Source organism: Saccostrea cucullata, unplaced genomic scaffold, assembly GCF_032062105.1.
Source record: "Saccostrea cucullata isolate Sc308-1 unplaced genomic scaffold, CSIRO_AGI_Scuc_v1 ctg22, whole genome shotgun sequence".
In the NCBI taxonomy this organism is placed as follows: Eukaryota; Metazoa; Mollusca; class Bivalvia; order Ostreida; family Ostreidae; genus Saccostrea; species Saccostrea cuccullata.
The window spans coordinates 16,741-160,919 of NW_026936725.1; the positions used below are offsets into that span (position 1 = coordinate 16,741).

Below are 144,179 nucleotides of genomic sequence, written 5' to 3' on the forward strand. Positions count from 1 at the left end.
GGTGTTTAGAAATCTGAAGTAAATGAAACAAGTAAAGGCAATGATCACATTATTTTATTATATACCTAATGTGTATCACCCAATTTTACTGTTGAATTTACGCTATCACGTGACGTCGTGATCCGATTTTCCGGATCACCAACATGTTGTTTTCTGAATCCATATCACCACTCTCTGAAACTGATGACGTAGTACGCAGAAATATGACGTTATTTTTCTTGCGCGTTAAAAAGTCCCTTGTTATTATGCTTTGTTTTATGGATAAATGTAATGAAATTGATCTCTAAAGTTTTCTTTTGCTATATTTTGCTAGTTATGAGGGGGTATATAATAAATTTATCATTATAACAGTAACTTGATCCGAAGAGCCCTATCACGTCTCGTTGACAGGCGCGGATCATCAGATCAAACTCGACGCTTCGCGTCTCGTTAGATCTGATGATCCGCGCCTGTCAACTCGACGTGATACGACCCTTCGGATCAAGTTACTGTTATAATAATATATATAGATCACGAAAATTGCATGAACTATTTGTCATTTTTATGGAATGACCTCTTGGTTGTGCTTTTCAGATTAAAGACGTATGACTATCCTTCAGTACCTACATGTACATTAAAAACATGCTTTTGCATTTTTCCCTGCTGAGGAGATTAATATGATTAGATTTTAGAGCTCAAATATTTACTAGCAGCGTGTTCAATGTCTGAAAAATCTTATTTTAACACTTTAGACTTAATAGTTCCGATACCAGACAAAAACTACACTCGCTAGCTCTTGATTCCCGCCTACATTTTACATTCATTTAATGCCATGTTCATGGTAATTTGGACATATTTTTGCAATGTAAAGAATAATTCAAGGGTAATTGACTAATCATTTTAATATCAGTTTTAAAAATTTAATTACTTTCAATTCAAGCTCTTTTTTAATAGGGGTAAACGGTGTTTTTCATTGAGATTGGGATTTAAATCATTACCAGATTTTGAAAATACAATCTTCTAATTCTAAATGTCTTTGGAACTGGTGAAAAAAGTGAGCTGGGATTTTTTTATTGTTATTTTTGTCTATAAATATATTCCCCTACCCCCACTTCCGTAAACAACAAAGATTGTGGTATAAATTTGAAAAATGAAGTCTTAATAACTGTAAAAGAGGTTATTGTTTCATTAGGTGATTTTTTTTTAGAATTTTAAGCTTTCCTCTTGTCATGTTGTTAAGTTTCATTTTAAATTTAATTTCTTTCATCTCTGAATTCTTCAGGTACTACTTTTCGGCAATGAAAGCGGAATTGAAGACGAAACTTACGAAAGAAAATTATAATGACTAAATGATGAATAGATAGTTGAAGTCCAAATAAAAGGTTAGCTTAGCTTTCAATGAAGCAAAAATACCTGTAAAAAGACATTTCTACCTGTAGCAAGTGTACATTATGAGAACTTTCTCTCATTTTCTTTAAGTTCTTTAAGTTAAGTTTAAGTTTGAATTCAGATATATTAGAATGTAAGAATATATATTATAGGCATAAAGAAACCAATCCAGGACATAGAGTCATCGTCTCTAAGGAAATTCTCAAAAGATTGGGGAATATTTCAAATAAGGGAGACATCACATAAATGTTTGCATGTATCGCAGGGGAAATTGTAATAAGCATATAATTATGTATAACAACGAATGAAGATAGTTAATATTTTTTAATGTATAAATATCAGGTGTATGTGTTTTATTTATATCATTTATAAAATGTGGTTTAGAATAAATTCTTTTCATTTTCCATCTACTCAGTTAATATTAAATGCATGAGAAACCATGAAACTCTTCCGGAAAAAAAATTATCGGAAATAACAATTAAATATGAAAAAATAATTCAGATACCTGAACTTTTCAAAATTTACTTTGAGGTGGGCGGAAGAACAATTTTATCGTTAGCAGTTCTTTGACGTTTTAATTCTGACACCAGATTATGCAGAATTATATTGTTTGTGATATAAATACATTGTAGTTCTACCCCTTTCCCTTTCATCGGAAAAATACATCGCAGTGGCTCGTGGTAAGTCCTTAGATTCTAGTTGATTAATTTCTAAGTTAATAACAAACGATAGTTTCTCGGAAAAAATAAATTTCGCTTTTATTTATCCATTTTAGGAGCGATTTTGATATGTTCTTATAACAAACTATTATTCCTAGGAAAAATATTTTTCGCTTTTATCTATTCATTTCAGGAACGATTTTGAGCTTATATTTTCAAAAATCAAAATTGATTTGAATATCAAGTGTATCTTATTGAGATTTAAAAAAAAAAAAAGAAATGCTTTAAATATTCATTTCATTTCTTTATTTTAACTATCTGTCTCAAACCTTAAAAATATTTGTTTGCATCATTTCTTTTTTTATTGAAGGGGGTGGGTGTAATGTTTCCTGCACTGGATATGTACCAACAATTATATAAAATATAAAATCTTTTTTAAGGTTAATCCTTGGTTTAATTAAATCATTTTGATATTACAGCTTTAACTAATATGAGGAAGGAAAACACAACCCTATTTATTGTACTACTACACTGCCTTATCTTATTATATACGAGCGAAGCATGGCTCTTTGACATCACAAACTATGTTAACAGCACGACAGTTTCAAAACGAAATTTTAAGGTAAAAAAAATTGGGTTTTTGTAGTAATTGAACTAAATTTGTTACGAAACTTGCAATTTTCTTTTTTTTAATTGATATAACACTTCCACATGTACATTTATGGTAATTTCATAATCTTATTGTATATACTTACATCAGATCTACACATACATAATTATACTTATAAAATGTGAAAGGTGTTTTTAAGAAAAAAGACCAACAAAGGGGAGTCAGCGAGAAAAAACAATTCTTCTATTACAGATAATAACACAAAGAATATATAAAATCACTCAAATAAGTTATACGGTGTATATATAAATGTATATGTAACTCTATTGCTTACAATGCATCACAAATATTTTGCCAGTGCCTTTCATATACCTCATATTTACAACTCTTCATCAGTATACATTTTTTCAATGAAAATTCTATCGATAACCCTCTTAAATATAGCTTTAGCATCTACATATGTATTTTTGGAACATTCTTATATTTACTAGCAAAAATAAATTGTTTTACAATAAGTATTAAAAAGGTTTTGAAATCTATAAACATTCATATTTTCATATTTACCAAATAGTATTGCTTGTCTGTCAAAACAACAATGAATATTAAACGTTTTTAAAATCCATTCTTCAATAGTTCTTTTACAACAACTAAATGATCAATTGTTTCTATGTCACTTCTGCAGAAACTACATGCTAGAGAATCAATCAATTTTAGTATTTTTAGCAATTTTCTTATTTATTAAATAACTTATAGTCAAAACATCAGTCAGTGTATGTATCTTGAATGGTTCGGACTGATAGAGCTGACGCTCTGCATATTCCATACTTCGTTTAGCACGTGCAGTTTTAATCAATATCTGCAGTTAAATGGAAGTTATAAGCTGTGTCATTTTTGATTAAAGTAAAAAAAAATGAAACTGATTTTATCAACAACAAAAAAAAAATGATAATAATAAAATAAAATTAAATTAAAAGGAGATAAATTCGTTCAGAATCTATTTGATTTAACATGAAGACTAATTTATAAATTAAAATATTCATAGAACAACTTACACCAGAATCGTCTTCATGTTTCGTATATGTTTGACAATTAACATTTTCATCATCAAAATTAATACTTTACTTAGTAATAAAATCTGTATATTTTCAAAATTAATACTACTTCGTTACAAAACTGAAAAAAAAATGATGTAAGTTATTTCTGTAGTCTTTCATCTCAACATTTTAAGGCGTTTATTTTATTTATTTCAAGGACCAGAATAGAGAAGAAACGGAAAATTTTAGACCAATGGTTTTTAATCGAGATGGAAGGGGATCCAGCAATCAGCAACCTATTCCTTTATTATTGTGGACTTTGAAAGGAAACATTCAAATAAAACGTACGTATTAAAACAAAATATTTCCGTCCCTTTCGCCCAACCCTTATTTGGGCGAATTTAAAACGGAACAAATGCAAAAAATACAGTAATACTTCGTAAACAAAACTATGACTAGGTGAATTCAAAAATGGGCAAAATTGTTTAAATGTGTTAAAGGGCAAATATAACACATTGCGACAATAACCCTGTGTACAGCATTCATATTCTTTTTGTGCATATAAACATATACTAGTATTACAATGAAGTGCATTGAAGTTGTAAAATTTTCCATTTTGATGAAACGTTCCGAGTCATGCTTTGACCGTCAGTTATAACATAACGACACGCCCATTTCTTTGGAAGCGAGAAAGAAGTATTCGTCGAAATGTTTTAGGGCACCCCACTTTCCGCGACAAACAACGTGAGTTACACTAAATTGAAGATTTTTAAATAGGAAAAAAACTATATAGAGAATCCCCGCTTTTGTAAAACACGCATTGCAACGAATTTGTACATAATCATGATTTTATCATGACTATTGGAGTTAGCATAACACATGTATGGGTCGAACACGTGCTTACTCGGTGTTTATGCAGACCGTCAATTTGATTGGCTACTATATTTATGGAAAACCTGTTCTACAGGTATTCGATTGAATCATTTGACCGATTTTTCCTTCTAAAGAAATGGGCGTGTCTTAAGATAGCTCAAAATGTTCCATCCAAACGGAAAAGAACTATATGCGGTATATTGCATATACTTGCCCCCACAAAAGTCAAATTTTGAAAACTTCCTGAAATGTGCTGTATTTAATAAAATGTATGAGAAAGTATGATTTAACAGAACATATTATAGTTTCAAAGCAGTTTATTCACAACTTTTGTTTTTATGACGTCACAAACTACTCCGATTTTATATCCTTTTTCAGAAAGATGACAAAATGGACAAATTCTCAACAATTTTAGCTTTAAAATTTATAGAGCGCAAGCTTGTTCAGGAATAATATTTACATATTTCATTGATATTATCATTCTACACATTATATCAAAATATTGATCCTGAACACACATGCGCTCGGTGACTTTTACTCAAAATATCGACGAAATATGTACATTTTTCTGTAAAATTCATAAAAAATGAAATTTACGTCATGTTTGTGACGTCATTACGTACATATGACGTCATTACTTCTGAAAATATTCAGTGCTTTGAAGTCAGCATATACTCCCCTGTTTAAGATCTCAATTAAATATACCTCCATCAAAGTTTGATTTGGGGGGCAAATATTGGTTATTACCGAATAAAGTTCTTTTACCACTTCAATGCGCTTCATTGTGCATTTGAAATTAAGGACTGATCTAATTTAAGTTCATAATTTTAACAAGTATGACATTCGAAATACATTTTTAAATATTTACATTCGCTGTGTTTTTCTAGACAGCCAACTATGAAATTGATTTGAAAATCATTTTCGTGTATACTCACGCGTAGAAATATACACGGAGAAACGTGCACTAATGTGACGTCACAATGAGGATACAGCGACGTTAGTGAAAATATAACGATATAGGGCAGCGAGAAATTCAAATATTTGGTATAGTTTTGGTGCTTCTAAACATGTAAAATGTAAATATAAGGAATGTTTTTAAGTTTGCTTTGAGTCATTGGTGTGTGAATCATGCAGACTTGCACGTAGGCATATTTTTCATGATATATGCCTACGTGACAAGTCTGTGTGATTCACACACCAATAACTCACACAAAACTTAAAAACATTCCTTAAATGAAAAATGATTAAATTCCAATTTTTGGAAAAATAAACGGTTAAAACTTATAAATAAGTGGCATCAAAGAACATATAATAAAGAAGGTAAAACTAGTAGAGTGGAGGGGGCAATATACGTGAGGTGCTCAGAAATTGGCGAACTATATATTTACAAAACCATTTTTCAGCTCAGAATAAATTGACCAAACATATATTCATAAACATGTTCTATAAATAGCATATGTAATGTAATTTCCTGGTCTATGTTTATGACGTCACGATATGAGAATGTTGCCAATATATTGGACTTGTGATGGAAATGGGTGACCTAGTCTTACTTGTGAAAGGAACGGCTGTAAAATTCAAAGTAAATTTTGGATATTCCGTTAAAGTGGCATATAATAATAATTTGTACAGGGTTTATGGAGATGCATTGCTCGTAGGAAGTTTGTATTGGTAGTTGTAATGAAGAAAAAGAGTTAATTTAAACTAGAGGCCCACTGCCTTATGCATCATCTGATATCATGTAACAACTTTCCAACAATTGAATTTGATTCATGTTTTAAACCAGAGGCCATGAAATTCACAATCTTGAAAGAGGCACCATTGTCATATTTATACACTTAGCATGCTTACTTCGGTTACTTAATACCCAGAGGTAAATCAAAGTAAAAAAAAAAGGAAATACATTTCCACTTTATAACCAGTTGTACACCCCATCCCACAGGAACCACTGATATTGGGGCCACATATTTCAACATTTTGGACATTTTCATAAATCTTATTTCATCATAAATTGTTGATAAATACCAAAAAGCAGATTTCAAAGCATTAATTTATTTTCAGACTACATGTATGTAATCCCCCTCACTTAGTACCCCTGACCTTGGGGTCATGAAATTAACCATTTTGGAAGCGGCAGCTTACTCCATCTAACTACGTACTTAGGTCATTGGTATAACACCCAGGAGCAAAGGAAAAGATTTTCAAAGAATTCATGCATTTTCAATATATGAACATTAGAGCCCCACCCTAACACAAGAACCTCTGACCCAGGGTCCTGTTATTCACATATCTCATACAGACATCCTTCCTTATCATAACTATGTACAAAGTTCATTGGTTTAATACCTAGGAGCAGAAAAGAAGATTTTTATAGAATTTATGCATTTTCGCTAGTATATAATCAATAATCTCACCCTAGCACTATAACTCCTGACAAGGCAGTCTTATTCAACATAACTGTATATATGCACTTGGTTAGTTTATTTATTGCCTAGGAGTAGAGAAGAAGAATTTCAAAGATATAATGCATTTTCACTATATAATCTATTTAGCGCCGCCCTAGTACTAGAACCCCTGACCCAGGGACCATGAATTTCACAATTTTGGTAGAGGACTCTATGCTGATTGCAATCATACCAACTGTTTGACTCCTTGAAGTCCAGGAGTAAAGAAGATTTTTAAAAAATTCATTAATTTCAGTGATTGTGGCACCGCCCTTCAGGCCCAGCAGGGCAGGGACCATGAAATTCACATGTTTTTGATCCCCTTCACCCCTAGATGATACATGTATATGCCAAAATTGGTTGAAATTGGTTAAGCGGTTTTAGAGAAGAAGCTGAAAGTGTTCAAATGTTAATGCAAGACACACGACGAAAGACGACCGATAGCAATTGGTCACCTGAGTTTACCCAGGTGAGCTGAAAATTATGTTTGTTCAGGTGCCCTGTATAAGTATACTTGGAAAGAGATGTGACATTAGTTAAGGAATCTGTAATGAAAGATCGCAGGGTCACAGTAAGAAAAAAAAAATGATTGCTTGATTGATTGATTGATTGATTGATTGATTGATTGATTGATTGTATGTCGTTTAAAGTCCCTCTGGAGAATTTTTCACTCATATGGAGACGCCAACACTTGCCTGTGGAGAGCTACAATTTTTTTCTTATACTGGGAATTCATGGCTATTGAGCAGTGAGGGACATACTGTGTACCTACTGCGACACGGGACCTCCCTTTATACGGTCTCATTTGAAGGACCGGTCTCCACGTCCCTGATTAGAATTCCAACCCGCGACCTAATGATTTACTCATTACTTTGCGACTCAAAAGCAGACCACTGCGCCACGTGGACGACGAAAAATAATTGAATATTAAAACAAATTTAGATATTCATAAAATCCATGAAATTATAGTATTTACTTTGAATAGATGTAAAACATACCGTAAATCTGGAATTTTTTACGTCGATTTTATTTTGCGAATTCGGGTTAAAATGCTGTTGATTAATTTTTACGTTTCAAAATTTTGCGAATGACCGCTGCTTTGTATACATTTTCTTATTGGTAATCTATTTTTAAGAAAAATATTTTTGCGAATGCAATGAACTCGCAAATTTGCTAAAAATTAATCTACAGCAAAAAATTCCAGATTTACGGTATATCAGTTATGATAAAGAAAAATGCATGGGGATACTTGATTCACATTGAAAAATGGTGCATCCAAGACAGAAGACTCGGATTGTGATGGTTACTATGCTCATTCTGAATAAAAGGAATTTTTATACATCTACTTTTTTCCCCCAATATTTGACTATTTGTGACAATTAAACTGTTCTGTTCCTGTTATAAAAAATAACTTGTATAGTAATGAATTGAAGACTTTTAGCTGTTATGAACAGACCACGACAGAGCATGTTATGTGACCGCTAGAACTTAGTTTTATGCATGGACAGGAATTTGTCAGAAACTATGAAAACTACAAATGTCAACTTTATGTTATATAATACACACTTAATCCTTTTATTTCTTTCATGGAAGTAATTCAAAAAGTTTGCGAATTTTTTTTTATCCCACCTCGATATAACATTTTTGGGAATATGATTTATTGAGTTTGCTTTTTATAAAAGGGAAAAAAAAAAGAAACCATTTACATATATCGACACTCGAGTAATGATGTACAAGTAACTGTACTCGGTTAAATAGATATCTTTTGCTATAATTTTAAAGCCATATATGGCGTATGTACATTGAAAATTATTGGACTAAAATCATAAGAACTTATTATTTGTATCATTACTTTATATAAAGATAGAACTTTTTCCGTAAATTACAAAATCTAAGTCAATTGCGTTATAAAGATATCACAATTTAATTTGGATGCTCGGAATTTTCTCCGACTCGGAAGAAAATACAAAAGATTTAAATAACACATTACAGAGAAGATAAAATCATATAATTAGATGAAACGAGGATTTCTCCGTGTTCAGAAATGTATGGAAAGCTTTAATTTAAATGTTTCAACTATATTTCTTTACTTAATTTTGTATTTTTCAAAAATATATTTTTTTGATCAGTTACGCCATATATGGCTTTAAGGTTTCACTTCTGATTTCTCTTTACTTTCAGATACCAACATTGAAGAGCATCAGTGATGAAAGAAAACATCTTGCATCGGAATTTCCTTACTGTAAAATGTATGAAAATCATACATAAATTAATGTTGCACTTACTACATGTGAGTGATATGCCTTCTAAATGTAAAACTAAAAAGCTAATAAAAAAGTAATTATGGTTAATATCCGTGATTTTGTTCCAAAAAAAAGAAAATGCTATGGCAGAGAAATAATAACTTTAAAACACATTCAAACTGAACATTTTTGAAATGTTTCAATGAACATAACTATACAGTTTATGTAAAACCTCTAAAATTTCAAACAATCTCATTTGTATTAAATTTTTTGTAATTCTACAACGCCTATTGCCGAGATCAAAGAAATGCCGCGGACATTATTCTCCAATAAATCACGAACTTCATAAAAAAATATCAGATCAGAAACACGTATCAAACCTGTGCAGCTAAAATGTACATTTGACTTAAGAATGAAATACTTATTTAGACCACGTCGACGTATCGTCTTTTGCAGTTTAAACACTGTATATTTCAGAAAGGAGCTGATAAATGTAGGTTTCTAAAGTCAAGCGGGAGTGTTTCACGAACCTCTCTACGCCATATTTAAACTCCATGATTTTAGTGATAAAGTGGTAAAATAGGAAACTGATTTTGTTATTGTATATTCAAAAAGATTAATCTATGTAAGCTTCAAACAAATTCATAATTAATAAAAAGCTAATTTTAATGTAGCAAAAGCACAAATCGTTTGCATTATTTTCATAGGTAAACGAACAAATTTACACTCTGGTGCTACAGAATGGTGACCTAATTCGTTTCTCTATAGAGAAACGATCATTTGTATTTAGAGATGCTAGTACATGTAGTAGAATAGAAATAAAGTCCTTGTCGTGAATGATGCAGAATAACCTCCTCCGTCTCGAAGTGTTGTTTGAAATATAGAAGCCATCTTTCAAACAACATTTCTCGACTTATTCTGCTACATTCACGAAAACGCGGACTTTATATCTTAAATGAAATTGCAGGCACACACTACATGTAAAAGGAACAAAAATCATAATATATTTTTGCAGTAATAAAATTCATTTTACAAATTTGCTGCAGAATGTAAAAATTTACAACCTTGACCTTATGATCTCAAAAACAATAGGGGTCTTTCTTAGGCCACTGGTAGTTGTTATGCGAAATTATGCTCACAGGGTTCTCGAGATATCGCGCGGAAACGAAAGTATTATACCAAGCAGAATTTATTGAACTATGACCTTTACCTTTGTCCTTTTGACCTCAAAATCAATAGGAATGGCCTTGTCTGTAAATACAATTTAACATGAAGTCATATGCTGAATGCCAATTGCTAGTCGATTATATACGATATTGATGTCACCTCTGATATTTTGGAGATCCGTGTTTGCTGCGCTCCTATTTTGTAATGTTTAAGGTTTTGCCAAAGGTCAACATGTACAAAAATTTATTTTTACAACAGCTCAAAAACTGTTTGGTATATCTATATTTTTTACGGTTTATAAATATGCCATTGACCAACAGATAGTAAGTATCACTTGATAACATGTTCGAGTGCATCAACCGGGTAAGCAAACCATCTCACTGTCAATATGAAATTCAGTCTGCGAAAAAAACATTTTAAAAATTTTATTGAAAATTTTTTTTTTATTTTTTTTTTATTTTTATTATCATTATCATTTTATTATTATTATTATTACTATTATTGTTATTATTATTTGAAAAAATACACTTATTAATTCCGTACTTTTAGTGAAAGTCATCATTGCAGAAGCAGTATACGTTATTATGAAGGGTACGTTGGACTTCGATAGCCTCTGTAATTTTTTTTCCTGGTTATTTTGTCCAATTGTTACGATTTAAAACCGAAAGTACATTGCAAATGGCGGATTTTATAGGGGTCTTGTCTCTATACATGTCATGTTTTGAATAACAGCCTTTCAGAGACAATTCATGTCCAGCTTACCCTTCATTGATAAACATATATTATTTCTGTAATAATGGTATGATGGTTTTCACTTAAAGTACAGAATTTATGCATTTATATATTAAAAATATGTAAATTTTTTGATATTTTTGTCTCAAAACATATATTTTTAAAATATTTGTTTTCAAGTGATACTTTCTATCTGTTAATCAATGATATATTAATAAACTGTAAAAGTTTTAACTTTATATCTTGATATAACATAGTTTTTGAGCCACTGTAAAAATAAATTTTTGGACACCTTGACCTTTGGCAAAACTTCTATTGACTTTTGAATTCGACTACTGTTCGTTATATCCACATCTTTCACTCCTCCTTATAGGTTACAACATAAAAGTTTTCATAAATCCCGCTTGCAATAAAAAGTATAAAGGGTAAAGATCAAATTTTAAAAAAAAAATAGTAAAGATGGCACAAAAAACGGACGCCTAAATGGTTTCCATATTATTACCTTTTAAAATTCATTAAGATGGTGCAAAGGAATGTTTTTAATATTCATTTGTTTGTTAAATTGTAAGGAACGATACTTATGTACTCGGCACCTAAGGCCTTGCGTTAGTTCTTGTACCTTCTGCAGTACATACGGTTCTATCCAGTGGTCAGGCCCCCACATCTTCCTGTGGGATTCGAACCCACAACCTTGGGATCAACTGCTGCCTCTGCAACTCTTAATCTGACGGTCTAACCGCTGCATCTCGCAGGAGACTCATAATAAATCCTATAATGATTTTATTTCCATGCTTTATTTATTATGCATTTACTATTCAATATGATATGGTGTCACGATGATTAGTTGTCGCGTGTAAGAGACGAATTCAAGTGGATTGAAGAGGAAGTGAGGACTTCATTTTAAAAAGGACAATTTTTGCAATTGCAGTTGAAGTAAAAGCGGAAAGGAAGAAATCAGAATTGAATTTTTATCATGATTTTCATTATTATAAAGGTTAGCTTTTAACATAAAAAAAAAATCACACTTTTACCAAAAGAAGTATGTTTTGTAATCTGAATCGGTTCTGTAACACCATCCATGTTTGCGTTAGCATTTTTAAAACTAAAGGTATCAATCGACGCCCTCGCATTCCCAGTTGTGTTTTTCATAAAGTGAATTTTGAAACAGGAAATTACAATTTTAAAGCAAAGGTTACATTTCAATAAGAAGTATTCAGTGGCATTTTACCTTTAAAGAAAGCATGTATGTTTGCTTTTGGCTCTTTTGTGCGCCAATGTTTTGCTAGAACTATTATGTTAAGTTATGATTTGTAAGATATATTTTAGCTAATGTTGTTAGTTTCTTGAAGTTTTTTTTCCCTGGGAATCTGATACGAGGGTTGATCCAAAATGAATATCACATTGTCCATATCATATAGTTGGCGTCATATTGGTTAAATTATGTGAAATTGATTTCATTTTCTGATATTTTAAAGAAAACATTAAGCATACCTCGTGTCGCCGCGCCACAGCTAAATGTCACGTTTTAAAGCATGTTTAGGATGAAAAAGACAAACACATTTAAAAAGATTCTTAAAAATCGTCTAGTCTTCCGATCATTTTAAAAGACATTTCAACTGAAAATGAAATGAAGTCATTGATAATAGTATTATAAACATTGTGATTTAATCTGATGCATTTAACAAAGAAAGTGTCGAAATGAGAAAATGCCGCAGCGAGCTGTTATGCATTTTGTTTCATTTTTTAAAATTCTTTTTTAATTTAAAATCGGGATATTGTCAGAAGAGTAAGTTGTGTCTATTAATCAAACTCACAGTAAAATGAATGTAGATAAGAGTCTTGTTACATGTACATGTAATAGATGGTTTTAGCGATTTGAGGGAGGTTGGTGGTTCATTGAATGATCAGCATAGGACAGAAAGACCCAAACTTGAGAGAACACGCTTTACTTGGGTCTGATGTCAAATGACTTGTATCTGTTATGTAAAGCGCTTTGAACACTTTAAATTTGTCTTATTCATGGTCGGTTCCTCCGGTGTGGGGGTGCCCAAGTAATTTTGCCAATATATAGTACACTATAAAAACTTAGCTACTATATGTTCGTTCCCCTCTAAATGAACGTTCTAAATGAACGTTCGAAAACCTTTTCTTACAAATGATTTTGCTAGTCAAGGAATATATGGTAGTTAATAGTGCCCTCAACGGTTAATATATGCCTCCCAAACTGATATTGCTTCCTACGGGCTGATTTATGGAACTGTTCAAAAGCATTTCGACAAAGGACTTAATTATGAAAAGAGTGAGTGTATAATCGGTACCAAGAATCCAGAAAGAACAGAAATTTGTGAAGATGTTCAGGAATATCAAATGTTTTTTTTTCAATTGGAGAAACGTTTAAATGTATGACGGCACGTATCCATTAAATGACTGTATCTAGAGACGACAACTACCATAATCGCACGATGTGTAAAATCCAATATTTTTTATAAGTATGAACTATAATGAATTGAAATCTTCAGGTCTAACTTGAAATAAATATAGCCCCCATCTTATGTATATCTGTTGTTTTACGTCGACTTTTATCACTTTTATTGAAATTGTGACATTACTTTTGGATCAACCCTCGTATATTATTATTCATTTTGTTGCCCCCCCCCCTTGGCAAATACGAGGGGGCATGAAATCTCATTTGTGTGACCGTCGGTCAGTCTCTCAGTATGTTATAAAAACTTAACCTTAGTCATAACTTTTGAATGAGAAGAGGTAGGACATTTATATTTTACATGTGCATTACCTGTGACAAGACCTTTTAAAACATACTTTGATTTTTCAACTTGTGACTTTGACCTTTAATTTTTACCTACTTCAAATATTTAAACATTACTTTAAATTAGCCATTACTTTTGAAAGAAAAAGGGTAGGGTTGTTATATAACACAATTACACTGTATCTATGACAAGGTCTTTCTAAGTACATTATTTTTTTTACCCCGTGACCTTGAAGTTCGACCTTCTTTTCAAAAACTATAACGTTGGTCATAACTTTTGAATGAAAAGAAAAAGGGCTTTCATATAACGTACGTATAACCAGTGACAAGACCTTTCTAAATAGGTATGATTTTGACCCCATGATATTGACCTTAATGCTTGACTTATTTTTTAAAAATGTTATCTTTCCTTATAACTTTTGATATAATAAAGATTGGGCTTACATATTTAATATGCGCATTGCCTTTGACAAGATGTTTCCGCGTATGAATTTTTACACTTTTCCTTGACCTACATGTTTCAAATTATTTTCAAAAAATGTAACTTTGGTTATTACTTTTACATGTCATGTGATAGTGCGTACGTGTTTGACACAGGATGCCATAAATAATCGCACCCTATCCACTAAGATACCAAAAGTAGAGTGCAACAATTCTTTGAATTTGCTTGTTTCTTATGTAATCTAATCAGACGTAATTATTGTTTTGCTGTATATCCCAGCCAATTTATTAAATGTATATCTGTTTGTCTTTTTTCGTCATTTTGATTAAATGACATTTTACTCACATAACTGTGATCCACTTATTTAATGGTGTATGTATTGAGCAAATCTAGCTACCAATTGTACGTTTTAACGTTTGTGGACATACATAATCATTTTTTTTTTATCAAATTACTTAAAAGAAGGACGATTTTTTTCTAAATCCGTTATCGAACATTATAAATATCCTATCTATCTTACTTTTTATTAGTATTTTTAAGAGTATCCAGATGGCAAATTTTATAATAATCTAAATTGGAACAAGATTAATTTCTTACTTAAAATAGCCTGTGAAAATAATGGGAAATATAGAAAAAAAATGACAGAAATGATTTTTTTATACAAACGTGTCTATGTTAAGAAATCTGAAGTCAATGAAACAGATAAATTGTACGAACTACTTGCCATTCACTGTAAAAAAAAAATAACTAGTTAAAGTCACGAAGAAAACTAGTAAATTTACTGTCCATACAATCACTACCTTAAAAGTAGGTTTACCAGATATTGGTATATTTACTAGATAAGATTAGTAAATTTAGAATTGATATAAGTAACTTTCACTAGGTTTCTAAGTATCTATACGCCCCCCGCTCCACAACTCACTATCTTAACCAGTAAAATGAAAGTTTACTAATCACGACCAACGCTTTTCGAGGCACACTAGTTAAATTCACTAGGTTTTTTTGTGTTTTCATGGAATAACCTCTTGGTTGTGCTTTTGAGATTATGGACGTATGGCTTTTCCTTCGGTACCTACATAAAAATACGTGATGTTGCCTTTTTCCCTGTAGATGCAAGTAACTTAATCGGCTTTTCAGAACTAAAATTTTTACAAGCAGCATGTTCAATCCTTCAGAAATCCCTTGTTTTTAACACGGACAGGTACACATGGTAAGGCTTGCCCTTAAAGTCATGGAACTTGGTTCATGCACATCCTTAATATACGTTAATTCAATGCTCATGGCAATTTAGCCATAACATTCTTTTGATTGCAAAGAAGACTTTAAGGGAAATTGAATAATCATTATGATAACAGTGCTAAATAGTTAATTACTCTCAATTCCAACTCTTTGAAAGAATGGGGTAAACGATTGTTTACCATTGAAATCGGGCTTTAAAGCATATATTTGAAATATTCCTGGATTTAGGCGAATGTTTCTTAAGGTAGATCACTCGTCAGCTTTTTGGAAAAGTTCACGCAGAACCTCTTACTTCAAAACTATTTATCAAAATTCAATTTTTATGACATGTTTAATTTCAACAATGTTAACGTTTTAACATTCATCGAAAAAACTGCTCAAAAAGCTACAAAGAAGCAAGATTTGTGAGGGACTTTTTTTTTTTTTTGGTGGAAGGATATTTAGCAGATAATTCTGCAAATCTGCACATATATTAAATTTAATATCTTGGAACTTTAACCTCACATACTTTTACTCGGAGAATATTTTCCATGAAGATATTGCTAGGAATATTTAATATAGGTCTTAATTTATATTTTTAGAACAAGTTTTACACCTTCCTTCAACAAACTTTGCCAAAAAATGAAGATATGTCAAATAAATCAATATAAAATTTACACCATTTTTTGCCTGAAAATCACTTATTTTGACCAATATTTCAAAATTAACATCACTGACCCCAACTTTTTCTTTCATTATTTTAAAGTACTCGATACTTGTGACTGATCAGCACTAAAGTCGCAAAAAGCTTGATTTAAGAAAATGTTTTATTGCCTATTTAGTTTTTTTAATACCCCAAATATGTTAATTTTTATTGCAAAAAGGTCAAACAATAATTTACGCGCATTAATTTGCAAGATTTTTTCAATGATAAATATTATTCAAAATATTTTACGTAAAATAAGATCACATTTTTTGCCATGGTTACATCTGATAAAATATAATAAAGGTTTTAGTAATTAACCAAAGAGTTAAAATTTAAGTGCAAAAAGGTCAACTTCGTTGTACCGTAGATCAGTGTAAGATGAACACTGACCCCCTATTTTCTCTGCAATTTTGAGTCACTCTATATGAGCACTTATCCAAAATATACTTCTCAATAAATCCTTGATTTAACAAATTTCACGAGTGACATACCTTAAGTTTTTTTAATGTTTAACTCACATAAAATTAAACATATGTGACTGACGAAAAACAATATTTTTGTTGTAAACTCATTAGAAACTGGTGAAAAAATGAGCATTTTGATAGGTTTTTTTATTATTCGTATTTTTTTTTTGAGGGGGGGGGGAGGGAGGGATTGTTGGTTTTCTTTTTTTGGTTTATAAAAATATGCCCCCAACCCCCTGTGAAATAACAAGTTTTGTTATGAATTTGTCCAATAAAAAGTCTTGACAACCATAGAACAACTTTTTTTGTTTCCGGGGGAGGGGGGTTTACTTCAAGAATTTTTTTTTAAGTTTTCCATTTTCATTTTCCTGATTTTAGAGTTGTCTTTCATCTCCGATATTTTTCTTGTAGTACTTTAAGGCAATGATAGCAGGATTGAAGACTAAAGTTATAAAAAAAAAATTAAAAATAGATCATGAATAAAGTAATGAGTTTTGCTTAGCTTTCAACGAAGGACTTTCCACTTGTGACATGTGTAAATGTCGTGAACCTTAAAGTTTTGATTATCCCCTTTTCAAATGTTCAGTTTAAGTTTGATTTCAGATATGTTATAGAATGTTAGAATACTATAAGCACACAGAAACCAATTGAAGACATAGAATCATCGTCTTTGAGAAATTCTCAATAGATTGGAGAATATTTCAAAGATCGGAGGTATCACATACACATGTTGCGCTTGGGGGAAAAGCAGTATACATGTATCATTTACAACGGATGGTTTACTTTAATATAGTGAAAAAAGAACCATGCACAAACATACATGTACGATGTATATTTTTTTATTCTATTTTCAAAATGAAGTTTAAAATAAAATCTTTTGATATTTCATTTTCATCTACTAAGTAAACATTAAGGTTCATAAACCCTCTGCTCACTCATATGAAATTTTTCTTTAACTTTTATGATTTTCCAAAGGAAATGTATATGCTGAATAAAATACAAACAGTTATAGCATGGCTTGCGTGCAAAATTTGGCAAAAAAAGGCACTTAAATTTGACAAATTTATAAAGGGATAATAGACATTTGTGTCATTAAGGGTTATCTCTCTTATCAGAGTATCAATGTACCTTAAATTGCTGGAGAGTTTTCCTGGAAAATTTCAGGAAATGGAAAAAAAATTAATGGTGGGTGGGAATTAAAAAAAAATATTAGAAATGAAATCAGAAAAAATGAGATATGAAAAATCATAACATGTAAATATGTTAACTTTTGAAAATTGACTTGTAGGTGGGCGGTAGAGCAATTCCATCATTCGCAGTCCTTTGACGTTTTAATTCTGACACCAGACAATGCATAATCATATTGTAAGTGATATAAATACAATGTAGTTCTAGCCCTTTCATCGCAGAAATAAATACATCGCACAGGTTCTTGGTAAGATCTTAGATTCTAGTTGATTAATTCTAAGTTATAACAAACGATTATTTCTCGGAAAAAATATTTTTCTTTTATACATTTTTAAAGAGTAATTTTGAGTTAAAATTTGCAAAATTCAAAATTTATTTCTATATCAAGTTTATCTAATTGGGAAATTTAAAAAAAATCAATTCATTAATTTTTTAACTATCTGTCTTAAACTTTAGAAAGATTTATTTGCATACTTTCTTTTTCTTCATTCTTTTTTTTTTTTGGGGGGGGGGGGGGTAAATTTCCTGAAAAGGATATGTACCAGCGTTTATAAAAATCCTTATTTAGAGTAATGACCTCTTTTTACTAAATCATTTTGATATTACAGCTTTCATTGATATGAAGAAGGAAAACACCACCCTATTCCTTGCACTACTGACCTGCATTATCTTATGTACGAGTGAAGCATGGCTCTTTGACGTCACAAACTACATTAACAGAATAGCAGTTTCAAAAAGAAATTTTAGGGTAAGAAAAATTTCATTTTTTATAAGTGAACTTAATTTCTAATGAAACTTGCCATTTTCTTATTTATTAAAGTAAACTATTATAGTTAGAATTTCCATCAGTGTATATCTTTAATGGTTCGGAATGATAGACTCTCTGCATATTCCATACTTCGTTTAGTACGTGTAGTTTTATGAACGTGGCTGCAGCATTGGGTGGAAAATTCTATAATTCTTTATTTCAACATTCTTTAAGTTATTTATTTGTTTTATTTTAAGGGCCAGAATAGAGAAGAAACGGAAAATTTTAGACCAATGGTTTTTAAACGAAATGGAATGGGAACCGTCGATCAGCAACACATTCCTTTATTATTGTGGGCTTTGAAAGGAAACATCAAAATTAAACGTACGTATTTAAACGAAACCATTATGTTGAAATTTGATTTTTTTTCTGTATATAATTATAAATCACATTTGTAAGTACAGTTTTATATTAAGTGTTTAATAATTTAACATATATGACAAAAACAAATGGTAAAATTTACTAAGGAAGAAAATGTTATAGAGAGGGTAGATTGATGGCTATATACAAAAGTGAACAGAAAGTTCCCGATCACTCTCTATAATTACAAAACCACAAATTTAGATCAGAATGAAATTTGCCACACAAATTACCATAAACATGCTTTGAATATAGCATATGTTAGGTTTTGGTCTATGTTTATGACGTCATGAATAAAACTCATGATGTGAGAATATTATCAGCATGTAATAACTTGTGACAAAAAAATGGATGACTTTGTCTTACCTATACAAGAAATGGCTGTAAAGTAAAAGGTAAATCCTCACCCCTTTCCGAGATTTGGTCATTTGTTACAAATGGACTATTCTTGTTATAAAGATTACCTGTATGGTAATGAATATAAGACTTTTTGCTGCTGTGAACATACCGTTACAAAGCACGTCACTTGACCGCCAGGACGTCGTATTTTGCTTAAAGAAGAACGGTGGCAGATATGCATTAATACCGGGGGCTACTTTAAATAATAATGCACACAAAAACCCAATTTTATTGCTGTTATGAAAGTAATTTAAACAGTTTGCTTTTCTATCACCCCTCGTATGTAACATTCATTGGGAATAAAACGAATGATTGTGTTTTGTTTTCATAAGATAGAAATACAGAAACCATTTACTCATACCGATACTCGGGTAGTGATGTACAAGTTACATATGCTAGGGTAGAGCTTTTAAGCCAAACAGTATAAAATTATTTTTAAAGTTTATTTTCGGATTTCTTTCAGAAACCAACATTGAAAAGTTCCAGAGATGAAATAAAAAGCTTGCATTAGAAGTTCCTGAACGATATATGTATGAAAACCATACATAAATTTTGCACTTAACTGATACGTTATTTGCCTTCTAAATGTAAAACTTTAAAACCTAATAAAAGTGTATAAAATGACTTATTTTCCGTGGTTTTGTTAAAAAAAAAAGCGAGAAATGCTATTGTAGAGAAATTTGAAAAATAAAATGCTTTCTTTGGTTGTTGGTACGTGAATTAATGTCACAGCTGTTGCAGAAAAAATACACAACCCGCATATTACCAAATAAACAAAGACATTTTATTGTTTATATTATGAGTAAAATAATGAGTATAGCAAGAAATATGACAAATAAGCTGCACTCCAAAACAAGACAAGAAGCCTATGAGCCTAATAGGTCCCCTGAGTATCATGTAACAACTTTCTAACAATTGACTTTGGCTCGTGTCTAAAACCAGAGGCCATAAATTCACAATTTTGGAAGAGGCACAATTGCTCACGAAATAAAACATTTGGAGAAAATGAACAGTGTTCAAGCTCAAAAGTCCATAAAACAAAACAAAATTAGAGCAGAGCAAACACAGACCTCAAAAACATCAGAGGTGGGATCAGGTGCCATGGAGTAGTGAGCATCCTCTGCCGACTGGTCACATCCACCGTCTACTCCTTGTCATGGTCAGGAAATAACGGAAAAATCCGTCGTCAATACAATGTGTTAAAAATGGACTAACAATTAGTATGGAAACATCAGTCAGCATTTGACTCAATGAAAAATTGTGTTTGCTGACAAGGTCATTGTATCGACCATAGAACTTACGGAATGATGACTTTAAACGAGACTGCTGAACTTTTTGCTTCATCAATTTTTCAATAATGAGAGATATAAACTCAGTATGCAGGTGATGAATGTGTATTGCTGAATAAGTAAGGGAAGTTGAAAAATATACATATAGCATGCCTTAAATTGACTACTTAATACCCATAGGCAGAGTAGCAGAACAAAAAAAATGCGTTTCCCCTAATCAGTAATATGAGCAATAACCTGTAGTGCTCTCACCCCACAAGAACCGCTGACCCTGGGCCACAAATTTCACAATTTTCGAAAAAGCAGCCTTATTCATCACGAATGTTTGGTTCATACCAGGGATCAGATTTCAGAGCACTAATTCATTTTCAGTATTTGATCATTTAAAGTCACCCCAGTACCCCTGGCCCAGGGGCCTTGAAATTCACAATTCTGGAAAAAGGTTCCTTGTTAATTATTCAATATACTTAGATTATCAGCATTATACAAAGGAGTAGAGGAGAAATTTCCAAACAATTCATGCAATTAAACTATATTATCATTACAGGCCCAGTCTAATACAAGAACCCGTGGCCCAGGGGCCATGAAATTCACAATTTCATAAAGAGGCATCCTTTTTCATCATAACTATTCACAAAGTTTATGTGTTTAATACCCAGAAACTGAAGAGAAGATTTTCAAAGAATCCATGCATTTTTATCATATAATTAGCAGAGCACCACCCTAACACAAGAAGTCCTGATCTGACTTTTATTATTTTGGAAGAGGCACCCTTCCTCCTCTTCACTATGTTCAAATTCATTAATTGTTTTAATATACAGAGGAAGAGGAGAATATTTTCAAACAATCTATGCATTCTCACTATATAATAATTACAGTTCTGCCCTAATACCAGGACCCTGGGCCAGGGGTCTTGGAATTCACAACTGTTAAAGAGGCATCCTTCTTCAACATAAGTATGTACATAGTTCATTTGTATAATGTTCATAGTTCATTGGTTCTGTCCTAACACCAGAAACCATGACCATGAGACCATGAAATTCACAGTTTTGTAAGGGGCATCCTTCCGCATCATAACTATGAGCATAGTTTATTTGATTATGCTCAGGATCGGATGAAAACATTTTCATTAGACCCTGCCCATACAGCAGAACCCCTAACCCAGGGGCCTTGGAATTCACATTTTTTTTAAAGATGCATCTGTCTTCATCATAGCTTTTTACATACGTCATTGGTTTGATACCAAGAAGCAGAAAAGAAGATTTTCAAACAATTTATGCCTTTCTACTATAAAATAATTACAGTTCTGACCTAATACCAGGACCCTTGACACAAGGGCCTTGGAATTCACAACTTTTAAAGAGGCATCCTTCTTCAACATAACTATGCACATAGTTCATTGGTTTAATACTCAGGAGGAGAGGAGATTTTCAATCGAAACATGCTTTTTCAATATATAATCATCAAAGCCTTGTTTTCTCTTGCACCAGAATCCCTGACTACTTCTGTTCTATATGCCACAGTGTCGGGATGGTTAGTTGTCACGTGTAAGAGATATTTTTGATTGGATTGAAGAGAAACTGAGGACTTCATTTAAACAGAATAATTTTCACAATTTTCATTTTAAGGACATGGAAGACATTTAGAAGTAATGATGAATGCAGAATTGATTTTTTTAAAATCATTTTTATCATTATGAAGGATAGGTTTTCACTTGACAGATATTTAAAGTCCAAAATTTTAACAAAATATCTAAATTGGTTCTGCAACACCATTTATTTTTGCCTTTAGCATACTCAGTATTTATTTGAAAGGTATCAACCGACGCCCCCGCATTTGAAATTGTGTTAAGTAGTGAATATTTGGTAACTCCCTCACTATAAAGAGAATCGGTGTCAGAAAACTGGATATAATCGGAGCAGACTTATCACCCTAAACTTCAAAAATCAATGTAGGATTTGTGAGGGTGATATATAAAACACTTCTTAAATCTGCTATATTTGTCGGTTTTTCTTTTAAGTGCTTCTTACATGTATCCAGTCTCTCTCTCTCTCTCTCTCTCTCTCTCTCTCTCTCTCTCTCTCTCTCTCTCTCTCTCTCTCTCTCTCTCTGTCTCTGTCTCTCTCTCTCTCTCAACCGCAGTCCCGCCATCTTAAAGTAATTATACCATACCTGAAGGCTGAAGTAAGTTTTACTGATCAAAATCTCTATCAATGGTGCTGTCTTTGTGAGAAAGTTTTTACAGGATAATCTTCTGTAGAACTGCTTAGTTAATATAAGCAAGAGGCATATATATGGGTCGCTTAGGTTACCTATATAAGCGTCATGTAACAACTTTCTAAGAATTGAATTTCGCTTTAGTGCTTTTAAACCAGAAGTCATAATATTCACAGTTTTGAAAGAAGCACCATTGCCCATCAAAAATATACGTATACTTAGCATACTTAGCTGAATACCCATAGACGGTGTAGGGGAACAAAAAATGAATATCAACTAATCAGTAATAATAAGAAATAATTGCTACGTAGTAGTACTACCTCCATCCAACAGGAACCACTGACCCCGAGGCATCTGTTTAATACCAGGGGTGAAGGAGATTATTTTCAGAGAAGTAATGCAATTAAAGTTTTACCAAGGAGTGTACTGAATTTTTTTTTTCTTTTCAGGGACCACTGGAACGCACTATAGCAGAGAATCTTCATTAATGTGAAATTAAAATTGTTCTTACAAAATACTACTTTTACAGAGATTGCACATGTAAATTATACTAAAGATACGTAAATATTATACCCCAAGGGGTTACATCGTTTGTTCCGTTTAGTACATACGTACATTGTTGGTTCTGTTTTGTACAAATATACATTGTTGGTTCCGTTTAGTACATATGTATATTGTTGGTTTCGTTTAGTATATATGTACATTGTTTGTTCCGTTTAGTGCCGTGTGACCTCTCCGAAAGAAAGATGATTTTTTTTTCTTGTGTGCCTAGCTGTGTTTCTGGCCGTAACAATTTTTGTCGCTGTCCCAGTAACTTCTCTTTGTGTATACTTAATATTTTAGCATGTGTATACTTAATATTTTAGCACAGTACTAGTATAACACATGACATATGGAGGTATTCAGTTTCGTATTTGATATCAACTCCCTTTTTATCCGTGCATCTACAAATATATTTCCCTCGAAGTTTTCCAAGCAACTAGTCAACAAAGATGCCTGAAATTTCAGCAAACTCTTTGTACAGGCATGTCATATGGTGAGATCTATATTATTACAAATCTTATGTCAACTTCCTGTTTAACCGTGTGTCTGTCCATACCAAATATATGTCGCAGTTTTCTCAGCAACTACTCAAGACAAATTAATGAAACTTTTATTTTTGTACGAGTTTGATGTCAACTTTCCGTTTAGCTTTGAGTCTGTCCGTACTTATTTTTCTGCATGTGGGTATATATTCACATTAGAGCGGGGATATTACTGTTTCTTCTCGTTTTGTTTATCTTTTTGATATTCTTGAGTAGTGTTACCATCCGTGATGGTCACTAAAATAGATACAGTCAAACTTCGCTATCTCTAAGCTGATGAGTCCAATAATTAACTGTAAGATTCTTGTGATATCTGATAATTTACTTGAAATTACTGGGATTTCTGGGAACCAGTCTTTATGTTATTTTCAAACCCCAGTTTGATCCCTGAGTTAAATGAAAATTCCATAACCTTACTGCACATCTACAGGACTCTATCAACCATCTCTCAAAAAGTGATTAGGCTCGCTACTGTGTACTCGTAAAATGTAGGGGGGTTCTAGGAACAAGGGGCTTTTTGTTTAAAAACTTTCTCTTTCGACTTCCTACTTCGAGACCAGGGTGAAATTGAACATTTCAACCTTCATGCACATCTACAGGACACCATCAATGATCCTCCAAAATATGATTAGTTCTGGTAAATAAAAGATTTATTTTAAAAACGCCATTTGATATCAAGGGTGAAAATTAAAATTCCGAAACTTTATTTGAAATGTACAGATGTACAGGCCACAACCAATCATAATGCAAAATATTAATTGGTTACAGCATGCTTAAAGCAATATGAGCTGCATGTTTGACATCAGAAAAAAATGTTGCAAATTTGTAATTAACTATTTCAATGACAGAAAAATAGAACATTAAAGCTTCGGTTGTTCATATTTGCTACACTGTATGAGAGAACTTTTTATACGCTTTGATTGAAGCAAAATTGAATTATTGTCGTCCTGTACAATAATGATTTCTTATATAATACTGTATAATCAGTTGTAAATATTTCTTCTGAAACATTTTTAAACTTTATTTTGGTTTAATTGATCATAAGGGTTTAGATTACATATACACAGATTAATAATTATAATAACACATTTTACCAGCAAAATAAAATTCTCGAAAATGCAGCTCATATTGCTTTAAATAATTTATACAAAAAGAGGTTTGAGAAAGAAGAAAGTGTGACAGAGGGACGGAAGAACCAGGGTAACTGCAGTATTATTACATCTTGCTTTAGACGGTTCTGGTATAAAAATGCACTTTATCAGTTAAATGTGCATATTTGCTACTCTTATCCTAGAGAAGGTAAAGGAGTATAACGAAAGTTTCAGAATTCAATCTCTATTTTTTTTATTATCATTTACTTTGTTAAGGATATCCGATCCTCAGCCAGGAAGGATAACCCCAAAAATTGATATTTAATTTGAAATGCATCAAAATGAAGCTTGAAAATGAAATTTTTTCATGCAACAATTTTCATTTTATTCATCTTTATAAGATTAAAGGTTTTTGGAAGTCTTAGAAAAGGTCTTATAAAAGTTGACATTTGTACCCTATAAAAGGAAAAAAATTAATACAGTTTTAGAGAAATAAGATTTTCTTGAATGTAGCCTTAGATACCAATGCTTATTAGCATGATATGAAATAAGAAGAGATTTGTGGTGTCTTCCAATGATAGCAAAAGCCTTTTACACTATGTATTATAGAATACATGACGGAAATAGAAGACAAAAAATACCAAATAACGACGCCCTCGCATTATTTTCAAGTTGTGTTAAGTAGGGAAAATTCGGTAACTCCCTCATTATAAAAAGAATCGGTGTCAAGAAACTGGATCTAATCGGAGCAGACTTATCACTCTAAACTTCAAAATCAATGTAGGGTGAAACGTTAAGTACTTCCTAAATCTGCCATATTCGTCGGATTTTCCTCGTCTCTCTCTCTCTCTCTCTCTCTCTCTCTCTCTCTCTCTCTCTCTCTCTCTCTCTCTCGTGATATATGATTCTATACCTATATTCTGCTGGTAAATGGTGCAAATACATGTTTAAAAAGGTTTATATTCAGGAATGTATCTTTCCAAAATCAACCTTGTTTTATGGCTAATTTGGACATTTTTTCAAAAATTTTGAATGAAAAATCAAAATCTCATCTTATTCATATTACCTCTGAAAACATGAATGACGTTTTTTTTTTTTTTGTGATTTGTGATAAAAGTTCGTCTGTATTATACCCTTTTCCAGCATGCTAGAAGTTCATGGCGAGATACTTCTGACTTGGCGCCGCGCAACGTACATGTATATTACCCATGGGAATGGGATATAAAAGCCGGTTTGGAATATAAATTTGCAGTGCAAAAAAAAAAAAATGAAAAATTCTTCTAAATGAAAAAATAAAAATCCGTATCAAAATACTAATATAAGTACTTAAGGTAGGATTCTTCTCATATTTCTTGTATTGAAAAATTAATGAAATTTTCACACAGAATCAAGAAGATAATATCACTAAGTGATGGTATCCGTTAAATTAAAATTGAACGTTTTATATTAGAGACAATGCCAGGACAAGGTCATTACCTTTTTCCTAGACATTAATAATAAAAAATTACGATTGCCAATTATTCGATCCTTACGTGTATTGTACAAGATTAAATGATCTTTTTTTTTTTGCATAAAAAGAATACTATAATAAAGGTGTTATCACCAAATTGACATTATTTTTTTAACTTAAATAGATATTGGCTAATCCGTATTTTCTCTACTTTTCTTTAATTTTTAGGGTGTATTGATTATTTTTACATGCTCTTTCTATATCTAAATTTTTCTCATTTTCACACATGGCAAAGCTGTGAAAAGATACAAAATGATACAAAAACAAAAAGTTTTTATCGTTTACTAAGAGAGAAAAATATCTATTACAGATTTTTGGCTCAACTCTGTACATAGATTGGAAGTTAACACAAACTAACATAGTTCTGGTTTGTTGGAAAATCATAGTTGTTTGATATATATTTAGGATCTTCACTCCCTTATTATTAATTAGCCTTACATGTGAAAAGTTCTTCAAGTCTTTAGTTCTGTAAAAATTGTGACTAAATTAGCAGTTCTATAATAATTTTGAGAAGCAGAAAAGATAATTATATACGTCACCATTCCATAAAAAATATAGCCCTGCATGTTTTCAAACGCGGTTTACCATTTCTATTTAAAGTTGTACAGTTGTGATGAGGAAAGAAATCTCTTACACCTATATATATATATAAGACATATAAGCAAATGTACTTTGAATATTATCTAGTCAGAAACCACAGAAGAATCCTGCCTTTAAAAGGAATAACGTTTGACGAGCAAGTTTTTCTGCAACTTGCTTCTGCAACCCTTCAGTTTGTCAGTTTGCTTCCCGAGAATTTAAGAACTTCCAAAGATATCAATCTCCATAAAACAAGAGGCCCAGGAACCACAGCACTCACTTGAGCACATCGGCTAGGAAAAAGCACATATCAAATCAGAACTGAAAGTTTACTGAGGATGGGAGGGGGGCTTGAATTTTAACCCCCAGGGGATCATGATTTGAATGAACTAGAATCTACACTACCTGAGGATGATTCCAAATAAATATTACTAATCATGGCTTTTAAATACTTGAAAAGAAGATTTTAAAAGGTTTCCCTATATATTCCTATGTAAAACTTTGGTCGGCCATTTTGCCCCATCATAGCCCCAGGGGTCATGATTTGAATAAACTTGAATCTACACTACCTAAGGATAATTTCACATGAGTTTCATCTTTCCTGTCTTTATGGTTCTTGAGAAGAAGATTTTTCAAGATTTTTCCTCATATATATATACCTATGTAAAAATTTGATCAGCCATATTGACCACATCCTACCCCCGGGGGTCATGAATTGAACAAACTTGAATCTACACTACCTGATGATGATTCCACATGAGTTTCATCTTTCCTGGCCCAGTGGTTCTTGAGAAGAAGATTTTTTAAAAATGCCATTAATTTTTCTCTAATTCATGATTATCTCCCCTTGGAAAAGGGCGTGGCCCTTCATTTGAACAAACTTGAATCCCCTTTACCCAAGGATACTTTGTAGCAAGTTTGGTTGAAATTGGCTCAGTGGTTCTTGAGAAGAAGATGAAAATGTGAAAAGTTTACGACGACAACAACGACGACTACAGCATGTACGATGACGACAGACAACGGACAAATTTTGATCAGAAAAGCTCACTTGAGCCTTCGGCTCAGGTGAGCTAAAAACTTGTCAACCAAAACATTCCTTTATAAGTATATTAATTTGGGTTTATGCTTTTTATAACTAAAATAAAATTTGACATATTTGCACTGTAATTTTATATCCCATCTGGGATGGATACTATATATCCCATGTGGGCGAGTGGTCTCAACCTGTATAAGGAGTGTACGGAGGTTAATTGAGGCTCTTACATGTAGGAGTATATCACACCCAAAGCAGACATTGCTTTGCAAAACTTTCATCCAAAAGACCACATGCATATCTTGAATGTAAAAGTAATATTTCCAGGGTGTAAAACTCAGTCTCACCAGACCATCCACTACATCAGATACTTTTGTAAAACAAAACTACCGATCAAGTATGTTTAATAAAATAAAAAATAAATGAAATTGGTAGCCTATGTTGAATCATGCAGATACAAAATTACTATTCGTAAAAAGAATGAAGTAGAAAAAAAATTTTAAACCAAAGAAATCAACAAAATAAACCATTAGCGCTATCAGCTTGTGACGTGTATAGTGCAATGATCGGGGGAGGAATGTACAAGATGTGTGAATTTAAACAGTTTGGAGGACGTCAATTTCGCTTTAATATGTATTGAAAGAATATGCTTAATTCAAAAGTTTTAACCATTGTGATTATCTGCGAGTCTTTCAGGAATATGTGCGAAGTACAGCTCTAACTGACAGTAATTTTATGATACAGAGTATGTTTTAGACGACTTCTTATGTGTAGTGTTATAAACTTATAGTCACATGTCTAATCTTGTTTTAGAAATTATCTCTGTGTCTTACCTTACTGTGTATTTATATAAAAGAACTGGCTGTTAGGGGTTTAAGAAATCAATTGTTTTTGCTTTCTTCATCACAATTGTACAATTTTAAGTAGAAATGGTGCATATAACCTGAGTTTGAAATTTAGCAGGGGCTATATTTTTGGTGGCACAGCGGCGTATGAAAATATCTTCTGTCCTGTTTCTCCAAATGGCTATAGAACAATGAATTTAGTCAAATTTTTTACACTATCAAACATTTGAAGAATTTTTCAAATTAATAATAAGTTATCAAAGTTCTCAAAAATATCAAATGATAATAATTTTCCAAACAAACTACAATTATGTTAGCTTTAAAAGCTTTCAATTTCAGTATAGTTTTGAACAAAAATCCGTAAAAAGTGTTTTTCTCTCTTAGTTAACGACTAAAACATTATGTTTTTGGTTATGGCATGTTTGTCTACAGTATTATTTCTATGTTTAAAGTCCAGGATAAATATAATAACCTTGACCTGACCTTGCTTCTAATACATGTACCGGTATAAAACGGTCAAATCTAATCTAACTGATACCATCATTTCGTGATGGTATCAGTTATGTTTTCAGTGATGGAATTATTCCTTAAGGAGGAATTTTTTAAATAAAAGTTTCATTATTGACATACAACTTAGCTCTATTACAATGTACGTATTTTATGATTTTTTTTTTTCTTTTCTTTGCATTTTTCAGACACAATATAAAAATTGTTTTATTAGCAATTTTTTTTTAATTTGCTGTAAATAAATGTATTTAAGGTACTTTGATCCTCAGGTTCTGAGAATCAGGCATTGGCTAATTGAAAGTACTCTCAAAATAATGAGTCTTTACCAACGATAATTCTTCAAACTTCATCTTAATCATATTATAATCATATTATACAGGGAAATTTAGAAAACCTCAAATAGATTTTCAGGAAATGCAATTAAAAACACCTACTATGCATTTTTCATTCAGATTCGATCATCAAACACATTTTAAAATTAAAGATCATAGGTACCAGGCTTTTGAAGAAATTGCATAATTTTAAGACATAAATGGTACCTCAGTTTCTTCAATTTACTTCGATCCTTTTACAAAGCATAGTGTATTATTAGTTACATAGTCTTTTAGTGACAGGGTACGGGATGATACCTGGTTAGTAAATTTCATACCTCATTTCATTACAAAATGATGGAGATAAATTGTAGAAACCTAAGTAGGAAATAAGTATAAAAATCATTCAATTTTCTTCAAAATCCTGGATACCTATTACAGTGTATTTTTATTCTTAAAATGTATTGGTTTGTAAATTTTCAATTAGAAAATATGCAGGAGGTAGATTAGATCGCATTTCCTGAAAATTGATTCGAGATTTACTATTTTACCCTATATAATATGAGTAACTTACAAGATGAAGTTTCAAAAAACACCGTGGCCTCCTAAGCGTGGCCGTCAGGTACAGAGACAGATGCGCACGAGATTTGCATGCATATTAGGCCTCCTTAGCTCCCGAACAGGATCGACCTGCCTTTACATTTCTGTAGAATTATCAAGAAATTAACTCCGCTAACTTTCAAAGAGTTATCACTGAGAAAAAAATAGAAATGGAAATATTTCGTTGGAATGGATGTTTCGGTGTTTCTTATTGAATGTTAATTGTTACATACATGTATTGACAAGCCCATTTCTTACAAACGAGAAAAATATTCGTTGTACTGCTTTAGAACACCTCACTTACATGAAATGCACTGAAAATGGAGATTCTAAAAAGTTAGAAGAGAGAGTTAGACACTCCTCACATCTGTAAAAATGAACATAATTATGAATTTCAGTGTTTTATAGATTTACCACAAAGCATGTATCGGTCGAACACGTGTTTACTCGGCGTTCAAACTGTTTATGTAGACCTATAGACCGCCCATTTGATTGGCTTTTATATATAGGGAATACATGTACCTGGCCTGGAGGCCATAAAACTTAGACAAGCTTGCTTTTGATCTCAGTCTCACTTTCCCACTGTTAATCCGAAAAAGTGAAACTGAGATCAAAAGTGAGCTCGTCTAAATTTAATAGGTCCCAGGCCTGTTCTATTCGAATGAACTATTTGACCGTTTTCTTTGTTTATAAAGAAATGGGCCTGTCAATACATGACAATCAATGTTCTTAAGATAGCTCAAAACGTTCCATTCAAACGTAAAATTTGAACACTTCAACATGTTCAATGCATTTTATTAGGTCACCAGAGTTTACTCGGGTGACCTAATAAAATGCATTGAACATATTGCTATCTGTTTTCGTCCGTCGTAGTGCGTCGTCTGTTGTGTGTTAACATTTGAACATTTTCAGCTTCTTCAACTTTCGCACAAAACATCTATGGGTGAAGGGAAACAAAAATTGCAAATTTCATGGTCCCTGATAACCCCCCCCCCCCCCCCCGGGGGCCTGAGAGTTGGGGCCAAAACTACTAAAATTAATGCAATCTTTAAAAAATATTCTTCATTACTCCTGGACATCAAACAGTCAATCTGATGGCATGATTGTAATGAGCACCGAGTTCTCTACCAAAATTATGAAATTTATGGCCAGGGTCATTGGTTCTAGTGCTAGTGCAGGGCTAAATAGATGATATAATGAAAATGCATTATTTCTTTGAAAATCTTCTCTGCTCCTGGGCATTAGATAAACTAACCAAGTACATAATTACAGAGTGTACTTGTATGTTGAAAAATGCTGCCTCTTCCAAAATTGTGAATTTCATGGCCCCAGGGCCAAGGGTTCTAGTGCTAGTGATATATCTACATGTACATGTATGTAACATGTAGATTATATAGTGAAACTGCATTATTTCTTTGAAAATCTTCTTCTCTGCTCCTGGGTTTTTAAATATTAAGCTTACCAAGTACATAGTTATGTTGAATAAGGTTCCTTCTTCCAAAATTGTGAATTTTATGGCCCCTGGCTTAGGGTTCTGGTGTTATGGTGGGGCGCTATTGAAAATATAGTGAGTGTGCATTCGTTCTTTGAAAATCTTGTTCTCTGCTCCTGGGTATATATGATAAGCAAGAATGCCTCTTTCGAAGTTGTGAATTTCATGGCTCCTGAGTCAGGGGTTCTGGTGTAAGTGAGCAAACAAAAATCTTATTTCCTGTGACAGGCTTTCATACCTAATGTTTATTACAAACATCACAGCAAAATGCATAGATTATACGGAATATATCAATAAATAAAATAAATTAAATTGAAATGGATTTATAAGTAAAATGTGTTTTTAACATTCAAACAATGACCAGACTAACAAACTTTGTGAAAATACAAAATGCAGAAGATGACTCGTGCAGACTTATGAATTTATCTAACTGGTCACGGTAGATCAAGCTGTTTGTCATACTTTACTCCAACTACTACATGTATAGGTCTCTAGCATGAGATACAGAAAAAAATTTTAACAAATAATTAATACTTCAACTGCTAGCTTCATAAAATATGTTTGAACACTGACATGAGAACTTCAATAGTTTAAACATCACATCACATATGAAATAATTTAACAAATAATCTCTGATATGAAATGATTCAACTATTTAATTAAAAACTCAGAGATGAATACAATGTACATGTATTTCAACTATCAAAGTCAAATACAGAATACCTCCTTTTTTCACTTTGTATATATAATATTGTAACAATTGTATTTGGAGATGAAATACTGCCTCACATTCAATAACGTACATGTAATGGATTGTCCTCAGTTTACAGTGCCTCCCAGAAAACTTGAGACATATCACAGGTATAAAGAAAGAGCTTCAAAGTCTGCAGAATCCATTTAATATCCCAGATTATCTGTGGAAAAGTCGTAAATATCCTCGTCCCTGGCACCAGAATCCCCACCCCCCAGGAACTGGGCTGAGTTAGTCTGCTGAACTCTTTTTAGTTCTTGGTTAATCAGTTCCTCGTCGTCAGGCTCAAAATCATCTTCATAATGTCTGGAAAGTCAAAATCTCAGATCAATAATACATCTTACTGGCAAACTGGTATCTAATTTATAAAGTTTTTTTTTGCCTTGAAAGTATCTCATGATCAAATTATTTTAAATAGAATTTATGACTTGAATTCATTGAAAATCACAAATTATGAAAATATTAGTAAAACTGTATACAGGGAAATTTTTGCCCCCGCCGAATACATCAATTTATGTACACATGCAATATATCTAAGAAACAAACTGAAGGGGATTGAAGTATGGAATCTATATGAAAATGATTCAATATGAAGGCTGAGTGAATAAGCAATGCATCACAGATAATTAACAAGACTCCCAACTCCTTACATCTCCTCCTGGTCATTAGACCCCTCCTCTGCCACCAGTATCTCGTATTCCTCTGCTGCATACTTCTCCCAGTCTGAGGGCTCACTAACATCACTGTCAAAGTCCTGAAAAATAAACAGATTGACAGTGAAAGTCCTGTAAATTAAACAGAATGACAGTCAAAGTCCTGTAAAATAAACAGAATTACTGACGAAGTTCTGAAAAATACTGTAAATCACTCATTTTCGTAGAGGGTTAATTTTCATGGTTTTCAAGGTATGAAGAGGCCCATAAATTTATGTCCACAACGAAATGCATTTTTTCACATACATTACTCCTGAACAATTCTTCAACCATGAAACTGAATCCCCATAAAACAATATATTTTCCTCAAACCACGAAAATTTGACCCCTCGAAAATATGTGATTTTACAGTGTACAGATTCACTGTATATCAAAGTCCTAAAAAATACAAAGATTCACAGTCAGTCTATGAATAAAAAAAGTGCACAACTCTATAATCTAACAGTTGTGCCTCTAAAACTTTTACAAGAATAGTCCAGTTTAAAACCAGATGCTTTTTAACATGAAAAATTACATATATCCTTTCTTTTGCATCCAAAGTAAAACATACTTTATCTTACTTCATTTAAAAAAAAAAACAAAAAAAAAAAAGAAAGAAATCTTACCCTGGCATTGGCAAAAGGATCTCTTTGTTCATGATCCAAAAATTTGTCAAGATTGAAAAATGTATCAAAGAAGATGTTGGCCATTTTGCAGCTTTTGAGGTCAGACAGAGTTATTTTCCCCAAAATTTTTGGTCTCACAAGATCCAGCATCTTTTGACAAGAAAACAAAAAATGAAAATATATTTTTGCCAAAAAAATTGTAGACATATGAAACTGTGTTGCATGCATACATATTTTCAAACACACTGAAATTCACCAACAGCTGATTAACAACAACTAACCCTCCCCCCTCGCCATCTTTTTCCATTAAAATTGAATTATTAAAGGAAAAAACATTTGCAGTGATTGGGGAAGGCAAGTCATGTAAAGCAAATTTCTATTAAAGATTGGTGACGATTCTGAAGTTCAGAGTTCAGCTTGAATTTTGTAAAGTAAGGATAACATTAATTATTTTAGCATTTTTGATAATTATGCTTTATTTGTCATTGATAACTCCATTGACCAAATGTAAATTCTTGTCTCTCTTTCACTGTATTTTGGTCCATGATGTCATAGCAGTATGGTGCCAAAATCAGATCAATGAAATATGTAAATTGCCATAATTAAATTTCAGCTCCCAATACTGCTGCGTAGAACATTCGTCAGAACCAATCATCACCAATTTCATAAAATCAAAGTCTAATATACAGAAGATAACAGTAGAAAAGGTTTTTTTCTCTTTTTTTTCCCAAGGAAGTTTGAATGACGAAAAAAAACCCAGTTTGAAGTGGGTAGCTGTGTAAGAAATTTGGTTACACTTGTTTGACAAAGCTCAATAAATCCCAAACCTATAGACCATACATATATTTATACATATATACATAGCTTTAGAGAAGAGGAATTGCAACTTGAACAATTATAGATACTGGTGAGGTCATATCCTGACTTTAGAATATAACTTATAAATCATCCATATAAGGAATGTTTTATGGACAATTAGAAAAGGCTACTCATGTAGGTGTAAAAATTCTAAAATGCATTAAATTGTAGATATTAATTATATGCTTTTGAGGTCCTTTACACATATTTTCTACTCTTCCATGTGAAATGTTACCTGGCATAGGCAATCTTCAAAAGGAAGTTTTTCTATTCCTAAGGATTCCATCTTCTGCATTTGTTCATCATAAAAATATTCCATTTCATACATAGAAATAACACCATCCCCATCTAAATCCATACAGCGAAACCAGTACTCAATGCTGAAAGTTAAGATAACGTACAGTGTGTGATACATGTAGCTGTAGAACTCAAAGGAATTTATTCATAACTGCCAGATTAAGTTTTTATACTAAAACTATTAGTAATTTTTAGGTTTTAAGTAAAATGTATGAAAGAATGAGTGATCAATTTCAAAACTTTTTTTACAATATACATGTACAGCACTGATCATTTACTGTATCTTTTAAAAATTATTTTCATACATCATCTGTTCATAGAGATATTGAAAAAAAAAAGACAAGAGAAATTAATAGAACCTGGATAATCTGATTTTTTTTCTGTATTTGCAAAATTCAACCAAAAAATTAACTTAACAAAGAAACAAAAATTGTAAGCCCATGACTATTGCCCCCCCCCCAATGTTTTGATCCTCAAAAGAAATAGAAAAGTTACCATAAAACCAGATTCGTTCCTGCTTCCAGATTGAGAATTACCTAGAAGAAAGGGTAATTGACCTTTCTTCTAGGTAATTCTCAATCTGGAAAAATGGCAAAGTACTTTGTAGGATGGAAAATTACCTTGCAGGATGGAAAATTACCTTGTAGGAGAGATTCTTACCTTGTAGGATGTTTTTTATCCTCTTCAGACATTAAGAACCAGACAAACTCAGGGTAGCTCATCCGTCCATCTTTTAAGTTAGTGCCCCTAAAAAATTGGTTCCCTCGTTACATATTTTACAATGAATTACGGTACATAAAAATACAAAATAGGGGGAAAAGTGACCTTTGAACTTAAAATATGACCTTGCTCTAAGACTAGGCCTTGCATCTGATGATCAGAAAGTACAAAAAACATGTGTTCAAACATTGAGTAATAAAAAAAATATTCACTTACTTGATCACAGATCCAGAAAATATTCTGTCTATAACTTTTAATGATAAAGCTGAAAAACAGAAAATGATAAAAAATAAAATATTCAGTATGCTGCTTAACTGAAATACATCCTCCACACCTTAAAAAGGACTGAAGAGGCACATTTCACCATATTAAATCCAAACCACAAATCAAATTTATATTAAATATCAAATACCAGTGCACTTAACATGTGTGATATAAATAATTTGGGATAGCTTATCCAATCTTCGCTAGCCAAGGGTTTTCAATCAACAACCCTTGACAGATTTAGTCCTATCAAACGGGAAATTCAATTGTGCTACCTATCGCTGTAATGGAGTTGTAGAGTAGATTTGGATTGGAAACCCTTGGCTAGTGAAGATGAGCTTATCCATGCAATGACAAATTAATCAAAAATACTAGAAACCGACAGAAAAAAATCCATTATTTATAACCCTCTAAATCTTGAATGGCTTTGCTCAGATCCACAAGAGACAAATAATAAGACTAGAATACTGGAAAACAAGAGAAGTGAGCCCTTTACCGTGATCGTTATGACGAGCTAAATCTTCTTTGCTGATGTACAGATCGTGATCCTTGTCTAGCTCCCAGAATTTACAGTAAATCACATAGAAATGTTCATAGGAAAAGAAATCCGTAATCTGATTGATGTCGTCTTCTTGTTCTAACAGGGCCAGAGTCTGAAAATACAAGCAAATATACAAATATACAATTACATGGAATTTATTAGGACAAAAAACTTCCGTGATATCCGTGGATTCCAGATATTAAGGGGTAAAATACTTAAAGAACATGTGGTTGGGACTTCAAAATAACTTGGACATATCCATTGTATTCAAGATTTCTGAGTTCAAGATACATGTGTACTGCAGTTAAACTGTACATCAATGCTTGAATCCTTGTTCTTAATTTCATTTTAACACCTTTTCCAATCTGAAGCTCTCAGAATTATATACTGTAAATCACTTTTTATTCCCGAGAACTTTATTTTCGCGTAATTACACAAGACGGTATGCTTGCGAAAACTTCATTCTCGCGTATAATAGAATTCCTTAAGATTATGTAGAGCAATGATCACAATTCGTGAACATTTTGTCTCACTTATAAAGAGTCTATGACTATCTCGCGAAAATAAGATGTCGCGAAAATTAAGTGATCTACAGTATCCATAAACAGGTCTAAGTATAGAAACAGACTGCATTGCTACCACATCTCCAATGCATTTATTCTATTCTATGATCGAAGTGTGTGTGTTTTTCAAAAGTTAGAGAAGTACATGTAAGACTTGAACAAAGATATCTCATGTAACAAAGTCAATCAGAGTAAAACACACATCACACATTAATCTTTGATAGTGATTTGCAATGTATAGTGTGAGATTGAACAACTGAGTATGAGGTAATTAATTTCTGCAGAAAGGTAGACATTTTCTTTTAAGATATATGTTATGTTATAAAGTTCATTTGTTTCAAAAGTAACAATTTTAGATTCCAGATCAAAATTGTTTGTAAACAGAGATTTATTGTGTAGATTATTGTGCCATGTCTTCACAGAATTTTAGAAAGAATCAACATTTTCTATACATGCAGTTCTATTTATTGGCATGCTAAAGATATATGAAAACCTACAATTCTTTTGTAAACCATTTTATCATTTTTTCTTTCAATTCGTTATTCACATTTATTCAATATTTATTATCATGATATTTAGTAAGAGTTATTTCCCTTGTCAACAGATTCACTGTATGATTACAAAATATGTATATACACTATGATTATAAATACATATTTATAAATAGTTATTGTTCAGGTTGAAGATGTATTGTTTTGGACTACAAAATTCTAAGATAGAAATAGTAAGAGTTATTTCCCTTGTTAACAGATTCACTGTATGATTACAAAATAAAACATATACAATATGATTTGAAATACATAAAAAGTTATTGTTCAGGCAGATGATGTATTGTTTTGGACTACAAAATTTTAAGATAAAAAATTTAAGACTAAAAGTTAGAAGAATATATGACATCCATAAGAAATAAATGCCTACAAACCTGTAAGAAATTACTTTTCCTGAGTTCACTTATGGTTATTCTTCCAGACCAGGACCGATTGATGCTATAGAAGATCCGGGCTATAACCTGAAAGTAAGCATCGTGATTGGTGAAGATAAGCTAAACTTACAACATCAACAGTAGGGTGTGTGTTTTTTTTGGTATACAAGTATATCAAGATAGACTAAAATATCAGGTTTTATGTATTAACTTTTAAATTCCAGAAATTAATCATTTAATATTTGTTAAATATTTCAAATTACAATTATAGGAAGGGTAAAAAATTTTGAAAGTGGTAAAAGAATGGCATATTAGCATCCAAATATGCATTATATATTATGTAAATAAATCAAAGGCCTGAAGGCCTGAGAGGCGCATCGCAGTGAGGGTATAAAACTTTTTTTCTTAGAAAAATTCAACGTTAATGTTAAGGGAATGATATAAACCAGTAATAAGGATTAAAAAAAATTAAGTAAGGTTTCTTTGAGGTTCAGACAATTGAGCCATGGCATTTTTAGCCAGTCGATCAGGAGGGTGGAAAAAAAAAAGATTAATTGATATTTAAATAAATTCATTATTGATTATAATCATATTTTAATTTTTTTTAAGGTATTCTGTGACTAATAGCATAGTGAAAAGATGAAATAAACATTATAGAAATTACTGTGTAGTAATGATTATTGAATACGTAATTCTACATAATTTCATAAATATTTCAGTTTCTTTCATTATTTGCACTTTTATAAATATCACAACTTTTATGGTATAAACAATAGTTTTGAAATGTTCATATAAATAATACAACTAAATAAAAACAATCCGGCTTGGTACATCGGTTCCCTCCAATATTTTCAATATAATTTTAGCTTACCTTATTTAGGATTGAACTTTTAAAAAGTCTATGTTTATAAGGTATTAGAAACACTATAAATTGAAATTCACAGTAATTGCAGTTTTTATTAGTCAATCATCATATTTAAAATATCCGATCATACCGCTGTTTGTGACCTCGTGGAAATATTTTCCCGATAGGTGGCGCTTGTGCTAGCACTGGTTCTCTGCCCTTGATTCCAGTCGCTGCCGCTAGGAAAGGGCGCTTTTCAGGGTAATCTACGCTTGTGCAAAAATTTATTCAGTTGGACATCACTATTCGTTTACTAGTGAAAAAATAATAACATCCACTTTATTTTAAAAAAAAACAAATTATGTTTCTATGTCTCAATTGCTATGATATATTTTTTTAAAAATAATGTTAGTGATGCTTCCTGATAGGAATACAAAAACCTTGAATAATTTATAGTACGAGCTGTTGTTATATCATTTGTTGATGTTTTCTTTCTTTGTTTTTTTTTATTGCATATATTTGTCGCCGCTGTAAAAAATGAAAGAAATTAGGTAATCGCAATTTTAGAAAAAATGAGGTTATATTTTTAGGAAAATTATGAATATTCATATAAAATTGTTGTAAAAATAGCTTGTAAAAATATTATCTTGAAATTTGGGGTGAAAAATGTTTTGCAATACCCATCCCCAATAACTTTAAGACACTTCAATAATCCAAATTCTTACTGTATTGATGTATCTGGAGTGGAATTCTGGAGCATCCAGGAGAAAAGTGAGTCCTGGGTGTGAATCCACTACATCCTACAGACAGACAGACAGGGTTACCACAGAGAAAAACTGATTCATACAGAGAGACAAACAGACAGGGTTAGCACAGAGAAACACCAAACTAGTTTAACTCTTACACTGTAAACATGAGAATTTACACATAGAGAAATTATATTATAGGGTTATTGAACTTATATTGGTGAATGTTGGCACAAGTTGGCTGTTCAAATGCACAAGCTTGCGAGTGCATTTGTACAGCCGAGTGCCAATATTCACCAATATAAGTTCAAGAACTCCTTTATTATATATCTTAAACATTTCCATATAATTTATAATAATATAATATAATATAATATTCCAACTAATAACAACCTCAAATTAATGATTTTTAGTATCGGTATTCAAATTTACATCTGTCCTGTAAGAGTTCAATATTGCATCATTCCGATGACCCTACCGAGCGATATGAATTGATTATTTAGGTTTTAATGGGTCTAATATGTACTATATTTTAATAAATACTTTCATTTTTGTGTGAAAAATAAACACATCTTACCTAGATGCCACTTCCTTTCTTTAATTTAGCTCTGAGAATTTGACCAGACAACTTTTTTTGTTTACAACGGGGCGTTCGATATTGAACGCTCATGTTTGAAATGTTTCGGGCATACTCGTACACATACCGGTAATACAAACTTGGCATTCAATAAAACGTCAAGATATTGAATGCTAAAATTCTCTAGATTTTTGGTAGTATTTTATTAGAGACTATTTATTAGCTATATAATAAAATATATTATATCATATGATTACATGGACCCTACAGTGCAGACAGACAGACAAAGTTAAGAAACACTTGTCTAGTTACTGTAAACATGAAAATTGATGAATATGTCATTCAAATTAGTACATATATGATACATGTGGTTTCTACAGTGCAGTCAAACACAGATGAATTGAAAGTTAATGATAGCTGGATATCAATGATTTCATGATTGAGAGATTAATTTATTTTGTCTCTTTTAGAGAATATATGATCTTTTGCTACTAAAGTATTACTTTTAAAGAAGAATTCACTTAGCTTTTCACATTAAAAGATAAAATACTGTGTGGTCTTCTAATTTGGAAGATATTCAAAAGCTTGAGAAATTACTTACATTTCAAAATCTGTTTAAAATGAATATCATTAATAAATGAGAATCAGAAGTATGTACCTGTATAAGATTGAAAAAGTCATCCTCCTCTAGATAATTACAGTTCTGTTTAGCTGCCAGCTTCACAAATTGGGCGGCCTCGTCATGGCAAGGGAGAAAAACTCTAAAGATGAGAGTTAAAACATGTTGAAATATAGTTCTTACAGACACTGATAACATCTCAGCAAATTAATAAAGATTTTTATATTAGAAGAGGTGATTTATTTCATCCATTTATCATGTGATCAGGTTTGATTTCATGACTAACTACATGCAACACATACACTTTCATCCTTGTATGGCACAAATTATTTCAGCAACAATACTTTTTGGATGTTTAAAATTGTCAGGAAAATTAATTTTAGGAATGATTTATGAGAAAAAGTAAATTTTATAGAATTGAATGAAAAAAGTTTTGCTATAAACATTTGCTCCTATTCTTTAGGCAATGGGTCAATTAAAATAAATCTTTAAGTGCTACACGTATGTTTCCTAAAGAATTCAGTATTTCTTTTCATTTACACCATGCTTTGTTAACGAAAAAATAAATTTTCATGAAATATATAATTTCATTTAATGACATTTTAAAAAAACAATATAATTGTTCTAGTTTTCAACTCTTTGATCTGACAGCAAAAGCCGAACAAATAAATCCAATGCGAGAAAAACTCGAAGCCTCCAATGCCAATACGATCTTCGCCGAATCTACTGTTGATGTTTACTGGGGTACAGGCTTGGATACCATCGGCACAACTCAAACAGAACCATCCAAATGGCCAGGTGAAAACAAACTTGGAGCTATCGTACAAAAAATTGCTGCCAAATATACTAGAAAACTCAGGAGCGCATCCGTGCCTAGGAAAGGCTCTCAAAGCGAGGCTAGTCAAAAGAAACTCGACACATTTATCCGAGACTTGAAAAAAAATAAGAAGAAAAATGAAAACGACTCTGCTGCAAAATAATGTGAATTAACAATTTACACGATCACATGATTAAAAACTCTTTATCATTCCTCTCCCTAAATGTGAGAGGTCTAAATACCTATAAAAAGAGAGTAACACTTTTTGAGTGGTTGAAAGATTCAGATTTCGATATAATTATCTTACAAGAAACCCATTTTGTTAAAGAACATGAATTTATATACAATTCTAGATGGTTTGGAAACAAACTTCATTGTTTTTCCGACTCTGTTTATAGTAGGGGCGTTTCGCTATTTTTTAAGCAAAACCTTTCAGTTGAAATATTAAATTATCACCAGTCTCTTGATGGAAGAAGACTTTTAGTTAACTTAAAATATAATGAAAAAATTATTACAATTGTGAATGTCTATGCACCTAACGCTGAACACTCTAGAATTGCTTTTTTTAAAAGATTATCATCTTGGGTTAGTCAACATGCAATGAATGTAGAAGGGCTTGTTGTCTGTGGTGATTTTAATTGTCAATTAGACTATAATCAAAATGATAAAAGTGTTAAGAATCTAAGAAATTTTTTGAAATATTTTGATCTAAATGACTGCTGGCTTTCCAGTGGAAAAACAAGAATAAATGGTTTAACGTGGTGTGATGGAGAGGACATTCCTAAGAGTAGAATAGATTATGTTTTTATGCATGATAATATGTTTTTCCCACTTTGTGATATTACTGTACGTAGAGCACCCAGTGTTGAAGGGACACGTATGAGCGACCATTTAGGCTTAGGTTTTGATCTCAGTACTTTTGAAATTTTACGAGGAAGTGGTTATTGGAAGCTAAATAACTCATTATTAGATGACGAAAACTTTTGTGAAAAACTAAGAAAATATATTAATGACGAAAAAGAAGAATTAAAGCAATTAAACGATCCAAAAGTTAGATGGGAACGAATGAAAATATCAATAAAAGACTTCTGCGTATCTTTTTCAAAAAATAAAGCTAATAATCAAAAAAAGAGAATCAAATTTATAGAAACTCAATTAAAACAAATCGATTTAAAGCATTATACTGAAATAAATATGAGATACAAACGACAGCTTGAAGAAGAAAGAGATAATTATTATGCCCAGAAATGTAATGGAGCTTATGTACGATCTAGAGCTTTGTGGATAGAAAAGGGGGAGAAAAGTAATTCTTATTTTTTAGGTCTTGAAAAAAAGCAGCAAATAAATAATGCAATAACTAAAATAAAGGATGAAAATGAGACTGTTGTTTGTGACAATGATAATATTATGAAAAGCTTGTTTACTTTTTATAGCTCATTATACAGTAGTAAAAATATTTCTGATAATGAAGTTGAAAATTATTTTAAGAATGTTAACTGTGAAAAGGTCACAAAGGCCGAAAAAGAGTTATGCGACATGTTACCTACAAAATTAGAATGCGAAGAAGCTGTTCTTAAAATGAAAAATAACAAATCCCCTGGACAAGATGGCCTAACGGCAGAATTCTATAAAAGATTTTGGCATGATATAAAGGAAATATTTCTTCCTTCTTTACTTAAAAGTATTGATGATGGTATTTTGCCCTTTTCGCAAAGAAACGCTGTGATATCCCTGATATATAAAAAAGGAGAGAAAGAAAATCTTAAGAATTATAGACCAATTAGTCTAACAAACGTTGATTACAAAATTTTCGCTCATGTTTTAGCTAATCGTTTGCAAAAAATTGCTAGTAGAATAATAAGTAGTGAACAGAGTGCTTATATTAAAGGTAGATACATTGGAGAGAACGCAAGAATAATATTAGACATTTTTGAATATTGTACAAATAATGATATTGATGGTATTTTGCTCTTTCTCGATTTTGAAAAAGCTTTTGATTCTGTTGAATATAACTTCATGTACAAAACTCTAGAAAAATTTAATTTTGGAGAAAACTTCATCAAGATGATAAAGACATTATACTTCAAACCAACCTTCAAAGTTAAAAATAATGGGTGGATGTCAAAATCATGTGAAATGCAAAGAGGGATTAGACAAGGCTGTCCTGTATCAGCGCTTTTATTTATTTTTGTGCTAGAAATACTAGCAGTTCAGCTTAAAAATAATGAAGAAATAATCGGCTTATCGCCAGGTGATAATGGAAATTTAAAAATCGTTCAACATGCAGATGATTGCACTAATCTATTGAAAGACACTAATTCAATGAAAAAAGCTTTAGAAACAATAAGTGAATTTAGCAAAGTCGCAGGCCCGAAATTGAATTTGGACAAAACAGAATGTTTATTAACAGGAAAATTTATTGAAAGGTATTTAAACGAAAGTCATATATTTGGTGTAAAAATTGCTAAAAGTCATGTAAAATCATTAGGTATATATCTCGGTCATGATAAGGATTTTTGTTATGCTATGAACTGGACAAATAAATTGGAGAAACTTGAAAGAATACTGAGCGTTTGGAGAAGGCGAAACTTAACAATCTTTGGAAAATGTACCATAATTAATACACTAGCATTATCTAAATTGGTATATAATGCTTTTATTTTGTCAAATCCAAAAAAAGAATTCTTTAAAAAAGTATCAAAACTTGTATTTAATTTTATATGGAAGAAAAAAGACAGGATAAAAAGAAATACGCTAATCGGTAAAGTTGACCAAGGTGGAATAGGTATTGTTGATATAGAGAGTAAATTTACTGCAGCAAAAGCCTCCTGGATAAAACGATTATTAGATAAAGAAAATATAATATGTAAGATGTTGAACAATATTCTTAATCTTAAAAACATATCAGTAAATGATATTATCAAAACAAATGTAGTTAACTTTGAAAATACTGCCTTTTTTAAGATGATAAGAATACCACTTTTTTATGGTGAGGTCCTCTCTGCTTTCAATAAATGTAAAAAAGTTAAACATATTTGTACTTTAAAGAGAGACCAATTTTTATCGGAATTCATTTGGAACAATAATTTGTTTCAGTATGATTCTAAACCTCTTTGTTTTGAAAACTGGATAAAAAGTAATATTCTATATATCAAAGATCTTTTCGATAATGATGGAAACTTTCTTAGTATTGAACATTTTTACAACATACTGGAAAAGAAAAACAATATTTTTTGTGAATATATCATGATAAAAAAAGTACTCAGAGAATACAAAAACAATTTTGATTGTACATATGCTAAATTTGTTAATATTAAAAACAAAATGTCATTTTTATTTAGAGATAATAGCATAAGAACTCTAGAAAATCTTAAATGTGATTTTTATTATTCAATTTTGGTAAACATTAAATTTCAAAGACCAGTTTATGAAAATATGTGGCAAAAGACTTTCGATCTTGGTTACAAATATATCTGGAAAAATGTATATCTAGCTAAAATTAAGTATATGTATGAAAAAAATGTTGCTGAATTCAATTATAAATTACTGAATTGCATATTGAATAATAATCTAAATGTAAGTAAATGGAACAAAGATGTAGAACCTTATTGTGAATATTGTATGGTTGTTGAAGACAATGAACATCTATTGTACAAATGTAAAATCTGTGAAAATATATGGAAAAAAATTAGTTTATTTTTGGGTTTTGAAGTCACATGGAAAATACTTGTTCTAGGTTTTTACAATGAAATCAATTCAAAAACAACGAGATTGAATAATTTATTGTCTTTTATATGTTTTAACATCTATAAATATAAAATGAAATGTAGATTTGAAAAAGAAAATATGTCTACAGAAATTTTTCGAAATAAGTTAAAAAATTCTCTTTGTCTACAAAACGCAATTCTACGGAAGGCACATGTTATTAAGGATAATTTATATCTAGAAATAGGCAATTACTTGTGATTTTGATGTTCAAGTAGCTATGCGATGTATGTAGCATGCTTTTGTACAATGAATTATTTATGTACCATGTTTTAATAAAAGAGAAAAAAAAAAAAAAAACTCTTTGATCTGACACATAACCCTTTACCTCATGGGCTATAAGCTTGATAAGGGTTGTCCCTAAAAATTGAAATAGAAGGGGATATTTGGAAACTAAAGGGGGATCTGGGGTTTATTGGAAGTTTAGGAAGAATACCAATATAACCAGGGGATTACATCATTATAGGCCATAAAATTTCCCTGCCCCTGGGTCTTAGGGACAGCCCTTTGAATATACCTGTTGTAATAGTTGGATGGATGTACATGTATATGTCTTTCCCTAGTGCATGGAGCTATATATGCCAATGAATCAAAACATAGAATATGATATCTGATAAATTGAGCGATGTGATTAAACTATTCTTACTTTTTCCACATAGAGGTGAAGCTCTCTTTGGTGATGTAACCTAATTTGTCCCCTCCACTGGCATGAAACAGTAACGCTTTCCAGTACATCGGCAGATTACAGGCCTAAATCAATAAATAGCCACATATAAGTACAGCTGTAATTAGAAGATTAGTAAACACCCCCCCCCCACCACCACCACCACTTTGCACACACAAAACAAACTCCACCCCCCACCCCCACCCTGCTTGGCACACACAAGACAACCTCAACAAGACGGCATGCTCATCCCCAAAATGCAACCTCATATGAGGTGTACTTAAATTCCAATGGATGAAGCACTATTTAATATACAAAGTGAGAAAGCTAGGTTGGATTATGGCTTTATAAAAGGAGAAAACTTCAAATAAAATTCAGGTCACTTAGGAAGCAGTTGAATCAATTAGCATTCTAATCACACAATTAATTATAAGTTTGTTTTCTGTATTCAGTGGAACTAAATGTTTTCCTGATCTTACATTTATTAATAAAGAATTAGTCAGTATAATTCTTTAAAGTCAAAACTGTTATTGGGGGAGAGGGTTAACAGGTTAACGAAAGAGGGGATTGGATGATTAGCCCCAACAGGCCCTGCATGCATACAAACATTCATAAGAAAAGAAATTATTAATTAATAAAGTTCATTTCTAAACAATATACCATAGTGGCTGATTTAATGTAAATCACTAAATTTTCAGGACACTTTATTTTCGTGAGAGAGACCTTTACTTTTTATTAGCAAGACAATTTTTTTCATGAATACTGCTGCATGCTTACAGCTCTAAATAATCTTAAGGAATATTTAAATATGCAAGAAGAATATTTTTGCAAGAACACTGACTCGCGTAAATATGCAAAATAAAGTTGTCAAAAATAAAAGGAAACAAGATGCCCAGGGGCCACAGCGCTCACCTGAGCACATCGGGCTTGAATTTACTCCCCCCCCCCTCCAGGCGTTCATCATTTGAACAAACTTGAATCTACACTACCTGAGGATGATTCCATATAAATATCACTAATCGTAGCTTTGAAGTACTTGAAAAGAAGATTTTAAAAGGTTTCCCTATATATCCCTATGTAAAACTTGGGTCGGCCATTTTGGCCCTATCCTAGCCCCAGGGGTCATGATTTGAACAAACTTGAATCTGCACTACCTGAGGATGATTCCACATGAGTTTCATCTTTCCTGGCCCTGTGGTTCTTGAGAAGGATTTTTAAAGATTTTTTCTATATATTCCTATGTAAAACTGGGTCGTCCATTTTGGCCCCACCCTTGCCCCGGGGGTCATGATTTGAACAAACTTTAATCTACACTACTTGAGGATGATTCCACATGAGTTTCATCTTTCCTGGCTCAGTGGTTCTTGAGAAGAAGATTTTTTAAAGATTTTTCCTAAATATTCCTATGTAAAACTTGGGTCGGCCATTTTGGCCCCACCCTTGCCCCGGGGGTCATGATTTGAACAAACTTGAATCTACACTACCTGATAATGATTCCACATGAGTTTCATCTTTCCTGTCCTACTGGTTCTTGAGAAGAAGATTTTTAAAGATTTTTCTTATATTTTCCTATGTAAAACTAGGGTCGGCCATTTTGGCCCCACCCTTGCCCCGGGGGTCATGATTTGAACAAACTTGAATCTACATAACCTGAGGATGATTCCACATGAGTTTCATCTTTCCTGGCTCAGTGGTTCTGGAGAAGAAGATTTTTCCTATATATTCCTGTGTAAAATTTGGGTCGGCCATTTTGGCCCCACCCTTGCCCTGGGGGTCATGATTTGAACAAATTTGAATCTACACTACCTGGGGATGATTCCACATGAGTTTCATCTTTCCTAGCCCAGTGGTTCTGGAGAAGAAGATTTTTAAAGATTTTTTCTATATATTCCTATGTAAAACTTGGGTCGGCCATTTTGGCCCCACCCTTGCCCAGGGGGTCATGATTTGAACAAACTTGAATCTATACTACCTGAGGATGATTCCACATGAGTTTCATCTTTCCTGGCTCAGTGGTTCTGGAGAAGAAGATTTTTAAAGATTTTTCCTATATATTCCTATGTAAAACTTGGGTCGGCCATTTTGGCCCCACCCTTGCCCCGGGGGTCATGATTTGAACAAACTTGAATCTATACTACCTGAGGATGATTCCATATGAGTTTCATCTTTCCTGGCCCAGTGGTTCTGGAGAAGAAGGTTTTTTAAAGATTTTTCCTATATATTCCTATGTAAAACTTGGGTCGGCCATTTTGGCCCCACCCTTGCCCTGGGGTCATGATTTGAAGAAATTTGAATCTACACTACCTGAGGATGATTCCACATGAGTTTCATCTTTCCTGGCTCAGTGGTTCTGGAGAAGAAGATTTTTTAAAGATTTTTCCTATATATTCTTATGTAAAACTTGGGTCGGCCATTTTGGCCCCACCCTTGCCCCGGGGGTCATGATTTGAACAAATTTGAATCTACACTACCTGAGGATGCTTCCACATGAGTTTCATCTTTCCTGGCTCAGTGGTTCTGGAGAAGAAGATTTTTAAAGATTTTTCCTATGTATTCCTATGTAAAACTTGGGTCGGCCATTTTGGCCCCATCCTTGCCCCGGGGGTCATGATTTGAATAAATTTGAATCTACACTACCTGAGGATGCTTCCACATGAGTTTCATTTTTCCTGGCCCAGCAGTTCTGGAGAAGAAGATTTTTTAAAAATGCCATTAATTTTTAACAAATTCATGATTATCTCCCCTTGGAAAAGGGCATGGCCCTTCATTTGAACAAACTTGAATCCCCTTTACCCAAGGATACTTTGTGCCAAGTTTGGTTGAAATTGGCCCAGTGGTTCTTGAGAAGAAGATGAAAATGTGAAAAGTTTACGCCGACGACGACAACGACAACAACGACAACGACAGATGACGGACAAATTTTGATCAGAAAAGCTCACTTGAGCCCACAGGCACCTGACGTTACTTATTTTTCTTTTAATAAAAAAAATATACACATACCGAATAATAAACAAGGTACCCATCGAAACCCGCCATCTTGGATTTTCGAAGTAGGTCATCACTTGTATTTTCGTCTGAAACTCCGTCAAATAAATTCCCTGCAACCATATTCTTTCTGCAGCCAGTCTTTTGAGGTCTAAACTTACGGACACTGCAGCCAGGAAGGCGCATTACACTTGCAAATATTGAAAATCCCTCGTCAAACTCGACCTACTGCTTCACATTCCGAGAAATCGCCAAAAGGGGGCCGGAAGTTTACATACGACTTGAAATTCTTAGGGAAAGCCCTTTTTTGATTGGTCAATATATTTGTGCGATTTGTTTTTAAAAATAACCGGCGAAAGTTAGTACTTATTCCAAAAACAATATTTCAGACAATGATACAACGTAATATACATGTAAGAACATTCTTTTTATTTCTCTCAAAATAATTTCGATATACATGTATCTTGATTAATAAAGCGATTATATTTTGTAAATGTCGAAGATCGGCCTGATCATGCTAGCTGATCAATGAACATTTTCGAGGCAAATTGAGTTGGTTGTAAGGCCCTACTTACATGCACTAAATATAATTAATAACACTGTCATTATTGATGCCCTGATTGAGCGCTATCCGTGCAGAAGATTGACTTTATAAGTATGTACGCACGTGTGTGAGGGGGGGGGGGGGGTCCACACTAAAATTATCCCAGGGAATGTTGAGTCTGCAATTTTATGTATTGCAATAAAGTAGTGACATGGCGACATTTTTATTTTTTTCTTGGTGACAGATTATACATATACATGTCGCATAGGCTTATATTTGATTTCATTACATATCCTTTTTTCAGTGTGATCCTTCTCCTTTTTCAATTAAGCATATGCCATGTATATATGTATACATATATATAACTGGATGGTTTGCAGTCTATTGTTTTTTGAAAACGATTCAATTAACTCTAGATGATTTGTTATTGATTTTTTTTAAGCACCCCCCTCTCTTTTATTCAAAATTGTTTCGAACGCAACGACCTGTATAGATTAATATAGAACAGTGCGACATTTAACTCCGGACACGACATTTGTCCGGACTTTCGCCAACCACTTTTCCAAAGATACATAGAAAAAAATTATGTCATCTGGTGGGATTTTTTTAATCGCACAACATGGACTAACCTTTACACCTGAATATCTTCCAGTTTAAAAGATATTACACCTGAAATCAAGAAATCCCATGGGATTATGGTGGGATTTTCTCTCCTAACCAATATCCCACCATTATTCTGTGGGAGAAAAATGAGTTCTGTGGGATTTTTTCTCCTATAGAATCAAAATTCCCATTTTTAACCTTACATGGGATTTTTTATCCCATAAGTTATGAAATGGGACAAGAAGTTCCATAATTATCACAAATAGGATAAAAAGTTCTCTATCATAATGTTTTATAGAATATATTATCCTACAGGAGAATGGAAATTGTTTTTACCTCTTTAATTCTTTCCCTTTGAAAATTTCAGTCATTTCCATTAATCATTTTACATTTAGAAAGTACATGCTATTGCAAGCAAAATAATACCAAATTGGCAAAATTTCATTGAGAAATAAAAAAGTTATGACCATTCAAGAGAACACAGCATTACGATTAACAGAGAAATTTGGCTTGATGATGGATTCTCCCTATGAAAATTTCAGTCCTCTTACAATTTATCATTTTACATTTACAAAGTACATGCAATTGCAAGCAAAATAATATCAAATTGGCAAAATTTCATTGAAAAATAAAAAAGTTATGCTCATTCAAGAGAACACACCATTCCGATTGACAGAGTATAACATGATGATGGATTCTCCCTATGAAATTTCAGTCCTCTTACAATTTATCATTTTACATTTAGAAAGTACATGCTATTGCAAGCAAAATAATACCAAACTGGCAAAATTTCATTGAGAAATAAAAAAGTTATGCTCATTCAAGAGAACACACCAGTCCGATTGACAGAGTTTAACATGATGATGGATTCTCCCTATGAAAATTTTAGTCCTCTTACAATTTATCATTTTACATTTACAAAGTACATGCTATTGCAAGCAAAATAATACCAAACTGGCAAAATTTCATTGAGAAATAAAAAAAGTTATGCTCATTCAAGAGAACACACCAGTCCGATTGACAAAGTTTAACATGATGATGGATTCTCCCTATGAAAATTTCAGTCTTCTTACAATTTATCATTTTACATTTAAAAAGTACCTGCTATTGCAAGCAAAATAATACCAAACTGGCAAAATTTCATTGAGAAATAAAAAGTTATGCTCATTCAAGAGAACACACCAGTCCGATTGACAGAGTATTACATGATGATGGATTCTCCCTATGAAAATTTAAGTCCTCTTACAATTTATCATTTTACATTTACAAAGTACATGCTATTGCAAGCAAAATAATACCAAAATGGCAATACTTCTTTGATGACTATAAATGTTATGCTCTTTCAAGAGAACACACCAGTCCGATTGACAGAGTTTAACATGATGATGGATTCTCCCTATGAAAATTTCAGTCCTCTTACAATTTATCATTTTACATTTAGAAAGTACATGCTATTGCTCTTATTCTGTATTTTTGTTGATGTGCAGTGCTAAGTTTGAACTATCTCGAAAGATTTCAATACATATTTATAAAAAAAAAAAAAAAAAAAAAAAAAAAACTGAGATGCTTGATATTAAACAATAGTGCTAGTTTCCCTATTTAGTTTATTTCACAAGTTCTGTATCTATCTGAAATGTACTGTTTGTACACTTCGAATACGAGTTTATTGGTAGGAAAGTTAAGTACATGTGTATACTTTTCACACAGACTTTACATGTAACATATCTTTTACATGCAGTTTTTAATTTATTTTTGATTCCATTTATTTCAGTTTGAACGATTTCAGTGTGAGATTGTGATTTCTAAGATAACATTAAAACATGTTCACTGCTGTTGTATGATATAATGTACACATTATTTTCTTTATATACCAACAGTTCTAAGGAGACCTCTTTGTGTATTTACTATAATTTAAGTCAATGATCTATAAATTGTCATTTTTCTCCATAAAACTTTCAAAAAAAAATTTTTTCGTCCAAAGTTTCTTAAATTAAAAGTTACATTGGCTATAATTGTTTAGATGAAAAAATAAATCAGGTAAACATAAAGACCATAAGTATTTTAAATCTATAACTAACGTACTAGAAAGGGACATAACTCTGTAGAGAGTGTCGTATTATGATTAGTGTCCCAGATCGGACATATATATTCTTTTAACAAAAGTTCAAGCTATGAAATTTTATAAATGATACATTTTTATATTATTGATAAAAACAAAAATAGGACATATTTATAAACGCGTCACAAGACCCCACTTCGAGATATTGACTCTGTTGACTTCTAAACGCTTTAGCTTTGGACGGGACTATATTTTTGGACGGGGGTGTCGATCCTAAGTTAAGCTCAATGTGATTTTTTTTTTTTTTGATATTTGTCATCTGAGTTTTATTTCAAAGAAAAAATTATCAACTTCTGTAGTATAACCTGTTTTTCTTAATTTTGCAGTAAACATGGTAAATGTTTGAATACTAATAAAGCAACTTAAGTCTGATGTTAAACCTACCCCCCTCCCCTTGCTAACTTCCAAGAATCCAATATCTTCACCCCAGATCTCGATAGGGTATGATACATGTATGTATATACCTAGAGGCAATTAAGAGTCTTTTGTTTTCCCCAGGTAGCAAAACTGTCACAATTTGCTTGGAACTAACAAAACATACACAGGGGATATTAACACTCAGAGAGTCGAATTAACAACTGAATCTCATGAAAACCAAACTCCATGCTTTACTAAACCTCCGGATTGATTAAGTCATAACTTTTTTTTCATTTTCAATTTAAAAATTAAGTCCAACATTTTTACACCATTCATAATTGATAGCAAACAATAAATATAAAATTGTACATTTTCCCCCTTAAAAATATAAACTTGAATAATGTTTATGAAAGTAAAATGAATATTCGTATAATAGCTTTTAATTTTTCATTCTACGTTTCACAAAAATGGGATTTGAAGAGACAAAATTTTATAGGTTACTTGCTATTGATTATCACATGAAGGATATTTGGTGAATGATACAATTTTGAACATCATACATATAGAAGGTTAACAATATGATCATGAATATATCAAAATGCCGTGAAGAAAAAGAAGACGGGGCTTTATTGAGGCTATGTACTGCTGACTGGACTTTCAAATGCTGACCATGCAAATAAATTTTTCTTGACGTTTCAAGGGAAACATTTTATTTTAGAGATACACAGAGACTAAACCCCCCCCCCCCCCCCCACACACACACATACACACACTAACCTCCTCCTTATCATGTTCTCAATGATCATGATCGATGTCCCATTTATATTAAAATGTTAATATTTTTGGTATTGGACATTTTAATTACCATTATTTAAATTTTTGTTGTAAATACTACCATGGGTATTACCCATGGCCATGGTAACAAAAATCTGAAAAATAGGCCTGATAATTTATTTCATTTCTTTTTTTTTTTTTTTTTTTGCTCGTGAACTGTGCATTGTTTAAATTAAAAAAAGATAAACCAATAAATAAAAAGAAGCAGCAATATTCTATCTATGGATTCACTTCTTAAAAATTCTGTGCAGAAGGATGCATTTTTAATTAAATCCCTAGAATTACCCAATGCCAACCAAGGAAAATAAAAAACGGCGACAAGAGATATAGAGGAAATTTCCACATGATGTTGACAAAGACCTGCTCTATTTTTGTAAGTAGATTTAAAATTATTGAATTTGTTATTTATTTCATTAAAAACATGTTACTGCGTGGATCATAGATTTTTTTTAGTCTAAAGATCTAGTATAAGATCATCCCGTTTCCTCTGATTTTATAAACAGACTTGCAGTGTCTTCAGATGTTATGAATTTCTGTCACTGTAAAGTGTTTGCAAAGCTAGCAGTCTAGTCGATGGGGATATTCAGTAGTACATCATACAAGTTAACAAAGTAAATAATCGTCAGAAAATAGTATACACATCCGAATATTATTCTTTCGTTCGAATTTCCTCAATGACAATTTACCATGTTTACGTTGTAGTACTCGTTCGTTCGAATATTCTCAATGACTTGAATGTGTACACAAGCTGATGATTGTACTTAGAAATATATTGTCATGTCTAACTTTGTAATTTGCAAGTTACAGTTTATAAGTATCTTGATCATTGTTGATTACAGTCATTAGCATTACTGATTAGAAAATTAATTCTTATCTTCTCTCACGCCCATTCTCAGTAATAATGTGCAATTACGGTATATCAGAGACGTAAAATTCAACTTGAGTATACGCTCAATTTTTTTCCTGCAAAGTTTTCTCCAGATAATTCTGAGTTGTATGGTAAAATATCCATAACACCAATGTGTTGATGACAAAATTATGACAAATTGAAATACATTGTATTTTTTCTTTAAAATCACCCCAATATATACGTTACTGTGTATATTGATTTAGGAAATACAATGATTAAGGCATTTTGACTACTTTAGAAAACATTTATATGCAGGAATATAATTTTTATTCGATGCAAGGGCAAATAATCTGTACTTTTTAAGGCATAAGAGTCAATAAACGTCTTTTTTAGAACAACTGAAGAACACTTTTAATAATTACTGAATAATGTAGCATGTTACGTTAAATATTACTTCTAATTGCCTTCATGAAAAACATGACCTGTATCAAATTGAAATAAGTGGACGATGGAAAAATCAATAAATTTAAAAACAATCATAATTATAATATTTTTAAAGAATAATATACGGTCTCAGAATTGTGTACGTCTAAAGTAACGTAAGTATTATCTAATAAGGTAATTTGGTAACTATCAACCGTAATTAGATTACACTGTTTGAATACTTCATATGGATAAGTTTACATACTATTTTGAAAATCCAGACTATAACTGAATCAGAATATGAAAACAAATGATAAAATATTACGTTATTGTCGTAACGTAAAATCGTTACATACGTTACTAGCTATGACAAAAGTTTTAATATGATTTGTTGGGTTAAAGTTTAAAATCTTGCAATTTTTGTGTTTATTTCTTAAGGTATAGAACTATCAAATAGTGTTTGTACCATTATCAACAAATTTGGTCATCTATTGAAATAAACTAGGGGAAATTTATAAACAAAGAAGTACTGAATAGATCAAAGATTTTGTAGTGATTAAAAAGAGTATTAGGTATATAGAAAATAAAGTTTACGAGATTAACTATAATTTAAAATGGTAGACTTACTGTCAACATAACTCCTGTCATTATAAAAACCTTAATTTTTTTTAGTTAAAAAAAAAGAAATGAAAAATTAAGGCTCAGTTAATACCAACGTTACCGAATGTTATGTAGGTATCCGAAAATTTCGAAGCTCTTTAAGATTTACTGATATGCATGTACTACATTGATATTTATTGCATATCTGTATTTACAACCATGATTTTCTTACTTTAAACATCAAGTAATGAGGTACATCATGTGGAAAACACATGATACAAGAATATGCGTAATATTCTTTCAGTAACGTAAGTATTGGTAACGTATGTAAATTCCGGTAAGTTAATACACTGTACATTTTTCAAATGTTGAGAATGATTTAAAAATGTGTATGCAATAAAAAAAATGAACCATTTCCTAATCATATAAGCACCATTAATAGGGCCTAACACATTTATATACTTTAAGAAAGATGTATAACGTATGTATTTGCGAAAATACAACCGACGAAGTTTTATAATGCATATAAGTCGTTTGAAAATATTTCAAGGAAAGTAAATATCAGATAAATTTTACAAGATAGTACAAGGTGTCTACTGTTTGATTTTCTTGAAAATGAAAATATATTTGCATAAACATAATTTACAAGCTCAGTTATATGATGGCGTTACGTAGGTATCAAACAACTGGGCGACAACGACATGCTGCAAAATATTTGCCATTTACATGTGATTTATGTTTTACTTTTATAATTATTTTTTACTCTCATATGGTGTGCAGTAAATTTCTGTGCATAAAAATACACGTTTATTAGATTTGAGTTTTTCAATTATGTTTTATTTTTGAAATACGGATTTGGCGACAGTAACGTATGTATTGTTTTCATAAATTCAGAGACGTATTTATCTCGGAAGACTTTTCCCGATTTTGCTCATTTTTGTGGATGTTTACGGACCATAACCTATGTTTACTTGCTCGTGCTGAAAAACATTCTTATATTATTAAATATCGAGTAACAAGGGAACGACATTAATTGCACCTTATTGCTGAGAATGGGCGCTCAGACATGGTTAAAAGTATCCCACTACTGTAGTGTACTATACGGATTAACAAACATTGCGTGTGTTGCAAGTATTATTTCTTTTTCTTTCTTCTTCTTCTTTTTTTTTATTTGCTGTCAAGATAATTTTTGAGATATAATATGGGGATCAGTGTTTAATGATTATTACATGTCATGATGGACATAACTAATAACCCCAAAAACTCTTACTTATATTGTTTGGAAGTATCCAAATATCAAATTACTTAATCTCTGTTAGAAAGTTTGTTGATCCTCTGAAGTTTACATAAGACATGTACCCACATGATTATTGATATAATCAATTATTAAAAATTTTTTTTTTAATCTCTGAAAAACACTTACAGTCTTAAAACTTTGAGTGAAAATCAATCTTTAAACTGCTAAACTCATTTTTATACCATGAATACATACTTAGGAATATCATTATTAAGTTATTAGTATCTTCATGTACTTTTGAGGGGAAAATTGTACATCTGTGTGCATGCTGATCCTTATGTGTAAGTAAATAATAAAAGACACAAATGCTAAGACTTTTTTATTTTACATATTTATTTGTAAAAATATTTTTTATTACTTTGAAATGAAATAAAAAACATTCTAGCTTTATTACTAATAATATGATTTTTTATTAGAATTGATAGGGAATTGGATATTTAAGAAATAAAGTTCACTTTTTTCATGAATGTTGCAGTATAACCTGCATTGTTAATGTAGCATATATAGATTTAAATTACACAAGGACTCCCATGCCAATTTCAATAGTCATCGCCCACTGACTTCAAACACAAAGGTAGCCGCACAAGAATTACATGCATATTTGGCCTCCTACGCATCAGACACAGAGATGGGTGCACATGAGATTTTCATGAATATTAGGCCTTCTTAGCTCCTGACCTATCGACCTGCCTAATTTACATTCCCATAGAATTATTAAGAAATCAACTCTCCTAACTTTCAAAGAGTTACCACAGAGAAAAATAGAGTGCCCAGCCACAGCATGATATGTCTGTCAAATATTGTTCAATAATCATAAATTGGTTAGTGTGAAAGAAAATCAGGTAACCTTGATTAACAGATTGACACAGATTTCAATGATCTAATTTCCATTTCTTATCATGTTGAAAATATTGTACATGTACATACATCTCCAAGAGACTTACAGTGTAGGGATTAATTATAACTAATAATACATCATATAATTCTAAACTGGCTGTGTTAGAGCTTAACAAATATCTGTCTGAAGCTATAAATTGTTTATTGAATATTTTGTGAAATAATGGAAATGCTACAGTCTAATAAAAAAATAAAAAATAAATCATTCTTTAGACTATAAAATTCTAAGTGAGATATGACTGCAACTTGTTGCAAATATATAAAAATTGAAATGTAATTTTTTTTTTCAATGAACACAATCATGTATAAATAGCTTTAATTATATTATACAATACTAATATAGTTTTCATCATACACTAAAACATTAATTTCTTTTAATTACATTAATTCAATTGAAAGATCTTTATCTGGAATATAGCCATCAAGAACTCTTAATTAACACAAGCAACTATGAGGTCACAGTGACCTTGAAATAGGCTGGACAGGGTTTTTCATATTTGGCCATAGCATTTTTATTAAAGATCAGAGCAACCGACTTTTTGTGTGTGTCACACCGTCTACCCAAGAAGTATTAGTTGACAATCCTAGGCCTAATAGTATTCAATTTATGAGCCGGACACGAATGAACAGTTTGGACGGACGAACATGAATCCTATATAACGAATATGAATCCTATATACATGTATAACATAATACATCCCGTCTTAAGACAGGCGTATAAAAACAGACATGGAAATATGGCATCACCTGACATCATGAAAAATTCTCAAGGGCATAAAACTACTATAGTACAGATACTGCTAACTGTATGCAGAACATGCACAAAGTTTCATTTATTGTATATTTAGAGATGAAAATAATTAATATTTTGTACTTTGTCCTCTTAGGGTGAATTTTAGTGTCAGTCATTTTGGCTGGATTGAGAAATTTGATAAATTGATAGTTTGATACTCAACATGTTCAATTCATTTTCTAAATTTGGTGAAAATTTAATCCATGCTTAATTATTATACATGTAATTGATATTGTATGATTTATTCTATTTTTTCCTTTAACAGAAAATGAAGATATATATACTGACATAAAGTGTACATGTACCTTGAAGATTTGTCCCCCTTGTAAATACAAGAAATGCAAAGGTAATTCTTTGTGAGAATAGAAAGAATTAAGGAATACAATGTAATAAAATTTTTCAAACCATACAACAAAAACTACTTTGAATAATTAATATGCAACCAACCATTTACAATTGAATTCTGCAGTTTTATTTCTTTAATATTGAAAAAAATCAAATTTGATAATTTTTAGCTCACCTGAGCTGAAGGCTCAAGTGAGCTTTTCTGATCACATTTTGTCCGTCTGTCAACTTTTCACATTTTCGACTCCTTCTTAAGAACCGATGGGCCAATTTTAACCAAACTTGGTACAAAGCATCCTTGGGTGAAGGGGAATTTAAATTGTTGGGCCAGGTCCTCTCACAAGGGGAGATAATTAAGAAAGACAAAAATAGGGTGGGGTCATTAAAAAAAATCTTCTCAAGAACCACTGGGCCAGAAAACCTGACACTTATGTGGAAGCATCCTGGGGTAGTGTAGATTCTAAATTGTTCTAAATTGTTCAAATTATGACCCTAGGGGCTGGGCGGGGCCACATAGGGAATCAAAGTTTTACATAGAAATATATAGGAAAATAGTGTTGTAAAATCGGACAAATTTTACTATCGATTATCAAATTGAATCGGACGAACACAATCGATTATATAATCGATAATTTGAACTATTAAAAAGGTTAGATTTATTAATTCAGCGAGAGTAGAATTCCATGACATTTGACCGCGAACTTCAACTTATCTTTATTGGCATACGACATTTTACACAATTTACAAATAACCGAGTCCATCTGTAAATTATTTTTGCATGGAGGCCCATCGCCCTGTTTCAGAAAGCCAAAAAACTTCAAACTTGAGATCGTGTTGCACCAGGATATTGATATAATTAGGCGTCAACCTCTTCACCATGCACGTTCGCCATTTTGTTTACCGCCGATTAGAGTGACGTCCCTTTGGTGAATATAAAAGTTAAACCTGATCGGCTTAAAAAATACGGCATGAAAAATATAGTGATCTATCGATGATAATATTTACAATCGATTGTCGCCGATCTGGGCCTTTAAACGACGATTTTTCGATAGTCGGCGACTATCGTAACAACACTATAGGAAAAGTCTTTAAAAATCTTCTTCAAGAGAACCACTGGGCCAGAAAAGCTGAAACTTATGTGGAAGCATCCTGAGGTAGTGTAGATTCTAAATTATTCAAAATCATGACCCCTGGGAGTTGGGCGGGGCTACAATAGGGAATTTAAATTGTCCAAATTAAGACCCATGCTTAAGAATTGCATCACCCAGTCAAAGCTTCTCAGGTGAGCGATGTGGCCCATGGGCCTCTTAAGAGCTTATGCAATAGGAAGGTGTCACTTTGTCCGTCCGTCGAGCTGTCCATCTGTTGTCTGTCCGTGGCATCTAGTTGTCTAGTTGTCCATCTGTCTGTAATTTTTCAAAACACTACTCCTCTGTTTTATTCTAATTTCAATATAACTTGGCACACAAGTAGACTGCACTAAGGTACATAGTGCATTGTTTTTTTTTAAATTTCAATGAACGGTGCTGCCATGGTTACTAAAAATAGAAATTTCTGTATAAAAATTCCTTTAAAACACTACTCCACCTACAGTTTTGGTATGATTTCAATTTAATGTGGCACACAAATAGACTACACTTAGATACATAATTCTATTTAATGCTGTCTGTTGCAAAGTTTCAAATCCAAGTGCTTCTTTTTCTTTGTTATGCATACAGACCAGTAGAGCTACAGTCTCATCAGAGACTTTATTATCCTTTTCATCACACAGCAACTTTCTTTTTTTCAGTATACACAGATATATACATACACATAAAAGGAGACATCATCTCATGATCTGTGGATCCATTGAAAACTTTAAGGACAAAACTGTTGATAATTCATTCATGTAAAGAGTGTTGACTTGAATATTGAATATCTAAATGGAACTAAGTTAGAGAATTAATTTAATAAGTATTATATTGTATATTACTCTTTTTATTCATCTGTCAAATTTCTTAATTAGAAATAATTAAAACTTAAAGGCTTAAATAAGGATTTTTTTCATTATTTTAATTAGAACAAGTTCTTTAATTTATTTTTCTCTTACATAATTGATAAACAGGCATTTAAGGTCATATGCGCAATGTAGTTTGCACTTTATTGGGTTCTTCCCTGGAGTTCAATAGTTCCACTAAAGGAAGGACCTGTGTGCAATATTTTTATTGTCTATATATGGATTTGTAAATCTCCTCTAAAACAGTTTTGATGAAAAAAAAAATCTGGAATTTATGTTTTGTAATTTTTGTACATTTTTCTTTGAATAATGCAAAAATTTTCAAACTTTAATATCTTTTCAAAAATCCCTGGAAATGCATGCTGATTTTTTGTCTAAAAATATGTCATATGGTACATGTATTATATAAGTTTAAATATAGAATTTCTTGAAAAATTATCAGTAGGTAAGATACCTTGCATATTTCCTTAAATGTAAAATGAAGGGATGTGTACCTTTATTAAATGAACTAGGGAATTCATAAGTGTGCATATTTATTTAATAGTGTTTTATTTTGCATGCACTATGCCTAAAGGCACAGATTTTTTACCGGGTGGTAAATTCCAGGTGAGGGAGGGGCTTATTTTGTACAGTTGTGAATGCCTTGGGAGCTACCAGTCTACCTGTGGCCATCTGTCACCTAATTCCTATACACAGGAAGTGGTTTAATACACAGTGAAATACCCAGATGTCAAACTTTACCTGTGTTGGGGTTTTGAGACAATTTAATTTGAATTAATAGAAGTAATACAAACTTTCTCTATAATCTATATTGATTTATTTATGTCAATGTTTGAAAACACCCCTACCCATTTAAAACAATTATGATGATATCATACTGTAAACTCAAATATTACAACAAAGATTATTTTAGACGTTAAAGTATGTGTTAATAAAAAAAATAAATACTCCAGTAACAAGTCTAACGACCAAATAAGACTTAATGTTTCATTCACCCCCAGGATTCCATGAATTGAATGAAAAGAAAGCCTTGTTAATTAACTATATTTCATTAAAAAGAAAAATGTAGTCAGGGTTTGACACATGGTGCGAGTGCACTATGTGTCAAACCCTGACTACTATAATACATGTAGGCATATAGTACATGCAAAATACTACACTAATGTTATTATTATGCATCCCTATTATAATGTCACCTTGTGCAACGTGCGTCATAATCTTTTTCTTTAATTTTGAACTTTCCATGCTTTAGGTATAATGTACAGATAGTTTTAGAGAATAGTAATTGACTGAAGGGGGGGGGGGAGGGGTTTGCAAGAAACTATTTTAAAAGAATTATTTTGAATGTTAATTTTTCATCTGAAGTGTTAAGTACTGCACTGTAGCTCTCCGAAATAATATATATTGACAGACGGGAGAGCTACATGTGCAGTGCCACCCATAGTCGAGCACTATTTCGGCATAGTATGTTTATGCTACAGTGTATTTAAATCCTAAGAACATAATGCAAGAATAGTAGGGTATATGGGTTATGTCACAGAGACAAACTGACAGGAAGCATAATAATTGACAATATGCATTTATGACAAGAAAATTGAATTCCTGAAAGAAGTTGAATAAATTTAAGCCACTGAAGTACCAATCTAGTTAAAATTAGATGTTAGATCTGCTCACATAGTCACTACAGTCAGTTTAGCGAGTATGCGTGCGGGTCTAACATCTTATTTAAATTACATGTAGATTGCTGAAGTAAAAGTTTAATACCCAATATCATTCTGCTATATTTGCATCCGTGCTAGTATTAACAGTGAGCTTTAACTAACTGTGGTCTGAATCTCTTATTTTATGTGTTTTGGGGTGTCAAAAATCAAGGTGCATACAGATGTTAAACAAAGAAGAAACTTGCAATGGTCTAAGGTGACTTATCAGTTGAATCCATGTCAAGGGTGCATATAGTTATTTTATGTACCAAAAATAATAAGTAAAAGATCAGCAGTGTGCTTTTATTAAAGAAGTAACAGAACTAAGGAAAACATGTCTTCTACTGGATGATAAGAAACACTGAGTAGAGTACCACCGCAATTTTTAGCCGGGCTAATTGCTCGAAGAGCAATTGCTGGCTTATGTGATCCTGTTCAAGGCAGGATGTTGACCCAATAGTTGCCATTTTAAAGTTGACCCAATAGTTGCCATTTTAAAGTTACGTGCAAAAATATAGTTCATACTCTCAACCGCTTTTGAGATAATACAAACGCTATATAAAGCAACAAAAATAAAACAAAGTTTTATCTATATAAAATAAACATTTAGTAGTAATGACTTTGAAAGCTTCATATGTCAAAGAACAAAGTTCATTAGCATAAGGATTTTTGATAATCAGTGTTACCGTCGTTCTCTACACATACGAGGTAAAGCAGGAAAGGGAACCAGACTGGCCTATATTTGTTTACATTCAGCTGCGGTACCAGATTAATTCTAATTCTGACAAAATCGGACCGTGGTAATAGGATTGAAAAACTCACTGTCAGTGTCTTATCATTTATGTTGATAGTTTTAAAATAATTTTTTCATCAGAATATAAACGTGATTCATGTAAGAAATCCATTCTACTCTGTAAATGAGCCCGGCTCTCTGTACTTCTGAGTACTTTGATTGGAAACATGCTCTTTCATCATGTTTATTTTTGAACGGGTTCAATGAACTGTCAAAAATTATGGAAATGTTTCTAATTAAGGTGTAGGTAAAATGTTTTGAAATTAGTGAAAAGGTAAAATTGTTAAATATTTTTAATGCAAACTACCAGTAAATGTGCATAATGAAGACGGTTGATTTTTTTTTTCAACATTATTTCTTGTTCATTTGTCAGATCGGGTTCGTTATGTGTAAAATAATTTCCAGCTGTCATTGGAACAAAAACAAGGCATGATCAGGATCATACAAAGAAAATTTAGAGTAAAAAATAGGTAAATTATTACAGTTTGTTCATCTGAATAAGTTTTAAAACTCTTTGAGAATCTCAGAGTGAATGACACGCCCCAATTTCATGTGATTTTTTAATTGGAAACCCATCAGTTTAGTGCAGCAAACAGGCAAAGATCTAACAACGTATATGGATCTGATCTTGTTGTAAAGCTTGACAAATGACACTTACGCAATAAATTAACCTTAATGATTAGGAGGAAAATAAACAAAAAAGATTTGTTCTTTCTTAATTACATTTTTTCTCATTCAAAATTTACATACAAGGAATAAAAGAAGGTAATCTACATTCAAGGAAATTGTCTTTTTAGTTTGAATTAAAAAAACTGAAAGTTATAGAGATAAACCACTTTTGATTTTTAGTGCTATTTCATGTAAAATATTTAATCATTTGATTAATAAAACATTACCCCACTGCCCCCCAAATTGGTTAATTTTAAGAAATAAAAAAAATGGTGTAGGAAACACAGAAAATTAAATGAAAATAAATAAATAATGGTAGTTAAACTGTTCAATATTTTCTTTATTTGGTTTAAAACTTGTTTCTTAATCCCATGGGAGAATTTTTTTCTATTTTGAAATAAATATGGGATAAATCCCACATTTACAAAGAGATGGGAGATTATTTTCTGTATACAAATATATGGGAGATTTTGTCCCATTATAAAGCATTTATGGGATTTTCAAATTTCTATGGGAGAAAAAATCCCACAGAATACCTTTTTCTCCCACAGAATAATGGTGGGATATTGGTTAGGAGAAAAAATCCCACCATTATCCCATGGGATTTCTTGATTTCAGGTGTAATATCTTTTTACCTAGAAGATAATCAGGTGTAAAGTTTGGTTCATGTGTTAAGTTTTAAAAAATCCCATCAGATGACATAAATTGTTTCCACATACCTTTGGAAAAGTGGTTGGCGAAAGTCCGGATAAATGTCATGTCCGGAGTTAAATGTCGCACTGTTTTAGTATATTTTACAGGTATATTTATAAGAAGTGTTTTATTTTTCCCATTTTGCATTTTTTTCATTTCTATAATCGAAATATTCATTAAAATTTCAAAGTAATTATGACACCCCGCTTTAGATCCACCACAAAACTGACAAATACGGAATTCCCATTAGCATATTGATGTCAACTTCCGGCCCCCTTTTGGCGATTTCTCGGAATGTTGAAGCAGTAGGTCGAGTTTGACGAGGGATTTTCAATATTTGCAAGTGTAATGCGCCTTCCTGGCTGCAGTTTTCGTAAGTTTAGACCTCAAAAGACTGGCTGCAGAAAGAATATGGTTGCAAGGAATTTATTTGACGGAGTTTCAGACGAAAATACAAGTGATGACCTACTTCGAAAATCCAAGATGGCGGGTTTCGATGGGTACCTTGTTTATTATTCGGTATGTGAATATTTTTTTATTAAAAGAAAAATAAGTAACGTCAGGTGCCTGTGCTTGAGCCTTCAGCTCAGGTGAGCTAAAAAGCAGTACCTTCGTGATGGTTTTCATGTGTTGTTTAAATGCTTTCCCATCCTCCAGTTTGCCTATTTCCTGCACAGCCCTCTGGAGGCTATCTTCTTTCCTTTGGTTGGTCGCCGGTTTACCGTATGGATGATAAAACTGCGGAATCTTCACGTTATTCAGACTGTTGTAAAGCTGGATCTTGTTTTCCCGCCGCTTGCTTTTCTCTGGTTCCTTGGCACCATGTACGGTTTTCACGGTGGGACTCGCGGTGATAAAGGATGATAAGTTTGTATTTTCCTTGTCCGGTTCATTTGGACTTTCCCTGGGTTGTGAGGCCGAATCGTTGTAATCGAGCGGTAAAGCATCCTTTTTGCTTTCCTTGGCAGAATTTGGCAGATTTAACTGTAAGGAAAAAAATATAGACAAGATTAACACCCTCTAAAAAATATAAACAGTACACTGCTAAATTGTGTTAATGTGTATCTATTTAATGGATGCTTATTTCAATATTCATAAGAAATACCGGTATATGGAGAAAACGAACAGTATTCATGCTCAAATGTCCATTAAACAATACAAAACAGGAGCAGAGCAAAAACAGACCTCCAGAATATCAGAGGTGGGATAAGGTGCCATGGAATTTAATTTTAAAGGATATTATTTAATATATCATTTTTTAAAATCATTTATCATGTTTTATAGATTGAAATATAATGAAGAAATATTAAAAAGTTATCTGAATCTTGAGAACAATATCACATTCTTGTATAATATATGTATTTTTTGTGTCTTTCTCAATGAATAATGCAGGGAAGCAAATAAAAGAAATGTATATTTCTTGTATCTTAAATTTGTGAATAAAATTACCTTTGTAATAGAATAATAGTTTATTGAAAAATAAATGCCTTTTCAACCGAATAAAAGGAAATTACATGTAAATTTAAATAGCTTATTATATGTCACTGTTACATACTGGGAAGTGGGAAATATTATTAGTTGAAACCAAAGAGAATTAAATTAATCTATCCCATCTGATTATTTTTTTTAAAAAACCCTTTTATTCATTTTGATGGAGTCTACACAAGTTGTGAGCAACATCATCATTACAAAACAAGGTATAAAACCTAGCTCATCCAGGAAGGTAATAACGCTTGTAATAGACCTATACAACTGAGCCAAACCTGATTCACGGCTGACCCTCATCTTGTACATGCAATCATGTATACAGAAAAATATCAGACTGATTCTAAAAATAGCCGATATTACTAAGACTTAGTACATGTTGCGGAATGGTCTGCTGGGAGAAGTCGGAAGGTCTCGTCGGAGATACTTTAGCCACGGGTATCCAGGCATTCTGGGAGTTTCCTTTCCGTCTGTTATAGTTCTGAGGAAACGGAAATGTCACAGGTGTACACCGCCCGTAGTGAATAGCACCACACTGAGTCCCCCATCCCTTAAAATCACTCCTTAAATCACATTTTTCACAATGGTGTAGAGACCTCTTCCACTTTAATTCGATTCTACAGTTGTAGTACAGGTTGACACGAGAACAGACGTATTGTATCTCGGCACAGTTCTTGGGCATCATTCTATTACGCAGTGTTGCTGTGATGGGAGGTAGACACTTGAACACTTCCTGGCTCTTCAGAATCTGTCTGTACTTCCATCAGCTGACTGTTCATTAGCTGCAGGATTTTGGCAAGCACCCCTTCCTTTAACTTAAAGCACTCTCACCTTTAGATGTCCAAAATCAAATCCAGTCGCTTAAAATATTTTCAAAGAAAAACTGTTCTCCTGGAGATAGAGGCGTAACCTTAAAGAACTTTACTTGCCAGGTGGTACAAGCACTCACTCTTCCACACATATTACACAGATAATAAATTCCTCCAAAAATCATACACCCACTGCACCGAATTATTGTAATAACCAATTCATAATTCACATTTCTCCCTGAACTATAGTGGTTAATACATTTGAACCCTGTCAGTTCATTAGAAGACCCTGGCCTGGCAGAAGTATAAGTGTGTGTAAATAAAAGCAGAAGATCTTAGCTTAATCAAGGAATGTGGCAGCTCCTATATAACTCTACTATACTGCTGTGTGTGTTTACCACTGTGTATGTCTCAACACTGAACCAAATACCTGAGCTACATAAACGCATCTTGTGTGTATTAACCATGTATTAACCTAATGTTTTCCTCTTGGTCATTTCACGGATCACTAATTGTTCAGTCACACTGGTTTTTGTCTTATCGCATATTTCAGCCTTTAAACAGCTGATCTGGAATCAGATACAAGGTTTCCTTTATTTTCAAACCTTCTCAATGACTTATAATTTTCATAATTAAAATTTCAATCAATCAGAGAATTGTGAAAAGCGTAAAATACAGAGAAAATTGAAATTACTTGTTTTTAAAAATAAATTTAAAACATACAGCTTATGTGATCATATACTGTTTGTACTATTGTTGGTATAATTTGGTCTGATTCCAATCTTCTATAATATCTTTTGTATTACAATAAACAATTATCCTTAAAATTTACAGTTATTGTGCTCAGGTCTGCAAAATTATTTTTTTCTGAACTTGCACTGCACATACTATCTTTTAGTCAGTAATGCCCTCCCCTTTCACCCCTCCCCCCTTTCAATAGTTAAATTCAAAAGTAAAATTTCTGAAACTTAATTACATGCATGCATAAAAAATTCGTAAAATTTGATTGTAAAATTAATCCCCAGGGTTTTATAAGCTAATTATTCCCCTATCTCTGTTGTTTGCTCCAGTATTATATATGGGATCAAATGTGTATCCTTCACCCTCAATGAATTTTTTTTAAAAATAATTAATCTTAATTTAATCATGTACAGGTAAATTTTCAAGACCATAAAACTAGCAATTTAATATATTTGGATAAGATAAACAAACATTTACAGTGTATATATAGAATGATGCTTTAGTTGATGCTTGAGAGAGTCAGACAAAATTTATATACTCTTTCATTCTCATAGTGAAACATAAACAGTTTTTATCACTGAAGACATTCCATGTACCGGCCATTCAAAGGACAGAAAAATATATAAACAGGGTACTGTAAGATACCTAGCAGGGACTTTTGAACAGGTCCCGAACATTGTATTACACTGTACATCATTGATAAGGAGCTATTATAATAGATAAATCTTAAGCCTCCAAAACAGCAGGTTTCATTCAATATATTACTGAACAGCTCTTTTGAACTTAAAGCTTAATTAATACATAAAAATGTGAGCCCACACACTGCAATTCACATTACAAAAAAAAAACAAGAAAATCTAAGGCTAACAGAGGATTCTCTCTTACAAAGTAGCTATATTTTATTTGTTATATATCACGTGTAAGGTAGACCCCATCATGTTCAATTCACTCTAGCAACATTCCCCCTGATGTTTATAGCACTATCATTACAATTTACATTCATCTTCTATGTTAACACACCAAAGGTTTGGCTGCTTCATTAGTTGTGCTCAAGTCTTTATAAAAGGTCAGACATTTGCATTTATTTACTCCTCCCTCATAATAAGCCATTTCTAAATTCATTCCAGTGTAAAAAGTGGAATAATTCAAATATACATTTTGTGGATGACATTTTTCTTTTTTCAATCTTGAGACATGACTATATCAGCTTATTTATGATTAAACACTTTCATAAATTTAACTGTACTCTATAAAAGCTTTCTTTTTTTGTGGGAGGGGGGTTTTTGTTACCATATTCTTAATTCTATGAAATCGTCTTCATCTTTGATCTGAACTAAATGAATAGGATCCCATCTGATATGATAGTTTTAATGGGATACTTCATAAACACAGGTGTTTAGTAAATATATTTATCAGCAATGCATGTTTCAGATTGATTACATCTTGTACTTATAATATCTACCTATATCTATATATGTACTGGTGTACTGTTATGGACAGGGTTTGACTCACCCTTGGTGATCCGTTTGAGGATTTATTCTTGTTTGACAGCGGTCTCCTCGGACTCCGGGGGTTGGGTAACTTTGTGGAATTCGGAGAGTATGGCGGTGAACTGGGTCGTAACCTTGGCGACTGTTTACTGGATGACCTTGGTGATGTCAGAAACTGATGGGTGATGGTTTCTCCGTGACAGAGTTGCCTGAGGTTTTCTTTTAAGTGTAGCTGGGTCTCAGGATCACTCAACCAACGAGCAAATAGTTCGTCTACTTTGCTTTTTAGGAGAGGTTTTAATGCCATGGCAAGTTTATTCTGAGAAACTATAAATAATATAAAATAAAATATAGTAAATATATACTATAGCTTTTTCATAAAATCAAAGTTGTATATTCTGTATACTCTTCTTAACCAGGATTTTTTGCCTTTAGAGACTGCATGAGCTTTTTTCCTCTCATTCAAATTCTTAATTGCTTTGCTTCATTTTTTAAATAACTATATACAGATGTAATAAAGCAAAGAGTTCAATTCACTTGCCAAAAACTAAAACAAAGAATTTCAGTTAAATTTTATCCAATTGAAAGCAATTTAAATGTTCAGTTGTATATACAGATATACAATCACCTTTTTATGTTCCATTTGCATAATTTACTGACTACCAGGTATAAACTGGGAATGATATGGGAATGATGTTAAGTTAAATTACCCTTTCATTCCATCCCTTGCTTTATTAAATGGGATATCTTCTATACCCTGAATTCAGACTTTTATTGCAACCAGGGAAAAAATAAATTGTTAAATCTATGTCACCTTTTTTAGTTGAATATTGCTGTGAATATCATACTGCATTTACTGTGATATCCCATTCCTATTTGGAGTTAACACTCAGCATGCATTTTTACTTTACCGAGGACATACTATTAATATAACAATATACAGAGTCTGAATTTATATGGCTGATATCACATAAAATTTTATGCTTATTGACATACCGGTATATTAATTTAAAACAAATCATTTTAGACCCAAGCTATACAAAAAAAATATTTATGAACAATGGAAAAAAAGAGTTTTACTACAACGAAAGAATAATAAACTAGGGAGTCTAAGGAATGAGATATTTCTGAGTAATTTAATTCACATGGCAGTATGCAATTATTCCAACACTTATACATGATAATGGTTAAGTATTTTGCTGAACATGACATTGCAGATGAAGGGGTATAACTTTTAAATTAAGATATATTTCTCTTCTCATGTGTTTTGAAGTCAAATACAACAATTATACTGCTTATATAACTGATTATGCATGCTGAAACCTTACATATACTTCAAGTTTTGTCAAGTTTCAGATGTGGAAACCATTTGGATTCATGGACATGCTAAGTAAAGTAAGTTTCTTCTAACACTGCAGAAACTTGATGAAACTTGAAGTTTCAGTACTGAAAATTTGGGAAAACTACTGTATAAGTAAGATTTGTAAGTTTCTGCAGATTTTCCATAGTGTTTCAGATATGTAGAAACTTTTTTTTCATCCAGTGCAAGGCAATTCTACACAAATGAACTTTGTGGAATTCATTAGCCTTAGACCGTTGACTAGGGAAGATGCATGAATATGATTATCTTAATGGTACGTGATTTCATTGCTTTTTCCCAAAGTCCCTAAACAGTCCAAAATACGTCTATTTTTGAAATTTTTTCAGCTATCCCTAATGAACTAAAATTACTGGTAGGAGAGTACAGAATGCACTACTGAAACCAATTTGACTAATATTTTTTTTTCTTTATTAGATTTGAATAAATTTTTTTTTTTTTTCAGACATGCACAAGTATGATGGGCAAAATGTCTTGCAAATCAGCTCATCTTGAAACATTAGGAATTAAAGGAGAATTGTCTATCGAAAAGCCAATAAGATAAATGAAAGAGGAATGCATTAGAAGTATTTGTCATGTTTATTAGTGTCCCTAATCATCATGTTGACTCATCAATAAGTAGTGTTATTTCATTAAAGTTACCACTTGTGTCCAGCTTGGTATAAGTCTAACCACATCGCTAACTTATTTGGTCTCTAAAGCTTGAAACATTCAGCCTACATTGCTCTACCCAGTCTCTGGACCTTCCTACTCTTCAACACAAGATTTAATAAAACCCACCTTTATTTACATGAAAAACTGCTACCTAACAATCTGGATATACTGATTATACTCTAGCCACAAAGGATTGTGATATAACCTAGGTGATCTGAAGAATACATCCTGGGGATCCTTTATTTAATATGACTAACATGAGCTTTCCTTTCTGCAGGAGTAAACATGTACTAATTGAAAAGTGGTCTCAAAACTGAAGCAACTTCAGTGCTCATATTGGAAATTTTTTGTGAAAAATCATTTCTAAATCAGAAAATGAATTTTCTATTAAGGACGCACAGCGATTTATCAATTCAGAGTTATCTTTCCAAGTTAATTTTTGCAGGATTATTATTATTGACTGAATTAAAATTGCCCCATTGTTTTAAATGGGGTCATTGGATCTATCATTTGTTTGACCTTCCCAGGCACTGTTCAACGACAGCTGAAATAGGTGAGGATCATACATTTTGGTGGTGGTTTGTGTCAATAGCATTATCGATAATAATTTGGTGCACAACTTTTACTTCAAATACACTTCAAATCTTAAAACTTTTAAAAAGCTAGATATCAGAGTTTGACAATCATTAAGGTATGTCCGACCGACTAGTAAATAAATGGTCCAGTCATGTAAAATGTACCTTAACTACACTGATTGGTTTTGTTTATAAAATAATTGTCGAAATTTTTAAATCACTGTCAGACATTTGGTCGGACAAAGTCAAATGTTCTGTCGGACCAGTCAAAGTTTTTTCAGATCAGGTACACGTACCTAATTTTGACGCTGAGAAAAGAATATGAATAACAGCACCAAAATGCCTTACATTATTTTCAACAGCCTTCAATCTTACAAGTGTCCTTTTCTTGGGATAGAGTTTCTTTAATAAGAGACATAAAAGGCATGGTTTCTGACTTTGCTATAATGAATTGAATTGACTTTTGTCAACTTGCCATGTACACGGCCATCTTTTCTGTGTTTGTGAACACACAATATTTGCATAGCCTGACCATTTTAAAATTTGATAATTATTAAAACAAAATCTGACATAAAAGACATTTTGATGTTTTTAAAAATCATTAATTGAACAAACAATATTTTACATTTTCATTGGAGGTGTGGATAGATGTGTTGACAAGTCCAATTTGAAAAATTTATAGAAATTTTCCAATTTTTTAATTATAAGTTACAAACATTGCTATGCAAAGAAATAATAATTTCTAGCGGCTGTGTGACACAAATACTACTTTTAGCCATGTCTGTAAGTATAATGTTTATATTATTAAAGTGCAGGTTTCTAAAAATAGGTATTTTAATTTTAGTGAGAAGCAATTTTAGCAATTTAAAATGCTCACTTATGTAGCTATAATAACTACCACACAATTAATTTTTAGTGATACGACTTTCCACTTGGCTAGAATTAATTTTGATGCTGTTTATGGAAATTGAAGAAAATAAAGACAAGCATACCATTTATGGTTTTGTTGCACAGGCACTTGTTATGGAAATAAATTTTTAATAACCCATAGTATACCAGTAATTATAACAACTAGGTAACGAGATACGCAGACACTAAAAAAAGTGCCATTTTCACGGAAAAATGTGTGGTCCACAAAAATATGCTCATGCAAAGTGAAAATATTTTTAAAAGCAATTTTGTATGTACTCAAATTTGATAGATAAAAAATTTAAAGAGATTGTGTTCAAAAAAATGTTAATTGCAAAAATCCAGACTTTTTCTCTGAAGCAAAGTTGAGAGTTTTCATCTCTTGATCCATGCATTTGATACAATTAGATTTTTTATTATAATTTAATATAAGCCTTAAATAAACAATGATTTGTTGGTAAAGTTGAACCATATAACTTTTCCCCGGTATTACAAATTATGTGTAAAAATGTATTTAAAAGCAATTTTTTGTGTGCATCCTTAGATGTATCATCCATGCAAGTTTGCAAACTTTTGTGCTCATAGAAATTGGAAATGAAAATGCATCAAAAAAAATTATTTTCATTTTTTTCATTGAAAACAAAGGTGTCAGCAGAATTCATTTTTGTATGTTTGTGATTTTTATATCTGTGCAATTTTTTAATTAAAGAACTCATAGTTCCTTGGAAATGAAACCTGCACCAAAAACTTTTAACTATTCACTCAACCGGAAAATGTAGGTCAGATTCAGCATCTGAAGCAAGCCTGGTAGTGTGCATCCTTAATGTATCATATTCAACATGCAAGTTTGGTCAACAAAAGGGCTTAAATAGTGCAAATGAAACCTGCACCAAAAACATTAACCGTTGGTACTCAACTGGAAAATGTGGGTCAGATTAGCATCCGAAGCAAGCCCTGTAGTATGCATCCTTAGATGTATCATCCATGCAAGTTTGGTCAACATAGGGCTTATAGTTACTTGGAAATGAAACCCACACCAAAAACTGCACCAAAAATGTTAACCTGCTGAAAAACATTAACCTTTAATTCCTTTGCTGAATAATCTGAAACTTTGTCTGGTACAATAAAACACACTAAAACCATCTTCCATGCATGTCTAATCAGTATAGGACACAGAAGTAATTAAAAAGAAAACTGCTCCAAAAAACTTAACCTTAACCTGGGACGCCGACGCCGACGTTGAGGTGAGCTAACAAGGTATCTAACTCCGAATTACACTCACTACCCCCCTCCTCAGAAATGCAATCATTTACACTTTCAGATGAAATGCACTGGCAAACTTTTTATTACCATTGTCTTCTACGATAATTTATCTACACAACCATATATGGCATGCATGTCTTTGTTTTCATTTATCTCCGTAAACAGCATCAAAACTCTGCCCACAGAGTGTAAAGTGGAACTCAACCACGAAACAGTATGTGCTGATCCCGCACGATGCCGTGGCGCAATTTCGTTGCCTGGCCACTTGCCTTATGTAATTTTCAGATCTTCAATATGGGAACATTAGATCACATCTTCTTACAGAAAATGGTGGTTCTATTCAAAATATTTACCATGGAAACACAAAATATTATTTTGTCGTATCTACAATTCATCGATATGAAAGGTTGTGTTTTGTTGAAAAATTATTGTAGAAGACAATGGTATTAATCAACAATTTGCACGAGTTTCTCCAAAAGTGTAAATGACTGCAATTCTGGGGAGGGGGTTGTGTAATTAACCGTTGATATTTATTATTTAGCTCTCGAAAAATATTTTTGTGTGAGCCACCCATTGTCAAAAAACTATTTTTGCGCACAAAAAAATGCGCTTGTTCTGCTGATTAACAAACTTCTTACCTCAATTGCAACAAATGGAGATTTTAAAAAATTATTCCCTCCTTTACAAAAGAAAAAAAAAACGAAGCATATTGGACCGATTTTTTTGAAACCAAAATGGCAGTATAAATCAGCGAAATGTTTGATGACTGCAATATAGGAGAAGGACCAACGAGGATTTTATGAAAGTATGCACAGCTGCTGATTGACCAGATTAAAGAAATACGCTGGAAATGGATTGGCCATGTTTTTGAAAATAAGATACCAAGGGTAGCCCTAAGATGGACTCCACCAGGAAAGAGAAACAGAGGGCGACCAAAGGAGACATGGCGTCGGTGCGGTTGAAAAGGAAATGAACGATCAATATGGACTGTATTGCACTGTACAGTACCAATGGCAGCAGACAGACAGAGATGGAGGTCCTCGGTGCAGGCCTTATGTGCTCCAAGCACGAAGAGGACTAAGTAAGTAAGTATGAGGAATGTTTCGTTGTGGAAAGAGTCAAAGAATATGTTAGGAACACACGGTTAGTAATATTTTGAGATTACAGTTTTAAAAACATGGAGAAATAAATCGAGAACCGAGCACACTTTTTTGTGCGCAATAAATATACAGTTTTTTCAATGGGTGGCTCTGTAGCTCCCTGGTCTATCAATATATTTTTTTTCGGAGAGCTACAGACCTGCAGCTACGTTAGATACCCTGTATTATCATTATACAATGGGTTAAAAGATTATTACAGAATCAAGTGTCTGTGGTCTGGTCAGGGCTAGTGATGTTATGGTCGAGGCTAGTTAAAATATTGGAAGTAGCCTGATTGGTCTGGTACTCGTAAAAGTTGATGTCAAACCATGTATACACATTATTCACAATAATTCGTTTAAAATTTCGTCATACTTTAAGCATTTTGGATAATCTAATTTCACTTTCAGTAGGCTATTTTTTTAAACACCAAGACAGCAGGCGACCCAATTTCTATTCATTGTCCCGCGCAATTTCATGTAAAATCCATGAATTAATTTAAAAAATATAAAAGAAGCTGTAAAAGAAAGCTATATATTCTTCAATATTCTATAAAATACCAGAATAAAGACGATAAATGGAAAAAAAAAATAACTTACATGCAAGCAGGGTCTTGCCGTTGTTGAAAATCTGTAAACCGGATGTAATATTAAGGTAAATTATTTATAACCAGAACCCTGACGAGAACGTGCGATTTTTCCGGAATCCGAGTATTGGTGTCACACGACCCAAGATTCATATTTTAAATCAAAATAAGCTTACTAACACAACAAATGAAAAGCCTTTTTCGCAGAAAGGGTGTCGAAGAACACTTTTAACATACAGGCCCGTACATGTACGGAGGAAGCCATTTCAGTTGGTTGGAGGGGGGGGGGGTATTTTCGATTTTGTAAGTCACAATCTAGCAAAAGTCCCTTACAAACACTTTTATTTTCGTTATATCTGAGGGGATTAAACATGAAGCGACCTAGCGAGTAATATTCTTCACAGAGATAGAAAGAAAGAAAGTCAACACTTACATAGTTTTACATGTAATAACATTTACTTATCGGCAAGGTCAACTTAGATAAGACTAAGAGAAGCATGCTAAGTTCTTAATTTAGTTTGTATTCGTTCTTATTGAATGAAAATGATTTTTGATGTTTACACTGTGATTTTCTTTGTCATTTCCACTTCTTGTTTGCCCTGGACAAAAAGCGAAGCAACGAGGGACGAACTTGTTCTCGCAGCACAGTTAAGGTTACAAAAAAGAGGCGGGGCCTAATTTGTACGGGAAAACTTGACTATGACATCATACACAATATACGTCATACAACATTTCTTTAAAATACCACAAAATGAGTTTATCTGCTAATTTAACCAGTAAGAAATCATCAAACTACATAAAAACTTACTACAGCGTGTTATTTTGTCTTTAGTTAAATCCCACAGCAAGTTATAAACAAGTCACTGATCGCAATACACTTGTCAATATGACGTCATTTCTTACAACGTGACGTAGTTTGTATGCAGTGAGCGACAGTTACAATTATTCGATATAAAGAATGTACTAAAAATAATCGCCATCCCGATTACGAATACATTTTTAAATACAAATTAAAATTTAGTCGATATTTCCATTGCGCACCTTAACTGTACTGCGCTGCTGATTAAAGAAGTTCTCGTAGACTATAACCTTCAAAATGGATGCAGTTCACTGCATGAAGATGTCGCTATCCTTACAAAAGAAAACTTGGTTCTAAGAAAAAGTCAGTCGAAGTTTGAATCTGAAATAGACGTTCTGAAATCGCAAATCAAAGACATTTTGTCCGAGAACAGAAAGTTAAAAGAAAATTTGAATCGAATTGATAAAGAAATATCCCGAACGAGAAACAAGACATCCAAGACTGAAGATAATGTTTTCTTTGGGAATAACACTGACAAACATGGTTTAAGCAAGCACCATCAGCGACAAGGACTCGGACCACGTAAGTATTGAGTATTATTTCTGATGTCTATGCGGTTGAATTGGTTTCACTATTCATATATTGCTTCTGTATTGTTGTACCATATTTGCTGTATAATTGCTATGCATTTTAAAATTTGCTTACAGAAAACAGAAAGCGATTACTAGGATCAAGCCCCGGGATACCAGTCAGTTCGCCGATAGCGTTTACAGCATGGCTTTCCGCAAATGTCAACAATCCAAGTGATGGACAAACTTTTGTTTTTGATCATATAGTCACTAATTTTGGAAATGCTTACAACCACCATAACGGCATGTTTACTGCAACAGTTAAGGGCATTTATGCTTTTTACGTGTCTATTCTTACGGGTGCTGGAAAAAGCATGGAAGTGGAGGTAGTTCGCAACAACCTGAACATCTGCTATGTCTATAGTGGAGACATGGACTTTTGGGGCCCAGGATTCAATATGGCTGTGGCTGATCTAAACGTGGGAGATGCTGTTTGGGTAAAAGTCAGTACATGGCACGATTCGGGCCTGTTAGTTGACAGCAGATTCACATCTTTTTCTGGATTTTTGTTGTACGAAACTGATTGATTTTTTGATTGTTTAAATAAAACGAAGCGAGATGTTCATTTCAAGTATCAGTTCGTATAATAACTTCAGATTCTTTTTCTTTGCATCCGATTTTGGATTATCTCTACGGTGAAGCTTTGTTTAAGATGCAATTTTAAGAGTGCTGAATGATGACAACTAGTCCTAAATATCTGACGTTTTCCTAGCTTTTTTTTTTAACGATTTTGATATTTTACGTTCCAGAGAAACGTCAGAACCGGAGCCATTACGAAAACTGGGAATTTCGCTGTCTTCAACTGAAGTTAATTTTAAATATTTTACTTGCAAACCGAACTCAATGCCGAAATCAGAATTAATCAAAAGCACAATGCCTCTGGTACTCACCAATATCGATGAAAAGAAAATATCACTCCACATTTCGTTATAGGACTTGGAAGATTTTAAAATACACGAAATGAGGACAAATCTTGACAATGTGATGAAATCTTTTCTATATACGGATTGTATATTTTGAATAAGAACCATAGAAACAATATTGGTAAGTACTAAAAGTATGTACTATTGATAACTTGTGACTTTGAAATTTAATTCGGTTTGCAAGAGTCTACATTCAACTCGAGAATACCGCCTCCGGTTGGAGACGGCAATTCAACAGTTTCGTAAAGGCGCCGGTTCTGACGTTTTCCTGACACGTAAAATATCAAAATCGTGAAAAAAGGGCGGAAAACTTCAGATATTTCGGACTAGATGACAACTTGCAGACTATTGGGATTTAAAATAAAGAGTGTGGAGATAACGAAAAATATTCGAACTCAAATGTCCATTTAACATTTACACATTAAGAGCGGAGTATACACGGTCAGCCATAACACTAGAGGATAGGATCAGGTGCCATTGAGGAGTGAGCATCCCCTGCCGACCCGTCACACCCGCCTTATGCTCCTTGTCATGATCGGAAAATCCCTGGACAACTCAGTGTGAAAATAATAGCCCAACAATCAGTATCAAAAAAGTCATTAAGCATTTGATTCAATGATAAATGATATTTGTTGATTAGGTCATTGTATCGACTTTAGAACTTGATCTCGAAATGATGACTTAATAAAACGAGACTGCTGATATTCTTCCTTCATCAACTTTTTTTTCAATAACTTACCTGGTTTTAAAAATTGTTCATACATGTACGTAGGACATGCTCTTCCGTATCGAATCAACCGAGGTATATAAACTCCGTATGCAAGTGACAAAAGTATATTGCTGGATAAGTAAGGGAAGTTGACGATTGAAAAGTTAAGCATTATAACTTTGTTGTTAGGTAACCATTAAAGTCTTTTTCTAATAAAATATCCAAATATTTTTAAACAGACGTGTCAGACTCTTTGATATCTTTTATTTCAAGCTCACCGGGATATATCGTGTCGACATAAGAATGGAAGTAAATATTGCTAATTAATATTACGTCGTCGATATATCTAAATGTCGATTTGAAGGACACAGCAAGTGTTTTCTTCTATTCACGTAAAATATTTTGAACAAAGTCTGCTGTACATATGAATACAAAAATAGGTCTACTAATAACGGGCGCAATTGGTACCCATGGAAATTCCAATAGATTGTTGGAAGACCTTGTCTCCAAAAACCACATACATGTATGCTAGTAATAAATTGTGTCTCCAAAAACCACATACATGTAGATATTGTCAGAAACCTGTATGTACAATTAAAATGTTTTTTTAAAAGTAATTTTGCAAAGGACCAATGACAAGGTAAGTAAATTTACGAGCTTCATTTTTTATTGAAAAAGTAACTGTCGATGTCAGAAAGCCAGGACTTTAATTTATCGTGGGGCATAGTTGTATATAAAGTTGCAAAGTCGTGAGTTTTTATGTGTACAATTAAAATGCGTCCGTCTGTCCGTCTGTCTGTCTAGCTGTCTGTCCGTCTGTCTGTAAATAATTTTTCAAAATGCTACTCCTCCTACAGTTTTGGTTTAATTTCAATATAACTGAACACACAAGTAGACTACACTAAGATACATAATTCTGTATATCAGTTTTTGATTTCGATAAACGGTGTTGCCGTGGTAACTAAAAATAGAAATTTCTGTGAAATTCCTTTAAAATGCTACTCCTCCTACAGTTTTGGTCTGATTTCAATATAACTTGGCACACAAGTAGACTACACTAAGATACACAATTCCGTTTATCGGTTTTTGATTTCGATAAACGATGTTGCCGTGGTAACTAAAAATAGAAATTTCTGTGAAATTATTACAAAATGCTACTCCTCCTACAGTTTTGGTCTAAGTTCAATATAACTTGGCACACAAGTAGATTACACTAAGATCCATAATTATGTATATCTGTTTTTGATTTCGATGAACGGTGTTGCCATGGTTACTAAAAATAGAAATTTCTGTGAAATTCCTTTAAAACACTTCTCCTACAGTTTTGGTCTGATTTCAATATAACTTGGCACACAAGTAAACTACACTAAGATACACAATTCTGTGTATCGTTTTTTGATTTCGATAAAAGGTGTTGCTGTGGTTACTAAAAATAGAAATTTCTATGAAATTCTTACAAAATGCTACTCCTCCTACAGTTTTGGTCTGATTTCCATATAACTTGGCACACAAGTAGACTACACTAAGATCCATAATTCTGTGTATCTGTTTTTGATTTCCATGAATGGTGTTGCCGTGGTTACTAAAAATAGAAATTTCTGTGAAATTCCTTTAAAATGCTACTCCTCCTAATGTTTTAGTCTGATTTCAATATAACTTGGCACACAAGTAGACTACACTAAGAACATAAAAAGACTTTATCAAGGATCATTATTCTATTTATTGCTGTTGTTAAGTTTCAATTCCCAACTGCTTAAGTACTTTTCTCTTCCTTTGCTATAAGTGCAAACCAGTAGAGCTTCAGTCTCGACAGAGACTTCTGGTTATGGTGTTGATTTTGGTAAAATTTTGTGATTTCAAATGTTCCAAAAAGTTCCTTAGAAGTAAAATCCTTGTAAAGTTCAGATATCTGTATGGTCCGAAACCCCCTACCTCCCACCCCCGATCTGCGCATGATCTTTCTTTTCCTTATATGTAAATGGGTGCACAAATTCTCTGAATTAGCTTGCTAAATATTAGAGGGCGATCGAATCTTTAAGAATTTGTGTACGACTCTATCATTGGAACGTCTTGACAAAATGTTCAAACCAACTGTGCATGCATGACCACTTCATGGAATACAGCCTCTTGGTGGTAAAGCGTTAAATTCCGAGGGACTGTGAAGTTTAAGGGTGTAAGTGAAAAAAAAATGTATCATACCAACAAATGTTTCTAATTCTTGAAGGTTTTGTCAAAAATATAATCAAAGCATGCATACATCATACTGTTTCTGTGAAACTTATAATTAGATATCATATGTTAATCCTATTTCCACTTGAACACAAAATTACATAATAATGAAAAATTCAATGTTTTTGCTTTATTTAAAAATTGAGTGCTTTTTTTGCAAAGACACCTGGATAACCAAGACAATCCCAAATAGTTCAATCGTTTTATCTTTCTTTATTTATAAACATTAATATCAACGAAAACTAAAATATTTCAATAAATAATTCAAAAAGTACGATAAGTTATATCACAGTTCATCTATACAGTGTCTGACTCAAGTACGTGTGAGACCCGCGCCATTTTTTCCCGTTTCACATACATGCCTTGAATACTGATATTTTGATTGTCCAGATTATCCAGGCGTGTGGGCTTTGGTGCATGGATTTTGTCCATCTTCCAGAAACAAACAGCTTGGTTTAATCTTCAACTGATTCATTTGATTCGCCTGTCTCTTCTCCGTCAACTTCCACGTGATCAGCTTGTGTCGCCGCATTAGCACCATGCGTTGACGCATGAGCAGCATGTGTCGCCGCTTGAGCCTCCTGTGCAACCGCCTGTTCTTTGGCGACCACGGGTGCATTGGCAAGCGCTTTCTTTTCGGCGTACGCACAAGCGGTGAAGCATGCTCTTCGTTCATATCCACAATCTCGGGCGCAGTTCAGGTATCCTTGGCGAGAGGAGCGGAAAAGCAGACGACATGGAGCACAACACATAACGGAGTCATATATACAGTCCAATCGACATGCCTGAAGTTTAGGTCTTCCTTGGCTTGCGTAATTTGGACGTTTTGCACAGACCACCGCCATAGAGAGGAAAAGAGCTAGGAATATTAATTTCTGCATCTGAAATAGATTTTTTTTCAAAAAATGAATGATAAAATTATTTGATCGACTATATTTATTTATTCATTAAATACTGCATATATGAAAGAAAAAATTCTAACAACTTATTTTTTAATTAGATTATCCCTAGGACATTGAACAGTTCCCACACTACCCTACTCCGGCCCCCAACCCCTAGAATTATTGCTGTATATCCCAATGAGGTGTGTAAGTTTTATAAATTAAATTTTCTAATTTTCGTCTTTAATTCAGCTTTTTATCGATGCTTGATGTTATTCTCAGTGAAAGCAAGGAGCGTTCTGTAGAGTTCAGGGCGATTTTTTGTAACTGTTTTGTTCTGTCCGAAAGAAAATGGTTTAAGTGATTGGACTGGATAATATCCACCATGAACTATATAATAGTACTATTCAATAACTATGGCTGCTTACATCTTTTTGTTTCATAACTATTCCTGGTATATCTTTATTTTTTTTCAATTTTTATTAATTCATTTTTTTAATTCATTAAAATTTATAAGTATTTCAAATTTTCAAATGTAAATATGGGCTGCATTCCAATATTACTTTATACCGCTTCATCAATGTATTAAATTGTTCAGAATAACCTAAGTCAAAATATTTTTTTATTAAACAATATTAATTAATACTACCTTTCCAGAAATATTATCTTGGTCTCACTTAATCCAATGTGACTACCAAATATTATATTTCTCTCCACATTCAGGCTGATCACGGAATGAGCAGACTTCGTTAATGAGGCTTTTATATACATTGATCAAAATTCTATGATTGAAACTGGCTGTAAAAATAGATTGCTTTAAAATTTGCAATTTAGATGTTGAGCGTCATTTTTAATCTATTCCAAAAACTGACATATGAATCGATGTATGATAAGGAAATATTTTGACAGGACCAGTGATTCATGTGATGTTGTACAAAAATAAATTCATTTCAACAGATATACGATATTAAAGTTCATCATCATCATTATTAATTTGATTTATTATAGATGATAAAAAATCTACTAGTATAAAAGAATGTGTTCACTTCGCTTTACATATATGCATTGTTGAGCAGAGGAAATGCACATTTCAAAACTAAATGTTCTTGTTTTTTGTGACCTGAGTCACTTAGGTGACCTATTGCTATCCGTTTTTGTCTGTCGGCGTCCGTCGTGCGCCATTCGTCGTGTGTTAACATTTAAACATTCGTCAAAATTGTTAATTTCGTGGCTTCTGGTTAAAAACACGAACAAAATTCAAATGTTGGAAAGTTGTTGCATGATACTCAGGTGACCTATAAGGCCAGTGAGCCTCTTGTTTAAAAACATGTTTGAGAACGAAAAATTGGATTCATAACACAAACAAAATTTTGATATATGTATTGATATCCGTCCGTCTGTCTGTCTGTCTGTCTGGTAATTATTAAAACCTGTGATATGAATTTGTGAAATGATATTTCATAAACCTGCAAAGAGGAATTTTGTTTCCGGGGGGGAGGTCTGAAAATAGATATTCGTTTTTTTGAAATTGGAGGTATTGTTGCAGAACAATGCTGTCGTTCGCCGTTCTTTTCTTGCATAGGATGCTTGTTTTGAACATATTTTATTGAAAAGATATACAAAAGATAACAAAACACGCAAAATTATCTATAAATATAACAATGTGTCATGCAAAAAATACATTAAAATATAATAATTATAATATTTTCAAGTGATGCAATTAAATTAAAAATCAATTTAAAATATTTCATAATAAAGTGTGCAGCAGCAAAAATATTAATATTAGTAATCTTTCTCTTTCAGTTTACAGGTTAAGATAGTGATTTGAGGCATGGGGTCGTATAGATATTTAGATACCTAGTGAAAGTTACCTAGTAAATATACCTGATACTTATAGTAAAACTACTTTAAGGTAGTATAATTGTATAGACAGTAAATTTACTAATCTTCTTATTGACTTTTACTACATGTTGTAACTTATTTTTTTACAGTACAGTTGACAGTAGACAGTGATCAGTTGGCTGTCGTATATAGAATTCAATACTGAGGTTTCAACATATCTGTTAATTTTTTTTTTTACGGAAACAAATTACAAATTTGCATTTAAAGTCATGATCTTTCAAGTTTATGCATCTCTCCGTTTCGATTTAATTAAAAAATGTCTAAAATCTCAAGACACTTTCGCGAAAGAATTAATAACATGAAGTCATAAATTTCATTTACTGTTGTTGCGGTTTTTTCAAGTGTCGAGATCAATTTAATATTTAACTTTTAATCTTCTTGTAATCAATTATTGTCATTCATGGTACATTTTGAGGGATTTCCCGAAGTCAGTAAGCACATATAATGTTTTTCCAGCGATCGGATATTGTCTCTTTTTAAGCTTTATGACACCAGTATCTGACCACATTTACAAGATTACATATCACATATGATTATATGTAACATGATTACATAATAACATTATTACATGCATTTAACGTGATTACATAATAACTTTATTACATGTAACATGATTACAAAGTATGTAATTTGTTAAAACGACAAATGCTTTTGGTGTCGTTGATTTACATTTTAAAATTAAGGAACATTTTCCTAGAATTGATTCTTTAAACAGGAACATTTTCAAAGAAAATAACATGATTATGCATGGTATATCAATTAGGGATTTCAGATTTTTAAAATAGTATTTTGTACGTGAGCGAAAACATGAAATTTATTCATGAATTTATTAATTACTTTTTTCTTCATTTTTTTTTAATTCAAACGTTGTCTTAAGATGCCATTTTACACAAATACAATCAAAGAATAAAAGGGGTTTTGTTTAAGTTAATGAGTGTTATAATAAAATACTGCACATTATATAGTAATGATACGCCTTTCCATTTCAATAGCTCATGCCATAATATCAAATTGAAAAAGTTTTTTTTTTATCCAGTAGGCTCACCCGAGCCAATTGCAAAGTATCAAGTTAGTCGCAGTACTTTGATGGAAACCGTCTGTCCATGCCGCTTCTTTGCATAAGCTTTTACACTTTCAACGTTTCCAAACCACAAAATTAACAGAGTGTATTTTTTTGTGTAAAACATGAACTAGTAACTACTAAAACTCGAAGAAACAGGCTAGGGATTAAAAAAAATTCGAGATAACCGAGGATTAGAGATATATTTAAAATAGGAATTTGTACGTAGTAGTTGGAACTTAAAATTTAGTTGTACAATGAATTTATTAATTACTTTTTTTATTTCATTTTTTTAAAAATTCAAACATTGTCTTTATATGCCATTTTACACAATACACAACAATAAATAAATGATTTGTATTAATTTTTTTAAATGCTTTCATTTATTCAAAACGTATTGTTCTTAAAAAAAACAACGATCAATTATACGCCAGATCAAAATTTATAGCAAGTAACAAACAATAGACTATTTAATGTCTGAAGTCATATATTCTTTGTAAAATGGAGCAAAAACGAAAAACAACCTAGAAATTCAAATTAAGAATTGTTACATCGATTCATTTTCCAAATTATGCAATTTTTCCTTTTACAACTTTTCCAAATCAAAAAATTTCCAAATCAAATAAAAAATTCCAGCAGATAACGATGCAATTTTGTGTTTTCTCGGTAAAATATATAAACTCTAGTTTGTTGGTAAACAATTTAAAAGCGAGTTGGCATGTGTGTACAACTTTACAGGCAGTATTTGAGTGATAGAGAGTCTGTAGGAAAAAAGTTTGTTTATGAAAAAACGGTAAAATGTAAAAATCGGAAAAAAAAACTTTCTGATTGTACAAGGAAAAACTAGGGGCTTGAAGTTTATATTGAAAAAAGGTAATAAAAGTTTCTATTGACAATATGTATGTGGTTTTTGGAGCACACTTCCACGGCAATCTTTAAAAAAAAATAGCGTGAAAATACCCTGGTACTATCCCTATTCATTTGATTGACAGGGGAATACAGGCTAGGTAAATCTGAAGGCGGAGCTTATTATCTCGGGCAGTATAATATACAATGTCCACTCATTTGCTTTCGTTGTATAATTTCCTTTGTTAAGGTTTTAAAATTAGCGATATATGATTTTGTAAATTTTCAATTAACAATAATTTTAATTCATGCGTCACCATTATATATCCCAATAATTTTGAAATAAAATATACCACAGAGTCTGACTCATTTGTTTCATATTTGGATCTTTTACTAGAAAAAGACGTAAATGGTAATCCAACTATTTTTGAAGATTTATGTTAAACTTTCCAATCGCCAACTTTCCTTCCTTACGCAGCCATAAACCTTTATCGTCATTATATGGAGTTTAAATCTCTCAGTTGATACGGTTGATAACAAAGATTTTTATTTCCTATGTACAGGACTTTTGTGAGGAACGCTGACTTCAACAGTTGACGGCTTAGTTTTACACCAGGACAATTTACGGATGCTCGTTTACGATATATAAATGCTCAACATTTCATTCAACCAAAATAACGGGTTATTTCAATAAGTTCTCCTAGAAAGAAATGACAACAATCCTACCCTCAACTCCCGGCCTTCACATATTACTGCACCTAACGTCATGTACTAATGAACACTAGTAAGGTTTTTTACTCTATTATCTATTCTGTACCTCTGGACATGATACAAGTTTCAGTGTCAAAGTAAAACGTTAACAGTAAAAGTTAGTGCTTCTTGCAAAAGTCCAATACTCACGGCACATATTTAATATTGTCTCAGATTATTGTATTTAAACGTTTAGAAATTGACATCTAAAATTAGGTCGATCCTAGGTCCTTAGATGTCTTTATAATTTGATTTGTACTGTAGTATTAAAAAAACACATTTTTTACCACTTTCTTCAGCGAAAAGAAAATGGTTTGATTTTAAACCTACCCTAATTATATATGTATAAATACTTTTGGTGAGCATTAAGGCCCATGAATCTCTCGTTCCTTTGTACAATGTACAATACGTCTTGCATAAAAAAGGTCGATCAGTATAAAAGTGGTAAGCTACAGACGAGTTTCAATAATCAGGGATTGAACCTGAATATATGTAGATCCATGTTTTCAAATCATATGCTCAGAGCATGGGAAATAACAAAAACCTATTAATGGAATTTACATTCAGGTTTGATGTCTTCAGAGTATATTTTCTTTCTTTGTGGCTGTCGTATTTTTAATTTTGTCATTATGGTTTTGCAAGGAATAGAATGCTTTCATCAGTTCATATTTCCTCTTGCGTAAAGGTAATACTTATTTCTAGATAAAATTCTCCTAAAATATACGACAGGTGATTTTTATATATAGCTTTTTTATTACAGCTTAATCATTATTTAATTATTAATTATATCAAAAACAATTTTTGATTTCTGCTTCCAATGATGAATGAAATAAGTTTTAATGAAAAAATTGTGGGAAAGATTTTTTTAAATCAAATTTGATAAGGAATTCTTTTCATTTTATTTAATATAATTACAATTATAGGTCTCTAAGTTTCATATCCTTTAGGGGTGGTATGACTGTTTGATAAATTTTTACGAATATACTGTATATATTTTAGTAGCAAGTTCAGACCAAGGTTATTAACCTGAATAATCGTACGGGTTTCCATAAATACCTGGTATGGTATACCTACTTTGAAAAATGCTATTCATTTTGCTTATAAACATAATACGAAAAGGACTACCAGAAGACGAAATTTGAGATAATTAAATTATTTTTGGAAGCCAATAAAAAAAATTATTTTTGGACAATCGACATAAAGAAGAAGTCATGTACAAATTCGATATAAAACATTAACAAGAGTTTTTAACTGGTGAAAGAAATTAAAGAATTTAACTAGTATATTATCAATTTTCATTGGGAAAAATAATAACAGCCAGGTACATTGTACCAATATAGATATAGAAATTAGAAAAAGTAACAAAATTTTAAATGGTTTGGTTGTTTGTTTGTTGTTTTAGATCCCAGAATTTTTCACTCATACAGAGATGTCACCATACTGTCATATTGTACATTTTGAATTTACCTGGAGGCTGCGTGTTGTAAATTTTGTATTTTATGCCATTCGGTAAAATCAGTATTTCTTTAAAGTTAAAGAATTTATATGGAAACTTATTGTGCTATTTCTAAATGCGAAGTAAGACGCAACCTGTTTTATATCGACATATATATATATATATATATATATATATATATATATATATATATATATATATATATATATATATATATATATATATATATATATATATAAATCAACTCAACAGAGAAATTGCATACCAGAGGACTTGGAAGAAAAGAAACCACAAAGTCTGCCACATCTAGATCTTCATATTTGGATATTTTACTGACTGTAGACGATTACTCTACCAACTAAACTTTATGACACATGAAATGACTTCTGAATCAGCTTTTCATCGTGAAAATTCCTTATCCATAAAGTAGATTTCCATTTTAACTGCATATAATGTTAATGTCTACAATTTTTTTTTTCAATTCTCAAGAGCATTAATTATATATTCTTTGAATATGATATAATTTTAAACCAAGGCGGGTTATTGACAAATAAATTGACATTGCAGGGATTTTAACAACCTTGTTTTACATTAATATTTTATATATTCTGTGTTTGTTATAATGAACTTGAAAGCAAATACAACATATAATGTCGTATTCTGACGGACGTGTATGTATGACTTATCAATTGTTTGGCGTTTGTTTATTTACTAAATTTGACTACGGATTATTCCGTCATCGTGATCAATACATAGTGGATGTTACCCGTCAACTGTGGATGCACACTCCTCCAAGGAATATTATCCCACTTCTGAAGATTCCAGAGGCTGATGTTCACTGTGTTGTATGCCCTGTTCACAGATTTGTATTCTGGATTGATCATTGTATATATATATTCGTTATCTTCACTTATTTCAACATAATGCAAAATGTATGGTCCATAAGTGATTGCATATTATAATCATTCAATGTTTAGCATATCTCACTTTTTTTTTTTTTTTTTTTTTATTTTTTTTTACATTTTTTGCAGATTCTTTTTAACAGCAAGAGGTTGAGCTTGTACTAGTAATTAAAGGAATTACTCATACAAGTTTTATTGCTAATACCCTATATTTACATTTTTGAAATATACATAATATGTAATGGAGATAAATATGCAAGAATGTCTATAGAAAGAGACATCATGGATTAAATAATACATTAAGATACTACGATAAATCAAGCCCTACTCGTGAGGGAATCTGGGATTTGCTCAAATGATTCCAACAATTATACAATCTTCAATCAGCTTCTAATAATAATGCATTAATTTCATCTTTTTAGCTTATTTTGGCAGGATGATTTTTATTTTTTATAATGAGGTTAAAGCAATTAAGTTCCAAAATGTCACTCAATTCTGATCAAGTATATTTTTGCAATGTAATATAAATCATGACGATGTGAAAAATTTCGAGACATATTTTGCGCAGTTGATGATGTTAACTGTTCAGTTTAATTAATATTTTGTGTTATTATATCTGTATTTTTTGCTCACACATACAAAAAAGTCTTGAGTGCACCATGACAATGAAGACCGGGAAAGTTTCGCCGAAAATTCTCGATAAATGATTATGGAAATAAAAAATCCAACACTGGTATTAACTCTTTGTGGATGCTACAGCTGCCATGCTTTTTGCTGCATGTGACTCATGCTTTTACCATATTAAATGATCAGATTAAAGCCTTTAGAGCAGACCCATTTCAAAGTCGGTTTAAGATGGGAAAAAGAGGAAAGCAGTTGCAAACAACATGGCAGCAAAAGAGGATTCTTAGTGTGAACAGAACTAATATTTTTAATTCTATTCTGAAAACTATAAGTGACCTCCAGTGATCAATGTACCCTATGAAATTAAAATTGTTAAAAGTTTAACATTTGATATATTTCTCAAAAATTGTCAAAAATCAAAATTTATAAGTACTAATATTCAAAGCCAAGTGCGTAACTAATCAATCATAATCTAATTTGCAAAATAAGAACTTCCTATCTTGAAACTGTAGGAGGAGTTATCTAGACAAATAGTGTACCTTATACTTGTACATGTTGTATATGCAATATTTTGCAAAAATTGCTTAATTCGTCAACTAGTAATTACATGTACAAATGTATCTAAAAATTAAAATCCAGTTCAATGTACATCTTTGATACAAGTGCAATAATTCATTGGCAAAATGTTTTTAAAAAGTTTCAAACTGGAAAACTGAAGAAGGAGTTATCCGGACAAATAATTTACCCTTTAAGCAACAGCCTATAAACCATTTGTAGCAATCTAATGACAGGATACCCAGCCTAACTACCATTTTTATCATTCCAATAACAGAATAACAGGTTAACGAACACCATAACTAATGCTGCGTAAAATACATGTATACAGCATTCCATGCACAGATGATGTAATTTAAATGAAAATTGATTCAATGTATCAGTTTTTGCAAAACTTGTTTGGGAAATCCTTCAGATTCCTTCATTAATCTTATCTTGACCCATTCTACTATGCTCTATCCTCCCAATTCTACCAAAAGCTGTTTTTCATACAAAGATACCTTGAAAATTAGAAAATTGAATCAATGGCTTGAATCGCGAGTAAAGAATTGCTACTATCAACTTTTAAATGCAAATGTCAGGAATTTCAATTATTTTTCTTAGCTTCCTATTTCAATTTTAAAGATCGTGATTTCTGTTTTTATTTTCAATAATAAACATGATAGCCTGTTTAAAGGGCACTTGAACTTATAACGAGTTGAAAAACAGCACAACTCCATATCTTTGATTAGTATGCATGCCGCATTGAAGGGAGTTCAATTTTTCCCTTTTAACGCTAATTTAAAATGACACCGCGTGATGTTAATTGTATTATCATTACATATTAATATTTAATTATCTTACACCTGTCAACATATCAAAGCTTAAAAAGGTACAGGCAGATTGATGTTTCCTTATTTAGAGTGTTCCTTGTCAAGGTGTAAAAATAATACTAATGGAACTCCATAGAGAAAATTAACCTCTGAAACTGGATTCTGCAACAAAATAATTATTTATAGGCATGACCTTTTAAATATTACATTTTATTTTATTCAACACACATAAGCGCCAGTCTGTTATTTGCTGTTATATATATATTACAGTAATTTGTAGAATATAAATATTTTTATATATTATTTTTATCATTTATTCCAAGCTCTCTGATTGGCTCAAACTTGATCGCATGATTAAGAATATAACAGCATATAAAGACTTGAGTTACTATTTATAGAATCTGAAATGCATATCGACTTGATGTTGATTATGATTTTCTGTAAAACAAATATATTACTGATTTCACAATTATAGCCAATACAGTGTATGACTTGATGTTTATGAAAAAAATATATATTTCATCTTGTATTAATATATTTTAATGTTCTGTAATTGATGAGACGACTCAATGCCATGAATTAGGATCTACTTTATATTAAGCATATTGAATATGTCAATAATTGATACAAATAAATGTAGTATTTTGATTAAGTAAATACTCTTTTCTCCATCAATATAAAGGAAACAGTTATATTGAACAGCTTAATTTATTTCTATCTCTAGTCTCTAAAAGTTAAAGAGAGAAAACTTGTGCCTTGTTCCCATTATTTTCAAACTGTGTTTTGTTATTGAGGGAGTTAGCAAGATTCCAGTTCCCCAAGGCCAGGACTATTTCCCGAGGCGCAAAAATATATTTAAAAAATGATATAACAAATGTAGCCATTTAACAAATGTTATCGGCTTCACAGAAAAGAATATCGACCTCGCACGATATGCTTTTCTGTGAAGGCGATATACCTATGGATCGACCTCATCAAAGGGCTATATTTATATAATAAAGATGACCAGTATATAATTCAGTGTATATCACCTATAATTTTCTTAAATGCAGTATTTCAACTCATAATGCATGAAATAAAAAACGTGTCGTCAAATATCTAAAAGGCCGTAGAGTAATATATGTAAAAACCGTGTTAGAAACTTCCAGCAGTTTCATCGGAGAGAAGACAATAAAGCATTTTGTCAGAGAAGGCCCTGCTTTCCAACCTTAATCAAACAATCTATGAATTAATATTATCAAACGTTCATGTTAGTGTAATCAGTGCATTATTTACACTTTGAATTTTGCTTGTGTAAATCAATCACTTGTGAAAGAAAAAGGAAAAGGAAAAGTATATGAAATATCTATTAAAAAGGATATTAAAAATAAATTAATAAACACTGTTAATATCAATGTGCACTTAAAAAAAATATTCATTATACTTGTAGTTTGTTATTTCAAGTTGACACCCACACGTACATGTAGGTGTCCGCTTCCAAATTAAATATCCTCATATTCAAATTTGCGCCAAGGATGAAAATATGGTATTCTAAAACCTAATTACAAAATGTGATAAAACTAGCGTGAAAAATGCATGAAACCAGTTTTAGCTCACCTGAGCTGAAAGTTGAAGTGAGTTTCTCTCATTGATTGGAGTCCGGCATCTGTCTGTCAGTCTCGCCGTCCTTCTGTAAACGTTTCACATTTTAGACTTCTTCTCAAGAACCATAGGACCAATTTTAACCAAAATTGGTACAAAGCATCCCTGAGTAATGGAGATTCTAAATTCTTAAATGAAGGGCCAAGTCTTCTTCCAAGGGATTGTGGGATAATTAATCAAGAAACGGCAAAAATAGGGTGGGGTCATTAAAAATCTTCTTGGGAACCACTGGTCAAGGAAAGCTGAACCTTAAATGGAAACTTCCCTAGATAGTACAGATTGATACTGTACTAGATAGTACAAACAGAAAGATGAACATGTTTAAGACACCATCAGTTTTATTCGAAAAGATGATTCGGTTATTCTTCAAATGAAAGAGTAGTCCGAGTGTATCGTTAAAATGTGCATATTTCAAACTTTTACTAAAGCATGTAGTGACTACAAAGGTACGTGTACTTTCTTTAGCTTTCACTAATTGTCAAGATTCACTTATTATTACCAGAATTTCGATGTGTATTTACTCTCTACCGGTTTCATCTAGTAAAGGAAATATAATTGCTGCAATCTGGAAATAAACTATTGACGTTGGTTTTTATGGAATGGCTATTCAAACGTTTGTAGAGCGTCATAAATCATACCAAATTATAGTGACGCGACTGCTACATTGTAATTATCTCATAAAATACATTTTATAAGTTTTTATTTTTGTCTTCTGATATATTAGGATTTCCATTCCTGGATGAGCATATCATAATTTCCTTTAATCATTTTTGCACCTTGGATATGAATACATGTATCATTAATATCATTATCCACTTTTAAATGTTAAAACTTGAAGTTCATTATCTTCATATTATTCATTATAAATACAATTTCGCCAAAACTCTTCCTCTGACAGAAATTATATTTACCAGTACATTAAAAGTGTAGGTTTAAGTACAATTATTAAAAACAATACATTTTATGACATATAAATTTCAACAGCCCATTTCCTACATGTTTAGATCGAAGTACTATGAACATTACCAGTAGTAGCTGTTCGGATGTAAATGGTGAAGACAGTAGGATCAAGTGCAGAGGAGAAGTAAGCATGCCCTGTTGACCGCCATATATAGATCAGGTAGAAAGTACTTCCCGTAGTCGATTCAGTATTTTAATAAAGAATTCAGAGATAAAACTAAATACAATACATTTATATGTATTTAAGTGTTTTTTTTTTTTTTTTTTTTTTTTTTTGTAAAGAAATAAACACTTTTGACTCCAGATTGATCCAGGGTATAATTTTATAAATTCAGAAAACTTATCAAATTTCTACATAACAATCCTATTAATATTTCAAAATATTAATAGGCTAATGTCAAAAATTTGAAAGGAGATCAAGAAATCAAGTTTTTAAGAAGAAACGACAGTTTTCAAACTTATATTTTACATTGATCTACAGGAAACTACCAGTTTTTATATTCTTAAAGACAAATAATCGTTGCTTACTGTCAAAAATGCACGTGGAGTTAAAAAAAACCAGGTTTTAAAGGAAAAATGGGGTTTTTTTTATTTCCAATAGCCCCAAGGGTAAAAAATATAGAACTCTGAAACTTAATAATAATTGAAATATGAAGTAGGTACTGCAAAAAAAAATTAAGGGGAGTTCAATGTTTTTGCAGAAAAAAAACAACCTTTTTACCTCTAACTGCATGGCTCACAGAATGAAAATGAATTTGTTAAAATCTTTCAAGGCACCACCAACCATTTTCCAAAAAATTCTGCAAGTGAAAGAGTACTTCAAGAAGGAGAAATTTGTGTGGCAGACACACAACGGACAATATATCTGAACTTTCTAAAAAGATTAATTTCAAGTTATTACATGTACATGCAAATGCACATTTGCTCTCTCTCTCTCTCTCTCTCTCTCTCTCTCTCTCTCTCTCCTCGATGTTCATTTTGATCAATAAGGTCAGAGATAATTTTCCATGTCGTCTGGAAAAAAAGATTTCAAATTTTAATTGTTGCAAACTAGAAATAAACTATTGATGATGATTTTTAATATGACTAATTATTAGTCTACCTAGTTAATATTTGTGGTGCATTATAAATCATTGCTAATTAGTGATGTGACTGTTAATTATCTTATAAAATGGATTTAGTTTTTTTATTTTTGTCTTCTCGTCTATCATATTTTTCTGTATCTTTTCTCAATTCAATTGGTCATACATGTATAACGGATAACGTGATGTCTCCCATTTACTGAGTTACATAAATGTATTTTTATTAATTGTTGAAAGAATGTAACTGGTGTTCAGTAAGCCATTCACAGTGCTTTGTGTCATCTTGTTATCGTTTATGTTACGATCTGTCGTTTTTTCTTCTATTTTCTTTCTTTTAATATAATGACCCCTTTCGTCTTTAGTTTTTTTTTTATTTCTTCTTATGCATGTTTGTATTCCCGACATAACGAAAAAGAAAAGGGGATTAATTAAACATATGGAGATAACGATCAGTATTCAAGATCAAAAGTACATAAAACAATACAAAACTGGAGCAGAGCAAACAAGGACCTCCAAAAACACCGGAGGTGGGATCAGGTGCCATGAAGGAGTGAGCATCCCCTGCCGACCGGTCACACCCACCATGTGCTCCTTGTCATGATCGGGAAATAACGGGAAAATCCGTCGTCAATTCAGTGTATAAATAATGGACTAGCAATAACCACGAAAAACGTCAGTCAGCATTTGACTCATTAATAAATTGTATTTGCTGACAAGGTCATTGCATCGACCATGATAGAACTTACGAAATGATGACTTTAAACGAAACTGCTGAATTTTCTTGTTTCATCAACTTGTTTGTCAATAATTTACCTTGTTTTATAAATTGTTCATACGTAGAGCATGCTCTTGCGTATCGAATCAGCTGAGATATACGTATAAACCCCGTATGCCGGTGATGAAGGTATATTGCTGCATAAGTAAGTGAACTTGACGATAGAAAAGATAAGTCATCACGTTTAATATACTGCTTGGTTGTTAAATTACCAATAACGTTCTTTTCACGTAAAATATCCAAATATGAAACAGATGTGTCAGACTCTGTGGTATCTTTCATCTCAAACTCAGCAGGATATATCTTATCGACATAATATTGGAAATTACCATTGTTTTAAATTGACAATACGTCGTAGATATATCTAATGTCGAGTTGAAGGCCAGAGCAAGTGTTTTCTTCTTTTCACGCATAAGGTTTTGCACAAATTCTTCTTCATATGAATACAAAAATAGGACTGCTAATAACGGGGCGCAATTGGTACCCGTGGGAATTCCAATAGATTGTTGGAAGACCTGGTCTCCAAAAACAACATAGATATTGTCAATCAGAAACTCAAGCATCTTTTTGATGAATACATTTCCCTTGTGATATTCTTTAGGAAATCTACGAGATACTATATGATCATTTTGTGTGACGTAGAGGGGTTTATGCTATACTAAGTTTTTTAGTACCATCGACAGTACTCGGTCTTTATTGCCGAAAGTAAACAAAATTCCTTATTTTACAGAAATCAAGAGTTTGATATGCCGAGAGCTTTATTTTGAAACATTCTATTTATGGGATAGAAACCCTGGTCCTTTATATACTACTTGATTCTCCCCCGCTTTCGCTGAAAATGGGAGATATTTTGGGTCTGTCGGTCCGTTTGTCATTTTTATTTTAGGGTAATTTTCGACTTAATCTTTTATATCAGTGCTCCCTGTGATGTAAAGAAGACTTTTTAATAGGTTCATGAAATATGAAAAAAGAAACAAATAGCAATCATTCTCAAAATTTAATGGAATCAATTCTTATAAGGAGCAGAGCTAACACAGGTCACTTAAACCATCACGTGGTGGGATCAGGTGCCTTGGAGGAGTAAGCATCCACTATCGACCGGTCACACGGGGTCTGTCGTTTGCTCTCTGTCATGATCGGGTAAGGGGGAAAACCCGTAGACGATTCAGTCTGAAAGTAAATTCTTAACACTTTTTGGCTTATTTGCTTCATATTATATGCTAGATCTGATGCTAGGTATTTGTTCTTAAACTAGATTTGACAACTGTATGCATCCTTGATGAATTCATGGGGCTCACAGGGGATATCAACAGGGAGTGCTTTTAAACTCCTCCTAGATAACTGAACCTAGTATCTCTGCAATATCAAGAGGTCGTGTCTTACGCCCTATTAAGGACAGGTGATACAAACAAAAAATGGATGCCTTGATTGGTATATATATTTTGAACCTAATTTCATTGCAAATGATGCAAATCATAAATTTCTAGAATCTAAAGAAATTTTAAAACATCTGTGACCTTCAAATTCTACCCTTCTGAAACCATCCTTATTATTTTATGCAAATATTTTTCACTGCAAATTCCATTTTTGTGCAACTTTGAATAAAAATTTAAAAACTACGCGCTGAAACTTATTCATTTTATTCATTAAAACATGACCCAAAGTGTTATTTTAAAAATTTTTAACAACAGTTTGTTTGTCCTTGACAGAGTCGTATTGGTTATGGATTTTTTGATATCGATCATTGTTTGTTATCATCACCTTTGTCATATGAAAAATGCCAGTCATCGCTTTGTATCATCATTGTTCATCTACGAAAAATGCTGTGTTCTTAAAGATGCAAATATACATAGATTCATTATCATGAATAACGTGTGATGTTTTCTTGTGGTGAGTTAAATTCTTCGTAAGCAATGAACCTTTTAATAAGGACATTAAATTCTTAGTGAGCTTAAAGGTCAAGTTAATTAAAACACCTTTATTTCTCCATCTACATTTCGTTCAGGTTTTTCACCCCTGGCCTTTTTCATTTTCGTTATGCATATAGGGAACTAAAATATCTATAAACTGGCTTTTTTTAATTTCTAAAATGAATTCGAAAGGGAAAGATTAATTCTTAATTTTTGTTACATAATTAAAAAAAATCTTATTCTTCCTTCATTTTATTTATTTATTTATTTATTTATTTATTTGAGTAAGTGACAATGGGATAAAGGGTATTTGTTTTCATTTTCCATTGTGTTCAGTATATTCTAATATACATGTACTGGTTTTTATAAAATTAAAGTGCGAATTTCGAATCAACAATTCAAATAACAGAAAAACTATATCGAAAATTTGAATGAAACCCTTCTTTATTTTACTACATTTTGTACATAAGACTAGTACAGATTCTATAAATACTTTTTGTTCTTTAGTTTAAAAACAAGTTTAGAAAAAAATGAAATAAAGTCGGCATAACCATCAGAAATACTTAATCACGATTTGTTGATTTAAAAAAAATCATATCGATTACAAAAGCTGAATTAAATGACACTCTCACGTCGCAACGATTAATTGTTGTTCCTAGTGCACCAAATTAAATCTAAAATCAATTTAGACCAGGTAGATTTATTCCTTAAGTCAGCCATTAAATTAAAGATATTGAAGTATCTCTTTGTTCATTCAAATAAATGACACATTGTATTTATCAAATACACCGAATGTGATTGAAGACAGTAAAAACGGATTGTAGGAAATTAATATGTCTGTTAATGGTTCTAATAAATCATTTATGGTTAATATTTTTGTCAATTTTGACAAATCTTGCACCGTTTTCTCTGTGTAAAACAGACATTCACAACATAAAAAATATTGAATATGACGTCATTAATGTAAGCATTGAATTTTGATTTTTTTTTTTCTCTCTTTGAATTATATAACTAGAATTTCTGAAAAATATCAACATGAAGCACTACACGTAGCTTTATTCATTACCTTTTAAAATGAAACATCCCTCTGCTCCAAAATTCTCTATTTTTTTAATGTCATCGCTGATTTTAATTAACAACGTAAATGGAAAATAGTTTTAGGTTTAAAGTGCTGCTTACTCTTTCAGAAATTAATCTTTCTATTCACCATATCAAAATTTCTCCATTACCATGCATGATTATACATTATTGTGTGTATAATCATGCATGGTAATGGAGAAATTTTGATATGGTGAATAGAAAGATCAATATTTTTTTTTCACACCATAAAATTAAAAATATGAGGTATGTATATAAAAATAACAGTGAAACAAATTAATTTTATAATTAATTATAAAAATTCTGCATCTGAAATGTCTGTAACAATTATGAGAATTATATGTTATGAGATAGAAATATCTCAATTTCTCAAACAAAATTTTCATCCTCAAGTCATGTATTAATTTGTATTCAAATAAATACGCTGTACATACAGGAATATATATATTTTAAATATGTATAAATATTGTATGTACATTTATTCATAACCAAGACTATTTCAGAATATTATGATGCTTTACAGCCCGATTTCAGTTGAAATTTCAAGAGCTAAAATTAGGGATATTTTACTATTTAGCACTGGTAATAATTAATCAATTACCACTGAATTGTTTTTTGTATCAAACAAAGATTTTATGGCCAAATTGTCACCAATCTTGAATTAAATGGCAGTAAAATGTGGGCGGGAATCGAGAGTTAGCGTACCACTGGCCACCGTGACCGTGACAAACATACAAGAGTTATCGTTCGTGTCTGCAGCGTCTGCTCGATAACATGTGGCACGTAGGCCGGTAGGGTAGGCAAATATTGACCGTGGTATGTCTGTTTGAATCAGGATGGTGAGCGATAAGTCGACAACACAATAGAAAAGACACGTAGGTATCTTTGTAGGAGTTATAAGTTTGTGTGTGTTTGCATTTCTTATTATGATTATAATAAGCCGTGATTAGAGACCGAGGAAATTCGACCTGAATGGATCGTTTTCATTTGAGTCAATTATCATGTTATCGGACACTCTTCCTGTCATAAACTACCTGTTGAACTCCTTGTTATCTAGGCCTAACTGTAATAGAAATCAATCTGACATCACTTTCCGTGGCGTATATTGTTGAAGAGAAGGAGTTCAGTAACCATTAGACTGAAGCAGTTCAACACTTTTAAAAAATTGTCACACAGTTTGAACTCTTTTGATCTCCTTGTAACTTCTATGGACATACAGCAGGCATATCGTTTGCATGTGTTACTGTAAACAGCTGGTAAAAGGAAAGATGGAAATTTATAGTAGATTAGTAATTAATCAAACACAAGACCCTAACTGAGGCCTAGGTTGCTTCACTTGTCTACTTGCAGGGTTAGCTAAGGCCTAAGTCACTACCCATGCTTACATGTTCATCTACAATCCATGTAACTCAACCTATTACATTCCTTCCTCCTTAAATATAATTTATCTTTCACCTTTCGAAGAATGACAACTCAGATTTTAATCATTCGATCTATTGCCCCATACAGGATTTCCAAGTGCAATTGCAAGTCAGGGTTGTAGTGAAAAATAGGTCTGTAATGGTAAATGTGATGGACCAGACCAGAATTCAAACTTGGTCCTCCTGATTCCCCAGTCAGGTGGTTTACCAGCTGTCTGCTGAGCTATCTGGCCACCTGACCAGGGTTTTAAACTAACTTGTAATCCTTGATCGCCATGTGGGTCAAGGTGGCCCACAAATTATATCTTCTAGAATAAAAATACAAACACATTTTTTGTTGTTTTTTTTTTTAATCATATGCTGAAACACTGTGCACAACTTATCTAAATTTGAAGTTGAACTCTGTTGTTTAAAAAGATTGATATGGTTCTTAAACTTATATATATTCAAGCACATGGCAGGTTTTTTCACAGACACAACAAAGATACTTTTTTGTTTGTTGGGCTCATTGACACATCGATGCCACATTGTGTCTATCACAATTATTCAGACGCTTTAAGTATAAGTACTTCTCACTGGTAAATATAAAGCACTTTACTGATTACGAAATTTTCATGAAACCGTGATTTTTAAACATTGACAAAATTGAAAAACCAATATTTATTAGCGTAAATTTTCTATCGCCATGTGGGCTACTTGATTTCCAGTCGCAAATTGATGGGTGTCAATTTTAAACCCTGCTGACCACGACATTCCTTCCTTCTTCAAAGACACCAACCCAGTAAATCCTCATGAAACCCTGATGAAAGGTGGCAATAATATTACACATGAGTTCCAGTTGATGTCCAATAAGCTTACAACAGTTAACCAGTGGTCCAATGTTAGAATTAGGTGCTTATTCAATATTTCAACATTGTTTTATCTTTTAACATAATTTCTGTTTGTGGCAGTTGTACAGAGGGGTGACAACATGGGTGATTGGAGACCATTTGTATATGGAGGCCTGGCATCCATAACTGCAGAGATAGGTAATAGATTATCAAACGTATACCAGACTTGAAAGTCATAACACACTTAACATCCCCACCCCACAAATTCAAACTATAAACACGGATATTTTCAGGCACCTTTCCTATTGACACAACAAAGACGCGACTGCAGATTCAGGGGCAGATAATTGATGCTCGGTTATCTGAGCTTCGATACAGAGGGATGACTCATGCCATGTTGAGAATATTTCGAGAGGAAGGACTTTCTGCTCTCTACTCAGGGTATAATGAAAAAAAAACCCACCTTTTAATTGATTTCAAATCATAAATTTTGAGTCTTTAGATTATATCTTTTTAGATTTATTTGTGTTGACTGTTGAATGAAACGTAATAATTTAATTAATAATGTTTGAAAATTAAAATTATTTGATGTACATGTAAGAAAAAGAATGTTTGCAATATAGAAATTTAAAGACGTCGAGTAAAAATAAACATAGAAATGATATTTTTGTTTTTTATATAGGTAGTAGAGAAAAACCAAAAAGTTTCAATCAAAGTTGTTTATTACTTTTACTTGTAAAGTTCTAAGGTTTTTTTCCTCACCTGAGTTTTTTGATGGAATGAAAAAATTATATAATGTTTCCATCTGCCTTTTATCCCATGTTATTTGCTGTCAAACTTTATACATTTTCAACTACTTCTTAAACTCATACTACAATAACCCATTTTCAACCATGTAAATCTGAATGAAATATCTTTCTTTGAAATATTTCACTTACTTAGTATTGGAATTTTGATGTCGAAATTTATTTTGTTGTAGAATATCGCCAGCCATTCTGAGACAAGCCACATATGGGACAATCAAAATTGGAATTTACCATTCACTGAAATCCATGTTAGTTGAAAATCCGCAAGGTAAACCTGTTTAATCAGAAGTTGTATATTCATGACCACCATGAAATATTATATAAATATTGCATGTAGTTAAGTGTAACATTGAAAATTTTCACCCCAAGAAAACCATTGTCAACAGAGGTGCAGCCGAGGTTGGCAGTGGTTTTCGAGGGGTGAAAATTTTTAATGTTACACTCAACTACATGCAATATTTATTATATTATACTGAATGTTTTATACAAATACACATAACAGTGAACATTGCGCGCATAAATTCTGCACAGTCGCTATTTTATGGAATATCACCCGTTGTCAAGCACTGTTGACTGCTGCTACGCTGGAGGGTGTGGTTTCATCATTTAGCGGTTAATAGTGTTTTTTTAACAAATGTTTCTCGACCAATCAGATTCAAGTAATTTACATGAAAGTATAATATAAAAAAATATTGCATCTCAGTTGACATTGGTTTTCTTGGGTTGAAAATTTTCTGTGTTACACTCAGCTACATGCAATATTTATATAATAATATATATTGAATGATAATTATACAGTTTGTTAGCGTATAATATGGTACAGTTTAATATTCCCCTAGATGTACTCTATTACATTCATGCTTTAATTATGTTTCATTATACTTACATTTACAACAATTAAGTACAGTTAATTCTCGATAAACCGCCACCTTTTGTAATTTAAAAATCATGGCGGTATAACGAATTTGGCGATGAATTGAATTTCCCGTCTTTTAGAAAACGACGTAGAGTTATCGTTCTTAGAAATACCATTTAGCGTTTCTATTCTTATCATTACATGTACATGTACATGTATATAAAAACATATTTCTGATTGAAAATACTTCAAGTAATTTTTTAAATGTACAATTTCGCTAAAACAAAATGTGCAATTATGAAATAAAGACAAATATTTGTATATGAATGTAAATCTGCACGTTCGTTGACTGATATATTGCCGATAGTAAGTAAAATGAATTCTTGAATATATTCATTGTTTATGGTATATATCACTGTTAATGAAACATTCACAATTTATACCGTATAAATATTTTTTCCAGCAAACTTTGCACTGTTTAAAGCAAAGATCATCAAAATAATACCGTTATCGGCGTATTTTAACAATGACCGCTTTCGTGGCGAAGCTGTGACTAAATGATTATATTAAACAGAAAACAAAATTATTATAACAGTTCATGTTAAAATTATTGTTTATCTAATTCTTGTTTAATTACTTAATTGCATGTACCTTGTCTGTGTTTGCATGCTTTACAACAGGAATAGCGTCAACTAATTAGCCGCGCTTCACTGACCACATGCACCTGTGGCGGTATATCGAGATAATTGACACTTAAAAATGGACGTTTGTTGTGAAAACAGGGTGGCGGATGGCGGTATGCGAATTTGGCGTTATAAAGAGAATTTTATATAGCAGGAAAAACGTTCCTGGGAAATCATGGCGGTATTGCGAAAATGGCGATGAATCGAATGGCGATAATTCGAGAATTGACTGTTAATAATGTCAAAAAAACAATTACATCCTATACAATTTTTTTCCAGAGTCTACATTATTTATAAATGTTTGCTGTGGAATAGTTGCTGGAATTGTGTCAAGTGCAATAGCCAATCCAACTGATGTCTTAAAGGCAAGATGCTAAAACAATCAAGATCATGCTATTATTATTGTGTTTATTCAGGCAAAGAGTCAAATTCATTACAAATCATAATACAAATTACATTCATAAATTAATTAGGGATCACTTAAAAGTTCTAGCTCATACATATAGCTATCACATTAAAACTACAGTATCAATCCAGGTATTATCACAGTTATCATTATAATTATACAGATGATCTTATCACATACAACACAAACATGTTTTTAATCAATCTTTGCCTAGTATAACCCATGAAAGCAATATATAAAACATGCTTATTTCCAGTGGGGTCCTAAGATGGTACAAGTTGATTATAATTAATTGACTAAGACAGCATGGACAAAAAATAAAAAATAAAATTGAGGATTACATAATTTTCCTAGCCTGAATAAAATAATTTGACATATATATACATATTCACATTTTCAGGTTAATACCAATTATTTTTAAAAAGTTTCATTCCCTTATAAAAATATTAGATATAAATACTTTCTTCCATCCTTCGAGCTTCTTGTGTAAGATGCAACTTGACAGCAGATTTAAAACTACATGTATAGCTCTATTGGCTGTAGTTTTTACTTCCAATGGAAGAGAATTCCAGTTTAAAATGGCTTGATAATAAAAATTTGAATCATTGTATGCTCCAACCCTGGGTACATGATAATTAAAATTGAACGCTCCCCTAGTAGCATTATTATTTCTATTAAAATTCTCATTTAAATAATTCGGTGCTAGGCTATGATTGATGTTAAAGACATGATTTAGTCTTAACTGTTTTACATGATCAGATACACGCAGTGTATTTATTGAATCTAAAATATCGCAATTGATCCTGGCTCTAGGACTCAGATTTAAAATAAATCTTACTGTTTTGTTTTGAAGAACTTGTAACTTATTTTTCAAAGATTTGGACAAACTTTCGTAATTTCGTGCTATTCTCTATAATACTGAGGGAATAAAATAAGAGGGTTTTTTTTGCATCATATTGAAACTCATTTTTGTTATAACTTAACACCAGCATTTGACGCTTGGACAGAAAAGAATGTTTGCACTGCATTTGTTTTCTTTTTATTTATTCTTTTTTAACATATGATTTGTTTATGTTAGGTTCGCTTACAAGCTAAGACAGATATTAATGACAAGGAATCCATGTTACGCGCCTTTGGAAGGATATACAAAGAAGAAGGCATTAAAGGACTTTGGAGGGTTCGTGTTAATTGCATTGTACATATACATGTTAATTTTTTTTTCTTTCACAATCTTAAGTCTAAAGGGCCTAAAAAGCCATATTTAACAAAAACATTAAGGCTACATGTATTAAGACACATTGAGCGACTGATAAGAGAGATAACTCATACAGGAATAAATGAAAATCATTCCTTTAGAAAAATGTCTACCAGTAGTTTTAAAGCAACAGGTTACATCTATCATATAGTCTTGCAAGGTTTTCTAAATCTTATGCTTTTAAATTATGAATTTTTTTGGGGGGGTGGTAGAATAAAAATATAAATAGAATTGAGAAATGATGGACTTGCAGAGCCAGATTAAGGTGGAACAGGAAATTTTGAGCAATGTTTTATGTCTATAAATGATACATTATCATCATGCTGCAGGGAGTGGTTCCCACTGCTCAGAGAGCAGCAATCATTGCTGGTGTGGAGCTTCCGGTGTATGACTTCTCTAAATACTGGATACTTAGATCAGGGTATTTTGACGATAATGTTGGAGTCCATTTTATGTAAGACTTTTTAATCAGTAAATCATGTTTGCTCTTTTATAAATGATTTCACAAAGAATTTTTGAATAGGTGATACAAAGTCAAGTAGCCTAATAAAGGTTGTGACATATTATCTATTTGCAAAATATTTAGTTTGATACAATAAAGTAATAATATATATTTAGAAATTTGGTTTTACATTCATTATTTGCATAAATTGAGGAAGAATCACATGTATCAAATAATTATGAAGAACTTTTTTTTTCTTATGAATGTAGTAATTCTTAATCCTTTTATATACGTACCTTTGTGTTTGTTTTATTTACAGATCAAGCTTTTTTGCAGGATTAGCTGGTGCTATATTTTCTACTCCCATTGATGTAATTAAGGTAGGTAATTCTATTACACCATACAGTTGAATACAGATATAGCATATTTTACAGATAGTCCGTAACACAATAGAGTAAAACACAAAGTGAATTTTACAAAATATTCTATTTCACATAAATGATTTTTGATTATGAAGAATTCATGCTTTAATGTAAATTGATTTCATTCTCTGTATATAAATAATAGCAGATAAGGTAGCAGAGGATGCTTAATTATTTTTTTTTTTCAATAGAGAAACTGATGTAAAATACAAGTTTGCTTGCCTTGCATTCTCTTCTGAATTTATTTATTGTTTACAACATATGATGTGCTAGGCAAAATAATTATACGGTACTTAGTATTCATTACAATATACAGGATAAGGCTCAAAAGGCTTTATGAAAGCTGCAGTTGATTTTTTTTTATCTGACAGACAAGAATGATGAACCAAAAAAACCTAAGAGAAAAGACTATGTCTTCCAAGATCTATACTTCTTCCATTGATTGTGCTATACAGGTAAATGTTACTATGAGTCTACCATATACTTAGCTTCAATTAATAAAACTTACAAGCCCTACCACCAATTGCGACAATTTCAAAAACGTAATGTTGCAATCATTTTGTTTCTACATGGTCATTGAAAGAAAGTCATCAAGAATGAATTATAAATAATTTGAAGATTTTCTGTATTTTGGGGAATTGACCTATTTTATCCATCCAAACACGTTTTTCTTTGCAGACGACAAAAACAGAGGGATTTATGGCTCTTTATAAAGGTTTTGTTCCCATTTGGGTCAGACTTGGTCCATGGAATATTATTGTATCCTTCATAATATTTCTGTTACAAATACAAATTATTTTTATCAATATACTTTGGGTTAGGTTCGAACTTCAGTACCAAAATATTTTTTTCCAAACACCACCACTTTCCCCATTTTTAACCTATACTAAGACGTATCTGTGGAAAGTGGGGGGCTAAACCTACGAAGATATGTTCAATGGCTATACTAAGTATATATTTGGAAAAAAAGTGGGGGGGGCTAAGCCCCGCCTAGCCCCCCCGGTTCCGACGCCTATGATAGGTAAATTATGACTTTCAACAACCATTGAAGTTTTAACAAATTTATGTATAGGGAAAGAGGTCTTGCTCCTTAACCAGTTGAGAAATTAAACCAATATTATTACACTTAGTTTAACTAGTGAAAGCCAGACTTTTGTGGTCTTTTAGTTCTTTGGATCAGCTCTATTTTTTCTTACTTGTGTCTGCATCAAATTTATTTCAATATTTTCCTTAACTCTTTTACCAGTTTTTCATGACTTATGAACAGCTGAAGAAAGTAAAATGAATTAATTTTATGCAATTTTAGTGGGAAGTTTATAGGACATTTTTAAAAGCTTTATTTATTTAATCAATATATCTCATGTTGTTATATGTATTGAAAAATAAATCGTATCTAAAATCACACACTTTTTGAGATATTGTATCATGCAGGGATTCTTGTCTGTGAAATGGTTTTTGACCAAATAAAATATATTAAGAAAAGGTAAAATACTTTAAAATAAAACAGACTTTTTTAGTGAAAGAATATTCTTTTTTTCAAGAAGGTATACATCTGTAGAGAAATCTGGAAAATTGATTGATTGCAATTTTGTTTACATGTAACTTCCCACACTCGATGTCATCTCATAGAGAGACGTGACCAGATACCAGTGATGGGCTTCAAATTTTGACCTTTATTAGGCACTCAGGGCCATTGAGCAGTGAGGGATCTTAATAGTGTTCTTCCATGACACGGATCCTTGGTTTTTAAGGTCTCATCCTAGGGACCTGCAACTTTGATCGACTTAGGTCCGTTCGGCCGAGATTCGATCCCGCAACCTCCGATCACTAAGCGCGAGCTCTACCGACTGAGCTACCGTGAACTGTCTGGAAAATTGATAAAGAGGACCAAAAAAAAAAAAACCCAAAAAAAACCAAAAAAAAAAAAAAAACCAATGCGCTGTTTTAATGGTCACAAGTATAATTTGCCTGCTCTAGGGCCTTTGTAATTATTTTATAAATCAGCTTTTGATTAATGATGTTGTTTTGACCTGTAAACATATATACTGTATTTACTCCCTTTAAACAAGGGAGGCGACAAATTAAGTATTTAGTATTGCGAAATTGGGTAGAGCTCTCGGAGATCTTTCAGCGGTCAGCCAAAAATCTTGAACTTCTTGCTCGAGATCTTTAGAAGCTCCATTAAGTGATTTTGACTGCAAAAAGGGTCTTTTAATGATAGGCAATGTAACAAGTCTCAAAAAATTCCAAAGGCTTGCCCATGGTCTATTACAAGATTTTACCAATGACTTCTCAGCTGTAATTTAGATCAACGAATGTAACGCATTTATGGTGAAAATAAGTCAAATATTACAGGAAGATCCAAGAGAGACCAACTGAGCTCAATGAGACAACATTGGGGATACGTGTATTGGAGACTGTTTCCTTAAGAATTCTTATAGGCTAGTGTAGTCTCTAGGAGAAACTGATTCCCATTGGCGTGGCAAAATACTTGGAAATCTATATGATCTCTGAATATACTAGTCCGTTTTCCTTTTTTTTTTTTTTTTTTTTTTTTAACGATTTTGACATTTTACGTGACAGGACTGGCACGTAAAATGTCAAAATTGAAACAAAAGCCAGGAAAACTTAAGATATTTCGGACTATGAAAATACTTCACACAAGGCTTTTAAAAATTGTAGCAATTTGACATGTATACAACCGTCTAACATTTTTTAACACTTCCTTGTGTGTAAAATTGGTTTTCTTGAAAAATAGTTCCTTTCACACATACGGGGATGTGTATAATACCTGTTTTGGCGGTTTTATTCTCGCCAACTCTCAACAATCTTTTAAAATCCTGGAAAATTCTAGCGAATTCTCTCACGTATTTTGAGAGATCATTATCGGGGGGATGGAAGGTCAACCCAGTAGAGCATCGGATTTATCGGAGACGGTTGTTTTTCACATTTTGACAGTTGACACACATATATGGCTTCGAGGTGAATCAAATGAAAAGTAGGTCATAAGGGTTTACTTTCTTAATTGTGAACCTTTCATAGCTCGGTCGGTAGGGCGCTCGATCCATGATCGGGAGGTTGTGAGTTCGAATCTTGGCCGCTACTGACCTAAGTCGATAAAATTGGGTAAAAACTATTTCTTCGGCATGCGCTCGGCACTTGAGTGAAAGTTGCGGGGTTTTTTGGAAGAGACCTTGAAAACCGAGGTTCCGTGTGACGGCAGGCGTTGGTACGAAAGATCTCTTACTGTCCAAAAGCCCAGTGTGACGAGTAAAGGTGAAAATTTGAAGCCCTTCACCGGTATATGGTGACGTCTACTTAGTATACAATCTAAATGAGTTAGAAATTTTTGAATGGGACGTAAAACAACATACAATCGGTCATCGTCGGATCCCCACGGGTGATCTCGTCTTTTATTCATCACGATGATGAGTGAAAGACGAGGTCATCCGTGGGCATCCGACGATGACAATCAATCTAAATCTAAATTGTCCTTAATATTCTAGATGTATATTTTTGGACATAATCATGATAAAGAAGCTTAAAAACACCATTCATCATCTGACTTTTCAGTTGATGCACCTTAGGGCCACAGGTAGCGTCCATTAAAATAGGTCATTATGACCTACTTCATAAATTTAAACTTTTTACTTTGCAAAATGCAAACTAAACAACTATTGCATATCCAGGAGTAGTCGCCCACTTGGCGCTGTGGTTAGAGCGTCTGCTCTAGAGTCGCGAAGTAAAGAGTTGATCCTTACGATCCTTACGGGTTCGAATCCCACGGTGGGACGTGGAGACCGGTCCTTCAAATGAGACCGTATAAACCGAGGTCCCGCGTCGCAATAAAAGATCCCTCCCTGCTCAATGGCCCTGAGTGCCAAGCATAGGACAAGATTTGCAGCTTACCACCGGCAAGTGAAAAATTCTCGAGAGGGGCGTTTAACAATATACAATCAATCAATATCCAGGAGTAAAGAGTGATTGTTTTCACGATCTTACCGACGCCAAATAAAACAAATGTTTGAACATTGGTTGAAATATGATCAGCATTTCTGGCGGATAAGCTGATACATTTTAAGTTTAAGTTTAAAAGTAATCAAATGATATGAAAAAAAATACGGATAAAAATGGTCAATTGAGTGATTCAGTTGAACTTATAAAACAAGAATAGATATGGATTACCCCATATTCAAAGATATTCGACTCTTAGATTTAACTGTGTATAATGACTTCTAAAAAAAACTCACTGTCTTGTTATGGAACTGGTGTAAAGTTCATGAGTCCGTAGCATTACTGTCCCCTAATCTCCAAGCAAACAGTGCACATACATGTGTCTGCAAGACCAGTTAGCCTTGGTCTACACACGTGCGATGAGATTGTCAAACGTATCTAGCGAGCTTGGAGAAACACGTTTGTTTTGCCGAGAAGTTACGATGACAGGTCCGGTGTTGTATAACCATTCTGGATTAAGAATTCGACTTTTCAATTTACTTGAATTTTCATCAAGAAAATATAGCCCTAGTTCATCACCGTAGCTTGGCTTTGGCGGGAAAATGACGCTTTCCTTGCGCAGAAATCTGGTGAATTTTTTTTCTTCACAATTTAAAGAGGCTGGGGGTGGCAGCCATTTTCAGACTATTTCGATCTCATTTAAAAGAAGAGCTCCATATAAAAATATACAAAAATGATCAAATTTTAAAACTAAAATGTATGATTTTTTCTTTGCCAAATGATAGTTGATAGCTTAAGATACCGTATCTAAAAAAATAAGTTAAATCTGATTGTTGATTTGTAGTTGTTGACCCCTAACCTCAAACATTTAACTTCATATTTGATTACATACCAGAAAATTCATTTAGTAACTTTTTTACTTAATTAGATCATATGAATACGAATTCTGATTAATGAAAATTATACAATCCCTGCACAACTATATTTTGTTCTAACATTTGTTCTTACACTTGCATCCACACCAAAGTGTGTTTAAAATGGGTTACGAAAATCAGGACGGGTCGGGAAATTGGAAACTGAAAACCTTTTTGTTTTTTGGAAAATTACTGAAATATACTACAGTAATTGTCTTTTAACTTACTTATATAATTTAAATTCTATGTATAATAATATGCTGAGCTTCATCGTGAACCTGGTTTTCAGTTTAGAAATCTCCGGCCCGGTTCGGGTTTTGCTATACATTTTATAGTTACGCTCCCTACAGTTTACAAAATCTACACACGTGCTGAAATCTGCCCAGGGATTGAAAATTCTGTTATTTAACAAAACACACACATAGAATGATATTTTTTCTCTAAGAGGAAATTATATGATAATTAACGAACAATAAACATGAACTTAATACAATTATTGATATTAGTTTAATCAACTCATCGGTGAAAAAATATCAGTCGGAGAATAACCTAAATATTCTCTGTTATCAAACATGTTAAGAAAGCGAGCGTAGTGATATTAATATTTTTTATTTGCATTTCAGGGGGAAAGTGATTTTCTAAAAACATTTTTACGTTAATTTTTGTTTCTGTAACCTATGACATACACAGCATTATTCTAATCATAAACAGTAATGTTGTATCTACTTATCATGGAACTTTTTTTATCGGAACAATTTGTGTGAAGAGTACCCGACTACAGTAATATATCTTGAATAGATAATAAGCACTGATCGAATATATTAATAATATTGTTTGTAATTCTAGTTTCTTCCTTGAATCTTGCCAAAAGTCACGGAGCACCGTTTAACACACAGGGATATTGTTCATATTGACAAGTTGTGGTCGATACTCTAAAAGTTAATTTTCCAATATCGGCGAAAAATTTATTAACACATACTAATTAGATATATGTCTAGATATTATCACCTGTCACATCTTCATATAAGAAATCTGTTCAAATGTAGGTTATATATTACGTATTCTTCAATCTTATACATATGCCTTCATTTCCATAAGCTGAAAACAAAGACATTACGTGCGGGTTATTGAACAAGTGCGACCACTTTTGCTACATGTTTAGTTTTGATTCATACGTTTGCTATAATTTATAAAAGTTTTAGAAGATTTTGACGGCGATGCATCATCAACAAATGCAGGTAATAATAGTATAGTTTACTGATTTTATCATATATATATATATATATATATATATATATATATATATATATATATATATATATATTATATATATATATTTTGGTTGTTCTTGTTTGTTTGGTTTTATTTAATGCTGCTCTACATAAAAACAGTATTATTTGAACGACATGTATGTGTTTTTACGACTGAGTATATTAATAATCATGTACAAGAATTATTTTATTCTACGTGTTTTGAATATATGTATGCATTCTTTAAAGATGAAATACAAAGTTTAAATCTGGCGCCTAATACAAGGCAAAAAAACCTTGTATAAGTTATACAGTTATTTATGAGCACCTTTGTGCAATTTTCTCGAAGCCCGTGCACCAAACTCCCAATTTGACTCGTGAAATACTCGTAGAATTGACTCAACCAAACCAAACATTTTTTTTTTTTAGAGTTTTGCTCACCTGCATGAGTCCAATGCTCAAGTGAGCTTTTCTGAACAAACTTAGTTTGTTGCTACTTGTCGTCGTCGTAAACTGTTAACAATTTTATCTTTTTCTAAAGAACCTATGAGGCATTTTCAACCAAACTTGCCACAGAGTTTCACCTGATAAAGAAAATTTACAATTTTTCAATAAGTACACGCATTCCAAAGGGAGATAATTGTGAAGAGGAAACCCTCTTAAGGGTCCTCCACACCATGTGACTTGTGACGTATATAGAGAAAAAATACTTTTACTTCCGTTCTTTTCTAGTTTGTACATTGACGATTTGGCCAGGTACTGTTTGTAAGAGAGTCTTACAAACGCTTTAGAGATGAAGGTTTTGGTAAGAGAAAAGTATGCAGTACACTCAATCGCAACTTCTCGGGCCTTTCGACTAGCGGAAAAACGACCTCGAATATATATGGTAGACGCCATGACAACCCTCCCTTTTCACGATCTTTGAAATAAATGCATGGGGACTTTTTATCTGTAGAATATGGAGTTTAACTTTATTCAATGTAATGATATTACCTAAAATACATATACTATAGAAGGGACTTCTAACTCCGTATATCCTATATTGAATAAACAGGAAATGTATAAATTTTTAACATCCGGTGATCTTAATACATTCGAGGTTGTTTTTCCGACCTCTGACGGAAAGACCCGAGATGATGCGATTGGCAGTAAACTGAGAGCAACACTCTAATTATAAACAATGAACACATGGCATGATCACGGAGTGACCGATGGAAAAAGATGTGCGGGGTTTTTTTTTTTAATAAAAGAACAACTGACGTCTGGGATTATGTTACATAATAATTCGTAAACAACGGGTGTCGGTATGACGAGAAACCTTCAGGTTATTTATACTTTCAGGTTAATCAGCCGAGTCTGTTATGATAGTAGTTGAAATGTTTGCACACTAAAGTATAAGTCACATTATCCAACGATGGGGTATACGATGAGAAACCGATGCGTTTTTTGATGAAAATGGCATGGTTGCCGGCCGGGCACCACTAGTGATCGGACGGTGACTGATTCTTTTTTTGCGAATCGGTGGGGTCATCGGTAGGAAATAATTCGTAGTTAAAATTCAGCGATGTCTCCAACGATGCCTCACATCGCTCCTCATCGGCAACCCATCATTAACTCATCTTTCAAGGATCGGCCAATGTATGGCCGAGCATCGTCCAATATCCGTTGAATCTGAGGTCATCGGGGAGTATAGTGGTGTTCAACAGATAACGACCGGTCATCAGTCGATGTTCGACCAAACATTGGCCCGTAATCGACCGATGTACGAATGATGTTCACCAATGTATGAGCGATGTAATATACTTCGGCCGTTCATCCTGGAACATCGTTTTATGATTAGTAATGCATCGCTGGGCCTTTGTAAGTCCGGCCGGCAACCACGCCATTTTTCTCATAAAACGCATTGGTTGCCCATCGTATGCACATCGCTGGATAATGTGACTTATACTTTTAGGACTACTAGGCCGATGTGGACCGATGTTGGGGCATCGTTAACACCACGGATTACTACCGATTACCACCGGTCTACGGCTACCGGCCGGGAAATGTGACCTAGGCATAAATTGTGCGTTTCAATAAAGAAATACATTCTCATTGTGTGTTTATAAATATTGATAAAATAGTACGAGGGTTGTCCCGTAAAATCGTGGACAAGATGTCTAGTATGAAAAATAAACATCACTGCGTTCTGAAATTTTCACTATTATTTAGTACATATTTTAGTAATATACACAGCAAATTTCAGATAAATATATGCATAAATAAACAAATTGTGAGATTTTATGCCATGTATTGTATCACCTTACGGCGCATGGATTATAACGTCAAAGTGTCTAAAACAGCGTCACGTTTTATCTTTGCTGAAAATGAAGTTGGATGAGTCCGACTTAAATTTAGGAATTTCATTGAAACACATTCTTTAGTCTCCATAAACAGTCGAAGAACCAATTGGCACCCTCATGCGATCTTCTGAAGATTTATTAGTAAGTTACGGACAATATTCTCACCACCATTCAACTAATAGAAAATCTCATATCGCGATCTACTGTAACAGCGTCTTTTGCTATTAAAAAAGGAGTTTGTCCGTATGTTTTGTACTCCCCAGGGACTCGATCAAAAAATAATTCGCTAGGAAAACTCCTATTTCATTTGTATACTTAAGATATGGTGATATTTTTTTAATCTTTTTTCTTCTATGGTCATTTCAAGTCTCTAAAGGTGTCATTACAACATCAAATTAAAACGGAACTGCTCTCCGGTGCGCCGTAACGTCATAAAACGTCGCCATTTTTCGTGTGTTGTGTTTACCACTTTCCCATTTCGAATGCTCGAGAAACTGCCAAAAATTAACCAAATGCCTTAAAATTTTTACAAAGACTACAAAATTGATTGTGAAATTGAATGAGGATAATTTTAATCCAAATCTTATGTATTTAAAACTTTTGTTTTGAATTCAAACTTGTGTATTCTTTAATAAAACCTTGGTTTTTTGACCGTGCGCCGTAGGACCGTACCCCGTGCACATTCAAGCATAATAAAATCTTTATTTTTGCCTATATTTAATCAAAAAAATTATCATGCACTTAAATATGATAAATAAACAATTACTGAAATTTTCAGCTTTGTGCGCCCATTACTTTTCGAGAAAAACGCTTTGTCCACGATTTTACGGGACAACCCTCGTATGCGTTTCTAGTTTTCTTCTTTTATATCTGTCTGACTCCAGTTTATTAACTGAAGCGGTTTATAAAGCGTAAACTGCCCCAAGTTATGTTATATTGTATAACATAAGTTGAAATAAGCTTCATTCCTTAATAATTTAATTCTGTTTGTATTCTTGTCTCTCATTGGTTGATTTCCAAAAAGGAACGCATAACATTTTGTATAATCTGGTTTGGTATGGGGACACACCCCCTTGACAACCAGCTGAATCATCTGTATCCATCAATCCCCTCATTTCCAGTCCTTCGGATTCATGAAAAATTCCAGATTTAATGAATGTACCTTTAACTTCAATCAGTTGCTCGATCTTACCTCATGTAAACAAGCATCATGGCTGCTAGATCTATGTATCAGTTTTTACCTCCCCTTGCTTCCCATCACTTCCGTTACTACGGTTGTATTATTGCGCGGTAAATTTGAACTAATAAAAACAACACAATTTTACATCCCCAGTTGTTTAATTATTTTGAAATTAAATTATAAGGAATTCGCTTATATTGAATTACGGATATATTGAAATAATTTAATTTCAGTTGTAGCACGTCATTTGATTGGTGAAACGGTTTTATCCATTTTGTATAACGTAACTTGCCTACGTCACAATGAGTTACGTCAAAAACGTATAACTCCGCTTGCCATTAACTTTTAAAATATGCGATATTTGAAGCCTTTTTCCCAAGGAAAAAATGGAAAAATTGTCTCATTGTCTACATTGAAATTAAATTCTAATGCAATTGTTTTGTAAAACACGTTTTGATTGGCTAATGCACTGGTGTTTGAAGCAGTAAAACGAGCATTAACGAGAGTGAAAGCTTTACATTGTGACGTCATAATAGAGCGACGCAAAAACACAATGCCCCGTGACGTATTTTATATAACAAAATTCTGCAAAATAAAACGTAAACAACAAACAAAATACAGCCTACTCCGGATATATTGAAATTCAGGGGACCATGGAAATTATTTCAATATATCCGTAATTCAATATAAGCGAATTCGTGAAGCCGCCATTTTTTTTAATTAAAAGTTCAGTTCCGATCTTAAAATAAAGAACAAACCCGAACAAATTAATTTTGTCATCGTTTACCTATAACAGTGTACAGATTACATGGAATATTAGTCCCTGAAAGTTTAAATAAAATTGTTTCTTTCTTTTTTATCGATTAGACAATCTTCAGCTTCATAATTATTCCCCGATCGCATTTATTTTACATTTTGGAGAAAAATCACTGATGTCAAACTGTTGAGTACTGCTGAACGCTGCATGTATTTCATCGTAAATGTACTCGGGTTGATCTCTTAGCTATTTCGAATTGAGGTTTATCATTAGCCATTAATGTTACGTATTTGATTTCGGCTGCATTTCATTTCCGGAATTTTTGGTAATTATCAACTTTTCATTTCCGACATTTTTTATTTTTCATTTCCGACATTTTTTTGTTTTCATTTCCGACATTTTCAAATACATATGTAGTACTTTTAGTTGCGGATCTGAATACTTTACTTATGAAAATTTTATAAAGAAAAAAAGTCATAAATAAATCATTGAAATCCATTATCTGAGTTTTGTAAATCTATCAATGACTTGGACATAGGTGTGGTGATGTCAATGTCATTTGATATAGTGCACTTTAGATGTGATGAAAAGGTTTATGCTCATTGAATTCTTTTATTTACACCTACTGTAGTGCTACATGTATGGATAAATGTGTAGATGTTTTTTATTTTACTTTTTTTATTTGTTATGAATATTTTGTAATAAATACTCTTAAAATTCCATTCTCATTCACTTAGAAAACATTGAATTACTGCACAGGTAAGTTCCGGAAATGAAAACAAAATTATGTCGGAAATGAAAACAAAAAATGTCGGAAATGAAATAAAAAAAAATGTCGGAAATGCTACGCATATTTCCGGAAATGAAATGCAGCGTTAATTTCAAAGTTAGTTTGTTTTTTTAGCCGGGCTCATTGCTCGTAGAGCAATGCCCGGCTATTGCGACGGTGAGCAACAGAAAATGCTGCTTCTTCACCGCCAAATTGAGTTTATGAGTAAAAATATAGTACGTACGCCCAGTCGCTGTTGAGAAAACAAAATTCATTCAAACACCTTAAGAAATAGTAAATCGAATATTTTTATCAAAATATTAAATTGGTTAATATTTTTCCTGGCTCCTTTGACTAATATTTTACAAAGCAATTCAAAAGGTGCGAAATGTTTTCACCAGGTATCCCTGTCTGCGTCATATTCTATAAATAAAGGTTGTACTATCAGGCTAACACAAATGCAGGGAACATCATTAATGACTTGATGCAAAACTCCCCGCTGAGGACACATCAGTGCAGAGTCGTTTGACCTTAATTAATCTTGCTGCATCGGTGTTTATTTACTTATGTTTGTATATAAAACCCCGAAACGATACATGTGATAAATATTTTAACAGCCTTGATTTCTAGCTATATTTTATTTAATTTTTAAAACTTTTTAATACTATACATGCCATTGAGATATTTTGTGTTTAATATATCTTCTAAACGTCTGAACTTGATTTTAAACTGTCACCACGGTCCTTGTTCATTACCCTGTAAATGAGCCCGGCTTTCAGTACTTCTGAGAACTTTGATTTAGATCTGTGGGGGTACTATGTTGCCTTTAGCCTAAATACTTCGGTATTATATACATGGAAACAAAGAATTTAGCAGTGAATAATTTTATTTCGTAAGAGCATGCAGTATGAAAACACATAAGGTGAAAACTTAAAATTATTCACACCTTTTTATATCAACTGGTCAGTCAGGCATAATTTCTGTCACCAACCGTAACGACAGCTGCCAGGTGTACTTCATTATAACCGTTATGAAAACAACTCATTATCACCTTTGGGGACTGATCAGTGGCAAGATCAATATACATGTAAACGAAATTTCAATAAAGCCGATTTCAATACAACCGTTATTTTAATGCAAAGAATATGAGAGTCAAAAACTGGGGATTTATTTCTATTTCAAAATAAGCGAGTTCAATATAAGTGAAGTAAGCTGTATATTGATTGCATTAGAATGGAAATAACTGATCTTCTAATTTGGTATTTGCGACCGTTAATACTGATTTAACGGTCGCAAACATCCGTTTTACCGGCTCCGCTTACGCGTCGGCCGGTAAAACTCAGTTTGCGACCGTTAAATCAGCATAAACGGTCGCAAATACCAAATTAGAAGATAGTTATTCCCTAATTATAAGGCATGAAGCTTATTTCAACTTATGTTATACGATATAACATAACTTGGGGCAGTTTACCCTTTTTTATAAACCGCTTCGCGGTTTATAAAGCGTAAACTGCCCCAAGTTATGTTATATCGTATAACATAAGTTGAAATAAGCTTCGTTCCTTAAATAAAAACTCAAATTGAATGCACTAACACAGTCCTTATTGAACGGACTTAGCTGTCATTACGTCACAATGGTTAAAATAACGCTTCTTCTATTATGACGTCACGAACTACGTAACTTTAGTGCAACCGAACGGCGTGTCGTGCGATATTATTTTCCGCGGACGCTTTCGCATCGATATCACAAAAGAAGGGATATCACGTGACGTACTTTCAGCCAATGAAAACTACAAAAATAATCTTCTTATATGATATTTTGAATGTACCCTTGTCTTGGGCCTGACATTAGAATTTTAAGGTCGCGTTTTTTTCGGATGAGACAATTAACGAGGCCGAGTCTAATTATTTCTACCCTTGGGATTTTGATAATTTTTCGTTGATTAATCATAACTGTTATATTTATTGTTTTAAGATTAAAAAATTGAATGTTTACCACCCTGATTTCTTAGGGGTGCACCTCAAAAGTTGTCACATTTTACTATTGGACCCTATGGGACTTTGTTGGAATAGCGCCAAATTATCACATTTTTCCCCATATTTTTTGTATTAATTTTCTGCCCTAGAGATTTCTTTTTCAGTCAAGTATATGAATGTTATTGTAAAAAGTCACAAATATGTGAAATTTCAAAAGTTTACCATCTACATGTAGGTTGATCTGGGTCTTAATTACAAAGTTTATTTTTTCGATGAATAATACCTGTAAAATTGCCATATTGCGATATAAATACATATTGGTGTAGGTGAATTATCGGCGCAGATAATTTCTTTGGTTAAAAATTAGTAATATTTAGATTGCTAGTATGTTTCTTTTGATGTTCTGTTTTCAGTTTTTAGTATAATATCCATGTGCGTCTTCGAAAATATAAGCGAATCATGTTTCATTATTTAGCGTCGTGCATTGCTTACAAAATCGGAAAACAGTGACGTCGTTAGAACCTTTCCAGGCTTTTTTCCTAATAATTGTCGTAAAATCACATTTTCAGAGCAACAGGTGTTACAGATACTGTTAATTATATATTAAAATCACAATATTTTGGAAAGGTGTACTATCGCACTTATAGCTGCATGAAAATAAAAACCATACGCACTCGAATTAGACTTGGCCTCGTTAAAATCAAAGCCAAGTTTAGTGGACGGTTACATAAACATTCAACTTCGAAAAACCATAATCTCGGCTTTTGACCTAGGTTGAAATTTTCATGTGGAGTAAAATATATCAAAGTAAACCTCAATTACATACTTTTGTGTCGTATGAATTTCATGTATATTATTATCAATCTCTCTTTCGTTGGAAATTATACAATTAAGTACATGTATATCATTGAGGGAGTCAGCAAAATTCCAGTTCCCCAAGACCAATTCTATTTCCCGAGGCGCAGCCAAGGGAAATAGGCTTGCCCGAGGGGAACTGGAATCTTGCTGGTTCCCTCAATTATATACTTAACTGTTTTATTATACCGATACAAAAATTAGACATTTTCAAAGTCAGTAGCTGCAATTGAATTATGGTTAGAACGGCACCTAGTGAAAATGGCACCTGGAATATGCAAAACGGCACTTGGTTAAAACGGCACTTAGTGAAAACGGCACTTGGTTAAAACGGCACTTAGAGAAAAAAGTATATAACAGTGTTATGATATATATTTCACATAAGTTCTTTTTAAGTCAAACTTTAATTTATTGACTTTAGAATTTTTTGTGGCTTCAATTTTGCTTTATTTTAAATCTATTTTTAAAGGTAGTATTTTTAAGCTATAACACAACAATATGTGGGATTTAGAATAATTATATTTGTAGTGTAGTGTTGATAATATGAAAAAAGAAATGGTGTAAATGATTTTTAAAAAAAAATATTTACAGTAAGAGTCACTTTATCTCACATTTCTATCTAATTCTGTAGAAATTATTTTAACAATATCAACATTGTATATCTTCATTATAAAAAAACAAATGTTTTGTTCTTGTATGTACATGTTTATTATATTATTATATGTTGTATGGCTACTCATATTTTATGTACAGTTGCGAGAGGTCTAACTTGTGTACAATCCATTTGACATTTTGTCGAGAAATACACAATAGTAGCTGTATATGATTGCAAATTGACGATCAACAGATTATTGAAGGGGAGGTGTGAAATGGTCTTTTGTTTCCTAAACCTACAAGTGTATTCTTAGTAAACGTACTCTAACTGGCTTCTAATTAGTCAACTGTGACTGGCAACCCCCAAAACAGAGTAGTATACATATTTGCAACACTATAATTTTTTTAATTTCAAAGGATCATAATAATATAATTGGGATTTAATCTCTTTTGTAGTAAATAAATATATATGATTTAAAATATAAATACATTTTAAAAATCTAACCCCTGTACAAAAGTATAATAATTTTCAAATGAATCAGTTTAATTTTTTTCCTAAAATATTTTTTAAACTTTTTATCAATAATAATATACACATTTATTACTATAAATGTAACATAAAGATCCATTTTCTGTATAAACAATATCAAATTCTCAAAATAAAAAAAGTGCCGTTCTGACTTTTCTAAAGTGCCGTTTTGACTACTCTCAAGTGCCGTTTTGCATATTTCCTAAGTGCAGTTTTCACCAGGTGCCGTTTTGACTTGTACCCCTGCAATTCTATATAAGGCGCACTTGCAGTTATAAAGGAAATGGAAATAAAAGAAATATTGATTACTTAGAATGTAGATAAGTTCAATAAAGGGTCTTTGCATTTGAATCAATTAGATACAAAATAGTATCTGCAAGAAACTCTGTTTATTTTATAAACAACTTACACTGTGACAAAGTTACAGGATCCGTCGATAGCTCTCAGTGCACATTAGTCTACAAGGATGACGTCACAATAGCAAGTTACTTTTTCATGTTTAAATTAGGCCCCGCCTCCTTATATAGCTGCATTATGAATATTCATGATTTTTTGGGAACTTATCGGTACTTTTTATATGATCAAGAAATTACTATGTTATCCGAATAGGTGTGTATCAGTTCATCAAACTGACGCACCTTTCTGCAGGGAATCAGTCTTTTTATGGTGATTTTCAGGAAATCAGCAAAATATATCGATTTATTCTCATGTAGTGAAAAATCATTAGAGGTATAATAAAAAGTATTATTGATATTGTTAATGCTGTACTATTCCAAAATTTTCTTTGCAGAACAATGCATTTCCAGTTTCATTCGGAAATGTTAATCAGAATACCTTCTCTCAGGGCATTTCATCGTTTGAGCACCGAGAAAGAACATGCTCTGGGATATTCGGATACGACAACACCCAGTTTATGAATCTCCAACACAAGATTGATGAAATACCTTACGAGGCTTCAAATACAGTGTTTCCTAACGCTCTTCGACAACAGTTCGGGGGAAATCTCGGACACGCCCCAGATATTTTATCTGGAAACTGGAAGAATCAAGGCACAGAAAAGGCTGAGTACTTAGATCTAGACAACTTCCAGCCGTATGAGAGCAATGGTAACATCGTTCACAAAGTGCAAAATCGATATATCGATAAGCCATCACGGTGTGATTCACAGGGCTATGATGTCGGAATCCACGACAACTACGATTTTGGGATCAGTAACCATAGACCAATGGCAGCGTTCGATATGAGATTCACGTTTCCCCGTCAACCAATCGGAGAGTAAGAAAGTAGTGAAATGTCACATCTGTAATTAACATCAAATAGTAAATGACTGAGATAAAATGTTCATTATCACGTACCTTTAAATTCATATGCTATAAACTGTATAACCTTGGTTACTACATTTTAAGCTTCAAAAACGATGAAACAGTCTTTTACAAGCATAAACTATTACAGTTTACTTCTTTAGATTTATTTTTCTGTCAATGTTTCCTTCATTTTTTTCCTTCAAAGGCATCCAAATTTCAAATGTAACGTCAAGTGGATTTTTACGTAAACCCTTGGAACGGATAGGCATTGTAGGTTACACGATAAAAAAACGAATTTTTAAAATGAAATGGTCTGTTACAACCTGAATTAAATTATTTTTCATTGTTAGAAGTTTTCTCTCTTTTAACTCAATCTGATTTTTTTTCGTACGAAATAAAAGGCAGAAAGGAGGAAATATAAATCGAACAATTTGGCAATCACAACTAAACACATACTCGTATAAGGTTGTTTTTTAGTTCTTAAGATAACTCAAGCAAGTCTATCATACAAGGGTTGTTCGGAAAGTTCGCAGTCTTTTGTAATATCTTCTTTTTTTTGTATTTGATGTCATATGTTATCCAATTTGGTAGAAAAAAATTTCACACTAGTAAAATTGTACTTAATATCATGATTTCTTTCAAACTTATCCAGAATTATGACTGTAAAAATCGGATCGGGCGCAGAACAAAATTTAGTAATTTACAAACAATACACAAAGTAATGTCTGCAGTCATATTCCCTGCAAAATGGAGCAAAAACAAAAAAAAAAATCCTCGACGTTTAAATTGAGAACTATTACATTCATTTATATTCCAAATTATGGCTTATTAATATTTTACTTCGTTGATGAGAATTCAAATCAATTTTAGAAAATAGATAGTCGTCTGTGAAAACAACAAAAATAATGACGTTGAAGACGCCATGGAGCAGCAGATAACAATATAATTTTTTTATACTTGGAAAAAATTCGTGAATATACTCTGCAAATGTCAAAGGAATGAAAAAAAAAAAATGTCATAAGCGATTCGTGCAGGTATGTGTAAATGATACAGGCAGTGTTTGAGTGACAGAGACTCTGTATCGGACGAGAACAATTTGTGAAGAAACGGTTTATCTGGTAAAATCTAATCAAAAACTAAAATTTAAAAAGTGGGAACATCATGAAAAGATATGTATGGCACGCCAAATTCACAAAAATGAGATAATCATAGTTTCACAATCGATAAACTAGGTTTATCGGTTGTAAAATATAGTTTACAAGCCGTAAACTATAGTTAACAACGTTAATTTATATTTCACATCTGTAAACATAGTTAACGCGATAATCTATGTTTCACAACCGTAAACTATACTTAACACCGAAAACATTCATTTGCGATTGCAAAACATAGATTATCTGATAAATACAGTTTCACGATTTGTAAACTATAGTTTACAAACCGTTAACTATAGTTAACGATCTGATAAATATAGTTTCACAATTTGTGAAACTATGATTAACAACTCTTAACTATAGTTTACAAACGTGAATCTATGTTTATCAACAAAATCTATTGTTAACGCTTTATTACAGACAGATAAACTTAAATTAACATTCGTAAAGTATAGTTAACAACCGTTAAATATAGTTTTACAGATGAAAACTATACTTAACGAATCGTTAACTATAGTTTACGGTTTGTAAACTATAGTTTACAGTCGATAAACCTAGTTTATCAATTGTGAAACTATGATTATCTCATTTTTGTGAATTTGGCGTGCTATAGATATGGGCGGTTCAAAGTTATTGTTCTTGTGAAAGCACAGTTAAGTGGTAAACGATTGACAAAGGAACATCGAGAACAATTGTTTGAAAATTAATTAATTGTAAAGTGATAGAACAGGGTTTTGAATGAGTGGGTTTTAGACTATACTGTGTGAAATGTATTCTAGGGACAGCATTTTCTTGACGCTATGTTTTTGACATTACATTACCGTTTAAGTGAGCTCCGTGGTTACATAACATGTTGGATTTTAAACAAAATAAATTGATTTCTGGAATGAAACTACACATATCAACAAAACTAGTATTTTTACAAATACATGTAATATTGCTTGTTTTAAATTTCTTAAAAGAAGTAAAACAAAGATTGACATCGTGCACAGGCCTTTCCGACAACCCTTGTATGTACAAGTCATAATTAATTGTGACACAAGGTCTTCTAAATGTAAAAGGTCAAAGACGAAGGGATGAGAAAAATTTTAAAACGGCTAGTGTACAATCATGTGTTGATAATCTTGTTCTAAAAATTATGAAACTCATTTCTGTTCAAAAATGGTCTAAAAATTCAGTCATATGATTAAGGAGATTGAAAAGTCTCGGATATGAAGATGGTATAGCCTACAAGGAAACGAGTATTTAATTCTAAGTTAAAGGCTAAACAAAGGACAATTTTTTGCAATTCTTTTATCAGATTTAATGTATATATTGTTTTAGAAAATGCAGAATACAAACTTAATCTATTATCAGGTTAAAGGAAGGACAAGAAATAGAAATTTATCCTTTTTTGGATTTTTTAAATTTCTAGAAAATGCAGAACACAAACTAGACGTATTTTGTGTAGAAAAATCTCAGATAAGCATTTTTTTTCTCTATCTTCTCAGAAGTACTAGTAAAAAAAATGAAAACTAAAATTTGACGAGATTTCACATAATGGATGAAATTTAGAGAAAAAAAAGTTTTACCTTAACACTCTCTTTAACCTCCGTATATACTGGTAGTTTGAATGAATTTTAGTGCTAGTCTCATAAGAAGCATTGTTTTAACTGTACTCTGATTTTTATGTCAATTAAGGGCCGAATTCGTCCGTTAACATATTTTGTCTTTTATGTAAATCAAAACGGTCTACGCTCTTCACAATGAGAATTTATGAACCATATACCTTCACTTCTTTGTAAATTATTTTGAAATAGTCCATTAAAAAAAATTAAAATAATAACATTTATAAAATTAATTTTTGTAAATGTAATTTGAAACGCATATTTCACATTGTAAATTTTGAACCGACTTCCATCTAGTTGTTAATTTAAAACAGTGATACACACATACACGAATGAAAAAAATTAAATATCGTGAACTATTTTCATATCAGAATGTGTCGGACAAAGCCAGAAGGAGGAAAAAATGCTTTCACTTATTGACATTTATTAGTATTATTTTATAATCATGTTATATTACTTTTCTGTGTTATCTTTTGAAAATAAGTGACAAAATAAAGATTTATTTTATAACAATTTTTATAAATTTGTGTGTTGCAGCCAAGGAGGCACGAGCTTAGAATCTACCACCCTCCCTCGTAAACTTTGTGTGTCTGACCACGGCAGTATTGAGCAGTGCGAGAGTCTGCTGTGTGCGGTGTGTGGAGACAAGGCTAAGTGTCAACATTACGGCGTCAGGACTTGTGAAGGTTGCAAGGGATTCTTCAAGGTCAGTTTTCAACTCAAAGGCAATTCAGATAATGTCAGCTCGTCCCAAGTGTTTTTTGTTTAAAATTATTTCCAAAATACTGCATAATATCGGGGGAAGGGGTGTGTTCCTGTCCACGAGTTCCAGTGATACTTCATATAGCAAATAGACATCGCTCTGGTCCCGCTAATAAATTATAACCCCCTGTCCGAAGCATAACAAATTGTTTGACATTTATATGTGTGTGTATCTGTCTGTGTAGGTATGTGTCTGTCTGTTAAAAATTCCTCAGTAATTTCTCATCATAAACATTTTAGCAACTTCTTTATTTATGCTTACCATATGGAGGGATTTGTTATATTACATAGGATAACATTTGTCTCCTTTTTTTCTATCAAACACTGTAATTTCTTGTAATTCATAGAGGACAGTTCAAAAGAGTCCTAACTACGTCTGTGTCGGGGATAAGAAGTGTATGATTGACAAAGGGAGGAGAAACCGGTGTCAGAGCTGTCGATTCCAGAAATGTTTATCTGTCGGGATGACGAAGGAAGGTATGTAGTCTTATATTAGTTCGTTGATCCTATGGGATACTAGTATTGTTTTGGTATTTACTTCCAAAAAGTGATATCACCTTTTCAATTAAGTGACATCACCTATTCAGTTAAGTGATATCATTCATTCAATTGGCGATATCACCCATTTAATGGGTGATATCACGTATTTGAACAAATGAAATCAACTATTCAGTTTCTGAATAGATGAAATGACCTATTTGAATCGGTGTTATTACCTATTTGAATAAGTGATATCTTCTATTAAAATGCATGTAGGTGATGACACTTATTTGAATAGATGATATTTACCAATTAAAATATATGAACCAAGTAAGTGAAATCGCCAATTATTTTGAATAGGTAATACCACTTATTCGAATAAGAGACATCACTTATTCAAATTATATCTGAAATAACAATTGTTCCTTTAGGACTATAGTGTTTTCCAGTCGCATTTACTTTCACTTTCGTTTTTAACTGAAAAAATTTTAAGACATTGAATTATAGCTTCGCATTTAGTTTTAAACACCCTGATAGAAGTTTTAGTTTGTTTTATTACAAATTATATTCATTGCATTTCTTCATCGTGTGCACTATGGAAAAAAATCGCGTAAAACGCACAATAACTGTTTCATACAGGAATGACCCACTTTACGTCATAAAGAGAGAAAGGTATTCTACTCTGTTGCACCCTAGGTGGGAATAATTTATGATTCATTTTAATGTAAAGGGATCAATAACATAAGGTACTTAAAAATATCTCAGACTGAAATACAAGGGAAAACTGGGCAGCCCGAATTTGCTTGGCTACAATGGAAATCTAAACACTGTAGTCTTGAGGAAGGGAGCATTCATTATTTCTTATTGTAAGAAATTCGAATAGGTAATATCACTCGAATTGATGATATCTATTCGAATAGAAAATATCATTAAATTGTTATCAATACCAATTAAAACGGTGCCCCATTTGATCATAAAGTAGTAAGCCTTTGTCAACGTTTGAAAGCATTTGCATGATAATTGATTTTTATCACTTTCTTCTAATTTCTTCATCGGATCGACCGGAAGTGGTTTAAGAATACTCTAATTGATCATTAATCGTATTTCAGTTGTGCGAAGTGGATACCTTAAAGGCCGCCGAGGGAGGTTACCTTCAAAGTCAAAACATGCCATTTACTATTCGTCTCCCTCACATTCAGGGCAATAAGATTTCTTTCGATGAAAGTAAAAAAAAAGTTTCCACGAAAGGATCTTGTTGATATACAAAACAAGATCCTTTAATTTTGGATTTGTTTGTGAAAATTTCATTCTATATATATCGTGTTGTTAACACATCGCCTGCATGAGGCCTGGCTTAATTGATTTGAGACAGTTGATGCATCTTAGAGGTGCTGTTTCTCAAGAAAGGGTCATATTGACCTCTAATCTACGATCATTTCATACTCCAATGGAGTTATATTGTTGCTATGCATTGTTTTTCACAAAATTCTCTGCATGAGGCTAACCAAACAGTGACAGTTGATGACAGATCTTGGAGAAACTGTTACTCAAAAATTGAAAAAATCTATAATTATATAATCACTTTGATTATCATTGCCAGTTTGAAGACATCGTATAATAAAACGTGCCGCAGCTCCTCGTTAGTCAAAGTAAAGAATGACTGTACTTAAGCTATGACAGTTGGATCCCGATGTTTTAAGCAAAATAAAATTCCAAAATTCATTAAATTTATGTTTTATAGTTATTCAACAATGTCTCAATAGCAGGTTTTGGTATATTATATTACCTGAAAGTATTAAATAATGCCGAGTGACACTAGCTTTTGAGACGGGGGTCTAACAGTTCTCTCCTATTTCTATTGTTATTCATATGCATACCAGTTTTCAACGACTTTGTTTACATCGAGCCGCAACTTGGCCATTTTTAGCTCACCTGAGCCAACTTGGCTTTTCTGATCCGTAACTTTTCACATTTTATTTGCCAATTTCACAAAGCACAAAATGTGTCAAGTTTTTCAAATGAAGGGCCACGCCCTTTTCCAAGGGGAGATAATCATGAATTTGTTAAAAATTAATGGCATTTTTAAAAAAATCTTCTTCTCCAGAACCGCTGGGTCAGGAAAGATGAAACTCATGTGGAAGCATCCTCAGGTAGAGTAGATTCAACAATGTGGGGCCAAAATGGCCGACCCAAGTTTTACACAGGAATATATAGGAAAAATCTTTAAAAATCTTCTTCTCCAGAACCACTGGGCTAGGAAAGATGAAACTCATGTGGATTCATCCTCAGGTAGTGTGATTCAAGTTTGTTCAAATCAAAAATGGGGCCAAAATGGCCGACCCAAGTTTTACATAGAAAAGTATAGGAAAAATCTTTAAAAATCTTCTTCTCCAGAACCATTGGGCTAGGAAAGATGAAACTCATGTGGAAACATCCTCAGGTAGTGTAGATTCAAATTTTCAAATCATGACAAGGTGGGGCCAAAACCGACCCAAGTTTTACACAGGAATATATAGGAAAAATCTTTAAAAATCTTCTCCTCCAGAACCACTCGGACAGGAAAGATGAAACTCATGTGGAAGCATCCTCAGGAAGTGTAGATTCAAGTTTGTTCAAATCATGACTCTGCCAAAATGGCCGACCCTGTTTTACATAGGAATATATAGGAAAAATCTTTAAAAATCTTCTTCTCCGAACCACTGGGCCAGGAAAGATGAAACTCATGTGGAATCAATTTCAAATTTGTGTTTAGGAATATATAGGAAATATTTTTAAAAATCCTTCTCAATTACCACTGGGCCAGGAAAGATGAAACTGATAGGGAAGCCATTCAGGTAGTGTCAAGTTTTTTTCAAATCAAGACCCCCGGCCCTGGGGATAGGGTGGGGCCAAAATGGCCGACCCAAGTTTTACATAGGGATATATAGGGAAACCTTTTAAAATCTTCTTTTCAAGTACTTCAAAGCTATGATTAGTGATACCCGGGGTATTTATATGGAATCATCCTTAGGGTAAATTTTAATAGTTTGTTCAAATGATTGATTAAATTCAAGCCCGATGTGCTCAGGTGAGCGCTGTGGCCCCTGGGCCTCTTGTTTTTATTTGCACAGAATGTGTATTTTAACTTAAACTAAAACATATCCAAAGGACAATGTTGGCCAAGTTGCGGCTCATATCTAATTTTAAAAAAAATGTCCCCAAATTAAGGTCGAGATAGCTACTAAATTAACCGGTCACCGAGCATCAACGATTGATATTATTATATAATCACCTTTCTCACGTGACCTTCTGCTCTTCTATACGCTAACGCTTTCATTGAAAATTTCATTGTATTTTAGTCTCTATTGTGACATTATCTATCGTACTTCCAACCTCAAACTATGGGAGATTTTTGCGCAAATTTTAATAGGGTTTGAAGATAATATGTCTCTTATTTAACTTATGCTTTATTAGGGGTGTTTTGAAAGAATTCTTGTGTTGACGGTGTCATTAGTGAGTACATGCATAGGCTTACAGTGTATGTCGCCTCTGTATTATGGTCAGCAGAGCGATACATCTACCCCATCCCTTAACATTAGAATCATTTAATAATTGTGCACCTTAAAATCAACACGCTTTCTCTATCTTCTCCATTTCAATTCATATTTCGAAAAAATCATGTGCTAATGTTTACATTCCACAACCACGCGGTTTAAATGTCTCCGCCTATTTGCGGATACCTTAAATTCGAAAGTGGCCCGTTCAAATTTCCGGAATTTAACTAAAGGCTTTTGCATGTTGTTTTCAATTACATTTTCTGTTATTATAGAAATATGTATGACAAAAATTTTTAAACATAAATATCAAAACCATATGCTTGCACATTAATCATGTATTAATTTAGCGATATATTGTAATGTTAAGCTTAAAATGGGTAGCCGAAAAGGTTCCAAATGACATACTTAAGTGAAGTCATTCTTTACAGAATGGCTCTTTTATTATTCAGAATGTCTTCATGTGTTTATACAGTGTAACAAAATTTGTTTGTAGCCTTGTACTTTTAAATGCATAATAATTATGCTAAATATATATTTTGTTTAATCGATGTTTGATGATGTTTCATACATTAAATTTTCTTCTTGTATTTGATCTTATTATTTAAAATTCTACAAACAGATAGCTTTGTAGTGGCTAGGAGTGGTAGGCATGTGCCAATTTACTTATGAACTAAAGAAAGGTAAACTGGAAAATCGATTATCTTTATTCGATGTATTATAAAATTTAGCATCTATATGAATTTAATTTATAAAGATTTTCCCAAAATTCCACAAAGACCGCAAAATTTCACAATTTTACGGCCCCGCTTTTCCCCAAAGATTTGTGACGACCCTAAATTGGGCCTGCAAAAAGGGAGCAGAGATATCCGACATATCCCCTGGGAACTGGACCGATCACACCCGCCTTGTGCGTCTTGTGAGAAAACTGAAAAAAAAAGATCTGTGGGTAATTAAGAAAACATACAAAGAAGATACCGTATATGGCGGTCTAACAATTTGTATGGAAAACACCAGTCAACATTCGATTTATGGTGACGTTAATTTTTTTAAAGTGGTTTTTAAAAACGTTTATAGAAATTTACCATTATCAATTGCATATGGAATTTATAAGAGGGTTGTTCGGAAAGTTCGTGGAAGATGTAAAACACTTTCAAAAAAATTTAATTAAGCACAATGTAATGTGTAATATTATTTGTTTTATTGTTGTGTGAAGTATCAACCCATTTGATTTTTAAAACAAAAATAAATTTACTTCATTTTATAATCAACATGTGACCATGGTGCACACTTAACGGCAATGTAATGTCAAAAACATAGTGTCAAGAATTTCTAAAAAAAAAATCCTAATCCTGTATAGCTCACACAGTATTGTCCGATACTCAATCATTAAAATCCTTTCTCTATCACTTAATTAGTTGTTAACAGTTTTTCTCGTGGTATAGTTTCCCTTGACAAATTATTTTTTTTTATTTCTTTTATCACTGTACTGTGCTTTCACAAGATCAGCAACTCTGAAGTGCCTAATATGATTTCTTTTTTCTTTTTAAAAGTTTTCAGATTTTTTTTCAGTTAAACCGTTTCTTCACAGATTATCTTCGTCCAGTACAGAATTTCAGTCACCCAAATACCCCCTATACCATTTACACACGCATGCATATACGACGTGCATGTGACAAAGTTTGATTCCTCCATTATTTAAATGATTTTAGGGTTTTCCCGAGTAAAACACAATATTGCATTGTTAATTAATTGGAACTTCTACAACGTCATCGTTTTTGTTGTAGTAAAAGATGAATTCTGTGTAACACACGGGAAAAATCCTGAATAAACTGTTAAAATGTTAATGGTATATACAAATATGTCACACGTAGTCGTGCATGTGTCTACTTATAAATGGTACAGTTGGTATTTGAGCGACAGAGAATCTGTGTATCGGACAATGACAATCTGTGAAGAAACTGTTTATCTAGTAAAATCTGAACAAAACGTTAAAAAGTGTGAACGTCATGGAAAGACGTAGGCGCTTCAGAATTGCTGATGTGAAAGCTCAGACAATTGGTAAGAGAAATTAAAACATTGAAAAATGAAATTATACAACGAGAATGATTGATAGGAAAATAAATTTTAAGGTAATTCCACCCTCCTGTGATGTCATAGGTTTTTGCAAAAACTGTTATTAAATTAAATTCATACCCAATAGAACAATATATTTTGGAAGAATGATAAATATTGTTAAGTAAAAGAAGTTTTAAAAATGCATATTTCCTTTATTTAATCAATTATTCAATCTTTAAAAAATGTTGACAAGGGCAATAAATCCTGCTCAGGTAGCTTCATTGAGACATTTTCTCTATTGCACTTATAATAAAAAATATTCAAAATTCACAAGTATCTTATAAGTAACAAATATTTAGGAACTTTCAGCATCATAATAATGCATTTGACTCAGTTTTTACATATTTATGATGCTGTTTACAAAAAATGAACGATTTTTTTATGTTGACATATGCTTCTGTTTATTTACGTCTCCCATCTTAAATAATATGGCGACCTAAACATATTTGGAAATAATTGTTAAATTTAAACTTTATTAAATGAAGATAAATTCAATTTTTGTACTTTTAACCATTAAAATTGTAAGTGCTAAAAAAGGATTTGATAAGTGATTATTGAAATATACTTTGTGAAATAAATAGAGAAAGTATTTTTTTTTAAATCTTGACGCTATGTTTTTGACATAACATTGGTTAAGTATGCTCCGTGGTTACAAAACATGTTGATGTTAAAAATGAAGAAAATTGATTTCTTTTAAATCGAACGGGATGAAACTTCACACATCAACAAAACAAATATTTTTTGCGTATTTTAAATTTTTTTAAAGTAGTAAAAGGAAGAAAGACATTGTTCATGATCTTTTTGAACAACCCTTGTAATAAAAAAATAAACATCAATCTCATTTAAAGTTAGCTTACTTTGTCATGGCTCATTTGCAAAATTATTTTATTTAAAAATCCGTAATTGTATAGGGTGAATTAAAATAAAGTGTCTAGTTCAGAATGGCATATTTTTGACAAATGAAAGTGGTTTGCTATGATTTTTTCCCAACATTACTTGAATAATACAGCAATAAACATAAAATCCCATCACATTGCAGAAAAGATTTTTTCATAGTGACATTTTCTCTTTGCCATTCAAAGTTTAATCCTCTTCTTGTTAATTGGGTAATCTTTACTTTCAACATTTTCTTTAAAAATTAATCTTTCGCTAATGGTCTAAATATTGAATTATATAACATTTTTGAATAAGTTTTCTTATTATATTACAAATGTAATAAGTTTCACTATAAACCCTGAAAAATGCCAAAACCGGAAACAGTTATCTTACGCCGGAAACATTTTTTTTCATAAAGAGAAAAAAATGCATTTTTTCGATCAAAAATGTTTTAAAGTTATATTTGATTATGCAGGGTTCATAGCAATTTAAACTATGAAACGTCGGTTGCTAAGCAAAAGTAAACAACACAGCGTATTTCGCATTTTTGGATTATTTGTGTAAATTTTAACGATTTTGAATGATTTTAAATTTTCTTTTAATTTTAGAAACAGTCATATAACAATTTTTCAAGACAGGTAAAACACTCCACTGCTGTCAAAATCTGTCATTAATGGGGCAAATATTCTGGTATGTCACCCTCGAAGCCATGTGATATATGTATAATATTCTAATTGAATGACAGGATGCATGACATTTATATGAGTGTCTGAAAGCATGACAAACTACCAGTATCATACTGGAGGAAACTGTACGGGTTTCTTTTCATGACATTCTTATGGCAATTTTTTTTAATAAAGAGAAAAAACTGTGCATTTTTGTGATAAAAAATTTAAATTAAAGTTATATTTGATTATGCAGATGCTTCTTCACAGCAATTTAAACTATGAATCTGTGTTGGTAATATTAAGTTCTAGGGGTAACAGGAAGGACAAAACTGTAACCAAATGAACAAAGTAAATGAAGAAAATTAAGGCAAAATTTAAACTTTTTCTAACATAGATACATGAGGCTTGGAAAAGAGAAAGACATGTTAGAAAAAAAACGATATTGCCAAATCTGGTAAATTCAAGACTTTGAAAATTTTTTATGCCCATCCTGTTACAAATTCTTATTGCAAACAGCATCATACTAATTCAATTTTCCATGCTACAGATAAAATCTTAAACTGCTGTCAAAATCTATATTAATGATTTTTTTTTTCAATATACGTATTCCATGCTATCGAATGACATGTTTACATGTACATCTACAGGTTTAAAAAATGATTAAATCTAAGTGGGAATATAGCTTTATAATCATAATGTGACCTTCCTGTCGCAGCTTTTGTCTACTGTGTAACCAAAGTAATGTTAATATGTTTCTGAAGTGATGGCATTGTTTGAAGCAAATAAAATTTTTCAATACGATTTAGATCATTTTTTTTTTTTATAAATTGTAAACTTAAATTATTATTCACAATGATAAAATTCATTGATTTTATTGATAAAACTCGGGGAATGAAGTCCAATTGTTTTTCTACGAGGGTTGTTCCAAAAGTTCGTGAACTCCCATCATATCTTTATTATTTTACGTCATATGATATACAACTTTGGTAACAATATTTTAACAATAACTTCAAATGATTTGTATTAAAAACTTTAACATTATCTTGATTTATTTCGAAACTAAGCAGCTCAAAATTTAGTCATTCAGAAACAACACATAAATAAGCATGATTATGTCTGTAGTCATATTCTCTAGAAAATGGAACAAAAACAAAAATAAATCCTATGCTTTTTTAAATCAAGAACAGGTACATTGATTCACATTCCAAATTATGGCTTAATATTTTGCTTTGTTAAAAAGAAATTAGTTTTAGAAGATAGGAAGCCTTCATTGAAAGCGACAAAAATGTATTTTTAGCTCACCAGAGCCGAAGGCTCAAGTGAGCTTTTCTGATCACATTTTGTCCGGCGTCCGTCTGTCCGTCTGTCCGTTTGTAATGTCCGTCTGTCTGTAATACTTTTCACATTTTCTTTATATATTAATTTCGTTTTTCAAAGAAAAACTGGTCCAATTTCAACCAAACTTGGCACAAAGCATCCTTGGGTGAAGGGGATTCAAGTTTGTTCAAATGAAGGGTCACGCCCTTTTCCAAGGGGAGATAATCATGAATTTGTTAAAAATTAATGGCATTTTTTAAAAATCTTCTTCTCCAGAACCGCTGGGCCAGGAAAGATGAAACTCATTTGGAATCATCCTCAGGTAGTGTAGATTCAAATTTGTCATGGACTAATCATGAGCCCCGGGGCAAGGGTGGGGCCAAAATGTTTGACCCTTGTGTTACATAGGAATATATTAGAAAAATCTTTAAAAATCTTCTTCTCAAGAACCACTGGGCCAGGAAAGATGAAACTCAGGTGGAATCATCCTCAGAGAGTGTAAATTCAAATTTGTTCAAATCATACCCCAGGATGGCAAGGGTGGGGCCAAAATGGCCTGAACCCAAGTTTTACATAGGAATATATAGGAAAAATCTTTAAAAATCTTCTTAACGAACCACTAGACCATAACAGATGTTCATGTGGAAATGAAAATCCTCAGGATATAGTGCAGATTAACAAATTTGAAAAAATCATGACACACGGGGCAAAATGGGGCCAAAATCGTAAATCCTAGTTTTACATAGGAATATATAGGAATTTTCTTTAAAAATCTTCTTCTAGAACCACTGGGCCAGGAAAGATGAAACTCATGTGGAATCATCCTCAGGTAGTGTAGATTCAAGTTTGTTCAAATCATGACCCCTGGGGGTAGGGTGGGGCCAAAATGGCTGACCCAAGTTTTACATAGGAATATATTAGAAAAATCTTTAAAAATCTTCTTCTCCAGAACCTCTGGGCCAGGAAAGATGAAACTCATGTGAAATCATCCTCAGGAAAAAGTGTAGATTCAAATTTGTTCAAATCATGTTTTGGGCAAGGGTGTGCCAAAATGGCTGACCCTAGTTTTACATTGAATATATAAAAATCTTTAAAAATCTTCTTTCCAGAACCATATATGGAAAGATGAAACTCATGTGGAATCATGTCCTCAGGTAGTGTAGATTCATGTTTGTTCAAATCATGACCCCCGGGGCAAGGGTGGGGCCAAAAAACCCAAGTTTTACATAGGAATATATAGGAAAAATCTTTAAAAATCTTCTTCTCAAGAACCACTGACCAGGAAAGATGAAACATTTTTTCATGTGGAATCATCCTCAGATAGTGTAGATTCAAATTTGTTCAAATCATGACCCCCAGGGCTAGGGTGGGGCCAAAATTTAACCCAAGTTTTACATAAGGATATATAGGGAAACCTTTTAAAATCTTCTTTTCAAGTACTTCAAAGCTTAATATGATTAGTGATATTTATATTGAATCATCCTCATCTACCAATAGATTCTAGTTTGTTCAAATGATCACCGAATTAATCCTGGAGGGGACTGGCCTAAGGGGAAAAACATAAATCCAAGCCCGATGTGCTCAGGTGAGCGCTGTGGCCCCTGGGCCTCTTGTTTGTATTATACTAGGGGAAACTTCTGAATAAACTCTAAAAATGTTAAAGAATGAAAAATATGTCACAAGTAGGTCGTGTATATGTTTATAAATGGTACAGGCGGTATTTGAGTTACAGAGACTCTGTATCGGTCGATGACAATCAGTAAGGAAACGGTTTATCAGGTAAATCTGAACAAAAACTTTAAAAAGTTGGAACGTCAAAAAGTTGCTTATCCTGTGAAATTAGGCAGAGTTAAGTAATAAAAGAAATTGAAACATAAAAAAAGGAAATTATACGACGATAACAAATGTTAAAATAAAAAATAAATGTCATTAAGTGATAGAAATGGGTTTTTAATGAGTAGGTATTGGATTATTCTGTGTGAAAGGTAGAGGAATAGTATTTTTGAGAAATTCTTGACGCTATTTTTGACATTACATTGCCGTTAAGAGTGCTCCATGGATACATAACATGTTGATTTTAAAATGAAATAAATTGATTTCTGTTAAATCAAATGGAATAAAACTTAAAACATCAACAAAACAAATACTAGTATTCTAAAATATTTTATTGTGCTTATTTTAAATTTCTTGAAGGTAGTATAACGAAGACTGACATCGTCCATGAACTTTTCTAACAACCCTGCTGTTCTCATTTTAATGGTAAATTTAGAAACAGAGAGGATTTTTTTTACATAAATCCCACGTATCTTAGTATGAAGGACTTTCAGAGACGCAAAAAGAGTTGTAACTTGCTTAATCTTACTTAATGTTGTTATAAGCAAGAAAAGCTATTGATAAGCAAGTTGACATATTCACTTAAAGTCATCATTGCATCAACTAATGATCAACAAGTTTCTCTCCCTGATCAATACATAGGGCTCATAGCGGATGTGATCGTTGAAAATAAGATGCTTAAATCCATCCATAGCAAATGATCCCACCTCTGATGTTCTTTGCTCTTAAAATTTCTTCATTTGTGTTGTTTAAAAACTCTCTCCATATTTCATTTAATTTTAAATTGACAAATTTTGATATTAGAGACGAAGAGATACATGTAGAAATATCAAACTTTAGATAAAATTATCTCAAAACCAAAAAATGGCATGATTATGTATACAATCAATAAAATAGAAAGAATTATGAAGGAAATTTAAAATAGAACATTTTTTATTTCGAGATATTTTTTTTAATTTAAACGAACAGGAAGACCACATGGTATTGATTAATGCCTCACCCAAACACTGTCTCTGGTATTTTTTAAATGTTACCACTTTTAAGACCTTATTTGGAAACAGTAACTAAAATTTAAAAAGTAGAACAAATTGACATAAGACTTGCGTGTATCAACTATTGGTCACGTCATATTACGGACTAACGTGAGGCGTAAGTTGTAGCTTTGACGCTCAAGAAATATATAATTACTGAATCCTCAAAACTTGAAGCTGGTTCCTGTAGACAAACACGTGTAATCGAGTAACATAAATGTCAAAATCAAATATTTCACTTTTCAGTTATTTGAGGGTTTATTTTGGCTGTTGACGATTATATATTAAATATCGAATGCGATGCATGGAACCTTCCAGTTGACAAAATGCCATATTTGAGTAGTCTTTTTATTTACTAGTACTTTCCTGTACATTGTAAATTTGTTTTACTGAAACTTTATTTCTTGAGTTTAACAACAATGCAAGAAAGAAAATAGGCAATTTACTAACAGTATCCAATTCCCTGACAAGAACTAAGTTTTTATCAAACTGATTTAAGGAATAACTGTCTTATTTTTCGATTTCATGATGTGATCAATCGATTGGCTTGCGTGATAATTTGCATAAACGCCGAGGGCGTTTATGCATAAAATATCACGCAAGCCAATCGATTGATCATCGTCATGAAATTGAAAAATCTGACAGTTATTCCTTATAGTTACATGCTTTGATTCCGCCAATCCACGTACTCCAAGCCCTGCTTCTGTCTAGCTATTTGTCCCGCCCTGCACGTAATTTTTTTTAACCGCGTCAAAATATTGATGGGGAAATAAAGTACATTTACGATTAGTAATATATCTATATTGTAACATATATTGCTGCAAACATTTAACATTGATGACAGGTGTTACACAGGTGCTAAAAAGTATGTATGAGGAAAAAAAAAATGAAATATACAAAAGGTACATGTATTTCATATTTTTAATCTTGCTGTAGACTAAAAGTTTTCCCTCTTTTTAAAACATTCAAAAACTTATTTCCAAAGTTTTTTAAAGTTTATTTTCTGAATAGGGATTAAGTAGTTCACTCTAAGTGATTAAGTGGTTCACTCTAAGAAATCTGATTTTAATTAGATTGTCAAGTAATAACGATTTTTAAAGTTAAGCATATTCATAATTGTTTAGACGCAATGAAACTGGCGAAACCTTACATTGTTCATGTATAGACAACTTTCTCAGTTGATGGCGGACGTGGATGCGTTTACTAGAATGTTGGTGGTATATATGCAGCTATATTTTCCAGCTGAGACGACTTGATAATTTATAGCATGTAAAGTTTATGGAAGAAAAATACATGTATATTGAATAACATCAAGGATGGGTCACATCTCATTACAAATACACAATGTACTATGACTTCGATATTGACTTCACTGAACTTAAATTACACGGTCATCATTAGACATGAAATGAATCAAATTACCATTAATTTGCAAAATTTAAATAATAAAATGCTTTCTTTGGCTGTTAGTACGGAAATTAATTTCGCAGCTATTGAAAGAAAGCATTTCATTGTTTATATTTATATCTGTATTAAAAATCATACAAAGTAAATATTAATTTGTTAATTATTGTTTTTAAGTGAATATGTCATTGTATGTAAAACTGATGGAACAGCCATTGTTCAAGAAAACTGATTACCCAATGTTGTCCATGCACTGATTAATGGCAATGGTCTTCAAAAGAAACAAAAGAAAAAATATTCAGTGGGTGTAAATATAAATTAATGAAATAACAAATTACATTTGTTATTTATTATAAAAATCATTAATTTATTTGGTATTTGTTTAATAATACAGTAACTAATACAATACTACTTATATATAAAAAAAAGTATCATTGTCTTCCGTCTCTCTTCTTTCAGTGGAGTAAGGCGATCCTTACGTCGCGGGTTCGAACTTCACTGTGGGACTTGGAGACTGGTCCTTTGGATGATACCATATAAACCGACGACTCGTCTCGAAGAAGTTGCTGGCATGTAAAACATCCCTCACTGCTAAATGGCAGTTAGTGCCGATTGTAGGTCAGAATTTGTAGTTCTTCATCGGCAAGTGGTGGCGTGTCCATATGAGTGATTAAATCTCGAGAGGGACGTAAGGCAACGAACAATCAATCAATCAATCTTTCAACAGATAAGAAAATATAGTGATAAACAGCAAATTAAGAATTAAGACATTATTGAATCCTAAATAATTATAAGCCTCTACAAAATCTTTACAGATTTCTCTTACATATTTTTAGGTCAGCTGAGTCACTCTGGTGACCTATTGCTATCCGTTTTCGTCCGTCGTCGTCCCTCGTGTGTTAACATTTGAACATTTTCAGCTTCTTCTCTGAAACCACTAAACCAATTTCAACTAAATTTGGTATACAGCATCTTTGGCTGAAGGGGAACAAAAATTATGAATTTTATGCTCCCTGCCCCCCTGGGGCCTGAGGGGTGGGGCCAAAACCTTTATAATTAATGAAATCTTTAAAAAATCTTCTTCTTTACTTCTGGACATCAAGCAGTCAAACTGTTGGCATGATTGTAATGAGCATTGAGTCTTCTACCTAAATTGTGAAATTCATGACCCCAGGGTCGGGGGTTCTAGTGCTTGGGCGGGGCTATATAGATTATATAGTGAAAATGTATTATTTCTTTGAAAATCTTCTTCTCTGCTTGTGGGTAATAAATAAACTAACTAAGAACAAAGTTATGATGAGCAAGAGTGCGTCTTCCAAAATTATGAATTTTATGACTCCAGGGTCAGTGGTTCTGGTGTTAAGGCGGGGATCTATCGATTATATAGTGAAGATGCATTAATTCTTTGAAAATCTTCTTCTCTGCTCCTGGGTATTAAATAAAGTAACTAAGTACATAGTTATGATGAGCAAGAGTGCCTCTTTCAAAATTGTGAATTTTATGGCCCCAGGATCAGGGGTTCTGGTGTTAGGGCGGGGCTCTGTTGATCATATAGTGAAAATGCATTATTTCTTTGAAAATCTTCTCCTCTGCTTTTGGGTATAAAAAAAAACTAACTAAGAACAAAGTTATGATGAGCAAGAGTGCCTCTTCCAAAATCGTGAATTTTATCTCCCCAGGATCAGGGGTTCTGGTGTTAGGGCGGGGCTCTATTGATCATATAGTGAAAATGCATTATTTCTTTGAAAATCTCCTTTGCTTTTGGGTATTAAAAAAACTAACTAAGAACAAAGTTATGATGAGCAAGAGTGCCTCAACCAAATTTGTGAATTTTATGGCCCCAGGGTCAGGGGTTCTGGTGTTTGGGCGGGGCTCTATTGATTATATAGTGAAAATACATTAATTCTTTGAAAACCTTCTTCTCTGCTCCTTTGGTATAAAATAAACTAACTAAGTACATAGTTATGATGAGCAAGAGTACCTCTTCTAAAATTGTGAATTTTATGGCCCCAGGGTCAGGGGTTCTGGTGTAAGGATGGGGCTCTATTGATTATATAGTGAAAATGCATTAATTGTTGAAAAATCTTCTCCTCTGCTCCTGGGTAAAAATAACCTAATTATAGTTATGATGAGCAAGAGTGCCTCTTCCAAAATTGTGAATTTTATCTCCCCAGGATCAGGGGTTCTGGTGTTAGGGCAGGGCTCTATTGATTTTATAGTGAATATGCATTAATTCTTTGAAAATTTTCCTTTCTGCCTATGGGTATTAAATAAACTAACTTAGTATATATCTATAATAAGCAAGAGTGCCTCAACCAAATTTGTGATTTTCATGGCCCCTGTGTCAGGGGTTTTGCCATTTGATGTAGGGGGGACTCTTTTGAATGGTGAAAATACATTAATTCTTTGAAAATCTTTTCCTTTACTCCTGGGTATTATGCCAATGATCCAAGTATATATATTTATGATGAAGAAATGTGGATCTAGCAAAATGGTTTATTCCATGCCCCCTGGGTCAGGGGTATCGAGGGAAAGGGGGTGCATAGTCTGAAAATAAATTAATGCTTTGAAATCTGTTCTTTGGTATTAATCAACCATTTATGATGAAATTAAATTAATGATAAAACTTCCAGAATTTTGATATATATGGCCCCAGGGTCAGTGGTTCCTTTGGGATGGGGTGCACAACTGGTTATAAAGTGGAAGTGCATTTTCTCTTTGTTACTCTGATCTACCTCTGGGTATAAAGTAATCAAAGTAAGCAAGCAAAGTGTATAGTTATGATAAGCTGCCTCTTTCAAAATTGTGAATTTTATGGCATCTGGTTTAAAACACGAACCAAATTCAATAGTTGGAAAGTTGTTACATGATCCTCAGGTGACCTATAAGGCCCGTGGGCCTCTTGTTTCTAGTATTTTCTGTCCTTTATAAAATCCTTTACATGTAGATCACATTTTCACATGCCACATTTTCATGTTTTCATTTGCTTAGAACTGTCCACTTGGCGCAGTGTTTGGAAAGTTTGCTATAGAATCCCGACGTAAGGATTTAATATTTAATTACGTCGCAGGCATGAATTAAACTGTGGGACGTAGCGACCCTTCAGATGCGGCCGTATTAGCCGAGGTCTAGTGTCGCTGTAGGTGCTGGCACGAAAAAGATCCGTCACTGCTCAATGACCCTAAGTGTCGAGCATAGGTACAGTAATTCGCAGCTCTCTACCAGCAAAAGCGGCGTCTCCATATGAGTAAAATAATCTCGAGAGGGACGTTAAACAAATTATACTATTGTTGGCAGCTGACTGTAAAGTTTCACGTTACGTCACGATCTAGTTGACAGCTGCACTCAAGGTAAATTGTACAATCCTCCTAACCGCAAGCTTTACGACTGAGACTTTACGGATAAGAAGAAAGTTCCAGTCGTAAAGCTTGCGGTTAGGAGGACTGTACAATTTACCTTCAGTTCAAGGTAAATTGTACAATCCTCCTAACCGCAAGCTTTACGACTGGAACTTTCTTCTTATCCCTGATTGGTTGCTCGTGCAACAGACTATTTCCGTATCAGTGTTGATAATTTGAGTTGACCAATCACGTGAATTGTTTACGCTGGATGCATCTGACGAAAAAGATCGTGACGAAACGTGAAACTTTACAGTTAGCTGCAAACAATAGTTAACAATAACTTAACAATAGATTACAACGGATTATTATATAAGGAAAAATTGAACTGATGATAAGTGTTCTTATTTTCATATGGCGACAATTTTGAAAATACGTCACTGATGAAAAAAACTCACTCCATTCCATTCTTCATCAAGGTCCGGGATGGACATACTATCCTCTCCGTGTTTAGTGCAACATGCCACTCCCTCCCCCAAATAGTTTCAGGAAAATGTCGGGGAATAACACTCCCTCCCATACTCAATTTATGAGCCCATTGGAGAGTGACACGCCATCCACTAATTCATTAAGTTCCTGAATCAAATTGGAGAACAGTACCTCACATCCTTCTCCATTGAATACCGGAAGCAACTCCCAATTCCCTTCTCCGAAATAGATCAGGTGCAACAACCTACCCTCTCCTTCGCAAAGCTCCCGAAAACAATCAGGAAACAACTCCCCACCTTCATCTTCGTCAAGCTTTGGGAAACCTTTTCCTTTATTAATCAGAGAGCAAAAGTTCACACTCTCCACCTTTCTGTGCTGGTAGTTAGCCAGACATCGAAGCAGCTCTGCTCTCTGTTAGTGATCTTTATAATTCCAATTTAGGAAATTACATTACAAATTTCACAAACAACGTGATTTGGCAAACGTTTTCACCGTTACGAGTTCGTAAGAGCATTTAAAGTAGGAGAGACATTAATACCAGTACATAGGATTGTCATAGGGTCGCTGAGTCCCTTCTTTGCAAACATGTTCGAACGAGATTCTTTTCATCAAGAGGCAGTTGCGCCTAGTATAGTAAAAGTGCGTGATGTATCAGAAGAATCGGTTATCTTAGGTCTATGAGTTTTCATACTATAGAACAATCAACAACAAAACAGTGTCATTGCTGACCTTCTTAAATAAGTGCGTGTCATTCAAGTTCAGAAAATAAAAAAAAATGTGCCTGAGTGATGTAAAAGACGCCAGTATCGAGGAATTGCGATGCCATCTTGAAAGTTTTAGGTTAACATTTTCAAGATGTGATTGATTGATTTATTGTTTAACATCCCTGTCGAGAATTTTTCACTCATATGGAGACACCACCACTTGCCGCTGCAAAATGTGTCCTATACTCGGCATTCAGGGCCATTGAGCAGGGAGGGACCTTTTTCGTGCCAGCACTTCCTGCGACACGGGACCTCTGTTTATACGGTCTCATCCGAAAGACCGGTCTCCACGTCAAGATGTGAAGGAGAGACAAATCATTTCATAAAGTGGATATTGACACATTATGCATGATAATGTGACAAGACATTTTAAAAACCAAATCTGAATTGGATGTTTTCTGCTCGGTAATCTCGTGGGTACACCTCGTGATTATGAGAATAGAATACAACATTTAGAACAACTGCTATCTTGTGTGAGGTTTCCTCTGATGTCTTCCCAAATGAGCTCTTCCGATGCCTTCAAACGTTTCCAGCTGTGTGAAATCATCCTAAATGTGTGAAATTGATTACCATGGTAAGTAATTAAAAATAAAATAGTAAATATACTTTAAATGTACTTTTTCCATTGGGTCATAATTTTACGTAATCAGTAATCACAATGTCTGTTCAAATTAAGGGTACATATTTTGCATCTCTGGTGGACATCACGCGTTGTGTGTGTGTGTGTGTAATTGAACATTTTCAGCTTATTCTCTGCAAGAGCCGAATTAATTCCAAACAATTTTGGTGTATAACATTTGTGAATAAAGCATGTAAAAGGGAATTTTGACTTCATGTTAAAGTTTATTTTTAAATGATAGATAAATGAAAATGAGACAAATA

General features: G+C 32.5%; 5 protein-coding genes and 2 long non-coding RNA genes across 8 annotated transcripts; 5 read left to right on the plus strand and 2 right to left on the minus strand.

Moving 5' to 3' along the window:
* Positions 1 to 18,470: 18,470 nt before the first annotated feature.
* LOC134246339 (uncharacterized) lies at positions 18,471 to 20,099 on the plus strand. The gene is made up of 3 exons (XR_009987619.1): positions 18,471 to 18,663; positions 18,921 to 19,047; positions 19,946 to 20,099. It is a non-coding gene; the product is annotated as an uncharacterized LOC134246339 (long non-coding RNA).
* A 12,146-nt stretch (positions 20,100 to 32,245) lies between these two features.
* On the minus strand, positions 32,246 to 75,933 carry LOC134246353 (serine/threonine-protein phosphatase 2A regulatory subunit B'' subunit beta-like). 2 transcript variants are annotated; one of them, XM_062728704.1, is made up of 14 exons: positions 75,848 to 75,933; positions 69,353 to 69,657; positions 65,415 to 65,789; positions 46,290 to 46,393; positions 41,101 to 41,203; positions 39,845 to 39,919; positions 38,276 to 38,362; positions 36,746 to 36,902; positions 36,202 to 36,250; positions 35,926 to 36,012; positions 35,204 to 35,348; positions 34,111 to 34,260; positions 33,443 to 33,546; positions 32,246 to 33,098 (listed from the first exon to the last, which is right to left on the minus strand). In XM_062728704.1, the coding sequence occupies exons 2-14, from the start codon at positions 69,635 to 69,637 to the stop codon at positions 32,939 to 32,941; spliced, it is 1,881 nt and encodes a 626-aa protein (XP_062584688.1). In that variant the 5' UTR covers positions 69,638 to 69,657; positions 75,848 to 75,933; the 3' UTR covers positions 32,246 to 32,938. The 2 variants fall into 2 exon arrangements, with proteins under 2 accessions (XP_062584688.1, XP_062584687.1); XM_062728703.1 differs by lacking the exons at positions 69,353 to 69,657; positions 75,848 to 75,933 and adding an exon at positions 66,667 to 67,524.
* Positions 54,055 to 60,938, plus strand: LOC134246354 (uncharacterized). Its single transcript, XR_009987620.1, has 3 exons — positions 54,055 to 54,122; positions 58,875 to 58,955; positions 60,744 to 60,938. It is a non-coding gene; the product is annotated as an uncharacterized LOC134246354 (long non-coding RNA).
* On the plus strand, positions 75,120 to 77,890 carry LOC134246347 (complement C1q tumor necrosis factor-related protein 3-like). The gene is made up of 3 exons (XM_062728698.1): positions 75,120 to 75,190; positions 76,890 to 77,215; positions 77,341 to 77,890. Exons 1-3 carry the CDS (start codon positions 75,120 to 75,122, stop codon positions 77,787 to 77,789), a joined length of 846 nt encoding a protein of 281 aa, XP_062584682.1. The 3' UTR covers positions 77,790 to 77,890.
* A 3,348-nt stretch (positions 77,891 to 81,238) lies between these two features.
* LOC134246340 (uncharacterized shell protein 1-like) lies at positions 81,239 to 82,748 on the minus strand. The gene is made up of 2 exons (XM_062728689.1): positions 82,654 to 82,748; positions 81,239 to 82,004 (listed from the first exon to the last, which is right to left on the minus strand). The coding sequence occupies exon 2, from the start codon at positions 82,002 to 82,004 to the stop codon at positions 81,579 to 81,581; it is 426 nt and encodes a 141-aa protein (XP_062584673.1). The 5' UTR covers positions 82,654 to 82,748; the 3' UTR covers positions 81,239 to 81,578.
* A 16,316-nt stretch (positions 82,749 to 99,064) lies between these two features.
* On the plus strand, positions 99,065 to 106,900 carry LOC134246341 (kidney mitochondrial carrier protein 1-like). The gene is made up of 11 exons (XM_062728690.1): positions 99,065 to 99,256; positions 100,749 to 100,826; positions 100,922 to 101,069; positions 101,608 to 101,702; positions 103,253 to 103,338; positions 104,458 to 104,556; positions 104,964 to 105,088; positions 105,396 to 105,456; positions 105,870 to 105,953; positions 106,177 to 106,257; positions 106,745 to 106,900. The coding sequence occupies exons 2-11, from the start codon at positions 100,769 to 100,771 to the stop codon at positions 106,781 to 106,783; spliced, it is 876 nt and encodes a 291-aa protein (XP_062584674.1). The 5' UTR covers positions 99,065 to 99,256; positions 100,749 to 100,768; the 3' UTR covers positions 106,784 to 106,900.
* Positions 106,901 to 116,822: 9,922 nt separating this feature from the next.
* On the plus strand, positions 116,823 to 127,483 carry LOC134246348 (bile acid receptor-like). Its single transcript, XM_062728699.1, has 5 exons — positions 116,823 to 116,900; positions 121,410 to 121,894; positions 125,222 to 125,390; positions 125,794 to 125,923; positions 127,036 to 127,483. Exons 1-5 carry the CDS (start codon positions 116,823 to 116,825, stop codon positions 127,131 to 127,133), a joined length of 960 nt encoding a protein of 319 aa, XP_062584683.1. The 3' UTR covers positions 127,134 to 127,483.
* The last annotated feature ends 16,696 nt before the right edge of the window (positions 127,484 to 144,179 follow it).

Coding starts and splice junctions, on each gene's coding strand:
- LOC134246340 (XM_062728689.1), bottom strand. CDS start 82,004: ATGCAGAAATTAATATTCCTAGCTCTTTTCCTCTCTATGGCGGTGGTC.
- LOC134246347 (XM_062728698.1), top strand. CDS start 75,120: ATGGCAGCAGACAGACAGAGATGGAGGTCCTCGGTGCAGGCCTTATGT. Junction 75,191..76,889: donor CCAAGCACGAAGAGGACTAA/GTAAGTAAGTAT, acceptor TAACTGTACTGC/GCTGCTGATTAAAGAAGTTC. Junction 77,216..77,340: donor GCGACAAGGACTCGGACCAC/GTAAGTATTGAG, acceptor ATTTGCTTACAG/AAAACAGAAAGCGATTACTA.
- LOC134246348 (XM_062728699.1), top strand. CDS start 116,823: ATGCCCGGCTATTGCGACGGTGAGCAACAGAAAATGCTGCTTCTTCAC. Junction 121,895..125,221: donor CCCCGTCAACCAATCGGAGA/GTAAGAAAGTAG, acceptor TGTGTGTTGCAG/CCAAGGAGGCACGAGCTTAG. Junction 125,924..127,035: donor TGTCGGGATGACGAAGGAAG/GTATGTAGTCTT, acceptor ATCGTATTTCAG/TTGTGCGAAGTGGATACCTT.
- LOC134246353 (XM_062728703.1), bottom strand. CDS start 66,975: ATGATGCCCAAGAACTGTGCCGAGATACAATACGTCTGTTCTCGTGTC. Junction 38,363..39,844: donor ACTCCAGATACATCAATACA/GTAAGAATTTGG, acceptor GCTTACTTTCAG/GTTATAGCCCGGATCTTCTA. Junction 33,547..34,110: donor ATCCTTTTGCCAATGCCAGG/GTAAGATTTCTT, acceptor TTTATTTTTCAG/GACTTTGACAGTGATGTTAG.
- LOC134246341 (XM_062728690.1), top strand. CDS start 100,769: ATGGGTGATTGGAGACCATTTGTATATGGAGGCCTGGCATCCATAACT. Junction 105,089..105,395: donor AATGTTGGAGTCCATTTTAT/GTAAGACTTTTT, acceptor TTTTATTTACAG/ATCAAGCTTTTTTGCAGGAT. Junction 106,258..106,744: donor TTGGTCCATGGAATATTATT/GTATCCTTCATA, acceptor CTCTTTTACCAG/TTTTTCATGACTTATGAACA.